This window comes from Hemiscyllium ocellatum, chromosome 26, assembly GCF_020745735.1.
Source record: "Hemiscyllium ocellatum isolate sHemOce1 chromosome 26, sHemOce1.pat.X.cur, whole genome shotgun sequence".
Lineage (NCBI taxonomy): Eukaryota > Metazoa > Chordata > Chondrichthyes > Orectolobiformes > Hemiscylliidae > Hemiscyllium > Hemiscyllium ocellatum.
In genome coordinates this window covers 1946304-2090482 of record NC_083426.1, presented here as the reverse complement: position 1 = coordinate 2090482, position 144179 = coordinate 1946304, and the positions used below count along the sequence as shown (strand labels likewise).

General features: G+C 43.4%; 1 protein-coding gene across 2 annotated transcripts; it reads right to left on the bottom strand.

The window, feature by feature from the left end:
* Positions 1–39839: 39839 nt before the first annotated feature.
* On the bottom strand, positions 39840–131534 carry mdfi (MyoD family inhibitor). Of its 2 annotated transcripts, none has more exons than XM_060845188.1 (5): positions 131410–131534; positions 130949–131086; positions 92859–92978; positions 43021–43347; positions 39840–40501 (listed from the first exon to the last, which is right to left on the bottom strand). In XM_060845188.1, exons 2-5 carry the CDS (start codon positions 131067–131069, stop codon positions 40251–40253), a joined length of 819 nt encoding a protein of 272 aa, XP_060701171.1. In that variant the 5' UTR covers positions 131070–131086; positions 131410–131534; the 3' UTR covers positions 39840–40250. The 2 variants fall into 2 exon arrangements, with proteins under 2 accessions (XP_060701171.1, XP_060701172.1); XM_060845189.1 differs by having other exon boundaries at positions 130982–131086.
* Positions 131535–144179: the final 12645 nt, after the last annotated feature.

Sequence of the window (144179 nt, the reverse complement as noted above, 5' to 3'; positions counted from 1 at the left end):
CCTCCCACAGTCCAAAGATGTGCGGGTCAGGTGAATTGGCCAAGCTAAATTGCCCGTAGTGTTAGGTAAGGGGTAAATGTAGGGGTATGGGTGGGTTGCGCTTCGGCGGGTCGGTGTGGACTTGTTGGGCCGAAGGGCCTGTTTCCACACTGTAAGTCTAGTCTAATATGTGTGGAAAGTTCGTCACACAGAGGGTGGTGGGTGCCTGGAATGCGTTGCCAGCGCAGGTAGTAACGGTGGGAACGAGAGCATCATTTAAGATGTACCTAGACAGATACATGAATGGGCAGGGAGCAAAGGGATACAGATCCTTAGAAAATAGGCAGCAGGTTTAGATAGAGGATGTGGAATGGCGCAGGCTTGGAGGGTCGAAGGGCCTGTTCCTGTGGTGTAATGTTCTTTGTTTTTTGTTGACTCAGGAGGCTGATGGCCAAGGTTCACAAGTAGGTACTGCCCACACTGGGTTTCAGCTTCAGAGGGTGGGGGTCTGTGTGATGCTGTAACCCCTTGAAGAGCCTCACATTATTTGAAAGTGAGGCGGCCTCCCTCACAGTGAAACATTTACCCCAATTACCCTGGGGGTGACCCCATAGTCATTTCCATTACCAGCATACACTGGTTACGATGGAAGGTAACAGCAGTCACTCTGCACACAGTGAGGGCCAGGTTCTGCTTCTTTACCTTCATTGAAACCCAACATCAACATCTCCTTTCCTGGTAACCCCATAAACCTTGCATTTTCACGATCTCCTGCCAACCTGTCTACCTGAGTCTTCTTCTGCCCACTTTACTGCCCACCCTGTGGCATATTGAGAAAGAATGCCAAGCCTGTTAGTGCATTGACCCCTATAGAAGCCAAACAGCTGCTTACCATTGACAAATCTCTAGTCCCCCTCTGCATAACCCCTAACCCTCACATACTCTGTCACCTCTTCCACTTATATATTGAGTGACCAAGCCCTTCCTGTAATATTATACCTCCCCTCACCCGAGTATTCAGCCTCCTATCTCCAAAATTAAATTCCCCTGCCTTCCCCCACCACCACAGGCTCCCTAATAACCTTCCACCCACCTTGACTTTTAGTGGACAGACCCCACACCCCCAACCATATTGTCTGTGACCTGACACCCCCTGAGAGACCGAACTGGGCCTGTTCCCGGACAGTCCCCTTCCCACGAGGCTGGGGTGGACAGTTCTCAGAGAGGAGTGACTCAGGTCCTGTGTACAGCTCTCTGACTACATTCCCATGAATCCCTAGATTGGTTACCCTGGACCCAGAGGCCTGACCATTACCCACACTACAGACTGAAGAACTAAAGCACCTCCCGGACTCTACACACTCCAAGCAGACTCCTGACCATGCCCAAAGCTTTTGGCCTGATATCAGAGACTGCCTGTCACTTACTGAGCCATGACCCCTGCCTGTGCAGGTGAGGCAAAGATGGTGATGCCATTGAGAAATGAGATTCAAGAATGGAGCTTGCTGGGGACAATTCTGTTAGATTCTGAAACATGGCCATTCACGGGGAGCACAATGCAGGGTGTTTGCTGTGTAAGTTTGTGGTACATGGAGCTGGTGTGAGGTTGATGTCACACAGTAATGATAGCAAGATGTCCACCATTCTCTTGACGGATTGCTGCTGACCACCAGCTGCCTGCATCTGTGTCTGTGCTAACACTGCAAGACCATACAGTGGTACTGGGAGCTCTGACTGAGGGGCCAATCAGCCAAAAGATAAGACAAGGCAAAGAAAAGATGTTGTGAGAATCCAGGTAAATGCTATATGAATGTACACAAAGAAAACAAGCGAGCAGCCCTGAGATACGGGCTGGTCCAGCTTGTGGCTGCAACAAGGTGTTGAGTTACAGGAAGGTCAGGTGATTAGATCAGAAATGTGCCGTGATGCTGCAGTGAGGTTGGCATGTATTGGATCCAATGTCTCTGGACAGCATGTGTATGCTACTGTTGCCTGTGGAGTTTGCCCTCTCAGTGCTGTGTGCCCAGGATGGAGGTTCTAAGGAACAAGGAGTGAGCAGGAGCTGCCACATATCCACTTGGGCTTCCATCTCAGGAATTCTCAGTATCAGGATGGCCAAACACACCTTACTGAGGTGAGGTTAGACAGTAATGCAGTGGAAATGAGCAATAAACTGTTAATGGGCCATTCGCTGCTCACTGGGACAAAGCTGTTTTGAGGTCCAGAATTTATTTGGGAAATTGCCATTTACTGCTCCCCACGTCAAGAAAGGCCTCACTCAACTTCCAACACAATTTGATGAAATTTCTCCACGCCATTAGGGCCTGGGAAGATTCTGTCCACTGAGATTATTCCAATCCACTGAACTGCTCTGCAAAGACACACTAATTCTACTGTGTGTCTAATTGATAGCTCCATTTAATGAGATTGAGTGTGAAATTGCTCTCTGAGGCTGCGTGTGTTCAGTCATTTATCAGGACGTCAGTTTTCAGTTTTGTTTCCGCTGTCGGTGGTTGAGCAGGTGAAGCAAGGTATGAGACACTAGAGAGGGATGTGATTCAAGAATAGAGACTCCTTACACTGGGGACTTAATGCCATGATTAAAATCAAAATTTAAAGTGGAGAATTTGAGCAGCTGTGCAGTTTTAAGATGTTATGCACACCCTTTAAATGAAATGATGTTTGATATAAACTTTCAGTCACCATTCCTACTCTGATGCTTGGTTTTCAGACCCTGCTGTTTTCCATCATCATAAATCCAGACTCACATCCAAAGATTACTTGAACTAATCTTTAATCTTGTTTGCAGTATAGATTCATAGCAGATGAATATTTCTGTAAGTATTCCAGAACTCTTGCTTTTTCAATCTCACTGGAGATTTCTCATATTACAGAAGGAAATGTTTCCCATCCTTTCACTGATTGGCATCTCAGCTAGCTGCTTGAATACCACAATGCTCAATAAAAGTTGCTGTTAAGTTGGCGCTACTCATTCCCCACGCAGGGTGTGGTTCCAGAGACACTGGCAGCTCTCCATAACTTCAACCAAAGACATTATTCTTCAATTGTGAACCCGCGGACTGAGTGTTGACAAACCATTCCTGTCAAAGAGATGAAGGCAACCATTGATTCCGATCTTGTCCTGAGCTGGTTGTCAAACATGGCCCAGTTCATCACTGCAGGAGTCACAGATCCAACCATCTTCAGCTGCTTCATCAATGACCTTCCCTCCATCATTAAGTCTGATGTTACAATGTTCACTGATGACTGTACAGTGTTCAGCACCATTCTCCATTTTAGAGGGAGCTGGTATTGAATGCTGATGTCACTGGAGCCAGAAATCCAGAAACCCAGACTGATTAACTGGGGAATAGGCTGATGCTATTTTCCCTGGAACATCAGAGGCTGAGAGGTGACCTGACAGAATATTATAAGGTTAAAAGGGGCATAAATTGGGTTAACAGCCAAGGTATTTTTCCTAAACTAAAACTAAAGGTTTAAGGTGAGTGGGGAAAGATTTAAAGGGGACCTAAGGGGCAAAATTTTCACACAGAGGGTGGTGTGTGACTGGAATGAGCTGCCAGAGGAAGTGGTGGAGGCTGGTACAATTGCAACATTTAAGAGCCATTTGGATGGGGATATGAATAAGAAGGGGTTAGAGAGATATGGGCCAAGTACTGGCAAATGGGACTAGATTTAGATATCTGGTCAGCATGAATGAGGTGGACTGAAGGGTCTATTTCCGTGCTGTACAGTTCTATAACTGGGGACTTAAGTTCAAATCTCACCAAGACAGCTGGTAGAATCCAAATCCAATCTATGAAGTTTGGAATATGAAGCTAGTCTCAATGATGCTGACTGTGACAACTATCGTAAAACCCACCTGGTTCACTAATGCCTTTAAGGAAGGAAACGGCTATCCTGACCCGGTCTGGCCTACGTGTGACTCCAGACCCACAGTGATGTGGTTTGCTCTTCTTTGGAATACCATGATGCCTTTGATCTTATATTATCACAATCTAAGTGGTAGCACTTCACAAGTGAACACTGAAAACCGTCAGACAACAGGCTATTCCTGTTACTTTGGTGACTCAATACTTATAAGGAGTTTAGATAATATTTTAGATAATATTTTAAGATAGTTTATATAAAAAGAAATAATATTCGCCTCAAATTGTGGGATTATGTCACATGATTAGCAGTTAGTTCTAAGCTGCTGTTCTTTGATCTCTCAAATTAAGTTTGATTCTTTCTCTGGTTGAATGACTTGCCTCAATAATTAACCTTTATCTCGTTTGGTCTGTTGTCCAAGTGGGGATTTGACCATTCTATTACTTTGTCCATAATCTGGTTGGATTTGTAGACTTACTGTTAGTTTCCACTGGCATTATCAGTCAGTCTAAAATTGTAAACGATTCAAAAGTAAATTCTCTGGTAGTTGATCAAATTTACTGGATATAATTTGTAGTGCCTCAGCTCTTGTGTCCAGACTTGGCAAATCTCTGGGTAGAATCTTCTATTGCAGAGTGGAAATGGAGAGTTTGCTTTGGAGGGGAATTACCCTGCCAGGGCAGGCTGGGTTTACTCAAATGATCATGATCATTAGGGCTGGCATGGTGGTTGAGTGGTTAGCACAGCGCCAGGGACCTGGGTTCAATTCCAGCCTCAGGTGACTGTCTGTGTGGAGTTTGCACATTCTCCTCGTGTCTGCGTGGGTTTCCTCTGGGTGCTCCAGTTTCCTCCCACAGTCCAAAGATGTGCAGGTTAGGTGAACTGGCTGTGGGAAATTGCCCCATAGTGCCCAGGGATGTGCAGGCTACATGGATTAGTCATGGGAAGTGTAAGGTTATGGGGATAGGTTAGAGGAGCTGGGGGGTTGCCCTTCAGAGGGGTCGGTGTGGACACAATGGGCTGAATGGCCTGCTCCCACACTCTAGGGATTCCATGATGTGGTTCTCAACTTGTTATACATGTATGCATGCACAAATGTGTCTGAATACAACGTCAAGCCTTATTGGGCAGGAGGCCCTTGCCCTGCTGGAAGTTTCCAGGCTCGAAGGTCCAAGTATCTGTTTAAAGGAGAGCTAGATAGGCATGCACCCATTCCACACCAGGTACATCAGAGACAGAAACTAGCCATCCCTCAGTAAGGTCATCCAGGAAAGGTGGGAGTTCCTCTTCCCAAGAACAGCATTTCCTTTCTGACAAAGCTGGCCTGGACCAGGACGTTAGTGGGACCCAGTGCTCAAAGTCTCACACTGGAGGCAATGTTGGATTAATAATCTCCAGCACTCTCCGAGGGAGAGTGACACCATCTATTCACCAAAGCGTGGTGCTGCTAGGGGCATCACTCAATCTCACCGGGCCACCAAGTGGGTGATTACACAAGGCCATAAGGAACAGAAATAGGCCATTCGACCCTTTGAGCTTGCTCTGCCATTCAACAGAATCATGGTTGATCCAACATTCCTCATACCCACTTACCCTTCATTCCTGACTGATCTAGAAACTATCAATCCCAGTCTTAAATATGGTCAAGGATTCTGCCCCCACAGACAGCTCCCTGTGGCGAAGAGTTCCAAAGACTCACAACCCTCTGAGATAGGAAATTCCTCCTCATCTCAGTTTTAAATTGGTTCACCTTTATTCTAAGACAATGCTGACTGGTCCTAGACTCTCCGACTTGGAATATGGGAATATAGACTGGCAGTCACCTCATGCTGTCAATGTGCTACCAGTTCTGAGACACTGCCTATCCTTACTGATTGGGGGAGCCTCTGTTCATGAACTGCACATGCAGCTGCTGTGGTGGCACTCTGCCCCCTCTCCTAATTTGTGATGGCAAACCCCAATAGGGGCAGGATGCTGGATATCTGTATCCTCAGCCCTCTGGAGTAGGAGGCTACAGAGCTGAAAGGGGTATCTGCTCCTGTGTCCATGTAGAGTGAGGGCTCTGTCAGGGGATTCACATTAAAGCACAGTTAGAATGTTGGATAGCTGAGGCACCGAGCTGAAGTGAGTCAGCGTGTGACTGTTTGGGTGGGGGGTAATGCCCATCAGCTTGCTAGAGGAAAGGCTTTCTCCGGGGGCCCCAGGCCACGTGAAGGTGAAATTACTATGGCTGCAGGAAAGGCCAGAAATTTTCATGCAGTTCGATATTTCCAAGGAATCACAGCATCAATGTAGATAAACAAAAAAGGATGCTTTCTTAATATCAAAAGAAATTCAGAAAAGTGTAACTAAATTAGCTCAATAATGGCTGTTGCAAAGAGGACAGCAGTAAGTCCCAATGAGTAAGTTTTAAAAGGAACAGCAATGAAGAATCAGGGAGTTAATCTCAGTGAATCCAGAGGCTGTTTACAATTAGGGCCTCTCTGCTTCAGCTGAGCATCATTGTCCCAGTCTATGATGGGTCCATGATGATCTATAATGATCTATCCAGGTGCAGGTTAGGTGAATTGACCGTGCTAAATTGCTCACTGTGTTCAGGGATGTGTAGGTTAAGTGCATTAATCAGGGAGAAAGTGAGGTCTGCAGATGCTGGAGATCAGAGCTGAAAATGTGTTGCTGGAAAAGCGCAGCAGGTCAGGCAGCATCCAAGGAGCAGGAGAATCGACGTTTCGGGCATGAGACATTCCTGAAGAAGGCTCATGCCCGAAATGTCGATTCTCCTGCTCCTTGGATGCTGCCTGACCTGCTGCGCTTTTCCAGCAACACATTTTCAGCTGCATTAATCAGGGGTAAATGTACGATATTAGGGTAGGGGAATGGGTCTGAGTGGGTTACTCTTTGAAGGGTCAGTTTGGGCTTGTTGGGCCGAAGGGCCAGTTGCCATACTGTAGGGATTGCATGATTCTATGATGGTCAATGATGGTCCATGATGGTCCACGATAATCTCCTGGCCAATGCCACAAACAACTTTTCCTCCTCAGAGGAAATCTCTTGCTCTCCCAAGGCTCTTTAATGGAGTTATGAACTCACAGAGTCACACAGCATGGCAACAGGCCCTTTGTTCCAATGAGTCCATGCCAAATATAATCCCAAACAAAACTAGTCCCACCTGCTTGTGCTTGGCCCACATCCATCCAAATGTTTCTTATCCATCTACTTACCCAAATATCTTTCAAATGTTGAAACTGTACCCACATCCACCACTTCCTCTGGCAGTTCATTCCACACATTAACCACTCAGTGTAAAAAAAAATTGCCATTCATGCCTTTCTTAAATCTTTCTCCTCTCACCTATGCCCCCAAGTGTTGACAACCCCCACCCTAGGCAAAATACACCTGCCATTTGCCTCATTATTTTATAAACCTCAACAAGGTCACCTCTCAACCTCCTACGCTCCAGTGAAAAATGTCCCTGGCCTATGCAGTCTCTCCTTACAACTCAAACCCTCCACTCCTGTCAAGATCCTGGTAAATCTTTTCTGAACCTTCTGCAGCTTAATAATATCCTTCCTATAACAGGGCGACCAGACATGGAACACAGGACTCTGGAAGAGACCTCACCAATGTCCTGTACAACCTCAACATATCATCTCAACTTCTAAACTCAAAGATCTGAACATTGAAGTCAAGCACGGTAAACACCTTCCGAACCACTTTATCTATATGTGATGCAAACTTCAAAGAATTATATACCTGAAACCCTAGGTCTCTCTGTTCTACAATATTGCCCAAAGCCTGACTTTTAATTGTGTAAATCTTGTCTTTGATTTACCAAATTTCAATACCTCACATTAATCCAAATTAAACTCCATCTGCCCATTAAACTCTCCACCCCCAAGGCTCCCAGCCTCATTTCTGATGAAGGACTTTTCCTGCTTTTCTAATGCTGCCTGACCTGCTGTGCTTTTCCAGCACCATATCATGACTCTGATCTCCAGCATCTGCAGTATTCACTTTCACCTAGTCCATCTGCCACTCTCAGCCCATTGACCCAATTGATCAAGATCCCTCTATACTCTTAGATAATCTTCTGTAGTGATCGCTATACCTCCAATCTTGGTTTTATTAATGAAGTTGCTAACCATGCCTTTAATATTCTCATCTAGGTCATTTATATAAACGACAAACGAAAAAGTGGACTCAGCACCAATCCCTATGGAACACCATTGATAAAAGGCCTCCAGTTTGATAAACAATCCTCCGCCATCACTATCTGTCTCCTATCATTAAACCAATCTTATATCTAATTGGCAAGCTCACCCTGTATCCCATGTGGTCTAACTTTACTAATTAGTCTACCATGTGGAACAATGTCTACCAATCTGTCTCAGTCAATCTTCTTGGTTACTTCCTCAAAAAAACTCAAGCAAATTTGTGAGACACACTTTCCCTCGCAATCAACCATTTTACCAATTGAAGCTGTGGCTATGTCACCACCATGATACTGAGGGAGACAGGGAATGGTTATGTGGTTCAGCATCTGAAACAAACGTTTCACAATCCTACCATCTGCTCACCGATGACCTTATGGAGGCCCGTAGAGCTTCGCACCCTTTCTTGGTGACAGTCTGATGATTCCTCACTGGTATCAGCTGGGTCTTTTGGAGTTAGCCCCCTTCTCCCCCAGCAGTTTGCCCTGTAAACAAAAAGAAACATTTAAAATATCAGCCCCTGTGAGTGCTCCAAAATGTTGGAATCATAGCAGCTCCCTGGAAATGCAACACCTTTCTGGGGTACTTGGCTGATCTCATTTTGGGAGTGACCCCTTCCAGTTCACAGAGACAAGGTTGCTCTGATGACAATCTGTGGGTAATCCATGGCACCTTGGCTCTGTGAGGAGCAGGTTAGTGCAGCAAAGCTAACAGTCCTGGCTCTCTACAGGCTGACACATACACCCACCAGTGATCTTCTGCACACACTGACGTTTCGAGTCTAACTGACCCTTTGTCAAAGCTCTTTTCTCTCCTTGCAGATGCAGCCAGACCTGCTGTGATTTTCCAGCATTTTCTCTTTTGGTTTCAGATTCCAGCATCCGCAGTAATTTACTTTTATTTAGGACTAACACAGAGGTCCTCAATGGATCCCCGGAATAAGTAAATTGTAAGGTGTTTGGGATGGTTCAGTAGTGGGCAAGGGTCTGGCAGATGGAGTACAATGTTGGTAAATGTGAGGTCATCCATTTTGGTCAGAATAACAGCAAAATGGGCTATTATTTAAATGGTGAAAAATTGCAGCATGCTGCTGTGCAGAGGGCCCTGGGTGCCCTTGTGCACGAATCACAAAAACTTAGTTTGCAGGTGCAGCAGGTAATTAAGAAGGCAAATGGAATATGGTCCTTCATTGCTAGAGGGATGGTGTTTAAACACAGGGAGGTGATGCTGCAGCCATAGCTGGAGTACTGGGTCCAGTTTTGGTCTCCTTGCTGAGAAGGGATGGTCTGGCTCCGGAGGGGTTGCAGAGGAGGTTCACTTGGTTGATTTCGGAGTTGGGAGCTGAAAATGTGTTGCTGGAAAAGCGCAGCAGGTCAGGCAGCATCCAAGGAGCAGGAGAATCGACGTTCTGGGCATGAGCTTCTTCAGGAATGAGGAGGGTGTGCCAAGCAGGCTAACATAAAATGTTGGGAGGAGGGACTTGGGGGAGGGGCGTTGGAAATATGATAGGTGGAAGGAGGTTAAGGTGAGGGTGATAGGCCGGAGTGGGGGTGGGGGCGGAGAGGTCAGGAAGAAGATTGCAGGTTAGGAGAGTGGTGCTGAGTTCGAGGGTTGGGGCTGAGACAAGGTGGGGGGAGGGGAAATGAGGAAACTGGAGACATCTGAGTTCATCCCTTGTGGTTGGAGGGTTCCTAGGCAGAAGATGAGGCGCTCTTCCTCCAGCCGTCATGTTGCTATGATCTGGCGATGGAGGAGTCCAAGGACCTGCATGTCCTTGGTGGAGTGGGAGGGGGAGTTGAAATGTTGAGCCACAGGGTGGTTAGGTTGATTGGTGCAGGTGTCCCAGAGGTGTTCTCTGAAACGTTCTGCAAGTAGGCAGCCTGTCTCCCCAATATAGAGGAGGTCACATCGGGTGCAACGGATGCAATAAATGATGTGTGTGGAGGTGCAGGTGAATTTGTGGCGGATATGGAAGGATCCCTTGGGGCCTTGGAGAGAAGTAAGGGGGGAGGTGTGGGCACAATTTTTGCATTTCTTGCATTTGCAGAGGAAGGTGGCGGGAGTGGAGATTGGGTTGGTGGGGGGTGTGGACCTGATGAGGGAGTCATGGAGGGAGTGGTGTCTTTTCGGAATGCTGATAGGGGAGGAGAGGGAAATATATCCCTGGTGGTGTGATCCGTTTGGAGGTGGCGGAAATGACGACGGATGATACAATGTATATGGAGGTTGGTGGGGTGGTAGGTGAGGACCAGTGGGGTTCTGTCCTGGTGGCAGTTGGAGGGGCAGGGCTCAAGGGCAGAGGAGCAGGAAGTGGAGGAGATGCGGTGGAGAGCATCGTCGATCACGTCTGGGGGGATATTGCGGTCTTTGAAGAAGGAGGCCATCTGGGTTGTTTGGTATTGGAACTGGTCCTCCAGGGAGCAGATGCGGCAGAGACAAAGGAATTGGGAGTGTGGGATGGCGTTTTTTACAAGGGGCAGGGTGGGAGGAGGTGTAATCTAGGTAGCTGTGGGAGTTGGTTGGTTTATAGTGATTTCGGAGTTGAGCTCATTGGCTTATAAGGAGAAAGTGAGGACTGCAGATGCTGGGGATCAGAGCTGAAAATGTGTTGTTGGAAAGGCTCAGCAGGTCAGGCAGCATCCAAGGAGCAGGAGAAGAAGGACTTATGCCCGAAACGTCGATTCTCCTGCTCCTTGGATGCTGCCTGACCTGCTGCGTCTTTCCAGCCACACATTTTCAGCTTATGAGGAGAGACTGGGGTAGACGGGACTATACTCAATGGAATTTAGAAGAATGAGAGGGGTCTTACAGAAACATAAAATGATGAAAGGAATACACAAGATTGAAGCAGGGAGGTTATTTCCACTGGCAGGTGGAACTGGAACTAGGGAGCATTGCCTCAAAATAAAGAGAAAGGTGAGGAGGAACTTCTTCACCAGGAGGGTAGTGAATCTGTGGAATTCCCTGGTCAGTGAAGCAAGTGAGTTGACCTCATTGAATGTTCTTAAGGCAAAGATAGATTTTTGAATAGCGAAGGAATTAAGGATTATCGTGAGTGGGCGGGTTAGTGGAGCTGAAACCACTTGAGGATCAGCCATGATCTGATTGAATGGGGGAGCAGGTTCGATGGGCCGGATGGCCTACTCCTGTTCCTGGTTTTTATGTTCTTACACGGTTATCTTCAATGCTACTGGCTCCCACACAGTGCAGGACTAACAGCTACCATGTGTCGGACATCACCCTGGGACGTCCCGAGACACCTTCTCTATTGTCTCTGTAGGTAGCTGCAGTGCTGCCAAAGATTGGAGTTTTGAACAATTGACTCTTTGTTCCTCTGGTCCCTAACTGTCTGTTGCCAGCTCTGTAAACTGGGCTGCTCCTTTAACCCACTGTCCTGCTCTGTCCTCAGCTGCCAGCTGCCTAGAGATGGGCAGGCCTGTTGTGTGCCATGGTTGTGTTGTTTTCAGGAGATGTGGAGCACTCTCTGAAATGGTGTACACAGATGTCATTTATGTTTGAGATTTGCCCTCTGACCCTGCCTTTGATAAGTTTATCCTCCCCATCCTTCCTTGCCCTAGCCTCCTCCCTTGTGAGCATGCTCATTATGGTGAGCTTGATGCTGTGTTCCCACAGGAGAGTTCATCACATTCCAGATGGTGACATTGCTAAGGGAACGTACAGCATGTTATTGCAGCTTCCTGTAAACAACAAGCAACTTCTGTTCGGTGATATTAAAGCACCACCACATGAGAGACCCATCAGCATTGCCCCCTGCCCTCCCCACACTCTCAATTGTCTGGCACGAGTTGCTGGCTGGAGACATAGGTCTGGAGGTAACTTCTGTCTGGCACCTGGGATCGTTATGGATCACACCGGTCTCCCCTTCCCCCCTGAGCTTTGATATCCTGAAATCCCAATTAGCTCACAATCTGCTGGGGCTCTGTGATTTCATGGAATCTCATTGGAAAGTGATATCAGGAATTCTGGAACAATGTGGGCTCTCTTGGGTGTAGAGCAGAAATGAACAGGCTCTGTATCCATTGGACTCACTATGCTCCATCTTCACCCAGTCCATTAAAAATTCAGAGAAGTAACTGCACCCAAGAAAAGTCCTCCTCCTTTTGGGCACTGTACTTTAACCATTGTCAGCGATTGGGACTGTGGCTTCTTTGATGAGAATACTGTGTGTTTCATGTTTATTGTGAAGACCAATCTGCACCTTCCACCTGTTACCCACCATGTTCTCTCCATTATCTTTCACCCTCAATGCTTTGTGATTCCTCCCACACCTGTTACTCTTCAAACTCACCCCTCTACCATTTCCATGGATCCCAACCTTCTTGACGTTGACTTCCTGCAACTCGCAAACCCCTTTGGAGGTCCTGGATCTCACTGCTTCTATTCCTGAGGCCACCTGAACCCTCACTAGCCCTCACCCCATCTGACCCCGAGAATGTAAATGATCCTGAACCTTCCCCCTAGCACAGCCAACTTCTCCCAGTGATTGTGATCATACTCTCTGCCAGACAATACTGACTCTGTCCTGAACACCCAACTCTCTCTGACACATGGGGGCCCACTTTCCAGCCTTCAGTCCAAACCCACCATACAGGACAGAAACATTCTACACCTTTGTTGGACAATGTCCCACCTTTGGATATTGCCCCTACATTCTCCATTGTCCCTCCTGTATGAGGGAGGAAATAGCAACAGGAGGAGGCCATTCGGTCCCTTGAGCCTGCTCCACCTTTCAATATGATCACAGCTGATCTGACATTCTTGGCATACACTTTCCTGCATTCTCCCCACAACCTTCACGCCCCCTCCACACAGCCTCCCCTTCACACGCCTCCCCTCACACGGCCTCCCCTCCACACGCCTCCCCTCCACACGGCCACCCCTCCACACGCTCTCCCCTCCACATGGCCTCCCCTCCTCATGACTCCCCTCCACACAGTCTCGACTCCACACGGCCTCCACTCCACATGACCTCCACTCCAAACGACCTCCACTCCACACACTCTCCCCTCCACACCGCCTCCCCTCCATATGCCTTCTCTCCACACGGCCTTGCTACCTCACGCCTCCCCTTCACACGCCCTCCCCTCCATGCGCCTCCCCTGCACACGCCCTCCCCTCCACACGCCTCCCCTCCACACCACCTCCCCACTTCACACCTTCCCTCCACACGCCCTCCCCTCCACATGCACTCCCCTCCACACACATCTCCTCCACACGCCTTCCCTCCACACGCCTTCCCTCCACACGCTCTCCCCTCCACACGCCTCCCCTCCACACACCTTCCCTCTAGACGTTCTTCACTCCACATGGCCTTCCCTCCACACAGTCTCCCCTCCACACAGTCTCCCCACCTCACGCCTCCCCACCACACGCCTCCCTTCCATATGGCCTCCCCTCCACACGCCTTCCCTCCACATGCCCTCCCCTCCACACCACCTCCCTTCCATATGGCCTCCCCTCCACACGGCCTCCCCTCCACACGCCTTCCCTCCACACGCCTCCCCCCCACACAGCCTCCCCACCACACGCCTCTCCTCCACACGATCCCCCCTCCACACAGACTCCCCACCTCACGCCTTCCCTCCCCACGCTCTCCACTCCACACGGTCTCCCCTCTACACGGCCTTCCCTCCACATACCTCCCCTCCACATGCCCTCCCCTCCACACCGCCTCCTTTCCATATGCCTTCCCTCCACACGGCCTTCCTACCTCACACCTCCCCACCACACGCCTCCCCTCCACAATGCAACCCCTCCATACAGCCTCGCCTCCTCACGCCTCCCATCCACACACTCTCCACTCCACATGCCCTCCCTTCCACACACATCTCCTCCACACACCTTCCCTCCACACGTTCACCATCCACATGGCCTCCCCTCCACACGGCCTCTCCTCCACATGCCTCCCTTCCACATCGCTTCCCCTCCACAGGGCCTCCTCTCCACACCCCTCCCCTCCACACGCCTCCCCTCCACACAGCCTCCCCTCCACATGGCCTCCCCTCCACATGGCCTCCCCTCCACACGCCTTCCCTCCACACGCCTCCCCCCTCCACACAGACTCCCCACCTCATGCCTTCCCTCCACACGCTCTCCACTCCACACAGACTCCCCACCTCACGCCTTCCCTCCACACGCTCTCCACTCCACACGGTCTCCCCTCTACACGGCCTTCCCTCCACATACCTCCCCTCCACATGACCTCCCCTCCACATGTCCTCCCCTGCACACGCCTCCTCTCCACACAGCCTCTCCTCCACACAGCCTCCCCACCTCACGCCTTCCCTCCACACAATCCCCCCTCCACACGGCCTCCCCTCCACAACACTTCCCCTCCACATCGCTTTCCTACCACCTGCAGTTAGAAAGGTCAATCCACAGTTTAATGTCAGAGAAATTAATTGCCAAAGTTTACACTGTCATTGAGATTCCAAGTTTTTAAGTCTTGCCCGGTGAAGGCCCATTGCCTGCCATTCCTCTCAGCAGAGGATTCCCCCCAGTTACTGTTTCAATCCAACTCTTCACTTTTGAACTCATTTTTTCTGAACCCTCAGTATTGTTGACCTCCTTCTCTGCTCCATTCTGACCTTTCTTTGAAGACACAGTCCAAAGTCAGTCTCAAAACTTTCAAGTCATTTAAAAAGCATTTTGTGATCAGTTACATCAAGCTATCATGAGTTTTTACTGCTCTACTCAACTAGACTCAACTGTGTATCAGTGCAATGACCTGTCTTAGAGCTCCACGGATGGAACCCATAATCTTCCGGACATTCTAATACTGTGCCATATGAATGTGGACTATACGATTGTAAGACACGGAATTTATAGCAAAATTCTACAGTGTGATGTAACTGAAATTATATATTAAAAAAGATCTGGATTGTTTGTTCAGTTTCCCATTCTTTAGAATGACTAAGGGAGGTTGTTTTCAGTTCTTTCATATGTAAATCACAAGATGTTTTTAAAAGTTACATTCTCAAGTGAACTGTAACAATCGGTGTCATGTCGGCCCTGATAATGCACTGAAGGTGCGAGCTGCCCTGTGTGAGGCTGTCTGTGCCCCAATGGTCAGACTAACGCTAATCTAAAAACAGATTGACACAATCTTATATGGATTCATGTAGTTTTTGAGCAAAGTAAAATGTAATTTTGCAAGTACAAATTCACCCCACGAACTATTATGTCTATGTGTGTGCATGTGTGGGTGTGTGAGGGAGGGATGCATGGGGGTTATGATTGTCTGTGAGAGACTATGTGTATGTGTGTGAGTGTGAGTGTGAGTGTAAAAGGCTATACGTCTGGGAGAAGGTGTGTGTGAGAGTGTGAGACAGTATGTGTGAGCATATAAGAGAGGGTCTGCGTGAGTTTTAGAACATAGAACATAGAACATAGAAAAATACAGCGCAGTACAGGCCCTTCGGCCCTCAATGTTGCGCCGACCGAATCCTACCTAACCTACACTAGCCCAATAACTTCCAAATGCCTATCCAATGCCCGCTTAAATGACCATAAAGAGGGAGAGTTCACCACTGCTACTGGCAGGGCATTCCATGAACTCACAACCCGCTGTGTAAAGAATCTACCCCTAACATCTGTCCTATACCTTCCATCCCTTAATTTAAAGCTGTGTCCCCTTGTAACAGCTGACTCCATTAGCGGTAAAAGGTTCTCAGTGTCTACCCTATCTAAACCCCTAATCATCTTGTACACCTCTATCAAATCTCCCCAAACCTTCTTTTCTCCAATGAGAACAGCCCCAAGTGCCTCAGTCTTTCCTCATACGATTTTCCTACCATACCAGGCAACATCCTGGTAAACCTCCTCTGCACTCGTTCCAATGCCTCCACATCCTTCCTATAGTATGGCGACCAAAACTGCACACAATACTCCAGATGAGGCCGCACCAGAGTCTTATACAACTGCAACATGACCTCAGGACTCCGGAACTCAATTCCTCTGCCGATAAAGCCCAGTACACCATATGCCTTCCTCACAGCACTATTTACCTGGGTGGCAACTTTCAGAGATCTGTGTACATGGACACCAAGATCCCTCTGCTCATCCACACTACCAAGTAGCCTACCATTAGCCCAGTAATCCATCTTCTTGTTACTCCTACCAAAGTGAATGACTTCACACTTAGCTACATTGAATTCCATTTGCCATCTTTCTGCCCAGCTTTGCAACTTGTCTATATCCCGCTGTAACCTGCCACATTCTTCCTCACTATCCACAACTCCACCGACTTTTGTGTCATCCGCAAACTTACTCACCCAGCTTTCAAGCCCCTCCTCTTATAAAGATAACAAAAAGCAATGGTCCCAAAACAGATCCTTGAGGTACACCGCTAGTAACTGCACTCCAAGATGAACCTATACCATCAACTACTACCCTCTGTCTCCTTCCAGCCAGCCAATTTCTAATCCAAACCTCTAATGCACCCTCAATGCCATACCTCCGTAGTTTTTGCATTAGCCTACCATGGGGTACCTTATCGAACGCCTTACTAAAATCCATATACACAACATCTACTGCTTTACCCTCGTCCACCTCTTTAGTCACCTGCTCAAAGAACTCAATAAGGTTTGTGAGGCACGACCTGCCCTTCACAAAACCATGCTGACTATCCTTGATCACGTTATTCCTATCCAGATGTTCATAAATCTTATCCCTTACAATTCTCTCTAAGACTTTGCCCACCACAGAAGTCAGACTCACTGGCCTATAGTTACTCGGGCTATCCCTACTCCCCTTCTTGAACAAGGGGACCACATTCGCCATCCTCCAGTCTTCTGGTACTATTCCCGTTGACAATGACAACATAAAAATCCAGGCCAATGGCTCTGCTATCTCCTCCCTAGCTTCCCAGAGGATCCTAGGATAAATGCCATCAGGCCCAGGACACTTATCTATATTCATCCTTTCCAGTATTCCCAAAACCTCTTCCCTACATACTTCAATGCCATCCATTCTAATCACTTGTGACTCAATATTCACACCAGCAACAGTGTCCTGTTCCTGAGTGAATACTGATGAAAAGTATTGATTTAGTGTCTCTCCAATCTCCTCCGCCTCCACGCACAACTTCCCACTACTATCCTTGACTGGACCGATACCTACCCTAGTCATCCTTTTATTCCTGACATACCTATAGAAAGCCTTTGGATTTTCCCTAATCCTACCGGCTAAGGACTTTTCATGTCCCCTTCTCGCTTCTCTTAGCTCTCTCTTTAGATCCTTCCTGGCTACCTTATAACTCTCAATCGCCCCAACTGAACCTTCACGCCTCATCTTTACATATGCCGCCTTCTTCCCTTTCACAAGGGATTCCAATTCCTTATTAAACCACGGCTCCCTCACAAGACCCTTAACTCCATGCCTGACTGGTACATACTTATCAAGGACACTCAGTAGCTGTTCCTTGAACAATCTCCACATATCATTAGTATTCTTCTCTTGAAGCCTGTTTTTCCAATCCACACATCCTACGTCATGCCTCACCGCATCATAATTTCCCTGCCCCCAGCTATAACTCTTGCCCTGCAGTGCACACTTAAACTTTTAAAAAGGTTTTGCAATTTACACATGAAAGAACTGAAACCAACCTCCCTTAGTCATTCTAAAAGATGAGAGACTTAACAAACAATCCAGGTCTTTTTCATAGATCATAGATCATAGAAAAGTACAACACAGAACCAGCCCTTCAGCCTACGACGTTGTGCCGAGGATTAATCTTAATGTAAAACAAACTAACTTAACCCATGCACCCCTCAACTCACTGCTATCCATGTGCATGTCCAGCAGGCACTTAAATATCCCCAATGACTCTGCTTCCACCACCACCGCTGGCAACGCATTCCATACATTCACAACTCTCTGCATAAAGAACCTTCCTCTGACATCCCCTCTATACCTTTCTCCTAATATTTTAAAACTATGACCCCATGTGCCAGTCAATCCTGCTCTGGGGAAAAGTCTCTGGCTATTGACTCTATCTATTCCTCTCATTATCTTGTATACCTCGATCAGGTCTCCTCTCTTCCTCCTTCTCTCCAGAGAGAAAAGCCCCAGCTTAGTCAATCTCTCTTCATAAGGCAAGCCCTCCAGTCCAGGCAGTATCCTGGTAAACCTTCTTTGCACCATCTCCAAAGCCTCTGTATCTTTCCTATAGTAGGGCGACCAGAACTGGACACAATATTCCAAGTGTGGCCTCACCAGGGACTTGTAGAGCTGCAGCAAAACCTCACAGCTCTTAAACTCGATCCCCCTGTTGATGAAAGCCAGAACACCATTTGCTTTCTTAACAACCCTAACAACTTGGGTGGCAACTTTGAGGGGTCAATGTACTTGCACACCCAGATCCCTCTGTTCCTCCACACTGCCAAGAATCCTGTCTTTAATTCTATATTCAGCATTCAAGTTTGACCTTCCAAAATGTATCACTTTGCATTTATCCAGATTGAACTCCATCTGCCATTTCTCAGCCCAGCTCTGCATCCTGTCTATGTCACGCTGTAGCCTGCAATAGCCCTCGATACTATCAATGGCACCTCCAACCTTTGTGTCATCTGCAAATTTACTAATCCACCCCTCAACCTCCTCATCCAAGTCATTTTAAAAAACTACAAAGAGCAGAGGCCCAAGAACAGAGCCCTGTGGGACCCCACTCAACACTGTCCTCCAGGCAGAATACTTTCCATCTACAACCACTCTCTGCCTGCTGTCAGCCAGCTAATTCTGAATTCAGATAGTCAAATCTCCCTGTATCCCATACCTCCTGAACCTACCACAGGGAACCTTATCAAATGCCTTGGTGAAGTCAAGATACACCACATCAACTGCTTGACCTTCATTGACCTGTCTTGTCACCTCCTCGAAGAACTCAATAAGATTAATTAGGCATGACCTACCCCTCACAAAGCCATGCTGACTGCCTTTAATCACGCTATACTTTTCCAATCAGTTATAAATCCTATCCCTCAGAATTCTTTCCAAAACCTTGCTGACCACAGATGTAAGACTGACTGGTCTGTAATTGCCAGGGATTTCCCTATTACCTTTGGCAAACATTAAGGTTGATAAGTCCCCAGAGCCAGACCAGATTTATCCAAGGCTACTCTGGGAAGCAAGAAAGGAGGTTGCGAAGATCTTTGCTTCCTCACTCTCCATAGGAGTTGTACCAGAGGATTGGAAGGAGGCGAATGTTGTTCCTCTTTTCAAGAAGGGTAATACACCACAAGCAATGTGCTGTACATCTCTATTACTCTATGACTGTATGACACCAAAATTGAAGGCGTAGTGGGCAGTGAAGAAGGATACCTCAGCATACAACGGGAACTTGATCAGATGGGCCAAGGAGTGGCAGATGGAATTTAGTTTAGATAAACATGGGGTGTTGCATTTTGGAAAGGCAAGTCAGGGCAGGACTTACACACCTAATGGTAAGGTCCTGGCATGTGTTACTGTACAAACAGACCTTGGAGTGCAGGTTCATGGTTCCTTGAAAGTAGAGTCACAGGTAGCCAGGATATTGAAAAAGTCATTTAGTATAATTTTCTTTATTGGTCAGAGCATTGAGTATAGGAGTTGGGAGGACATGTTGCAGCTGTACAGGACATTGGTTAGGCCACTTTTTGAATTTATGTGCAATTCTAGTCTCTCTCTTTGAGGAAGGATGTTATGAAACTTGAAACAATTCAGAAATTATTCAAGGATGTTGCCAGGGTTGGAGGGTTTGAGCTATAGGGAGAGGCTGAATAGGCTGGGGCTGTTTTATCTGGAGCATCAGAGGTTGAAGGGTGCCTTTTTGAGTTTATAAAATCATGAGGTGTATGGATAGGATAAATAAACAAAGTCTTTTCCCTGCATTGGTGGAGTCCAGAACTAGAGGACATAGGTTTAGGGTGAGAGAGGAAAGATTTGACAGGGACCTAAGGGGTACCTTTTTCACGCAGAGGATGGAATGAGCAAGTGGTGGAGGCTGGTACAATCACAATATTTAAAAGGCATCTGGATGGTACATGAATCAGAAGGGTTTAGAGGGATATGGGCCAAGTGCTGGCAAATGGGACTCAATTAATTTAGGAAATCTGGTCGGCATGGACAAGTTGGACCAAAGTGTCTTTTTAGGTGCTGAACATCTTCCTGACTCTATGCATGTACCTCTTCTGTTGAAGATCCATTTTGTGGCTATTCCCATGCCATTTAATTGTGGTAAACTCTGCAGACTGGTATGAGAAGAAAGATTGATGAAGTCAACATTAACATGTGCTGCCAGACCTGCTGAGTTTCTCCAGCAACTTCTGTTTTTGTTTTAAAAGAGGGGTCCGTGGCAGCACTCAGAGAAGTTCCTGCCTGAATGAGATGTTAATTGTGAACATTCCATCCAATGTACCGTCTAATGGTGACCTGCTGCTATCCAAGGAGACCCCAGCATTGGAGAGACTCCACAGCTATCTGAGTAGGGAAGGGGTAAAAAAACAAACTGACGAAAAACGAGTTTCATTTCCAGAGTTCAGCAGCTGAAGGGTCAGACCAGCGGTCAGCAGCTGAAGGGTCAGACCGGCGGTCAGTAGCTGAAGGGTCAGACCAGCGGTCAGCAGCTCAGCTGCAGAAACTTTGGCTGCAGTCAGAATTTCTTCAGAGGCTCGGGACTGTCTTCCACAAACAACAGTGGTTTCCGGATCCGTTGTTGATTTTGAATCTGAGATAGATAAAGCTTTGTTCAGCAAAGGTATAAGCAAGGAATACGGGCCGAAGGCAGCTCTGTGGAGTTAGGTCACAGATCAGCCATGATTTCATTGAACAGTGGAACATGTTCAAGGGGCCGAATGGCCGATTCCTGTTCCCGTGTTCCTAAATCAGCCAGAACAGGAGAAAAGAAATTCAGAAACTTGTGAGGGCCAGAAAGTCTTATTGTGAAGCCACAAGGAAAAAATCCCAAGTGGAATCTGGGAGAGAGTATTTAATATCAGATTTCAGAAGCAAATGCATCCCCTTATAGCAGAACCTTGGGTTGGGAGGCTAAAAGAAGACATGAATGATTATTTTTATTAATGAGCATTTTTTTAATTGTTAACATTGCCATTTTAAACTGCAGAAATATTATTCTAAAACAGGTTATTCATTAAGAAATTCTTTACACCAGCTATTGTAGCAAATCAGATTAGAGAAGGAAATTCAAATGCAAAAAACTTTATTTTACAAAAAAAACTTCAAGTGGAAACTATTTTTGTTGTACAACCAAAATTATTTAAAAATGTAAAAACATGAAATTTGTAACTCTTGACAGTTAAAGAAGGAGTGACGAGCTGGGGAAGAAAAAGCAATATCTCAAATTCTCCATCTTGCCAATAAAGTTATGAAACTCACCAAGAGGAAGGCCATTAGATATAGGATCAGAATTAGGCCATTCAGCCCATTGAGTCTGCTCTACCATTCGATCATGGCTGATAGAGAGTGACAAATTAACACTTAATTGTCATCTTAAATGGTTATATTGGCAAAATAAAGATTTATTTATGAAAAGATTTAAGAGTTACAATGCTTCAACAGTAGTTTAAAACTTTATTGTAGAAATATCTCTACAATGCACAGATTAAAATGTTTTTGTAATTTAAGAAAACAAAGTTTTTTTAAAAAGAGTTGAAGAAAGAAACTTAAGGATAGATATGACAACCAATCACAACTTCCAGCTTTACTTGAAGATCGTATCCTTCTTTACTCCCAATTAAAATTGAATTATAATTTCAAAATAACTCTGAAAGCTGGAAATTCTTCGTTAAATTTTATAGGAAATGAATTGAAAACACAATTCAAACATAAAGATGAAAAGCTGAATCTACAGCAGAATTTAAACACACTTAAAATGAGCAATTCAATTTTGACAAAGAAATGGAGAAAATAATTACACCTGCAGACAGATTCAACGTTACGGATACTTCATACAGAGTTGAATTGGTCTCCACAGAAGAAACAATTAATGAGATATGGAACTGATTCAGGTCTACACACCAAATACAAGCTGAAAACGTTAACACTGATTTAATCTGCCGGACCATTGACAGACCACGTAATTAACTAACAATATGTTAAAGAAGATAGTGATACATTTGATGATGTCTTAAAAAGCACTTAACAACTACTTGCTTTAAGAATCAATTGTATTATAGAAAGAATAAGATCCATAAAATAACATAGTTCCCAGGATAACAATTGACAACTTCATCAATAATCTCTACACATTGTTGAACCTTGTGAATATGGAGCATCATTTCAGTCCGGCTTAGAGACAGAATTATTGTTGATATTTTAGATTTTTTAATAATTGAGCAAAGATCTCATACTGGAAAGGCTTTCCAGATTTTATTAGAAGCTGGAATTTAGAAGCAACACAGAAAAATCCGAGGAACAGAATGGCAGATTTCCTCCAGAAGACCGTCAGAACCTATCAACCTTAAAAATTTAAGTCAGATGTCACATGACATCGGGTTATGGTCCAACAGGTTTAGTTGAAATCACTGGCGTCACATGATTTCTGACTTTGTCCACCCAGTCCAACATCAGCACCTCCACATCTTTACAAAATTAAACATCCCAAACAATCACATCAGAAACTGAAGAAGGGCTTATGCCCGAAACGTCGAATTTCCTGTTCCTTGGATGCTGCCTGACCTGCTGTGCTTTTCCAGCAACACATTTTTCAGCTCTGATCTCCAGCATCTGCAGCCCTCACTTTCTCCTAATCACATCAGCTATCAATGAAACCTTTGGAAGCTAGAAGTCACTACACAAGATGTGGATTAAATAATAACACACAATTAATGTCAACATCAAGCTCTAACACAAGAAACAAAAACAGAGATTGCTGGAGAAACTCAGCAGGTCTGGCAGTATTAATGGAGAGAGAAACAGAGTTCACATTTTGAGTTCAATGACTTTTCTATAGAAGCTTCTGAGCTCATTATGTGAACAGACTCCCTCCTCAGGAGCAGAGGTATTTGATATCTCCTTTGGAAACATAATTCTACAAAATCTGATCTGATGTTACACAGGTGGGGGACCAAACAAAATTTGAATATCAAGGAATATTCAAAGATTCGTTCAGACTTAAAGATCATCCATTCATGATTAAATATTTACTTGATCACAAAGAAGACTTCACATCTGAACAAGAAAACAATGTTTCCTTCTCAACTACTTTCACAGAACAGCAGTTAAATAACAGAGAGAGAGAAGTAATCTCGCGAAGGAAAACCTGACTTGTTCACAAGGTTGGGGAAACTCTGCAGAATACAGCACCACACAAAGAGAAGACACCAAGCCTTATCTTTCCACACATCCAGGCAAACCTTTTACACTGTATGAATCAGGTTCCAAAATAATTAAAGTATGTCATTTCACAAGATAGAAAGCAAACAGAGCGGTGCACAAGGATGGTTACTATCCCAAATCTAATGGGTCCATTTGAAATGTGTTAACATCACACAAGGCATTCGCTAGGGAAATCTATCTTATGCCCGTTGTCGACAAGAGTCTATCCAAATTGTCTGAAAGTAGAATCTCTACCAAACTTGATGCTGGCAGTTCAGCATTGGATGAGCAATTGAGAATGCTCATCATATTTATTATGGGAGATATTGTTTAAACAGACTGCAGTTTGGGACTGCCCTTACCTCAGAAGTCATCCAATTTCCATGTCCACTGCACCACTGTCAGTAAACCACTGTCAGTATACCCACAGCCAAGATATTGCAAGAGGTAGATGGGGTGATATGGAAATATATTAATACATATTGAGATGACTGGAATATGTGCCCCAGGATGTACACAATATGCAAACACCTACAGGTTTCAATATCTGAAACTTCCATGGATTAAATATGGCTTAAAAAAAAAGAATACTGCTGACATAGAATAGCTGCTGTGATCATCTGACAAGCTGAGGCAATTCCTATTGAATATATGGAAACTGCTGCATCAGAACTTGTCATTAGTTAAAAGGCACTGAACTCAGTGAGGTGTCAAGATATTTGCATTTCTTATTTTCCTCACACTTAAATAATAACTTCGCATTTTGGAAATGGGAGTTTACCTGTGGAGTGTTCAGTTTGGAAAAGGAAATGGAGCTAGATTTGAAATATGCAAATAAGCTATAGTTTGAGCAGCAAGGAAGAGAGAAAACAATATGGATTGAATGCAGCAACGATGCAAAGAGTTCCTCTCTTTCAATCTTAGCAAACCTGTGTCAGTAAAAGATAAAAATGACTTGGAAAAATCGCCAGTGACAAGAAATAAAGGGTGTCTGATATGGAAACACAAATTATTGGAGAACCTCAGGAAGTCTGGCAGTATCTGTGCAGAGAAAGCAGAGTTAATGTTTTGGATCCAGTGACCCTTTATCAGGGAATCTGTCAGCTTCACCACTACCAGGGAAGCAGAGGCACGGCTGACGCATTTAGGTCTCAGGTCTCACTCTTGTAACGTAAAGATTTCAAAAAAAATCTGTAAACTGCAACTTGCCTTTTCCTTGCTGGTCTGAACTAGATACCCCTTGTTTCTCCCATCTTCTTTGTCAGCTCAAAGATTTTCTTCATGTGTATCTTTGTTGTCGTATTCCATGTATTTTTCAGTTCATAAAAGTTTGCTCTTTGTCACTCAAGAAAATCATAGAATTGACTCCTTTTCATTTCAAACTAAATAACTAATTAACTAGCAATAGCTACATGTTAAAAATAATATATTTTTAAAAAGTTCCAATTTTCCAAAAAAACCTGGTCATAATAAGCGGCTGACCATAAACTATTGGTCTTGTTCTTGGATGAGAAAGAGTTGGCAGATACCTCCATGGACATGGAGATTTCATCTTTGCCTTTATGAGGTTGGCTGTGAGACACAAACCAAACACGTACAATAGAAGCTTCAAGCATCAGAGGATGCTGTCTTCAGAGTGACTGTGGGGAGAATTACAATGCCTGATGGAGACTTTGTTGTGAATATAATTTGTAAACACAAATCCACAGTAGGGCCAGTGTCCAGTAACATGAAATAGACTTAATCAAATTATTCAAGGTATATCAACATCTATTGATATTGTGTCAAACGATGGCCAGAGAAAACCCCACAATGGCTGGACTATGAGGACCTGCTTTGACTATCAACAATATTTCACCATTAGAGATAACTCTTGGATTCAGTGACTCACTAGGCATTTACTGAGAGCTGAGGTGTTTGATAAGTGCCATCAGGAACATTTAGGTATTATATCAGACACAGAGACAGAGTTTAGGTTTCTACATGGTGGACAGTAATCTCAAAAACAGCTGACAGTGAACCACCCATTATACACAGATTGAAAAGCAGAGAGCCATTCATTCTGATGAGCTCTTTACATGGGAACTGACCTGTTTATGTTCATGAACGCTCTAGTCTCATTGCTGCTGATTATATCTCACACTGAATTGAGGTACAGACATTCTGTACCATCACCGCTGCTGGTGCAGTTGTGCAGGGTCCTACATGAATTATTTGCTACATGACAGCATCCCTGATTTGATCGTGCTTGAAAACGCACCACAGCTTATTAATGAGCAGATTGCAGTGATTTCCTGATTCCAACATGTAACCAGCTCGCTGCAATATCCCAGCCAAGTGCAGCAACTGACTGAGGGCTCCAATCTGTTAAATCCCTCTTGAAAAAGAACACACTCAGCTTTGCTGAATGATCAGGCCATTCCACTCCATCCACACCACACCAGCTGAATTAGTCATGGGGGGAAGCTAAAAACTCAGCTCCTTATCTACAGATGAGTCCCACAGACAATACGAATACTTTCTGTAAAGAACAGCATTATTGACAGAGCAATCTACTAACTACAATAAATGTCACCACACTGAGGAGTTGCCAAGTTGGGTCCTCTGGCAATAAGTTTTGATAAAAGATCCGAATTGATTAGATACAACAACTGATGGATCCCAAACATTCATACCTCATCAACTGCATGGAGAATTTACAGAAACTATGTATCACTGTGCAACCTTGGCCCAGTCCTATTGCGGTGGGAAAACTAATGAGAACATCATGGGAACAATCAATCGTTCTAATTCAGGATCTACATTCAAATCAACAATCCTCAAACCAGCACCACACCAATCCTCCAAGTCAAAGAGGCAGTTGGAAGAATTATTAACTCTCTAGATCAATTACATTTGAGAAGTTAGAGGCGTGAGGGGAAAGAAAGGAAAGTGGTAAACTTGATAGCCTTACAGAAGCAAAGTAAAAAAATCACACAACACCAGGTTATAATCCAACAGGTTTAATTGGAAGCACATTAGCTTTCGGAGCGCTGCTCCTTCATCAGGTGGTACTGAAGCAGGAATGGACTCTATAAAGAAAGAAAGGTTTGGGGAGAGGGAGAGGTGCTCTATAGGTTTGCTGGCCTGAAATGGTTAATTTGAAAGCTTCAGAATATCTTTGTCCACTGAGATATAAATGACAGTTTATGGGAGGAATTGGAAGTTGTTCATCAATTCTACAGTTGACAGCAAGTAGCATAGGCCTAATTACTACCACTGAGGAGGTAATCCTGTCTCTCACTTAGTATTTATGAAGTTAACCAGTTATAAGCTAAGTTAAGGTACTATTATGTAATAAACTACTTTTTGTAACTCAAGTGTATGAGTCTTCTACTGAAGATTTGGTGAGTAATCTTTTGCTACCTAATACAAGGAAGGCCCTACAGACCAGTCTCAGAAGAATGTTGGTGGCAATGAATCTAACCAAAGCTGATCTTCATAGAAATAAGTATCAGCATTTGCTTTAATAACCACAGCTCAGAAATTTTTCTTATGTTTGAAAAACACTCTGGATGCCCTAAATAGAGATTGTGTTAGAAAACTGTTCGTTTTTTTTCATATGTCAAGCATGTGAATGCTTTAATAATAACTATCGGATTGTGTTGAAAGGAAAACATAGTAGTTCTTTGTATTTTCATTTCTTTCTGTTCCTTGCTGACCTCACAACAAAAAGATTCATAAAACTCAAGATCGACGTTACGGCTTCATGTTAGAGTCTGAATTTAATTAAATCTTTGGCCTTCCACTTTATTTATTGAATAATATTCTTCAATTTGTGGAAGTGATGAGGATATCCTGAATCACAAAATTAATCCTGATGGAGTCAGTCTGCTGGCCTGATTGTGGTTTCGAGAACATTGTGGGCATTTGTGTACAGTGAGGCACTCTGTGTGACAATATGTGCCCCACATGACTTGGCTCAATTTGCAAAGATGCCTGGTTCAGATTAGATCGGAAAATGAGTTACTGCAAATTCTAGCAGCTTTACACAGAGTTTAGTATCACTTTGTTTTTTAAACTTGCAGAATTACATTTTACTTTACTTAAACACTGCATGAATCCATGTAAGATTCTGTAAATCAGTTTTTTAGATTAGAATCAGTTTGACTGTTGTGGCATAGGCAGCCTCACAGGGAGCTAACAGCTTCAATACCTTATCTGGGTATTTGTTAAATTTCACTTGAGAATGCAACTCTTTTTAAAAAAATTGTGATTGACATATAAAAGTACTGAAACGAACACAGTCATTCTAAAAGATGAGAGACTTAACAAACAATCTGGGTCTTTCTCAATATACAATTTCAGTTACATCATACTGTAAACTTTTGCTATAAATTCTATGTCTTACAATCTTATGGTCCACAATCACCTGACTAAGGAGCGGCGCTCCGAAAGCTAGTGCTTCCAAATAAACCTGTTGGACGATAACCTGGCATTGTGTGATTTTTAACTTTATTTTTTAAAAATGCTGAACTCTGCAGACTCTGATCTGTTTTCATGAACAAGCTGCAATCTTATGAAATCACCAAAATAAAACAAAAGATAATTGCAATGTGATCCAGTTTATGCATCCTTAAGTTTCTTTTTAAATTGAAAGAAGTGCTGTACTGTGAGCGTTTGGTATATCAAATTTGAGTTGAGAAACTAAATTGCAATTGGACTTGAATTCTTAATGAAAGAGAAACAGTAAGCTCCACCCTTCAAATAAGAACCGTATTCCTCTCTCAGCCTGAGGAATGTTGGAAATATAGAAGAAGCTCAATTAATCTCCAAAGGCTCACTCCATTGTCTCTGCCAGCTCACACACCTCACCAGCTTCTGGAGATGCAGTCTCCTCTTTCTCTGGGGGTGGGCTACATTCAGGTGGCTGCTTAGCTAGGCATAGCCAGCTCTCCTACCTAGGAAGCTGGTCTCTGATGTGAAGATTTCTGGCCTCCATCCTAAACTGGTAACAGTTGTGTTGTAGTTTTAATGATCATATTTTCATGAAGGAATTTCCCTTCTCTTCACGAGGTAGCACACTTAAAGTTTCAAGGGTTGTCAAACCATGATCTTGTTACAGAACAGAGCAAGAGGCAGGCGTCAAGTTCAACTCAACCAGAATGGATTGAACCTCAGGATATTAACGTTATGCTGAGCCACGTGCCAGCCGTCCAGCCAACTGAGTGAACCTCCCCCTTCTTTATTTGACGGTAACATTGACACCTGTCTGGTTAGTTCCATAGTAGAAGTTCTTGATTTGGAAAAATGGGAGGAGAATTGACTTTGGAGTCCCAAATAATCTCAGACCAAAAAATTTCAGTCGGAGGATTCCTCTCCAACCTCCAGGCTGGAATTTCCACTGCTGCATGAGGTGCAGAGTCTGGAAATTTCCTGACTCTTGGAGGAACTGGTCTAACTTGCTGGAGTTTTACTCTGGCCTTAGTCTGCAGTCCCCAGAAATAGCAGCTTCAGCTATAGTGGCTGTCCTGTGCCAAGACTTCATCCCAGTTACAATTGAAAGACAGTAAGGCCTTCTAACCCTCATAGTCCTTTACTCTACACTTCCCCATCCCTCATCATTATATCCCCTTCCAACACCAATTCTCTGATCACCTCCAAACCAACCTGTGCCCCCTCAACAAACCTCTCATCACTTCTTAATGTTCAATCCAACACAGTGGCAACACATACCTGCCTATGGCCCCAACACTCTGCCCTGACATCATCTATACCAACTCATCCAAAGATGCCTATAGACAGACTCCAGTAGCCATGCTAAGATAAAGTGAAACAAGATTCTAATTATCCAGCACAGATATAATGATACTTAATTACATCTCATTAATAAAAGCATGCATGATATGTTTAAATTTCAAATACTTAATCCCTTATTAAAAACAATTAATATTTGTATTCAATATCCCAAATTAAAGACGGATATTCCCTTTGTAACCAATTGGAGCGATCAATCAAACTGGGAACTTACAGACTCCTGCCCACCACACCCACTTTGCTAACACTGGAAGCAGCCAAGCTGAAATCATAACATCCAAATAGTCCTTTAGACTTTTGTCAAAGAAAAAGTCATTGAAATTGCAAGGACCATGGCAGACTGCTTTGTGAAAGAATTTAAAGAGCAGTGGATTTAAATTGTTTGATTGCTTGTCAGCTCCACACAACCTATCCATTTTTTGGAGACAGTCATATTCACTCTGAACAATCGCAATGTCACCCACTGTGGGAAAAGGTGTCTGCTCCAATAAAAATGGGGTCCAGTTGATGTCAGCACTGAAACTACAAGGCCCTGTTGGGCTTGGGTTATATCCCTCAGCAACCACACCTGACTTGATGAAACAAGCTTCTGTTGGAAATGGGGGCTTCATTTTTGGATTCAAGTCTTTCACTAATTCAGCTAATGTCCACCTTTATAAAAATGTGAACTGAAAATAAAAAATGCTGTAGACCATAGTGGGTCAGGCAGCATCCATGGATAGAAAACAAGCTAATGTTTCGAGTCGAGATAATCTTCATCAGACCTGACCTGAAGTAAAAATATAGTCTGAAATCCCTGCACCATGGAATTTTTATAATTAGCTGGGTCCTGATCATCTGAACAACACCACATTATCTTGACCTTTTGAGACAGCACAATGGCTCATTGGTTAGCACTACTACCTCACAGTGTCAGGGACCCGGGTTCCATTCCAGCCTCAGGCAACTGTCTGTGTGGAGTTTGCACGTTCTCCCCTTGTCTGCGTGGGCTTCCTCCTGGTGCTCTCCGGTTTCCTCCCACATTCCAAAGATGTACAGGTCAGGTGAGTTAGCCATGGGAAATACAGGGTTATGGGGATAGAGTAGAAACGTGGGTCTGGGTGAGATGCTGTTCAGAGGGGTCAGTGTGGATTTGATGGGCCAATAGCCTGCTTCCATACTGTAGAGATTCTATGGTTTTAGCATTTTTTGACTATTGTTACTCAGGTAAACATTTTACTCTGCTTGGAAGTTGCCGTTTTAGCTATTACACTGATGTCGGCCAGATGGTTGTGTTGTGAGTCATTCAGTAGGACATACAAGGCTCACTGTTTCAGCAATCCCTCCCTTGAGAAACTAATAACAGAAAGATGACAAATTTTATTTATAGCAGGGGTTTTTCTATAAAAATCTGACTTCTGTGAAACTCTGGAGAGAGGAGTATGGGAGATCTAAAGTGTTGGACATAAGCACTTGTGTGTAATATACAAAAGATATATCTATTCAAAATTGAACAGTTATGGAAAATTGTAATTATGATTTTTAAATCAGCACTGAGTCACCTTTATCAATCTCCTTACACGACCTTACAAACCATATGACTGTGCCTCAGTTCTAGCTAGAGGTAGTGTGCCAGAAATCTCGCTTCTGCACACACCCTGTGCTGGGAAGCATGGAGTTCAGCTGAGGATAGGCACAGACTTGCCTGTGAGATCACCTTTGGTCGCTGGGAGTCACCACTTTAGCCAATTTAAAGAGAACGGCTGTGAAAATAGAGTTGTTAAAACTTGCGGAACCGCCGAAGGTGCAGCTGAACGTTGGCTTCTAAGTCACAAGATTCTGGGTTCAAGTTCTCCTCCAGAGATAAGAGCAGACAGAGATGACAGCATTGCCAGAGGGGATTGTCTCTTTGAAATACAAATTCAGGTCCAGTTTATCACCTTGAGTACAGGGCCAAGGATCCCATTTCATTATGAGGAGGAGCAGGAGAGCTCTCTCTAGTGTACTTGTTTAATGTCATCGACACATATTGATATACATATCATGGATATATTGCTATCTGTGGACCCTACTGTACATAAACTGGCTACTGTGATTCCCATATGGCAAGATTGACTACACTTCAAGGGTATTGCATTTGCATTCCAACATTCTGAGGATGTGGAAGGTGCTCTGTAAATGATAGAATCCCTACAGTGTTGAAGCAGGCCATTTGGCCAATCAAGTCCACACTGACCCCTCTGAACAGCATCCCACCAATACCCACCCCCACACCCTATCCCTGTAACCCTGCATTTCCCACAGCTAATCCATCTAACCTGCATGTTTGGACTGGGGGGGGGGATCCCCATGCAGACATGGGAAGAACGTGCAAATTCCACACAGTCGCTTGAGGGTAGAATCGAACCCAAATCTCTGGCGCTGAGAGGTAGCATTGCTAACCATTGAGCAACTGTGCTGCCTGTAATATCTTTACTTATTCTCTATGTGAAGCACTGAGAAAATAATTATTTTTCTCTTTGATCTTTTCGGATACAGTCGATTCTGATATAATGTGATGGTTCTGTTCTCGTGTGATCTCACGTTATAATAAAATCACGAAATTGCCGCATCATTTAAATTAACAGGCCCAGAATTGCGTTGTAGCCAATACAGGTAAGGAAAGTTTACATTCTACAAATAATGGTCTAAATTCTTTTATCATGCCAATAACAATCCACGTTGAAGAAACATGCATTGTAGCAGAACCAACTGTACATATATGTTGCTACAGAGCTCCAAAGGAGACATCTAACTGATTACCTGGGCAACATATCTTTTAAGGGGCCCATTTTGTTTTCAGAAAGATCCAGCTGTGGCAGAGCATCAAATAAAAACCATTTCACATCATTTATTGTGTCTGAACTATCCCAAAAACCAGACTTGCGTTCATTATGGTGCTGTGGATGACATTAGCTGGCCAACATGTATTGCTCATCAGTGATTGTCCAGAGGAGTCACATGTAGGCCAGAGAAGGTGAGAACAGTAGGCATTCTTCCCTCAAGGCATTAGTGAGCCAGATGAGTTTTTATGACAATCTCAAAAATCACGCAACACTGGGTTATAGTCCAACAGGTGTCGTGTGATTTTTGACTTTGTCCACCCCAGTCCAACACTGGCATCTTGACTTTATGGCAATCTACAGCAGTTAAACAGTCACCTGAAACAAAGACAGAAATTGTAGGAGAAACTCAGCAAATCTAGCAGCACCCATGGAGACAGAAGCTAAGTTAACATTTCAGCTTAACATTGACTCTGCTTTCTTTCCATAGATACCTACTGAGTTTCACCACCAATTTCTATCCTAGATTTTCACTGTCTGCAGTTCTTTGTAAAAATGGTCACCATTAATCTATATTTAATTCCAGATTTTATTGAATTCAAATTGCACCATCTGCTGTGGTAGGATTTGAACCCATGTGCCGGAACACTGACCTGGGCGTCTGGAGTGCTGGCTCAGCAGCATTATCACTCTACCACTGCCTTCCCCATTGTGTGGTCACTCAAGGGGGCTAACAAAACTGAAACCCATTGAGGGGGGCAATAGATGGAGTGAGCATTAGGGAGATCTCTAATTATGCACTTGGACCCCTCACTTTTTCCCTTTTGCTTTGATAGGATTGAAGCTCAGATTGTACAAACTCTCATAGGAACATGGCAATAAACAAAACTCAAATTGAAAAGTTAATTCTAAAAGCTTTAGTACAACTTAATGTGCTTGGAAGTGTATATGAACATTTTCATTAAACTATATTACATCTTTCCCATGATCTTTGAAATGGTTTAAATTCCAGGATGAAACTGTGTGAAGATAGGCAAGTCATGGAAAGTTTTACCAAATATTATCAACAGGAGAGAGCTGTAAACTATCAATTGTACAATAAAACCGATTACAGATCCAAAATAGATAAAACACAAGAAAATATCAACATAATAAGTCCCTCATTTAAATCACATCAGGGGGCAAAGTTAATACAAGAGGGCTTTTCACATAATATGGGACTTGTCTGATTTTGGTAACAGCAATAAATAAATTAACATCTCATCTGCATTCATTATGTTTTAAAAATACTATGATTGTCATTTACAATCTTCCACCAATCCCGGGATAAGTCTGGGTGAAGGTGATTCTTTGTACATTTGACTGCAGTCTTTTTGGCATCAGCTCTTCTGCCCGTTATGGTGAGCACGAGGCCAGTATTGATTTTCTGGGCATCTGCAAGAGGGGCCAGCTTGGATGGAAAGACCTTCCCTAATTTCCTTCTTCTGACTCCTTTAGAACAATGTACAGCCTCTGAATTGTATCTTGGTGCTTGGTTCAGGGCAGATTGAGACCCAAGAGGAATGGATAATAACCTTCACCCAACTCATTTAGCAATAACCTCTCTGCTGAACAAACATGATTAGAGTGTAACTTTCTCCAGAGAGACTCTGAATATAGCTGCTCCAGTCCAGACCTACAGAATGGTTCATCAAACCTGGCATGAACTTGTGCTGAACTGGCTAATTTCAGCTGACATTTTGGTAAGGCACTTGGGCAGAAGAAATCAGTCTTCAGAAATTGTTATTGAATAACCCACACTGTACACATTAATACATAAATATCAGGTAAAGACAAGACTGGCTCTAGCCATAATACCATGTCTGCAGCCCCAAAACTTTGATGTCAAAGATTGAGGCACTGGAGGTGTATTGATGTTATTGATGATTGAAGCAGGGAGCATGTAAACATATAAACTGAGGTTACACTGATGATGGAAAGAAGGCACAGGGACAAAGAGTGTGAGAGATTTGGATTCTGCTCTTGTGGAGGGTAAATATCAATGGCCTACGGGCTGAGTGGCCTATTCCCATGCTGAAAAGACTTTATTAAAGTAACAGTTAAGAACCAGAACTTTAGCTCACAACAGGAAACTGGCCAGACTACTGAGATAACAGGGACCAGTTACTCTGCAGTAACCAGATCCTAGTGGAAAGACAGGAGGAGAAGGAGTGGGATAGGTGGAAATCAGCTTGGATTGGAAGCAATCAAATTCATTGACTCCAGGAAGCCCAGCACCTCCTTGTTGATTTCAGCAAATTAATGATAAGTCATCAGAAAAAAAATTGACACTGCTCCAAGACATTGGGGCAGGTGATCAAAATCTTGGTTAAATAGGTAAGTTTTTAAGAGTTTTTTTAAAACAGGAGATAATGTGGAGGTGTCAGTGTTGGACTGGGGTGGACAAGGTCAGAAGTCACATGACATCAGGTTATAGTCCAAGAGGCTCCGAAAGTTTGTGATGTCAAGTAAACCTGTTGGACTATTACCTGGTTTTGTGTATTCTGACTTAAAAGAGAAGAAAGAGAGAAAGAGAGAGAGAGAGCAAGAGATAGAGGCAGAGAAAGGGAATATTGAAAAAGTGTGCTTCAGGCCTCAGTGGGTGGAGCGGAGGAAGTACTGAGCCTTTTTAGTGAATCACCTCTTGACACCATTGAACCTGGAGTGAGAAACTGGGGAGTAACTTTATCAGTTCCACAGACCCCATTGTACATCCCCAACAAAATTCAATACCTCAATACAATACTGCCCCGAAATACTAATATAATGGGTTACATTACCAGATAGAAATACAAGCATTCATTCAATTTGATGCTAGCAATATTTCATGCTAGTGATAAGTTATCAGTTTGTAGATCAGGATGTTTACATATTTATATAAAAACACAGTGGGGGGAGGGGGGGAGAGGGATGTGAATTTGCTGCGAGCGATCACACTCAAGTCCTTTAGTGCTGTGTAAACATTTTCCCTGTTTATAATGAGCAGATCAGTGCATCTTTACACATCAAGTAAAATCACTAGCATGAAGAGTGTTTTACCTCCATTGATCATTATCTCTAAGATGGTACGATATTACATTTTTCACTATATCAGGAATTTCATGATGTCAATAGTGTTACTAACTTGATCATTTCACTGTCTCAGAGTTAGCTGATCATTTGATAGAGAGAAGCAAAGAGTGAATGAGATTCTGTTCCTGCACATAGCTACAAGTGGATCGAATAATTCTGGTCTCCCGGCTACTTGAAAGAATTCTGAAAAAAATTTACAAGGATGTTGCCAAGATTGGTGGGTTTCAGTGATAGGGAGAGGCTGAATAATTTGGGACTATTTTCCTTGGAACATCAGAGGCTGAGGGTGACCTTATAGATGTTTATAAAATCATGAGGGCCATGGATAGGGTGAAATAGTCAAGGTCTTTTTCCTGGGGTGGGTAAGTCCAGAACTAGAGGACACAGGTTTAGGGTGAGAGGGGAAAATTTTAAAAGGGACCTAAGGGGCAACCTTTTCACACAGAGGGTGGTGTGTGTATGGAACAAGCTGCCTGAGGAAGTGGTGGAGGCTGGTACAATTACAGCATTTAAAAGGCATCTGGATGGGTATATGAATGGGAAGGGTTTAGAGGGAAATGTGCCAAGTGCTGGCAAATGGGACTAGATTAGGTTAGGATCTGGTCAGCATGGACGAGTTGGACCAAATGGTCTCTTTCAGTGTGGTACATCTCCATGATTCTATGACTACATCTTGATAATTGTTTCATTTAAACTCTCTAACCCTAGTGGATATCACCCTTCCCTACAGCTAGTGCTCTTAATCTGACCTGAAACAGACAGTAAATATGAACAATCAGGCACAAAGCCAGGTTCAGCAGCTGAACGGGGATCAAAGCGTTTTTCTGGAATTGCTTTAGGGGAAGTGAGTGTGCCTTCAGACAGCCAATCAGATCATGGCTGGTCAATTCTCCAATTCCACTCACCCACCTGATCCCTCATAACTCTCAGCCAATGACATTCTGTCCATCTGCCTTGTAGGTTTGGACTGTCCCTTGGCAATCTTTTCAGGAGAGCATTTGTGAAAACCTGCTTCCTGACATCACCTGGATCAGCCTGAAGTTTTAACTCCAAAGTTTGGGGTGGCCCGGTGACTCAGTAGTTAGCACGGCTGCCCCACAATGCCAGGTTCAAGTCTAGCCTCGGGCAACTGGTTATTTGGGGTCTGCACGTTCTCCTCATGTCTGCATGGTTTCCTCCAGGTGCTCCGGTTTCCTCACACAGTTCAAAGATGTGCATGTTAGGTGGATTGGCCATGGGAAATTGTCCCATAGTGTTGAAGGCTGTGCAGGCTAGGTTGTTTAGTCATCGTAAATGCAGGGTTACAGGGAAGAGGCAGGTCTGGTTGAAATGCTCTTCAGAGGGTCGATGTGGACTCAGTGGGCTGAACAGCATGCTTCTACTCTGTAGGTATTCTATTCTATGATAGCTCCAGATTTCCTTCCATAGGGTATAGTTTCTCGGACACACTCAAATCTCCATTGTTTGAAATGTCTCTGTACGGACATCAAAGCTGAGCTGGTGAAAGCTGTCCTCCTTGAAGTGACCCTTTATAGAGGATTAGTCACCTATCTTCTGGAGATACATGAGGAAAGGTTATTGTCCGGGGCACAAGGAGAGTTCATTTCTCTTCAAATAGTCTTACTGACATCACCAGGATCAGCTTGAAGCTTTAACTCCAAAGTTAGGGGCAGCACGGTGGCTCAGTGGGTAGCACGACTGTCTCACAGCAGCTCCAGAAGGAAATTTTATGAAGCTAGCAAAGGTTTGACTTAAAAACAGAATGTAGGAGAAATATAGAAGCTTGAAGGTAGCTGCAGGATGAGGAGCCATGGGCAGAATGGCTGGCACCAGCTCCACCTCTGGTAGTGTGGATGGAGGAGGGGAGAATGAGAGGCAGTTGGAAGGTCAGTCTTTTGGATGAAGTATTAAACCGCGGTCTGGTCTACCCTCTCAGATACATAGACAAGATCCAAAGACAAGTTTTTGAAGAGGGTAAGGTGTGTTCCCTCTGATGTTCTGTTCTATATTTATCCCTTAAACAACACTACCATAAATGGACAGCTGAGCTGGGTTGTGACATCGTGCTTTCTGTTGATTGGCCATTATGTTTCACAAGTGACACTCTGAAGCACTTCATTAATTGTAAAGCACTTTTTGACATTCTCGGCTAACAGGAGTTGCTATAGGAATGTAACTTTTTAATAATGCTGAAATCAAAAATTGTGGAAGAAAATTATCGGTTGGATGAAAGTAAACGTGGATTTCAAGACTTTGTCGAGGAAAACTGAAGGAGGTCAGGCTTTTCATAATTCCAGTTGCTCAGGATGAAGGATTTAGGGATGGAGCATGTGCCATTAACCTTAGATATTAATGTAAGAATGTGAACAGGAGGCTTGTCAGAGCGAGATGAGAAAATTCCCAAACAGCCTGGATTATTACACAGTGCGTTAAATAAGGAATGTGAGGAATGTAAAAGGAGTCTTCACCTTTAATCAGAATTTTCAAATATTAAAGCTGCAAACATCCTGCTGCAGCCCTGATCACAAGCGAGTCACTCAGCAGAGATGAATATTTCAGTCACAAGTTCAGACAGACAAACATTGTAATCTCTCAATTGTGCCTTTAGTTGCTCTAATGAAGCAGATTGAGGTAAGAGATTCCAGTCATCAACAAACACATGGTAGATTCATAGACGAGTCCATTTGGCCATCATATTTGTGCTAGCTCTCTCAAAGAACCATTCAATTCAGCGGCCTCTTACCCCATTCTTAGTAAAATTTCCTTCTTTAGGTATTTAACCAATTCCCTTCTGGAAGTCATTGTTGAAACTGCTTCCACTGCCCTTTCAGACAGACAGATCTTCAAAAAAGACATTCTTCCGATGTCCCCTTTGATTCTTTTGCTAAGTACCTTAAATTGATCTAATATCAGACTGCAAAGTGATTTAGTCTTATTGTACTGTTGTTTAATCATTTGCTCGTACATTGCACATTAAGATTTTTTGTAAACGTATGGCGCCCAAGTGAAAATATCACTGGACAATTAAATAGAGCCATATATGTCATACCTGTCATCAAAAACAGACAACCTGATGTGGTAAAAGATAAAATATCATCACAGACTTTGAAAACTGGAAAGGTGCCCAGCTTGGTGGGTTGGTTAATCTCCAATGGGATTAGTCACTTTGTCCCCGGTCAGCCTGAGGAACATGAGGCACTGACACTGTCACTGATGATTTCTAGCAAAGCTCTGCTGACAACATATTCAGGAGGTGGGTGGCTGGAGGATTGTAGGGCTGGGTACGGTTACGGGCAGGGATAGTGAAGAGAGGTGTTAGACCTGACTGTGCCAAAATTACTTGCAAAACACATTGTCTAACCTCATTCTTGAAGGATAGACTCTTGAACAAGCAATTGAAAGGCATCAGTACTTTCAGGAAATGAGCTAAAACAAGTTGAGGAAAGATCACTCGTAAGGCTAGGTTTTAATCCAATCCCCTTTCCACACAACAGATACCTTATTGCCCCAAGTGTGGCACATAGGGCTGGGGAAGGGGACTAAGAGGGGAGCATGCATTCCTGTTTCCCAGATCCATAGTTCAATTTACTTTTTACTAATGTCCACATTGGTGAGGCCTTATCTCAAAGTCAAACAAAGCAAGACCTCGATCCCTCCTTCGTGTATGTAAAATCATTAATATCCGTTTTATGTGGTGCTCCAAATATCTGAGATGAGCTCTGAATCGATTTTGGGTCACAGATTATTCAGGTGATCTTGAGGGACAGGTGTTGCACCCAAAATGGATCCTTTTGAATCTAATAAGGACAATAAAGACAAATTCATATCTCTTAAAAATATCTTAATGTATTCCAAGAATGGTTACATTGTTTCTGGTCATTAACTGAGATTCCCGTTCTGTTTAGATACTCTTTCACAAGATGTGGATGTTTTCAGTCGGGTCAGCATTAATTGTCTGTTCTTAATGATCCTTAACAAGGTGGTACTGAGCTGCTTTCTTGAACTGCTGCAGGGGCATGTGGTGTCAGGACACTCACAGCACTGTTAAAAAGAGACTTCCAGGATTCAAACTGCAAACTGTGGATAGGTGGGCTCATTGGGCTGAAGTCCTTGATCTGTTGTATTAGCATTGCCAAAGGAAATTGGGAAGCTGCCTTAATGGCTGTCAAGATTTTGCCATTGACACTCTGAAATTCAACAGCTGGAATTATGAGTGAGGGCTCAACTATGTAGCAACAAGATGCAGTTAGTCCTGCACCACTCACTGCCATCCCAGAATACCACCCCCCTCTAACCGCTCCTCACCTTCACCAGCATCTCCTCCCATCCTCATTCCCATCTTCTCCAGCATCTACCCTGACCCACTGCCACCTTCCCCAGAGTCTCCCCCAAACCACTCACTATCTTCCCCAGAATCTCCACCCCCATCCTCACCCCCACCTTCCTCAGCATGGCCCCTGACCCACTCCCCATCTTCCCCAGAGCCTCCCCCCGACCCACTCCCCATCTTCCTCAGAGCCTCCCTCTGACCCACTCCACCTTCCCCAGAGCCTCCCCCTAACCCACTCCCCACCTTCCCCAGAGCCTCCCCCCTGACCCACTCCCACCTTTCCTAGAGCCTTCTCCTCGACCTACTCCCACCTTCCCCAGAGCCTCCCCCCCGACCCACTCCCCACCTTCCCCACAGCCTTCCCCCTGACTCACTCCCACCTTTCCCAGAGCTTCCCCCTGACTCACTCTCCACCTTCCCGTTATGCTCCATTTCCTGTTGGATAGAGGAGTGGGATCAAGGACTGAAGTGGAGTTTCAACATGGGACACCATGAGAGGATGCTTTAAGCTGGTGATGGGGAACAAAATAAACTGACCCAGAAGAATCTTTGGAGTTTGAAGTGTCTGAACAACATGGCAGCTGAACCAACAAACAGACGGTGATGTCAATTATGTGTTTGTGACTCTGTCTTGTCTTCCAGTCTTGACAACACTACCTTCCAGAGTTGGGATCCTCACTAACTGGTGCTCGTCTTGAGGACATTCACTCCAACATCTGGAGAGTCTTCTAGACTGACCAGAACCAACAATCCAGCCGTATTCCCATCAAAGCCAGCCGGGATTGCCAGGATTCACAGTTATGAGGAGAAGCAGAGGCCACAACATTCCATGCAGATCTCCAGGCAGTCTGCTGACTCACAGCAAGCATCAACAATTCCACAATCCAGGTCACATGGCAAGTCACACGGGGCACATTCCTCGGAACCGCAGCAGAAACAGCAGGAACTATCTGAGGCACATGTTCCACAAGTCGCACAGTCTAACACAAGATTGCACAGTGTGAGGAACTGACAGAATAGGCAGGCCAGGATGCAGTGTACACAGCAATCTGCACACAGACAGAAACAGAGGGGAAGAACGTTACAGCTTTTCAATTAGATTCAGACCAGTACACTTCAAACAAATATACAACCAGCTGCAAAAAAAAATCAGAGCTCAACCCAATCCTACCCTAAACTAACATTTAACAGTACAGACTGGCGAGTTCAGGAAACAGGAATCCTGACTCAGTTGCCCTCTGTTGCTCTCTGATCCAGGGAGTATAAACAGTGATCATCAGCAGGACCACTGGCTAATTCATTACCTTTGGGTTCACACAGAAGCTCGTAGCAGGCTGTGGGCTCTTAATGACATCAGTAAACTGGGCAGAAATCTGGGATGGCGTCTGCTCCCTCCCTGGCAGCCTGCTCTATATCCAACTCAGACTGTGATGAGCTTCAAAGCTTCATTTTCCAATGATCCTCGCTGTTTAGGGAGGTGAACATTTCCTACAATTGGGTCAGAATTGGCCAGTTTAAATTCACAGCCAATCATATAACCATAGTCATCTAGTGTTGTGAACCTGGATGGGGTGGGGGGGGGTCCGAGTGGTGGTGCTAGGGCCAGCAGGACCTGTCCAATATTGTCCACCCGGGAGCAGTTTGTTCTCAGCTGCCTCAAGCCCAGATCACACGGAGTGGCATTGATCTTTATTGGGACACCAGGAACTCTCTGATAAACAACTTGAAGAAGGGATTTTTAGGTGATTGCAGTTTGAAGCTATTGATCTCTAAAACAATTTAGTTTTAATATTTTCAGCTTCAGTTCTTTGCTTGACTTGAATAGCTTGGCAACTAGATGTTGTCCATGATCCACCATGGTAATTGCAAAAAGAGCAAGACTAGGCCAATCAGTCCCTTTACCTGCCATACATTTCTAGATCATGGTTGATCATCTACCTCAAGGTCATGTTCCTCTGCTATCATCATGTTTCTGGGTCTCATTTATATCTAAAGCTCTAATTATTTCTGTCTTGAACATACTTAATGACTGAGCAGCTACCATCCTCTGGGGTAGAGATGTCCAAAAATGCACCCCCCCCCCCACTTTGAGTGAAGAGATTCCTCCTCATCTCAGTCTGAAATGGCTGGCCTTTTATTCTGAGATTCTGTCCCCCGGTTCTGGACCCCACAGCCAGGAGAAACAGGTTTTCTGTGTCCACCCCGGTAAACCCTTAAACATTTTGTGTAATAAGTTGCAATTTTGTGAGATTGTCTCTCATTCTTCTGAACATCAGAGACCCAGTGCCCTCAATCTCTCCCAATGGGACAGTCCCACCATCCCAGGAATCAATCTGGTGAACTTCTGTCCGTCTGGAACAAGTATGACCAGAACTGCACACGATACTCCTAGTGTACTCTCACCAGTGTTCCACAGAACTGAAGCAAGACTGCCCTGCTCCTCGACTCTGACTCTCTTGTGACAAAAGCTAACACATTGTTTGTCTTCCAAACTGTTTGCTGCATCTGTACGTAGCTTTCAGTCACTGATGAACAAAAATACCAAAGTCCCTTTGGATATCACACTTTCCAATCTCTCGTCATTTAAGAAATACTTGGCCATTTTGTCCTCTGACCAAACTGGAGAAGCTCACATTTGTTGACATTATCTTCCATTTGCTTTGCTCCTGCCTGCTCAGCCAGCCTGTCTGAATCCCCTTGAAGCCTCTTTGCATCCTCCTTATAACTCACATTCCCAGCAGCTTTGTATTATCTGCAAATTTAGAAATATCCATTCAAATCCTTTTCCCCCCCCATATCCTAGTGTTTGGAATTAGTCTGTTTAAGTGTGTTATGAGCTACCTCTGGAGCAGCTGGGACTTGAACATGGGGTTTCTGACCAAGACGTAGGTAGATTACCGCAAGAACTGAAGCACAAGAACCAAAATCCCACATTGGTATCACTGATATAATGTCCCAGTACTGCTCCCTGCTGGTCACAGCCTCGGCCTATCTCAGCCTATCTCGGCTTTCTGCCTGTTAACTAATCCTCAAACCTGTGCTGGCTTATTCCCTTTTTGTTTACTAACGTTGTGCAGAAATTTATGAAAAGTCTTTTGAAAATCCAAATATACCACATCCACTGACTCCCCCTTATTGACTCTGCAAGTTATATCCTTGAAAAGCACTATCAAGTTTATCAAATTTAAATTCCTTTCATGAATCCATGTTTAGTTTGCCTAATCAGTAGTCATATCCTTTATAAAAGGTTCTAGCATTTTCCATGCTTTTGATATCTTGTTAACAAGCGTGACATGCCCTTTATCCCTTTAAATTCAGACAGATACACTTTCCCGACAGGACCTAATGGTTTCCAGGGGCCAACATTTCTGACCAACCATTCCTTTTATCATCACCTGTTGATATGGGATATAACATTGGCCTTTTCCCATTGTCTATAAAATAAACATTCACCTGATCAGGGTGGTTTAAATAGTCTGTGTTATTATTCACCTTATGGAAAACTGCACAATGAATGTCACTGACACCAATTGTTAGATTAGGATGACCATCGTGAGGCTTGACTCACCTTCCTCTGCATCAGACGGGATCTGAGATGCTGTTGACCGGGAACTGGATTTACTCCTCTTACTGCTGTGGCTGTTGATAGAGGGGTACGATTGCAGCTTGCCATGCTGGCTGTGTCCGCTCAGTGAGTTGGAGTGCTCCATAGGGCTAGAACGTGCTCTGTGCCCAGTCAGCGTGTGGGTGACTGAGCTTCCTGCTGTGTTTGCAGCTTCAGTATCTGTGCTGTGTAAGCGGACTGCCTGTCGGATCCCATTCTGTGATAATACAGGACTCTGTCCAGCATCCTCTGGCACCAAGCTCCGTGCTGTAGGGGGAGCCTTGGGTTGATCTTAAAACAGAAACAATAAAGGAAAGCTTTGTCAATAACTAAAATAGAACGTGCTGGAGAACCTCAGAAGGTCTTGCAGCATCTGTGGAAAGATACAGACAAAATCTTTCAAGTCCTTCGCTATTTCTTTGGAACTGAAGGGAGCTAGAAAATGATGGTTTTAACACTGTTGACGTGTGTGTGTGTGTCTGTGTGTCTGTGTGTGTCTGTGTGTGTGTCTGTGCGTGTGTGTGTGTCTGTGTGCGTGTGAGTGTTGTGTCTGTGTGCGTGTGTGTGTGTATGTCTATGTCTATGTGAGTATGTGTGCTTTGGAGAAGTGGATGCAATAAATGGTGAGGTTGCCCAGAGAAAAGTCCTGCTAATGGTGGTTAAGGAGTGATGTAGATTCAAAATAGATGTTAATGATAGGTGTGAAATGTTTAAAGTAGGGTGCCATTGCTAACAAGAGGCCTCCATAAGCAAGATATTGCGGTTGGGCAGGGGCAAGGTTTGTATACAAAATAGAAGACAGATTTCATGTTCTAAAGTTGCAGAACTCCATACTGAGGCCGAAGGTTGTAAGGTGCCAAAGTGGAAAATGAGGTGTTATTCCTCCAGCTCATTCTGAACTTGGCTGGAACACTGCAGCAGGGCCTTGGAGAGAAAGATTAACATGGGAGCAAGGTGGTTTAGTGAAATGGTGAGCATCTGGAAGGTTGGGATCATTTCTATGGACAGACCAACAGTGTTCCGTGAAGTGGTCACCCAGTCTGTGCTAGCTCTCACCAGCGTAAAGGAGACCACGTTGTGAGCAGTTGACCAGACTGAAAGGAGTACAAATGAATCACTACTTCACCTGGAAGGTGTGTTTGGCCCTTGGGCAGTGAGGAGGAAGGAGGGGAATGGCCAGGAGTTACACCTTCCGTGATTGCACAGGGAGGCACCATGGGAGAGTGAGGAAGTGTAAGGAGCGATGGGGGAGTGGATCAGGGGATCATGGAGAGAACAGTCTCTGTAGTATCCGGACAGTGGAGGGGAAGGGAAGATGGGTTTGGTGGGGGCATCCTGCAGGAAATGGTGGAAATGGCAGAGGATGATCGTTTGAAAGCAGATGCTAGTGGGTAGAAAGTGAGGACAAAAGAAACCTCATTGTTGTTCTGGGCAGGAGGAGAAGGGGTGAGGACAACAATATGGGAAAGAGATTGGACCCGGCTGAAGACCCTCTAAAAGAATGGCACTCCCTCAGCACTGACCCTCCGACAGTGCAGCACTCCCTCAGCACTGACCCTCCGACAGTGCGGCACTCCCTCAGCACTGACCCTCCGACAGTGCGGCACTCCCACAGCACTGACCCTCCGACAGTGCAGCACACCCTCAGCACTGACCCTCCGACAGTGCGGCACTCCCTCAGCACTGACCCTCCGACAGTGCGGCACTCCCTCAGCACTGACCCTCCGACAGTGCGGCACTCCCTCAGTACTGACCCTCCGACAGTGCGGCACTCCCTCAGCACTGACCCTCCGACAGTGCGGCACTCCCTCAGCACTGACCCTCTGACAGTGCAGCACTCCCTCAGCACTGACCCTCTGACAGTGCAGCACTCCCTTAGCGCTGACCCTCGGACAGTGTGGCACTCCCTCAGCACTGCATTAGGATTATTAGTTGTGGTGAGATAGCATTGTGGATGCAGAGTCCAGATGATGTTGTTTCAAGTCAAGGAATAGGAAAACACAGGAATCTTCCCACAAGTTCCTTGAGACAGTTTCCGACGCTCAGAAGCAGGTCAGCATGTGCCAGTCAGTCCCTACTGATGAGGGTCCAATTAGTAAAAGCTGCACGTCTGCTCTGAGCACGTGGAGCCTGAATCCTGATTGAATTATTATAGCTCTGTATTTTATACAAATACCTCATATTATCTGCCCGTGCTAATTAAAACCTGTGCATTGGAGAGAATATAAAGACCTTGGGAAACTGAAATCAATCATCTCACTTCACTTCAAATCACTTGAGCAGTTTAATTTTAACTTTTTAATTTAAGAAATATTGTGTGGATGAATCCTGTCTGAATCAATTTGCTTTGGATTACTCTGACATGTAATACTGCTTGCCAATTTAGTCTGGATTTGAAACTTTATTCCAAAGTTTGAATTCTTATTTCTTAAATCCAACCAGCAATTTCCTACCTCTATTCCATTTGCCTACATCCAGCCCTCACTCTCTCTATCTCTCTCTCTCTCTCTCTCTCTTTCTTGCTCGCTTTCAAAGTTGAAGCTAGTCCTATGAGTGGTCAGGGGTGTTATTACAGAGAAGAATTTTCAGGACAAAACTGTAAACTAGTGAAGGGATGCAAAAGAATCTTTACACTCTGAATGGAGAAACTGATGTTCTGGGCTCCAACAGAAGTGGAAAATCACTCATTACAAATTTCCCACTCCGTTCTCACAGCTGTCACCCACATTGTGATGGTCAATTACACAAAACTGGAGTACAGGGCTGGGGAAGAGTGTGTTTGTTGTTTCACACTGGGGGGAGAGTAGTACTGCTGAGTACAGGACCACTGGTGTTCTGTCACAGTGGTGAGTACCATTTACAAGATGCAGTGCAGAAATTCAACAAGGCTCTTTCAACACCACCTTCCATATTCATGACCACAAACTGCAGAAGGACAAGGGCAGCAAATACATGGGGACACCACCCCCTGCAAGTTCCACTGCAAGCCACTCACTGTTTTGACTTGGAAATATATCGGCCATTCCTTCAGTGCTGCTGGGTCACAATCCTGGAATTTCCTCCCTAAGGGCATTGTGGATCTACCTACAGCACATGGACTGCAGCGGTTCAAGAATGCAGCTCACCCCCACTTTCTCAAGGGGCAACTAGTGAACGGCAATAAATGCTGGCCCAACAGTGACACCCAGGTACTGTCAATGAATGAGTTTCTAGCCAACCTGCCAAGTACCACAGTGCCCATGGTCACCAATCTTCTTGAGCAGATTCATCCAGCAGACAGTCTTCAAGTCAAGGAATAGGGAAACACAGGAATCCTCCCATAAGTTCCTTGTGACAAACTCCATCTGCTGAATGGCAGGCTATGACCATGGCAATGAGATGTTTCCTAAACAGGCTCAGGTCAGGACAAGACTTTGTACAGTCAATCTCCACTGCAGGATCTTGGTCCAAACCCATTCTGCATGTGTGGACTGACACTGACTATGTTGCACATTATCAAGGAGTGTATCTCTGGAGAATAAATGGTGAAGTAATCACCTTGAAGTCAAGAAATGAAGAGCCTATTGCTTGGTTCCAGGAATTTTAATTCATTAATCAAATAAACAACCACAGTACACTCCTGCTTTGGACAAGCCTGAGATACAGGATAGGACTAGTTGGTTTACTTTGAGAGGATGAACACAGAATAGCAGCCTGTGCTAACCTGAAATTCCTTCCCTCCTAAAGTACATTTGGAGAGATCTAGAGGATGACATAGGGAGCGTCCCGTGGCATTGCCCAGGGAAGCCTGGGCGCTGTGGCTTAGTTGACACAGTTTCTAAACTGTAAGGCCATTTCCCAGATCCACTGACTGGAATAGTCCAAGCCTGAACTCAATTTTTGCCAGATCTTTTGTCAGAGGTTTCTGTAGATTGGCAGCTGCTTATAAAACAATAGTTCCCGTCCTCAGAAAAATCATTTTGCCATTCAATCATGGGTGTGAGCATCATTGGCTGGGACAGCATTTATTACTCTTCCCTAGTTGCTCCTTAAACTGAGGGACTGGCTTAGCCATTTCAGAGGGTGGTTAAGAGTCAACCTTACTGCTGTGTGGCTGGAGTCACATGCAGGCCAGACCAGGTAAGGATGGCTAACTTAGTCCCCTTGAGAATATTTAAGGACATTGAGGTCAAAAGGGAGAATAAATAATTGGCTTTCTTTACTTTTGTAATTTTTAAAATATTAAACTTCAAAATGTCAAATATATGAGAGAGATGCACTAGCTGCCAAAAATGTTTACCTATATGTTTGAATTGGCAAGAATTCTAGTAGATTTAATGAATTTTATAATATTTTTAGCACTATCTTGGGAATAAGGTAAAGTTTGCTTTCTGAGCTCTGTGTACTTGTTTGTTATTGGCATGAGAACAAACAGCATAAAAATCCAACCAGGTCACCCGTGATTGTATTCTGTCTGGTTAGGACGGGAGGGATGAGAGAGAGAATGTCATTGGACTAGTAATTGGACACCCTAGGATAATGCTCTGGGTACATCTCACCATTGCTCATGGTGAAGTTGGTATTTCATAATAATCTGAAATTAAAAGCCAGTCTAATGATGATTCTTATAAAATAAATCACCTGATTCACTACCATCTAAAGGATAGGGAAGGAAATCTGCCATCCTTACCCAGTCTGGCCTACATGTGGTTCCAGACCAATAGCAATGTGGTTGACTCTTAACTGTCCTCTAGGCAATTAGGAATGGGCAATAAATTCTGCCAAAGGAAACAACACCCAAATTCTGAGAATGAAGAAAAAAACTGACATTGTTGACACTTAATGACCCTCTGAAGGGGCCGAGTTGCCAATACACCAGGCTGAGAAAATACACCAAAACTTGACAGCACTCAGAATAAATTTTAAAGAGCTCACACAGACAGACATGTCCAAACACCATGTCCCTTGCACGTGCACACACATACACGCACATGCACACTTCAGCATTTTAAATTCTTGTCATACAAACTCTCTCATTCAAATCTTGAATGTTAAAAGTGAGGAAAGAATCAAGTGTTAATAAAGAGAAACTTTCAGTCTTAGATTTTGCTCCTCTAAACCACAATGAGTAATTTAAATCACACACAAAGAGAAATGCCTTCTCAGCGGGTATCAATCTTAGCTGGGAACTGGCTGGGAAACTGAATTTTAGATAAAAACTGAACAACTACAGATGCTGTAAATCAGAAACAAAAACAGAAATTGCTGGAAAAGCTCAGCAGGTCGGGCAGCATCTGTGTTCTGAGGAAGGGTCACTTGACCTGAAGCATTAACTCTGGTTTCTCTCCACAGATGCTGCCAGACCTGCTGTGCTTTCCCAGCATTTACTGTTTTTGTAACTAAATTCTAGAGTTGGTTTCCTCCACTTTAAGTTCGAGGATGTGAAGTCTCTCTCTCTGTCTCTGTCCCTCTGTCTCTCTCTCTGTCTAGTGACCATTTGAGTCACATGAGTTACAGCTATGTTGTTAACATTGGTTAATTCAACTGGGCACAAGGACTGAATCTTGAACTTGCCTCATTTTTGAAACAATATTTACTGCAATATATTCAGTGACTTTCTCTTAATGACAGCTAAGGAAAACTCTGCAATACTGTCCACACTCACACCGCCAGCATTCAAATTCTGACTCAGTTAACATTCTAAAGGTCATGGATGTTGCGCCTTCATTCTTCTCACAAGGAGCTGTCCCTTCAATCTCGATCCTAACCCAATATTTATCCTCATTTTCCTCAAAACAATAGCAGCAGTGACTGCTGCTCAGATCAGGTTCCACATTTCCAGCTCCCTGAAGAGAAATCATTTCCTGTAAACTCCAACCAAAACATTGAAGGAAATGAGAGCACGAGAAGCAAGAGGGAGAATTTACACAGAGAGTCCAATTCACAAAATTTCCGCACAACTACCTCTAGAGCTGCCCCCAAGTCCTTTCACTCAGACAACATCCACTCAGTTCCCTAATGAAGTTGTCCATGATTTTAAAAATATCACGTGTGTTGTAGTATTTATCACACACAGTCAAGATTAACACAATCATAGAAAACTTTGTGTCACATTCACACCTGATTAACTCAAGAATTTATAAAACAAGTAACGCCTCAAATATGGTCAGTCATCTGATAAATACGAAACATCGAAATATTTTGAAGTCGATGCACAAACAGAAAGAACCAATGAGAACACACACAAATCTTTGAAGGCGCAGGCACAGCAAATTGAGGAGTCAATTCAAAAAGCTATCTTTGGTTTCAATTAGAAACACGTGATGTAGAAATTTACAGAGATTTTGCTCAACCTTTATGGAATAATAGTCGGCCTTTAGCTCGAGGTGTGGGCCACATTCATGGAGGAGGTCAAGGTCTTGGAGATTCTACCAAGGAGATTTCCTGGAAAATACTGGGGTTGAGGGAATTCCATAAACATAAGGAGATTGAGATTGTTCTTCTTCCAGCAGAAAAGTGAAGGAGTGAACACAGTTTTCAGATAATTAGCAAAAACAGTAGAGGAGAAGGTGGGAATGCTATCTTATTTGGTGTGACCTGAAATACCACTTCTTGATTAGGGCAGTGGAAACAGAGTTAACACTAACTTTCAAAGGGAATTTGGATAAATACTCACAGGAGCTAAATTTACTGGCTATAGAAAAATGAATGGGAATAGCTCATTCACATAACCTTATGATAGAACTCTACTCTTTAATCAGAATAAAACAGAAAGAATTAAATTAGATTTTACATCTTTTTAAACAACAATTAAACTTGTGGGGTGCTGAGTAAAAATGACAGGTGGCACAATGGCTCAGTGGTTAGCACTGCTGCCTCACAGCACCAAGGACCCAGGTTAGATTCCTGCCTCAGGTGACTGTGTGGAGTTTGCACATTCTCCCTGTGTCTGTGTGGGTTTCTTCCGGATGCTCCAGTTTCCTCCCGCAGTCCAAAGATGTGCAGGTTAGGGTGGATTGGCCATGGGGAATGCAGGGTTACAGGAGAGGGGACTGAGCCTGGGTGGGATGTTCTTTGGAAGGTCGGTGTGGACTTGTTGGGCTGAATGGCCTGCTTCCAAATTGTAGGGATTCTATGATTTGAAAATGGAGATGAGGATGATTTTCTTCTCTCAGATCATTTATAGTTTTTGGAACTCTCTTTGAAACAGACTAGTGGAGGTTGAGTTATTGAATATCTTATCACTGACTCTTTTGTCAATCATGTATTTTAAGATGAACAGCATTAGTCAGGAAAGTAGAACTGAAACTATAATCAAGTCATATGCTGTCACAGGCTGGAGGGACTGCATGGCGTATTCTTGCTCCTGGTTAGTTTATAATGTTATAATCCTAGCCGATGTTAATATTGGACAAGCAATATTCCAGAATGAAAAATCTAGCTTGATACACCATATGTTTAATTTTCACAGTTTGGTTACTCTGGAAACCCATCACTGAATATAGTCACAAAAGGCTGTCAATGCACTTTCAACAATAAAAAACATCAACGTTTATTATAGAAAAGAATAAGAAAAAAAAACTAAAGCTATATGCATAACGAGACAAGTTTAAACAACAAAAACAATGTTTAAACTCTTTTTCCCAGCACTACCCTTTGCAGACACAACTCCCCATTGAAATATAATTTCTACCTTGCTTTTAAAAGTTCTTGCTCAACTAATAGGATCACAATCAATGCCTTTTCAGTGAATTGATGCACATTCGTTGATGTGATTCTCTCCATGAATGGTTCTCCCTGAGACACACAGACAGAGTATAACTCATTGATGCTTGTAAACATGAAGACAAAGATCAAAGCTGCAACTAGTTTCCAGCTGATAAACAGCACATTGACTGTCGTGAATCTTTATATCTGAAATGAGTTTGCTTCAAGTCTCTCTTTGGGTCATAAAAGCTCAACTTCAGTAAGTTCATTAACAAATATCTCACCATGTCCAGCCATTTAGCTTAAATGACATGATTTCTTGGGAATCCTGTTTTTACCCCATTTTTTAAAAAACATTTCTCACCCATAAAAACGTCACCTTCACAGCAGGGTAAACAAAAATTGCCTTTCCTTCTAGGTTAGAAGCCAAGTTCTGAAATGTTTTTGTTTATTCAGTCATGAGATGTGGGTGTCACTGGGTGGGACCACCATTTATTGCCTGTCTCTAGCTGCTCCTATGAGAAGGTGGGGGTGCGCTGCCTCCTTGAACCGCTGCAGTCCATGTGCCGTGGGTAGATCCACAATGTTGTTCGGTCAGGAATTTCGGAATTTTGACACAGCGACACTAAAGGAATGGCGATATATTTCCAAGTTAGGATGGTGGGTGGATTGGAGGGGAAATTGCAGGTGGTGGTGTTCCCATGTATCTGCTGCCCTTGTCCTTCTGAACAGGTCAAGGGTTTGGAAGATGCTGTCTGAGGATCGTTGTAGATAACTGTTGTTGCTGAGCATTGGTGCTGGAGGGAATCAATATGTTGTAAACATTCATCAGAGAGGTTACAGGGGACATAGCTTAACAGTAGCAGAAGAATAATATCTTGTAAGTAGGTTACAATGTTCCAGGAGCAAGATTTTACTGATTGAATGATTATAAGCAATGCCATGGGAAGTTTGTTGACCTATTAAACAGAGTCAGGGAAAAAAATCAGAATGTTCAAGTTATTGATTATTTAAAGGGTCTTGTTAATGGGGCTTTAGCTCTTCCTTTAGGTTCTGTTACCATGATTACCCAAGGCTTGTTTCCATGGTTACGCCAGGTTTTGCAGTTGATAGCATGCAGCCCACTTATAGTCAAAAAGGTTTGAAGTTTTTCTGGGGCCTTCGACTGGGTTTTGTGTTGGACCAAAATCCACAGGGAATGGCCTGAGGAGGGAAAAATTACCTTAATGAATAAAACAACATTTTGACCTGAATACTGCTCAAAGCTTTCATTCTGGGACTCCTGTGGATGTGGCAGAGGTTCGATGCTGATGAGAACTTCCTAATCTGATTGCAAGGATTTGACTTGAATCTGTGAACTAAGATAATTCAAACCTCATTCGCAGCAGAAGGGGTTGGAGAGGGTTGAGGAAACTACTTAGGGAACAATGTAGACCTGATATTGGAGGATGAGCAGAGGGCTCAAACAGTACATGAACTACTTTCATTTGTTGTGGTTCTGTTCGCTGATTTGGGAATTTGTGTTGCTGACGCTTCGTCCCCTGTCTAGGTGACATCCTCAGTGCTTGGGAGCCTCCTGTGAAGCGCTTCTGTGATGTTTCCTCCGGCATTTATAGTGGTTTGTCTCTGCCGCTTCCGGTTGTCAGTTCTGGCTGTCCGTTGTAGTGGCCGGTATATTGGGTCCAGGTCGATGTGTTTGTTGATTGAATCTGTGGATGAGTGCCATGCCTCTAGGAATTCCCTGGCTGTTCTCTGGACCCAATATACCGACCACTGCAGCGGACAGTTGGAACTGACAACCGGAAGCGGCAGATTCAAACCACTACAACTGCCAGAGGAAAGATCACAGAAGCGCTTCACAGGAGACTCCCAAGCACTGAGGATGTCACCTAGACAGGGGACGAAACGTCTGCAACACAAATTCTCAGCTCGGCGAACAGAACCACAACGAGCACCCGAGCTACAAATCTTCTCACAGTCCTTTCACTTGCATTTACCACGACCCAGTGCTGTACCACATCTGGGGTAAGTAAAGGGGTTGTCAGGATAAAATAAAAGTGGATAAAGAGTGGGCACTAGAAAGGCTGGCAGAACTTATCCTGGGAAAGGTGCCTGGTACAGGCAGGATACATCTCTGGTTGCTGAGGGTGGTAAGGGGTAAAGTTGTTGAAATGCTGGTCACAATTTTCCAATCCTGTTTAAAGTGATGGGTTAACAGTGGGAGACAGAAAAATACAACTCTGCTCAAAATGATAAGCTCAGACATTTCAGTCCACTCTGTTTAATGTCCACCATGGGGAGGATCTCAGAAATAAAAGTCTGGCTAAAAATTAACATCCACTTGGACAAAAAGGGAACAATGAAGGAGAACACTAATGTGTTCAGGTAAATCATATTTGAATAAAGTTCTTGAGTTTATTTTTGCTGAGGTAGCCAAGGGCAATGAGATCTAACAGGCTGTTTATAAAATCCCACATATTCAGCTGGTTCGAGGAACTGAAGGTCAGATGCTGAGATTCATGATGGAGACATAGGTAAAGAAAAATCGGACTATAAAATAGAAACATCTCAAGGGGTTGTTGTTTGAATGTCATTTTGATTGGAAGGTAGTTTCACCAGCTGAGATTAGCATGAGGGACTCTCCTGCTCAACCTCTCCCCTCACCTGAGGCATGGGGACCCGCCACCAGTCATCTCTCTGTATTGAGAGAGCAGCCTATTGGTTCTCTGGGACTATGGTGACTTTATCCTTACCTTTTGTAGTTAGGAGTGCTTCCCTGATCAGGACTAGGACAACTGCTGTTTCTGATTCATGTTAATGATTGGACTCCAGATACAGCTTAAAATTTTCAAATTTGCGGATGACACAAAACTCAAATATAAGAAACTATGAAACAGTCAATAAAATATTTTGGGTGGACACTGGCAATTTACTGGACTGGGTAGGTATGTCATAGATAAATCTGAACACAGAGAATTATGAAGTTATATCACAGGATGAAGAGGAGCAATATTTAGTTTAAACTGCATAGATTAAATCGGGAATATCTAGCTATTGTCAGTCATGGTCATCATGAAATTATCATTAATTGTCATAAAACCCCAACTGCCTCGCTAATGTTTAGATTGGTCACAGGGAAAGTTGTTTCACTGAAATAGAGTTAAGGTTTAAAAATGTAAATTGAACTGATTTTGTGGCAGCAATTTACAGCAAGGATTTTATCGACATAGAAATGAATAATGAATATTTATCTAACTGATGCGATGATAAAGAAATGATGGACAGGAAGAAGATTTTGAAAATGCAACTCAAAAGCAAAATGCTTTAGGTTCTGGAAATCTGAAATAAAAACAATGATGGAAATACTCAGCAAGTCTGGCAGTTTCTATGGACAGAGAGAAACAGAATTTGTGGCAGAATCTTCCTAGCCACTAAATTTTGTGGGTATTGCTGAGTGAGCTGGGAGAATAAGGTGAGGCCAGTAATGAGGAAATTCTAAATATTGACAGCCGAAAAAAACTCATTTTCCAATCAAGTGTTGAATGGTAAGACTGAATCTCAATGGAGAGCTGCATTTTGCGCAGTCAGGCATCTGCTCATGCACTGCACCATCTCAGATCTCATCACTTCCCCTTCAGAGCTCACTCACATTGTATCGATCTGGATGTTCACACCATTCCCAGCTTGTTGTTTTGCATTTTCTCACCTCAGCCAGAGCGGAAAGGCTCACAGCTCTTCTGACCTGCATTGCCTTTCAGGTACAGACACAAAGTCCATCAGCCTGCCCTGATTGTCAGCAGTCATCAGTCAAGGGGTGGACATGAAACAAAATACTGCAGATGCTGGAAAACCTGAACTCAAAATGGGAAATGCTGGAAAAACTCAGCAGATTTGGCAACATCTGTGGAGAGAAAAACAGAGGAAGGGATGTCCTGCAGGGATGGTCTCTTGGTCATGAAGGTTCTGCAGGTGTCACAAGTCCATGTAGGAGATAAAAGAGAGAATGTGTCATAGAGTCATCGAGATGTGCAGCACGGAAACAGATCCTTCAGTCCAACCCATCCATGCCGACCAGATATCCCAACCCAATCTAGTCCCATCTGCCAGCACCCAGCCCATATCTCTCCAAACCCTTCCTATTCATATACCCATCCAAATGCCTCTTAAATGTTGCAATTGTACCAGCCTCCACCACATCCTCTGGCAGCTCATTCCATACACACACCACCCCCACCCTCTGCGTGAAAAAGTTTCCCCTTAGGTCCCCTTTATATCTTTTTTCTCACACCCTAAACTTATGCCCTCTAGTTCTGGACTCCCTGACCCCAGGAAAAAGAGTTTTTCTATTTATCCTATCCATGCCCCTCATAATTTGGTAAACCGGGTGGAAGCATGAGCATGGGGGCTATTGGCAGAGCAGCACAGCAATGTACAAGAACTCTTACCTGGTCACTAGAACATGGAGGTTTGTTAACATAAAATGAGAATCCGAGAATTCTGTAACAAGGCCACAGAATAAAGAGAGCAACATGGTGACCATATGGTTGGCCAAAGAGATGGGTTTTGTGCAGATTCTTAAATGAGCTGAAATTTTTCAACTTGTTGGCAAGGAAATAAGTAACTTCCAGAGCCCACCAGTGATGGACCCAGAAACAGAGTTTTGTTGATGTTAATTTTAAATTAGGATTTTGAAGAATTATTTGATTCATGTGATGACTGGATTAGATCAATAGGCTACCTTGAGAGCTTTCAATTAAAATTGTTTAGTGCTGTAAAATAAATTAATAATGTTGCCTTTGATATAGTTGGCAGGGAAAAATCTATGTTTGGAGCCCAGCTACAGTTCACTGAGTGGTCTAGGTGTCAGGAGCAGACAGAGTGATTGGAGCAAGGGTTTGATATTGATTGCTCACAGGACTGATCCACTCATGTGCAAAATTATAATTTGAGGCTTAAAAGGCAGAATGCAGAAATCCGCTTACAAAGTTGTTGAAACAGACTGTTCTGCTGTTTTGCAATACAAGGGTGAGTCAGCAGAATTCCTAATTATGTTTAGGGTCACAAATCTGAGTCATGATTTGGAAACCAGGTCAACACCAACCTAAGGCATGACCTGTAAATCTCCAAAACAGATGCTTTGTTTCAGTTCCATGAGGATATTTGAGGATACGGAATGTTCAAGGTCATGGTACAAACTATGGGGATCTGCAGCAAAGCAAGGCTGCTTTCACAGATCATAGTCAAAATTGGACAAGCAGCCCCCTTCAGTGCCACATGTTTTGATTATTCTCTGAACAGCTTTTGGTACACAATGTAACTGCGTCTTTGGGTCCTGCTCTAGTCAAATAAAAATTTAGTGAATCTAATTTTAAGTTCATGACTGGCGCTGTATAAAGTTCCATAACCAGAGTGACTCCAGATTAAAGGACTTGCAACAGAGAAAAGAAATGTGCTAGCACAGGCTAGGTATGCTGAATGGTCTCCTTCTGAATTTTAGGATTCTACTCTATTATGCCAGAAGGTGAAAGATTTTAATAACTGTTCATAGGAAAATAATTTCGCCATTTTTCATGTCTGATTGAAAATGGACGCTCTATTTGCCATCTCAGTCAGCTGTGTTAGACTCTACACTTACACTTTAAGGAAAAGGGGGAGGTTCCCCCTCAACTCCGTGACCTGGCCAATATATATCCCTCAGTCAGCGGCACAAAATTAAGTGATTGGGACATTATCACACTGCTTTTTGTGGGAGCTTAATGTGTTCAAACTGGCTGCAATACTTCTCATTTTAGAACAGAAATTGTAGAGCAATTTACAAATCTCTTAGTATCACAACAAAAATTCATCACAGAAAACAAATGCTAAAAGGACAAAGAAATGCTGTTAAAATGTGTTCCAGGCAAATTGGGAGACAGAGCAGGAGAAGCACAGAAAATGATCAGTTTGCAAAAGAACAGCTCTCAAATAGAAACAGAAATTCCTGGAAAAATGCAGCAGGTCTGGCGGAGAGAGAAACAGAGTTCATGCTCTGAGCCCAATATGACACTGCTTCAGAACAATGAAGAAAAGTCATGAAACAAATTTTCAAAATGGGATTGACTGCACACAGGTGGGAAATACATTCGTAGAATAACAAAAAATATTGAAAGGGATTGGGACTGCTCTGAAAAGGGTCAGCATGGACTTGATGGGCTGAATGGCCATGCTCTGTGCTGTAATGATTCTGTAACTCCTGATGAGTCTCTGGTAAAGAGACAAAGGTTTAAAGACAACAACAAGAGTTAACTGAGAAAAGTAATGATAAACATAAAGGATTAACTTGAAGATAGACATTGACGGACTGTGTGAAGAGTTACTGGCTGGTCCCAGATAACTGAGGATGTGAAACCACAAAACTCCACACAACCTGGAGAAACAAACTCAGTGAAAGTTGCTGAACGGCAGTTCTGCCCTTGAAAGCGAGGAGATTTCTGCTCACTGTGCACAGCAACATTTTCAGTAAATCCCCGGTGGTTTTGCCTGCTTGTCTAGTACAGTTTAATGTGTACATCACCTTGTTGTAAATAAGAGATTGAAGAAATGTTCAAACTGCTTCACCACGTCACTGCACTGAGGAACCTTGATTAATGTTAATGTTTTGAAACCCATGTGTTGAGGAGGTAAGATCCAAAACAAGGAGGTTGAGGTTATCGTTGCAATTGTTTCTGTGACTCATTGCAGTGTCATCCATGCTAAACTCTTGTACTCACATCAATCAGATTGAGAAATCTCTCTTTCAGAAGCGTGGTATCGAGAGATGTTTTGAAATTGTCAAAAATGTTTGAGCCAATGTTATCTGAGTCAATTCCTAAAGAAAATATCTGGGTGTTCTATTGGTTTATGAATTAAATCTACAATAACTCCATTGATGCAAAGGCGGATGACTTCATTCTTTCCAGAGTCATCCTTTCCCGTCTCCTTCTCCAAACCCTAGTCAACCAAGGAAAAGGATTGGTGCTGCAAATACTCATTTCCAAGAACATCACAACGTGTCAAACATTAACCAAACATCTAGAAGCAACAGAAAGAGAAGAGATAGAAGTAGAGATAGAGGGGACTGCCCAATGGAAATAAAATAATTAGAATTTATGTATGACAATGAAAATTGATTTTTACTATTAAAGCACAAAAAGATGAATGTAACAGATTTATCCCTATACTGTGAAACCTTTTATTAAATTCAGAACTGAAGAGAGGGCACAATCAAATGAGAAACACTGAGTGAGACACTGCTATGAATCTGTAGAGTTACTTCTGCTGAAAGGCAGCCTCGCGTGTCAGAGGAATGGTGGGAATTTGAAGACCATTTGAGAATATTAATAACTAATAATAGCCAAGGAAGGGTTGAGGTCATATTTAGTTTTTATAGAGAGTTGTCATGATCTGAAAGGCGGTACCTGAAAGAAAGTGGAGGGAGATTCAGTAAGAGCTTTCGAAAAGAAATCTGATAATTGCTTGAAAAGGAAAGTTGCAAGAGAATGGGAAGAGCAGCAGATATGAGAATAATTTTTAGCTCTCTCAAAGATCAAGCACTGACGCAATTAATCAAATAGCCTCCTCTTGTCCTTATTGCGTGCAATTCTGGTCTCCTTCCTATTGGAAAGATGTGGTGAAACTTGAAAGGGTTCAGAAAAGATTTACAAGGATATTGCCAGGGTTGGAGGATTTCAGCTGTAGGGAGAGGCTGAACAGGCTGGGGCTGTTTTCCCTGGAGCGTCAGAGGCCTGATAGAGGTTTATAAAATCATGAGGGACATGGATAGGATAAATAGACAAAATCTTTTCCCTGGACAACCACCTGATGAAGGAGCAGCACTCCGAAAGCTAGGGCTTTCAAATAAACCTGTTGGACTATAACCTGGTGTTGTGTGATTTTTAACTTTTGTACAGCTCAGTCCAACACTGGCACCTCCAAATCATGACTTTCTACGGCACCTTTCATGACTATAGTACTTTGCACAGTGAAATAGTGTGAAAGTGTACTCCTTGTTTTAATGCGGGGGAACATAGCAGCCAAATCACACACTGCAAGGTCCTGGAAACAGCAATAAAGCAATTGCCCAATGGTTTGGTTTCAACATTGCTGATTGAAGGTTAAATATTGATCTGCCTGCACACTGCCATGCGATTGAACTGAGAGGACAGACGGTGCCTCAATTTATGTCCCATCCAGAGAAAGGGTGAAAGGGAAGGCTGGTAGGTTTGGGGAATGCTGGATGAATAAAGAAATTGAGCGTTTTGTTAAGAAAAAGAAGGAAGCACATGTCAGGTATAGACAGGATAGATCGAGTGAATCCTTAGAAGAGTATAAAGGCTGTAGGAATATACTTAAGAGGGAAATCAGGAGGGCAAAAAGGGGACATGCGATAGCTTTGGCAAATAGAATTAAGGAGAATCCAAAGGATTTCTATAAATACATTAAGGACAAAAGAGTAACTAGGGTGAGAATAGGGCCCCTCAAAGATCTGTGTGGAACTGCAGAAAATGGGGGAGATACTATACGAGTATTTTGCATCAGTATTTATTGTGGAAAAGGATATGAAAGATATAGACTGTAGGGAAATAGACGCTAACACCTTGCAAAATGTCCAGATTACAGAGGAGGAAGTGCTGGATGTCTTGAAACACATAAAGGTGGATAAATCCCCAGGACCTGATCAGGTGTACCCGAGAACTCTGTGGGAAACTAGAGAAGTGATTGCTGAGCCTCTTACTGAGATATTTGTATCATCGATAGTCACAGATGAGGTGCCGGAAGGCTGAAGGTTGGCAAACGTGGTGCCACTGCTTAAGAAGGGTGGTAAGGACAAGGCAGGGAACTATAGACCCGTGAGACTGACGGTGGTGGGCAAGTTGCTGGAGGGAATCTTGAGGGACAGGATGTATATGTATTTGGAAAGGCAAGGACTGATTAGGGATAGAAGGAGGGCTTATGCCCGAAACATCGAATTTCCTGTTCCTTGGATGCTGCCTGACCTGCTGCGCTCTTCCAGCAACACATTTTCATCACTGATTAGGGATAATCAACATGGCTTTGTGCATGGGAAATCATGTCTCACAAAGTTGTTTGAGTTTTTTGAATAAGTAACAAAGAGGATTGATGAGGGCAGAGAAGTAGATGTGATCTATATGGACTTCAGTAAGGTGTTCGACAAGGTTCCCCATGGGAGACTGGTTAGCAAGGTTACTACAGGAGGAAATAGCTATTTGGATACAGAACTGGTTCAAAGGTAGAAGACAGAGGGTGGTGGTGGAAGGTTGTTTTTTTAGACTGGAGGCCTGTGACCAGTGGAGTGCCACAAAGATTGGTGCTGGGCCCTCTACTTTTTGTAATTTATATAAATGATTTGGATGCAAGCATAAGAGGTACAGTTAGTAAGTTTGCAGATGCCGCCAAAATTGGAGGTGTAGTGGACAGTGAAGAAGGTTACCTCAGATTACAACAGGATCTTGACCAGATGGGCCAATGGGCTAAGAAGTGGCAGATGGAGTTTAATTCAGATGAATGTGAGGTGCTGCATTTTGGGAAAGCAAATCTTAGCAGGACTTAGCAGGACTTAATGGTAAGGTCCTAGGGAGTGTTGCTGAGCAAAGAGACCTTGGATTGCAGGTTCATAGCTCCTTGAAAGTGGAGTCGCAGGTAGATAGGATAGTGAAGAAGGCATTTGGTATGCTTTCTTTTATTGGTCAGAGTATTGAGTACAGGAGTTGGGAGGTCATGTTGCAGCTGTACAGGACATTGGTTAGGCCACTGTTGGAATATTGAGTGCAATTCTGGTCTCCTTCCTATCGGAAAGATGATGTGAAACTTGAAAGAGTTCAGAAAAGATTTATAAGGATGTTGCCAGGGTTAAAGGATTTGAGCTATAGGGAGAGGCTGGACAGGCTGGGGCTGTTTTCCCTGGAGCATTGGAGGCTGAGGGTGACCTTACAGAAGTTTATAAAATTATGAGGAGCATGAATAGGATAGATAGACAAAGTCTTTTCACTGGGGTCGGGGACTCCAGAACTAGAGGGCATTGGTTTGGGGTGAGAGGGAAAAGATATAAAAGAGACCTAAGGGGCAACGTTTTCACACAGAGGGTGTTACGTGTATGGAATGAGCTGCCAGAGGAAGTGGTGGAGGGTGGTAAAATTGCAACATTTAAGAGGCATTTGGATGGGTATATGAATAGGAAGGGTTTGGAGGGATATGGGCCAGGTGCTGGCAGGTGGGACTAGATTGGGTTGGGATATCTGGTTGGCATGGACAGGTTGGACTGAAGAGTCTGTTTCCATGCTGTACATCTCTATGGCTCTATCTAAAAGGCAGTGCCTCTGACTGTAGCTCCTTCTGAATTGCATTTGAGAGTCAGCCTGCAGTTTGTGCTCCAGTTTCTGAAGTGGGACATGAGTCCTCAACACCTTAACCCAGACGGATGTGTGTCTCTTGCATTGAACTATGGCTAACCCATAAATGGCAAGAACACATGACTCATTTGTGCCGATGGTAGTGAGACTCCCCCACTCCGCGAAATGCAATGTTTCACTCTACAATGAACAAAGATTGTCTTGATTGCAGTTACTGCAGACTCAACTTTCTCAACCTGGCTCCAATCTCTTTAATCTGAGCAAAACAGTGAATACGGTCCAACAGTTTGGTTCAATTATAACCGGTGCCAAGAAATGAAAGGACTGATTCACTATTCCATTGAAAAGAGTACACTCTCTCTCTGGAACACAGGAACAACATTGCATTTATGCAGCATCTGTATGATAGTGAAATATCTGAAGGTACTGCACAGGAGCTTTGTCAAACAAAATTGACACTTAACCTAGAAGTTACACTCTGGTAATTAACATAAACACTCAACGTGCTCACTTGTAATCACAGAGTCTGCTGTACAAAGCTGCTGGGAGAGTGTCCAAGTCCTGTCAGTGATAAAGTTCTCTCACACAAAAGAATTAAACAGTCGCCTACTAATAACACACAGTGTAATTTCAGACTGCAAGGGCTGACTTTCTGAACACAATTTGCTGATGAGGCACTTTCACCAGAAAATACACCCATCAAAATATCAAATCACAGACCAGTGTCCCAAAATTAACTAACAATCAGCTTTAAAGATTGAACTGCCTCAATAATGGAAAGTTTAATCCCCCACATAAAACATTTTGAAAATTAAATACACACTTGGCAAAGTAAACTCAGATTAAAGGGTTATGGAAATAAATTTTAGGATCACTGCACGGGATTGCAGTGGTCCCCAATGCCTCAATGGCAGGCACTATGAGTCTGTCGTGTGTGACCCACTGCCAGTGTACCATTAAACCTTGCATTTTCACACAGTTCAGGAAGACAGTTCCCCTTCGACAGCTATGTCTGCTTCCTCTGAGAAATGTTTCAGTAATAGGTCCAAGCAAAAAACTAGCTTTTATTCTGCATTAATTGGAATTAGTGTGCTGTGCAAATAGTAAAGAAACCTAGGTAAAAAACCTACCTGTTACTAGAGGAGGTAAAGTAAGGCCCTGGAGTGCAGGTTCATGGTTCCTTGAAAGTGGAGTCTCATGTAGTTAGGATAGTGAAGAAGGTGTTTGGTATGCTTGACTTTATTGGTAAGTGCATTGAGTATAGGAGTTGAGAGGTCATGTTACAGCTGTACAGGTCATTGGTTAGGCCACTTTTAGAATACTGTGTGCAATTCTGGTCTCTCTGCTATAGGAAAAGTGTTGTGAAACTGGAAAGGGTTCAGAAAAGATTTAGAATGATGTTGGCAGGTATGAAGGGCTTGAGTTATAGGGAGACACTGAATAGACTAGGGTGTCAGATGTTGAGGGGTGACCTTACAGGGGTTTATAAAATCATGAGGGGCATGGATAGGATAAATAGAGAAGGTATTTTCCCTAGTCCAGAACTAGAGGGCATAGGTTTAGGGTGAGAGGGGAAGGATATGAAAGAGACCTAAGGGGCAACTTTTCACACAGAGGGTGGTGCGTGTATGGAATGAGATTCCAGAGGAAATGGTGGAGTCTGATACAATTACAACATTTAAATGGCACCTGGATGGTTATATAAAGAGGAAAGGTTTAGAGGGATATGGGCCAAATGCTGGCAAATGGGACTAAGATTCATTTAGGACATCTGATCAGCATAGACAAGTTGACCAAAGGCTCCATTCGCATGCTGTATACAGGTCCGTGACTCTATGACCATTTACTGCCTCATTATCTCTGTGACTGCCTTTGTCTTACATGGGAGGTCTGCATTCCTACACAATTCAGAGTATCAGGCACATCCTCAAATTTCTCCACTTATAGTAGCAACTGTGCCTTTATGAACTGTGCATGATACATGTAAAATCTCAGAAGTAGCAAGTAGTAGAAAATGGAAGGGAGAAACTCAGGAAAATTATAATCACCAGAGAAGTGGCATTGAGTAAGTTGTTTCAGCTGTGGGTGGATAAAGACACAGATCCTGATGGACGTCATTCTAGGGTCTTAGAAGAAGTGAATAATGAGATTGGTGATATACAAGTTTCAACTTTCCAAAATTCCTTTGGTTTATTGATCATCCTAATAGATTAGACAACAGCCAGTATAATTCATTTGTTCAAAAGGTAAAGGGGACAGAGAGCAAGAGACTTCATGTCATTAGCTTCACATCTGTCATTGGGAAAATGTTAGAAGTTCGGTACCCATGGGGATGGCCTCAACTGGGACCTTGGGTTTATGTCACACTGCAGGTGACCCCACTGCACTATACACACACACACACACACACACACACACACACACACACACACACACACACACACACTCACAGACTGATGCCCATTTACACTCACATACATACACATACTTTCTCACAGACACTCATACCGCAACCACCCCCCACACACACCCACATGCACATACACACATACCTTTGTGGGGTGAATTTGTACTTGCAGAATTACATTTTATTTTGCTCAAAAACTGTATAAATCCATGTGAGATTCTGTAAATCCCTTTTTTATAGAATCAGTCTGAACATTGGGGCACAGACAGCCTCACATGGGGCACTGTACACCTTCAATGCATTATCTGGGCTGACATGGCACATATTGCTAAAATGCACTTGAGAATGTAACTTTAAGAATGTTCTGCCATTTACATTAGAAACCAACATGTTCATTCTAAAAGATGAGAGACTGAACAAATAATCCAGGCCTTTAGTTACATCACACTGTAAACTTTTGCTATAAATTCTGTGCCTTACGATCTTACACTCCACAACCACCTGATGAAGGAGCGTCGCTCCGAAAGCTAGGGCTTCCAAATAACCCTGTTGGACTATAACCTGGTGTTGTGTGATTTTTAACTTTCTCCACCCCATTCTAACACCAGCTCCTCCACATCATGGTGTAGGGTGTAATCTAATGAAATGGATGGTAGATTAACTGGCTGGAAGGAAGCAGAGAGTAGACATATATGGGTCTTTTTCTGATTGGCAGGACATGAGTGGTGCACCGCAGGGATCAGTTGCGGAGCGTTTCAGTTCTGAGACGCTCCTGACGTATGGTAGAGTGGCTAGTCCTTTTGGTTGTGGCATGTCCTCGTTCCTCGGTCTATCTCTTAGGCATCTGGTGATAAAGTTGCGTGGGTATCCGTTTTTGGCGAATATCTTGTATAGATGTTCCTCTTCCTCTTTTCGCAGTTCTGGTGTACTGCAGTGTGTTGTGGCCCTTTTGAATAGTGTCCTGATGCAGCTTCGTTTGTGTGTGTTGGGGTGGTTACTTTCATAGTTTAAGATTTGGTCTGTGTGTGTTGGTTTCCTGTGTACCCTTGTGGTGAATTCTCCGTTGGGTCTTCTCTCTACTAACACGTCTAGGAATGGGAGTTGGCTATCCTTTTCCTCTTCTTGTGTGAATCGGATTCCTGTGAGTGTGGCGTTGATGATTCGGTGTATTTTTTCTATATCTGTGTTTTTGATGATTACAAAGGTGTCATCAATATATCTGATCCAGAGTTTGGGTTGGATTTGTGGTATGGCTGTATGGCAGGGATCAGTGCTGGGATCTCAATTATTTACAATTGATATAAATGTCTTGGATGAAGGGACCAAAGGTATGGTTACCAATTTAAATGAAAAATAAGTCGTGAAGAGGACATGAGAAGGCTACAAAATAAATAAATAGGTTAAGTGAGTGAACAAATAATTGCCAATACAGTATAATGTCAGGAAACACGAAATTGTCCATTTTGGCAACAACAATTAAAAAGAAGCATATTATCTAAATGGTGAAAGATTACAGAGTTCTGATTTGTGTGTCCTTATGCATGAATCTAAGAACACAAGTATGCAGGTACAAGAAGTAATCTGGAAAGCTAACAGGTTATGATTGTTTATTGCAAGAGGAATTGATTGCAGATAAATATATATGCTCCAGTTATACAGGGCACTGGTGAGACTGTATCTGGAGTACTGTGCACAGTATTGGTCATCTTATTGAAAAAAGGATGAATATGCAGACTAGTACCTGGAACGGGAGAGTCATCACATGAGGAAAGGGAGGACAGGCTGTATTTGTACTTGTTGGAGGTTAGAAAAGTAAGAGGTGACGTGATAGAAAAATGTAATATCCTGAGGTCTTGACTGAATAGATGTGGAGAGAATGCTTCCTCTTATGAGACAATCTAGAATGAGAGGTTACTCTTTAAAAATCCAAAGTTTCCTATTTAACACAAAGAGATCGTGACTTTTGTTTGTCGGAGGATCTTTGGGACTCTCTTCCTGAAAAGATGGTGGAAACACGGTCCTTCAATATTTATAAGGCAGATGGAGATAGATTCTTATTATGCAAAGGAGTGAAAGGTTATGAGGGCTAGGTAGGAATGCTGATATGCAGTTAAAATCAGGTCAGCTTTGACCTTAGTAAATGAATGACGGGGCAGGCTGGAGGGCTGAATTGCCCACTCCAGCTGCTCATCTGTACGTTTGCCTGAGTTCTGAATTCCCTCCTATTTCTTTCCATCTCTCTCTCTCTCTTCTCCTTAAAAACTACCTCAATGACCAAATCACCTAAGCCTGGGATTTGTGCCAAATTGAGTCTGATTAAAACCCTATAATGCACCTTAATTTGGAAGATTGCAAATGCAAGCAGTTATTAGAATTTAAGAATGGAGCAATTGAGAGCTATTTTCTCTCTGTGGTAATATCCCTACCTCTGAGGTAGGATGGATGGGTTGAAGCACCACCTGCTCCAGAAGGGTGCTATAACCTCTCACAACAGATTAACTAATAATATCCAAAATAGTAAAAAGACACCAGAAAGGTTTTGTGGCATAGACACACAGTGTCTTAACCTCCTGGGCTCAAAAACCTCTGATTGCATGTCTTAATGAGTTGATTTTTAAAAATATAAATAAAATCAGGAAAGTTGGAAAAGAGAATTCTTACACCCAAAGAACATTAGAGAGTGAATATTGAATGTGTTACCAGTGAAGAATGCTAAAGTAGACAATACAAATGCAGCCAAGAGACCATCAGACACATGGAATAGGTATTCATATACTAAAAGGAACTGGCAGAGCTTTTCTTAATTCTTAAACTTCTGAAACTAATGTTTGCTGGAAAATATTTGTTATTACACAAAGGATCATCTCCCCGTTGCTGGAAAATGTTGTTTGTCTTCAAACTGCTGGTTATAATAAGCTAAAAGAACACGTTTGATATTTTCGGCCTGTGGAAATGTGCTGGCAATTTCTTGCTGTTATATTCGCATGCAATGAAATACAAATCAAACCAACAGTACATTCCTCGTTATTTCACAAACACAACCCTTTCAGTCCATGCGTACAGGGATTGGAAGTAAATCCCATTCCAGGCTGCAGCATGTCTCAAACACACTTCACTGATCTCTGCCAACAGAAGTCCACACTCTCTCGAGAATCTCTTTACTTAAATCAGACTCTGCTGCATTCTGGATAGAAACCAGAAATGCATATGAAAGAGATCAGTAAGTTACAGTTTCACATCCAAACTGCTTAGTTTATTCGCTTTCAGACCCTGTTTTCACCCAATGTCAGCCCTAACCAAAGTCTGGAATCACCCAATCAGATCATTAAGATCTAATCACTTTCTAATTGGATTGGGAGGTCATGATGATGAGTTTATCATTGTCTAATGCTGGAGAACTCAAATATTGCTGTCACAAGATAGATTTTGTCAAAGCTTGCACACTTTAGGACAATAAGTAAAAGTTCCATTGTAAAGGGGAACAGTATCTTTACAACATTGCATACCAATGTGTTGGCAGATAGATTGGTGAAGGCACTGCCATGGTGAATGCACCAGTTAGTTGATGACTGACAGTTAACTGCCAAGATTTGTCTACATTTAAATCAGACAGGTTGACTCGGATTGGCCAAGGCATTTCTCTGTGGAATTAACTAAAAATAAAGATACAAAGACAAGCAATTTAAGATTGTCATTCAGTCTTGCTTTATTTGATTTGATTTGATTTGATTTATTATTGTCACATGTACCTAGATTCAGTGAAAAGTATTGTTTTGCCTGCTACCCAGACAAATCACACCTTATGTAAGTATATCAGGGCAATAGAATGGAATGCAGAATACAGTGTTACAGCTACAGAGAGGGTGCATAGAATGATTAACTCTAATATATTAGAGGTCTGTTCATAAGCCTGAAAACAGCAGGGAAGAAGCTGTTTTTAAATCAATTGGTATGCGTTTTAAATTTTTTGTATCCCCTGCTTGTTTGAAGAGGGTGGAAGAGAGTATAACTGTTGTGGGAGGAGTCTTTGATTATGAAGGCAAACTTGTGTGTGCTGGATGCTACATTGTCCCTGTTCTTTAGAAGATAATAACTAGGAGCAGGAAGAGGCCATTCAGCCCCTTAGCCTGGCCTGCCATTTGATTTGATCATGGCTGATCTCATCTCAGCCTCAACTTCACTTTCCTGCTCACTGTCGAGAACCATTTGACCCATTACTCATTAAACATCAGTCTCTCTCCTCCTTAAGTTTGCTCAAATTCCCAGCATCCACCGCATTCTGGGGAAGTGAATTCTACTTTGTGAATGACCCTTTGAGAGAAGTAATTCCTCCCTTACTTAGTTTTAGGATTAGGGCAGCAGATTTAACCCCCCACTCCCCCAACCCCCCAAATAATGATCTCTCATTCTAGATTACCTCACAAGAGGAAACCTGGAACTTCAGATGTAGAGGGAGGCCATTCGACCCATTGTGTCTGTACCAGCTCCTGAAAAAGCGACCCAGCCAGTCCCACTCTCCAGCTGTATCTCTGTAGCTCTCTAACTCCCTCACTTTTAAATATATACTCAGCTCTCTTTTGAAACATCCAATGGAATCTGCATTCCCCTTTCTATTCTGATTTTGCCAATCTCTTTTACTGTCATATATACCTCATTGAGATCTCCTCTCATTCTCCTAAACTCTGGCAAGCACTGTTCAAAAGACAGAATCTCAGGAATCTTCTATGGACTGCCTCAAGTGCTACAACGACCCTCAAATAAGGGACTGAAGTGTACACGGCTCTTTGTTGACAGCAGAAGCACGTCACCCACTGCATCCTTTTCAACTGAACAAATAAATGACAGCCATTCTCTCAGATCATTCCTTAGGGCAATGTTTGACCAATCAGAGTCTACTTGGTTGATTTAAACATAGACAAAGCTTGGCAGTTAGTTGTCAGTCATCATCCAGCCAGCAAATGTTCCATGACAATGGCTCTACCAATCAGAGTCCACTTACCAAGCAATAAGCATGCTCTTCGCATACAGCATAAACACTCCCCTTTACATTGATGTGGAAGGGCCAGTGTTGGACAAAGTCAAAAATCACATATAGTCCAACAGGTTTATTTGAAAACACAAGCTTTCGAGCAGTGCTTTGACCCCTTCACATTGGTATTCTTGTGAGTTGTCCTGACGAGTGCAAGGTGAGACACTTCAGCAAAGTGTGTTTCCTTTTCAGCGATACTCGAGTCCTGGACTACATAGAAACAAAGAAAATAGGAGCAGGCCATTCAGCCCTTCCTTCAGACCCTGCTCCTGCTTTCTCATATCATAGAGGAATTAAGTCCATCCTCCTGACCCTTCCACTGGGAAGTGATTAGATCTTAATTTTTCGCATGGATGATTCCTAACAGTCAACCAAATGTGAATTCCTATTTACAGTTGACAGGAATCACCTCAGCCAGAAGATCACGGCCTCATTCATTGCCTGAGATTCCAGTGGGATTCAGAAGGAAAGGGCTGCATTATCAGAACGGGTCAGACACTGGATGAGAATTTAACTTGGTACCTTGTCTGCCTGAGATGGAAATGAAAGGTCCCATATCACTATTCAGAGAACAGGATGCTATTCTCATTGGTTTACTGACTAACATTCCCTCTCCCCAGTGAAACAGCATCAGAAATAGTTTATTTGGTTATAGAGTCTCAGAGACGTACAGCATGGAAACAGACCCTTCGGTCCAACCCGTCCATGCCGACCAGATATCCCAACCCAATTTAAACCCAACCTGCCAACACCCGGCCCATATCCCTCCAAACCCTTCCTATTCATATACCCATCCAAATGCCTCTTATATGTTGCAATTGTACCAGCCTCCACAACATCCTCTGGCAGCTCATTCCATACATGTACCACCCTCTCTGTGTGAAAAAGTTGCCCCTTAGGTCTCTTTTATATCTTTCCCCTCTCACCCTGACCCTATGCCCTCTAGTTCTGGACTCCCCGACACCAAGGAAGAGACTTTGTCTATTTATCCTATCCATGCTCCTCATGATTTTATAAACCTCTGTAAGGTCAACCCTCAGCCTCTGACCCTCCAGGGAAAACAGCCCCAGCCTGTTCAGCCTCTCCCAATAGCTCAAATCCTCCAACCCTACAACATCCTTGTAAATCTTTTTTTGAACCCTTTCAAGTTTCACAACATCTTTCCGATTGGAAGACCAGAATTGCACGCAATATTCCAACAGTGGCCTAACCAATGTCCTGTACAGCTGCAATATGACCTCCCAACTCCTGTACTCAATACTCTGACCAATAAAGGAAAGCATACCAAACACCTTCTTCACTATCCTATCTACATATGACTCCACTTGCAAGGAACTATGAACCTGCACTCCAAGGTCTCTTTATTCAGCAACACTCCTTAGGGCCTTACCATTAAGTGTATAAGTCCTGCTAAGATTTGCTTTCCCAAAATGCAGCACCTCGCATTTATCTGAATTAAACTCCATCTGCCACTTCTCAGCCCATTGGCCCATCTGGTCCAGATCCTGTTCTAATCTGAGGTAACCTTCTTCACTGTCCACTACACCTCCAATTTTGGTGTCATCTGCAAACTTATTAACTATACCACTTATGCTCACATTCAAATCATTTATATAAATGACAAAAAGTGGTGGATCCAGCACTGATCCTTGTGGCACTCCAGTGGTCACAGGCCTCCAGTCTGAAAAACAACCCTCCACCACCACCCTCTGTCTTCTACCTTTGAGCCAGTTCTGTATCCAAATGGCTAGTTCTCCCTGTATTCCATGAGATCTAACCTTGTTAACCAGTCTCCCATGGGGAACCTTGTCAAACGCCTTACTGAAGTCCATTCAGTGGGTTTGCTGCCTCAAGCGCAGCTTTTGAGTGACACTTTGCCAAATTGTCCAATTTAAAAGAACTTTAATATCCATAGAGGGTTGAATTGGAGTGATCTGAACTTGGTTCACTGAGGGCCCTTAAAGCTGGCTGCTTGAAGAACATTTTGATATCAGCCTGAGTTAATTTTCAGACCTCCTTCACTGAAGTAAAACAATCAGTCCTTCTTATCACCTAATTGTAGTGACTGCCAAGTTTCTACTCTTTTAAATAAACAGGTTCGGCCACTGCTTGTGAGGTACTATAACAAACGTAATCAAGGGCCAATGGAAAATTAAATAGAATTGTCATTATCAATGGCAGTCTTACACCTCATTTTCTGTTTTCCAGCAGCAGCAGCAACTTGCAACCAGGGGCCTGCTGGGAGCGGTGAGTCACTCATTGGTGCTTTTAAATTTGAAGACAGAGAGCAGAGGTTTCTGGGAAAGGAGAGAGTTCTTATTTTTATTTCCATCCTTCTATATAAGTCAGTGTCTTCTCAATCCGAGACCCTGCCTTTGTAGGGTCTCCCACCCAACCACCTCCTCTAACCTTAAACACCAGGACATATCAGGTAAGCGTCTCTTCTTTTTTACTTTGTGACTAGGGGACTAGCAGGGATGGCAGTGCAGGGAGAGCAACGTTCCTCCTGCATGATGTTTGAGGTGAGGGATGCCATTAGTGTCCCATCCAAGTCAATCTGCAGGAAGTGCACCCAACTCTCGCTCCTCCAAGACTGTGTTAGGGAACTGGAGTGGGAGCTGGATGAACTTTGGATCATTTGGGAGCAGAGGCTGTAATAGATAAGAGTTTAGATTAGAGTGATTAGATTAGAATAGATTACTTACAGTGTGGAAGCTGGGTTACTGTTCGAAGGGGGGAAAAACAGTCAGTGGAGGGATCCCCTGTGGTCGTTCCCCTGAAAAACATGTATACCGTTTTGGATACTGTTGAGGGGGACGACTTACCAGGGGCAAGCAGTGTGGCCCAGGTCTCTGGCACAGAGCCTGTCCCTGTTGCACAGAAGGGAAGGAGGGAAAGGAGGAGCGTGTTAGTCATTGGGGACTCAATAGTTAGAGGCTCAGATAGAAGGTTTGTTGGGAACGAACGAGACTCGCGTTAGGTGTGTTGCCTCCCAGGTGCCAGGGTCCGTGATGTCTCGGATCGTGTCTTTGGGGTCCTGAAAGGAGAGGGTGATCAGCCTCAAGTCGTTGTCCATGTAGGTATCAACGACATAGGTAGAAAGAGGGATAGGGATGTAAGGCTGGATTTCAGGGAGCTAGGGTGGAACCTGAGGGCTAGAACAAACAGAGTTGTTATCTCTAGTTTGTTACCTGTGCCACATGATAGTGAGGCAAGGAATAGGGGGAGATATCAGCTGAACACGTGGCTGCAAGGATGGTGCAGGAGGGAGGGTTTCAGGTTTTTGGATAATTGGGGCTCATTCTGGGGAAGGTGGGACTTGTACAAACAGGGCGGTCTTCACTTGAACCAGAGGGGTACTAATATCCTGGGTGGGAAATTTGCTGGTGCTATTCGGGTGGGTTTAAACTAGCTCAGCAGGGGGATGTGAACTGGAGGTGTAGCTGCAGTGCACAGGAGGATGAGAGTAGGAAGGACAGGGACAGGATTTCAGGGTCACAGGAATGTGATGGCAGACAGCGAGCTGGTTTGAACTGTGTCTACTTCAACACCAGAAGTATCCGAAATAAAGTAGGTGAGCTTGTAGAATGGATAGGTACCTGGGACTTCGATGTTGTGGCCATTTTGGAGACATGGATGGAGCAGGGTGAGGAATGGATGTTGTAGGTTTCAGGGTTTAGATCTTTCATTAAAAACAGGCAAGGTGTAAAAGAGGGGGAGGTGTGGCCTTGCTAAGCAAAGATAGTATAATGGTGGCTGAGAGAATTTTTGATGAGGACTCGTCTACTGAGGTAGTGTGGGCTGAGGTTAGTAACAGGAGAGGAGAGGTCACACTGCTTAGAGTTTTTTAATAGGCTTCCACAGAGTTCCCAGGAGGTGGAAGAGAGAATTGGCAAAATTATTCTAGGTAGGAGTGAAAGGAACAGGGTGGTCATTATGGGGGACAACATTGACTGGAAATGCTATAACTCTAGTACGTCGGATGGATCAGGTTTTGTCCAATGTGTACAGGAGGGTTTCCTGACACAGTATGTCGAAGGGCCGACAAGAGGGGAGGCCACACTGGATCTGGTGCTTGGTAATGAACCAGGTCAGGTGTTTGATTTAGTTGTAGGTGAGCACTTTGGAGAGAGTGACCATAATTCAGTTACATTTAGTTTAGCGATGGAAAGGGATAGGTACATGCCACAGGTCAAGAGTTAACAATGCGGCAAGGACAATTATAATGCAATTAGGCAAGAATCAGGATGCATAGAATGGGTAGCAAAATGCAGTGGATGCAGGCAATGGGAATGTGGAGCTGTTTTAAGGAACAGATATTGCGTGTCCTTGAGAGGTATGTCCCTGTCAGGCAGGGAGGAAGTGATAAGGTAAGGGAACCATGGTTTACTACAGAAACTGCATCTCTTGTTAAGAAGAGGAAGGAGCTTATGTGTTGATGAGACAAGATGGTTCAGATGAGGTGATGGAGAGTTACAGATCAGCGAGGAAAGATTGAAGGAGAGAGTTAAGAAGAGCAAAGGGAGGACACGAGCCGTCTTTAGCAAATAGAATAAAGGAGAACCCTAAAACTTTCTATAGCTATGTGAGGAGTAAAAGGATGATGAGGGTAGGAATAGGGCCAGTCAAAGACAGAAGTGGGAAGTTGAGTGTGGACCCTGTGGAGATCGGAGAGGTGCTAAACGAACATTTCTCATCGGTTTTCACTCAGGGAAAGGAGAATTTGTAGAGGAGAAGAATGAGGTACGAGATATTAGACTAGAAAGGATCGAGGTTAGTTACACACAGGTGTTACCAATTCTGGAAGGAGTGAAAGTTGACAAGTCTCCTGGGCCAGATGGGATTTATCTGAGGATTCTCTGGGAAGCTAGGGAGGAGATAGCAGAACCCTTGGCTTTGATATTTGAGTCGTCATTATCTACAGGTTTAGTACCAGAGGACTGGAGGATTGCAAATGTTGTGTCCTTGTTCAAGAAGGGCAGTAGAGATGACCCAGGCAATTATAGACCAGTGAGCCTTACATCTGTTGTAGGAAAGGTTTTGGAAAGGATTATAAGAGATAAGATTTATAACCATCTAGCAAGCAACAATTTGATTTTAGATAGTCAACATGGTTTCGTTAAAGGCAGGTCGTGTCTCACAAACCTCATTGAGTTTTTTGAGAAGGTGACCAAGCATGTAGATGAGGGGAGGGCAGTTAATGTGGTATACACGGACTTCAGTAAAGCCTTTGATAAGGTTCCAAATGATAGGCTGTTGGAGAAAATTGACTGAGTTGCAGTGGGAGAGGGACTCCCTGAGATTCGTGTAGAGAGAGGAGGAAAACTTCTTCAAGGCAGGCACCTTTGCAAGAGGATTCGCAGTAGGGTTAAAATCAACGAGGTAAAAACAATGACTGCAGATGCTGGAAACCAGATTCTGGAGTAGAGTGGTGCTGGAAAAGCACAGCAGGTCAGGTAGTATCCGAGGAGCAGGAAAATCGATGTTTTGGGCAAAAGCCCTTCATCAGGAATAGAGCCACATTGCCTGAAGGGTTGGAGAAAATGCAGAGGCACGGAATTGAGGGTGATTTAGCAGTTTGGATTAGAAACTGGCTTTCTGAAAGAAGGTTGGGAGTGGTGGTTGATGGAAAATATTCAGTCTGGTGTCCGGTTACTAGTGGTGTGCCACAAGGATCTGTTTTGGGACCACAGCTGTTTGTCATTTTTATAAATGACTTAGACGCAGGCATAGGTGGATGGATTAGTAAATTTGCAGACGACACTAAAGTTGGTGGAGTAGTGGACAGTTTGGAAGAATGTTACAGGTTGCAGGGGGACTTGGATAAACTGCAGAATTGGGCTGAGAGGTGGCAAATGTGTTGCTGGTCAAAGCACAGCAGGTTAGGCAGCATCTCAGGAATAGAGAATTCGACGTTTCGAGCATAAGCCCTGATGAAGGGCTTATGCTCGAAACGTCGAATTCTCTATTCCTGAGATGCTGCCTAACCTGCTGTGCTTTGACCAGCAACACATTTGCAGCTGTGATCTCCAGCATCTGCAGACCTCATTTTTTACTGAGAGGTGGCAAATGGAGTTCAATGCAACTAAATGTGAGGTGATGCACTTTGGGAAGAATAACAGGAAGGCAGAGTACTGGGTCAATGGAAAGATTCTTGGTAGTGTGGATGTGCAGACGGATCTTGGAGTCCATGTACATAGATCCCTGAAAGTTGCCACCCAGGTGGATAGTGCTGTTAAGAAGGCATACAGTGTGTTAGGTTTCATTCGTAGAGGGATTGAGTTCTGGAGCCACAATATCATGCTGCAACTATACAAAACGCTGGTGCGACCACACTTGGAATATTGTGTACAGTTCTGGTCCCCATATTTTGGGAAGGATGTGGAAGCATTGGAAAATGTGCAGAGGAGACTTACCAGGACGTTGCCTGGTCTGGAGGGAAGGTCTTATGAGGAAAGGCTGAGAGACTTGGGTCTGTTCTTGTTGGAAAGAAGAAGGCTAAGAGGGGATTTGATGGAGACATACAAGATGATCAGAGGATTAGATAGGGTAGACAGAGAAAGTCTTTTTCCTAGGATGATGACATCAGCTTGTACAAGAGGACATAACTACGTAGGTCGGAAGAGAGATGGGGACTTGAGACAGAAATTCAGGGAGCTAGGATGGAAGCTTAGAGCTAGGACAAACAGTTGTTTTCTCTGGTTTGCTGCCTGTGCCACGTGCTAGTGAGGTGAGGAACAGGGAGAGAATGGAGGTGAACACGTGGCTACAGGGATGGTGCAGGAGGGAGGGTTTTGAGTTTTTGGATAATTGGAGCTCTTTCTGGGGTAGTGGGACCTCTACAAGCAGGATGGTCTTCATCTAAACCAGAGGGGTACCAATATCCTGGGCGGGAAATTCACTAAAGCTCTTAAGGTGGATTTAAACTAATACAGCAGGGGGATGGGAACCAAAATTGTAGGACAGGTGCAGAAGAGGATGAGAATAAGGAGTTCCCAAATCAAGTATCTGATACTGGCAAGCGAGAACCTGGATTGAAGTGTGCGAGGAGCATCCGAAATAAAGTGGGTGAACTGGCAGCGAGGGTCGATACCTGGGACTTTGATGCTGTGGCCATTACAGAGACATGGATAGAGCAGGGACAGGAATGGCTGTTGCAGGTTCTAGGATTCAGATGTTTCAGTAAGAACAGAGAAGATGGTAAAAGAGGGGGAGGTGTGACATTGTTGATTAGGGACAATATTACAGTTGTAGAAAGGATGTTGGGGACTCGTTAACTGAGGTAGTGCGGGCTGAGGTTAGAAACAGGAAAGGAGCAGTCACCATGCTGGAAGCTTTCTACAGGCCTCCGATTAGTCCCAGAGATGTAGAGCTGCAAATGTGTTGCTGGTCAAAGCACAGCAGGCCAGGCAGCATCTCAGGAATAGAGAATTCGATGTTTCGAGCATAAGCCCAGAAGAAAGGATAGCAAAGATGATTCTTGATAGGAGTGAGAGAGGCAGGGTAGTTGCCATGTAGGACTTCAAATATTGACTGGGAACACTACAGTATGAGTACTATAGATTTTTATTGGCAGTTTTTGTCCAGTGTGTGCAGGAGGGCTTCCTGACATAGTATATAGACAGGCCTACAAGGGGCAAAGCCACTTTAAATTTAGTACTGGGTAACGAGCCTGGCCAGGTGTTAGATGTGGAAATAGGTGAGCACTTTGGAGACAGCAATCATAATTCTGTCAGGTTTACTTTAGTGATGGAAAGGGATAGGTGTACTCCACCGAGCAGGAGTTACAGCTGGGGGAAGGGAAACTATGATGCAATTCAGAAAGATTTAGCAAGTGTAGAATGGGGAAGGAAACTGCAGGGGATGAGCACATTAAAAATGTGGACTTTATTCAAGAAAAAGCTCCTGTGTATCCTAGTAAGTATGTACCTGTTAGACAGGGCGGAAGATGTAGAACGCGTGAGCCGTGGTTTACTAAGGAAGTGGAATCCCTGGTCAAGAAGAAGAAGAAGAAGGCTTACGTTAGGACAAAATGTGAAAACTCAGGGGCTTGAGGGTTACAAGGAAGTCAGGAAAGACCTAAAAAGGGAGCTCAGAAGAGCCAAGAGGGGACATGAGAAGGTGTTGGCGGATAGGATCAGGGTTAACCCTAAGGCTTTCCATAGGTATGTCAGGAATAAAAGAATGTCGAGAGTTAAATTAGGGCCAATCAAGGATAATAGTGGGAAGTTGTGTGTGGAGTCAGAGGAGAGAGGGGAAGCACCAAATAAATATTTTTCGACAGTGTTCACTATAGAAAATGAAAATGTTGGCGAGGAAGATACAGAGATACTTTCATCTAGACTAGAAGAGATTGAGGTTCACAAGGTGGAGGTATTGGAATTATTACAGAATGTGATGATAGACATGTCCCCTGGGCCAGAATGGATCTATCCGAGGATCCTCTGGGAAGCAAGGGAAGAGATTGCCGAACCTTTGGCATTGATCTTCAAATCATCATTGTCTACAGGAATAGTGCCTGAGGACTGGAGGATAGCAAATGCGGTTCCCCTGTTCAAAAATGGGAGTAGAGACAACCCTGGTAATTACAGACCAGTGAGTCTCACTTCAGTTGTTGGTAAAGTGTTGGAAAAGGTTATAAGAGATAGGATTTATAACCATCTAGAAAAGAATAATCTGATCAGGGACAGTCAGCACGGTTTTGTGAAGGGTAGGTCGTGACCAAACAGGTAGATGAGAGTAAGCCGGTTGATGTGGTGTATATGGATTTCAGCAAGGCATTCGATAAGGTTCCCCACAGTAGGCTATTGTACAAAATGCGGAGGAATGGGATTGTGGGAGACATAGCAGTTTGGATCAGTAATTGGCTTACTGAAAGAAAACAGAGGGTTGTAGTTGATGGAACATGTTCATCTTGGTGTCCAGTTACTAGTGGCGTACCACAAGGGTCAGTGTTAGGTCCACTGCTATTCATCATTTTTATAAATGACCTGGATGAGGGCATGGATGGGTGGGTTAGAAAATTTGCAGACGGCACTAAGGTCGGTGGAGTTGTGGATAGTGATGAAGGATGCAGTAGATTGCAGAGAGACATAGATAGGATGCAGAGCTGGGCTGAGAGGTGGCAAATGGAATTTAATGTTGGCAAGTGTGAGGTGATACACTTTGGACGGAGTAATCGGAATGCAGGACTAATGGTAGGATTCTAGAGAGTACGATGAGCAGAGGGATCTCGGTGTCCATGTACACAGATTCCTGAAAGTTTCTACCCAGGTTGACAGGGTTGTTAAGAAGGCATACGGTGTTTTAGCTTTTATTAATAGAGGGATTGAGTTCCGGAACCAGGAGCTTATGCTACAGCTGCACAAAACTCTGGTGCGGCTGCACTTGGAGTATTGTGTGCAGTTCTGGTCACCGCATTATAAGAAGGATGTGGAAGCTTTGGAAAGGGTGCAGAGGAGATTTACTAGGATGTTGTCTGGTATGGAGTGAAGGTCTAACAAGGAAAGGCTGAGGGACTTGAGGCTGTTCTCGTTAGAGAGAAGAAGGTTGAGAGGTGACTTAATAGAGACATACAAGATAATCAGAGGGTTAGATAGGGTGGACAGGGAGAGCCTTTTTCCAAGTATGGGGAAGGCAAACACGAGGGGACACAACTTTAAAGTGAGGGGAGATAGGTATAAGGCAGATGTCAGAGGTAGCTTCTTTACTCAGAGAGTAGTAAGGGTATGGAATGTATTGCCTACAATGGTAGTAAATTTGCTAAGTTTAAGTGCATTTAAGTCGTCATTGGACAGGCATATGGATGTAAATGGAATAGTGTAGGTGGGATGGGCTTCAGATTAGTATGACAGGTCGGCGCAACATCGAGGGCCAAAGGGCCTGTATTGCGTTGTAATGTACTATGTTCTATCACTACAAATTGTGGGGTGATAGATTTAAGACAGATGTCAGAGGCAGATTCTTTATTCAGAGAGTGGTCAGGGCGTGGAATGCCCTGTCTGCTAATGTAGTCAACTCAGCCACATTAGGGAGATTTAAACAATCCTTAGATAAGCACATGGATGATGATGGGATAGTGTAGGGGGACGAGCTGAGAATAGTTCACAGGTCGGTGCAACATTGAGGGCCGAAGGGCCTGTTCTGCGCTGTATTGTTCTATATTCTATGTTTTATGTTCTACAATCCATGTGGTGCCCATCGGTCGCAAAAAGTCAGGAGATTCCACATGCTCCCTCTCCATGGACAGACAGGACAGCATCTCTGATTGGGCGGCACTCTCTTAGTACTGCACCGGAGTGTTGCTGCTGGTATTAATCTGTACTGTCAACCAGCTGTCCAACTCACTGAGCCAACCAGGAGTATCAGATTCCTGACCGCGCAAGGGAGTTGGACTGCAACTCATGGATGTTCCTAAGTAATTACTGCAAGAAGTGTTTGTTTTGTTTTATTGAGTGACATTGTTCAGATAGGAAGGCCATCTGTTGAGGTATTGTTGGCCTGTTTTACCATAATCACAGCCAATCCTGAATTAAGGCCTACTAACCTGTCTAAACATTTAACAAGATTATCATGCTTCCAGGATGGAATCAATGGTCAGTCTTCAGGTATCTTAATGATTCTGGAGTTTAACATGTGACGTAAGTCAATTGAACAACTACTGTGTGATCATGTGATCGGATGAAGCTATGGGGATTGGGTCCAAGAATTAACTTTCACAATGCTCCCAGAAGCTAATTCAAAACACCTGGATCTCTTTGACTTGCCCTGTTGTTCTTTTGATGAGGAAAAGAAAAAAATATAGCTTGCAATTTTTTAGATTTCTTGTGCCAAAACATCTCAAATTGTATCAAATTATTAATTTTGGACAAATGTGGAGATAAACATTTCAGCACATCCCACAAATATCAATCAAATGGTAATAAAGTTCCTATGTATTTAGATAGAGGGAAATGGATCAGGGTGAATTTTCAGTTTTTCCTACACCCCTCTGCGTAATTTCAGTTCCATGAGTTTTGAGAATGTTCAGCTAACTCAACCAAAGGCCCTTTCCTTGGTTGCACTGTCCCCTCAAAAGAATATTATAGACAATTGCAACAATAGTCCAGGTCCACTCCGAATGAAACTTACGAATTGATCTTAGACAAAGAATAAAACCGAATTCCAAACTGGACACTGATCAGTATTATAGAGTTATATAGCCCAGAAGGAGGCCATTGAGCCCATTTTACATGTGCTGGTTCTGGCTCTTTAAAGACTTGTCCAGTTAGGATCCACTCTCCTGCTTACTCCCCAATGCTCTGAAAGTTTTGCTTTTCAGGTACTTCTTAGATTACATTTTAAAAGTTACTTTTGATCCTCTCCACTGTTTCAGGCAATGGGGAATCTCAATCATAACAACTTGCTGTTTGTAAAATAAATCTTCCCCTTATTTAATCTTTGGGTCTTTTGCCAATTATCTTAAATCTGTAATCTTCAATTACCAATGCTTCTGCCAGTGGAAACAGTCACTCCTTATTTACTTTCATTAAAGCCCTTCATAATTCTAAATATCTCTATCGAATATCCTCCTAACCTTCTCTGTGTTGTGGAGAATGATCCCAATTCTCCAGTCTCTCTGTAACCAAATTCTGTCATCTCTGGAACCAATCTAATAAATCTCTTACGCTCCCTCTCCAAGACTTTGACATCCACCCCAAAAATGTGCTGGTCAGAATTGTACAAAAAGATGTACTAAGACGTAACCTTTTTTTAACATGTTCTGAGAATGTGGCTTTCCTGGTAAGGTCCAACATTGATTGCTCTTGAGAGGTGTTAGTGAGCTGTCTATTGAGATGCTGTTGATGGAACCAGTGTTTGTTTTTACTGTTAAAGGTAACCAGTAAATGTTTAAAAATTATTTAGTAAAATTTCTTTTCCCTTTAGAGTTGTTGCTTCTACTTATGAAGCCCAGGTTTTTGTGAGCTTTTTAAAGTAACCTCATGTTTCCATTACTACCTTCACAGGTTTGATTTGCATACAACACTGTTCCTGCAACCAATTCCTGCCCCCATAGAATCACGCTATTTAGTTCATATTGCCTCTCTTTATTTTCATTTCACAACTTAAACTGTTAACAGGAGCTATCTGATCCCCTCACTCTGATATGCAGTAAAAAAAATTGCCAAAATTGCTGTGGCAAAATCTTCCAAGCAAACCCCAAAGGAAAAGGTTTGAAGACAATTATGTTCCATAAAACCAGACTTGTCTAAGCATATTCCTGAGGGGGCTGTCGCAGTGAGTGTAGATACTGTAATTGAGAATTTTCTGTTGTTTAAAAAGCACAAAATGTGAAACAGTTTGGTGTTTCTGTGTTGCAATTTCAATTAAAGTTACTGCTCCAAGTGTCACTGAGCTAATGTGTATTTGCTGTATACTGTATCCAAGAAATGGAGAAAGGGTTGGATTCTCCCTTCCTAACCCTCTCCCTCCATTCCCTTCTAGAGATGGAGGCAATGACTCAGCATGGAAGAGATTGGACTGTCACTGTCCTCCTACGTTATGGAGAATTGATTGTTTACACATCAAACCAGATTTCCCTTCACTTTACAATGAGTAACATTCCAGCACCATCAGGAAAAGTGTCTTTGTGAACCAACTTGATATTTATTTTGGAAGGAGCTGCATTGATTTTACTGTGCATTCGGAGAGAGAGACAGAGGGAGAGAGAGAGAGAAAGTGTGTGTGTGTGTGTGTTGAATGGCAACATACTGTCACAGCTGAAGTCCTCTGAGCACAAGTTACCTTTTTGCAATGTGATGAAACACTCCCCAGTCACGTCCACCAGGGGTTGAAGAGATGATTCGTAGCTTGATGCAACACACAAATAGTGCAGGCTAACGCAGCCCAAATTCAGAACTGAGATCTTGCACCAATATTCCTGTGGCTTCAATCAATGAAATCAGTCAAGTGAAAGACAATTTGGACTGGAATTTGATGCCTTTGTCTGAGTCAGAATGGATGTGGAGAGCTTTATCATTGGTCGCCGGGTTTCAATTTTAGGATTCTCACCTACAATCCCACTCCAACAAAACTGCCAGTAAGGGATGAGAGTGTGGGATATTGAGCCCGCACATAGCACTCTGGCTTCTGGCTGCTCCATTACTGGGGTGGGCATTTTAGTGGGGCAGAAGAGTCGTGAACCAGTGGGGACACCTAGACTGGAATGTTGAAAGGTAGATTGGAAAAGCATTTCGATGGTTGTGATGACACCTTTATTTTAAACTATTTGCAAGTAAATGGAGTTAATGCCTCAATCAGATCAGCTATGACCTCATTAAATCATGGAGGCGTGAGGGGCTAAATGACCTACTGCTCCTTCTAATTTGCATGTTTGGATATGCTGATTATATCTTTAAAGTTTTGTGTGGCTTAAAGCAGATTTTCAATATCTGATTGCCAGTAGGGCTGTGTCCTTGACAGAAAAGGAAAAATTATATTGACCAGCATTGTGTAAGGATTCAGTTACATTTGACTCTTTGTTCAAGTGGATACAGTTCTCTTCTGCATTTTATACTGTGGACAATCAGTTATACATATGTGCAGGGGATTCTGTGACTAGATATCATTTTTTTTCTGTTAAATTCATTCATGTCTTGTCATGACACCCTGACACAGACTCAGAGTCACACAGCATGGAAACAGACCCTTCGATCCAATCAGTCCATGCTGAACATCATCCCAAACTGAACTAGCTCCACCTGCCTGTTCCTGGCCTATATTCTCCAAGCCTTTCCTATTGGTGTATTTATCAAAGCATCTTTTAATAGTTCTAATAATTCCACACATGAACCACCATCTGTGTAAAAACTTTGCCTGTCATGTCTTTTTTTAAATCCTTCTCCTGTCACCTTAAAAATATGCCTCCAAGTCTTGAAATCTCCCATCCTAGGGAAAACTACCATTAACCCTATCTATACCCCTCATTATTGAATAAACTTCAATCAATTACCTCTTAACCTTCTACGCTCCAGTGAAAAAAGTCTCAGCCTTTCCAGCCTTTCCTTATAATTCAAACCATCCATACCTGGCAACGTCCTGATAAATCTCTCCTGAACCCTCTCCAGTTTAATAATATCTTTCCTATAACTGGGCTGACCAGAACAGGACACAAAATTCCAGAAGAGGCCTCACCTATGTCCTGTACAACCTCAACATGACTTTCCAACTCCTATACTGTACAATGAAGACAAGCTGCTGAAACTTTACAGTATCCATTAGAGTCGAAGAATGTGATGCTGGAAAGGCACAGCCAGTCAGGCAACATCAGATTCGACATTTGGAACATGTGCTTATCAGCTTATGCTCAAAATGTCGACTCCCATTCATCAGACGCTGCTTGACCAGCTGTGCTTTTCCAGCACCACACTCTCGGCTCTGATCTCCAGCATCTGCAGTCCTGCCCTTTGGCCCAACAAGTCCACACTGACCTTTCCAAAGAGCAATCTACTCAGACCCATCCCCCTACATCTACCCCTTCACCTAACACTACGGGCAATTTAGCATGGCCAATTCACCTAACCTGCACATTTTTTGGACTGTAGGAGGAAACTGGAGCACCCGAAAGAAACCCATGCAGAGACGGGGAGAATGTGCAAACTCCACACAGTCGCCCAAGGCGGGAATTGTGAGGCAGCAGTGCTAACCACTGTATCACTGTGCCACCCAGGATAGAGAGGGTAGAAGTGGAAAGAATATTTATTCTTGGTTGTGGGGTCTCGAACCAAGGGAGACAGTCTCAGAATAAAGGATAAACTATTTAGGGTGAGATGAGGATGAATTTCTTCCCTCAGAGGAGGTGAATCTTTGGAATTCCCTATCCAGAGGGCTGTGGAAGTTCAGCCATGGAGAAGGTTCAAGGCAGAGATTGATAGATTTCTAGTTACTGATGACATCATGGGATACAGGGATGACATGGGAATATGACATTGAGTTAGATGGTCAGTCATGATATAGAATGGCAAAATAGGATCAAGGGGCTGAATGAACTACTGCCACTCCTACAGATTGATTACTGCTGCCACTCCTATTCTTCAATAATGTATCACATAAAACGTATTTGTCAGAATCTATCTACTTGGTCTCTTTAAATTGAGGACCTTCTCATCGATGATGCCCCAAGGAGAAGAAAACTATCTTTCCTTATTAATCCAAATATTTAATCATACTGAAATAGTCCATTAAATCTCATCTGCTTCGCAGTTCCAATATAATCTGTGCCTGTCTTTCAAGCCTCTCCCCATGACCTCTAGGTTTCTGTCTATTGCATTGCAATCTACACGGTCTCCTCTTGATGGTTTTAGATTAGATTCCCTACAGTGTGGAAACAGGCCCTTCGACACAACAAGTCCACACCGACCCTCCGAAGAGTAACCCACTCAGACTCATTGCCCTAGCCTATATTTATCCCTGACTAATGCATCTAACACTATGGGCAATTTAGCAAGGCCAATTCACCTGACCTGCGCATCTTTGTGATTGAGGGAGGAAACACAGCACCCGGAGGAAGCCCACACCGATGTGGGAGAATATACAAACTCCACACAGACAGTCGCCCAAAGCAGGAATTGAACCCAGGTGACTGGCACTGTGTGGCAGCAGTGCTAACCACTGAGCCACCCTCAACAGACTGGGATTGGATAGCTCAGGTGGCTGGACAGCTGGTTGTAATGCAGAATAATGTGGATAGAGTGGGTTAAATTCCCACGCTAGCAGAGGCTACCATGACAGACTGTCCTTCTGAACTTCTCCCCCTCTCTCCTGAGGTGTGCTGATTCCTCAGGTTAAAGTGCCAAAAGTTCTCTCTGTCTAATGGGGGATTGTTAGGCTCTGACTTTACCTTTACCATATAACCGAGTGCTAAAAACAGCTCTACCTGTTGCTGAGCCAGTGCCTTGCATAATTTTACCGTAGCTTTTTTTTCGGATTACTTTTGTTATTGAAGCCAAAAAACTAATGTCCATTTAATGCCTTTAGTTACCTGAATTTGCACTTTCAGGGACTTGGTGAATTTGAGCTTTCAGATTAAGTATTCCCATTTTCATGAGAATGCATATTCCTTCCTCTCTGTTTTCCAACCACAGAGGCATCATCTTGCTACTTTCAATTTTCCCCGGTATTGACCTGTCCATTCTGCTCACTCTACCTTTGCCATTTTTGTGATTTTCTATCTTTGCCAAATTCACTAATTTGATGCCGTCAACATATTTAACCAGTCTTGTCCAAAGCCAATTTAAACTTGAAAATAATAGGCAAGATCGTATTAACTCCTATACAATCTGCTTGTACTTCACACAAAAGAAAACTTTTCACTCTACCTAGGTACGTGTGAAAATAATAAATTAAATCAAAACAAAATAAAAATGTTCTACTCCGCTCAATTTGAGACAGACAGTGACTAAAATCTAAAGTACATCACCTGAAAAGATGATGGAGATAGATTTTATTACAGTCTTCAGGTGAGCATCCTATAAGTGCTTGAAGGGAAAAGACTAGCAGGACTGTGAGAAAGGGGTCAAGACTGAGACTAGTTGAGTTTCTCTTGCAGAGAGGAGAAAGTGAGGTCTGCAGATGCTGGAGATCAGAGCTGAAAATGTGTTGCTGGAAAAGCGCAGCAGGTCAGGCAGCATCCAAGGAGCAGGAGATTTGACGTTTCCTGAAGAAGGGCTTATGCCCGAAGCGTTGAATCTCCTGTTCCTTGGATGCTGCCTGACCTGCTGCGCTCTTTCTCTTGCAGAGAGCCAGCATGCATGTTTAGGGCATTCCTTCTGGGTTTTAGCCACTCTGTGGTTCTATTTAAACCCAACTCTTGATCCACTGTGTCACCCAATATTCCACACTTTCTGTTCTTTTTCTTTAAACATTACTTGTGCGAACGATTTTTCATAATCTCAGTGACATCCTACTGAATCATTTCAGTAGATCCACATTTACTTGATTGTCCTTTCTCCACACAGTCATTACTTCATAAACAGGATTACATTAATTAAAACATCAACCCTGTAATAATTCCTCACTGCCCATCTTTGATTAAGCCTTAGGAAATTCAAAGTGCTTGTTCATTTACTCTGAGTGTTTGCCCACAACTGATGTCAGACTAACTGACCTACCTCTTCACTTCAGCCTGACAGGAAGCATTACACCAGGAATGTAATAGTTAATCGTACAATTTAAGATCCTAAGGGCCACTGACATATTTTACCAGCACTTCCTATATATTGCTACTTCAATATCTCAGGGACTACATCTACCAACCTTGAGTTCTGGTGATTTTTTTTCTCAACCACTTATTTTCATACAGTAAATTGATAATAGTTTTCCATGTGAGACCTTTACAGTAAGCTGAGATAAGAGATTCTTCATTTGTCAATAAAACCAAAAGAGCTGGTGATGCTGTAAATCAGAAACAAAAGCAGAAGTTGCTGGAAAATCTCAGCAGGTCTGGCAACATCTGTGTTCTGAGGAAGGCTCACTGGACCCGAAACTCTGATTTCTCTCCACAGATGGTGACAGACTTGCTGAGCTTTTCCAGCAATTTCTGCTTTGGTTACTTCATTTGTCACTCTGGGTTGGATACAGACTGAAGGTGAAAGTATTGCAAAGAATTGCATCACCCAACTATTCCAAGTGCAGGTTACAGAGAGGAATATGATAGTGTTCAGCAATCCAGATGGCTAAAATAATTATCCAGTGAAAGTGATTTTTAATTCTATTGTGAGAATTTGAATTCAGTTTAATAAAATCTAGAAATTAAAAAAAAACTGCTGGCATTAGAAAGCTGGACCCTAATGCTTTTGGATTGTCATCAATAAAACCCAGCATCATCTACAGAAGAATGTGTAGCCTGTTTTTGACTGCATTTTAACACCAGCTTCTGCATTGCCTTTGAGTGTGGTTCCAGCCACACCCCAGCTTTGGGTAAATAAAAATGAATAAAAAGGCAATGATGTTTCAGGGAGAGCTCTTTCTCAGCTTGGAATCCGCACAAATCCCAAATCCTGATTTCTATCAGATGTGACATTATTAGACCACAAGCATGAGTTATTTATTTATATATCCCATTCCTTTGGTTGATCAAACATTTATTTGGGGCTCATTACTTCAATAACCTACTCCAAACATCAATCCCTACATTTGTTCAATGTCAATTTTACCTCACTAGTAATCATTTATATATGATCCCTCATTGGTGACGACCAATCAGAGACAGTAACATTAGTTTTGCCCTTTAAATGAAATCTGTTTTAAGACACATTTCATTGCAGTGCACCCCACGGTCTACCTCCAGCTAATGGCGTGACATCGCCTCTATGATGCACACTGTGTGCCTTTAGACTGGCAAGTTCCCACTTACCACCAACTGGGAAATGTAATAATAGTGAAGCAATTCATTCAGGTTGCTTGCCAAGTACAGCTACATTAAAAAGAAGCATATTTTGGGAACAGGGTGTATTCGCACAGATTGGTATGATAGAATGAATGCAATTCAAAGCAAAGTTAATGAGACCCAGACTAAACAATAAACAATTTTCTACGTATCACCATCTGTGCCACTGTTTCACAACCAACACTACTGTGCTGAAGTCAGCAACCCATGTTTCAACTGGACACTGTGGCCTTCTTATCCACCATTCTCCCCAAGTGTATAACCCAGACACAGAAATCTAATTTCCTGCTGGAGTTTCTGCCCAGTATCTGGTTGGACTGGTGACTGATCTACTGGGGATTCAGACAGTTATGGTCTTCACTGATCGCTGGGATTGTCTGCTGGAAATAATATCCAGAGCAAATCACTGACATTCAAAAAGGAAACGCTCAGGAGAGGCTGAAAAATATTTAACAGACTCATTGTTTTGGACTGAAAACTGATCTGAAAATTGACAACTCTTATGAATGAAGATGTGAAACTTTGTATTTAATGTGTAGCTGGATTTGTCATTTCATAATCGAGAAGGGAATCTCCTTCACTACATCCAGGAAAATTTCCCTACATCTTTTCTGGGGGAGTTAATACTCTAATGGTATTATTGACAGACAATTAATCAGAAACTCAGCTAATATTCTGGGGATCCAGGTTTGAATGGTAGGTGGTGGTATTTGAATTCATTAAAAAATGCCTGGAATTAAGAATTTGCTGATGACCATAAAACTATTGTCAATTGTTGGAAAAACGCATCTGGCTGACTAATGGCCTTCGGTGAAGGAAATTTGCCATTCTTACCTGGTCTGGCCTACATCTGACTTCAGATCCACAACAATATCATTGATCTTTAATACAATTGGCACCACATCCACAAGCGTCCACTCTCTTCATCACTGATGCTCAATAGCAGCAGTTTATGCAATCTACAAGTTGCTCTGTAGAAATTCACCAAAATTCCTGAGCTAGCACCCGCCATAACCGATGACTACTCCCAACTTGAAGGAAAGGGCAGCAGATACATGGGAACACCACTGCCTACAGGTTCCCCTCCAAGCCACTCACCATCCTGACTTGGAAATATATCGCCATTCCTTCAGTGTTGCTGGGTCAAAATCTTGGAATTCCCTCCCTAAGGGACATTGTGGGTCTATCTACAGCACATGGACTGCAGGTGTTAAAGAAAGTAGATCATTCCCACCTTTTCAAGGGGCAACTAGGGGCGGGCGATAAATGCTGGCTGGCAGTGAGGCCCACGTCTTGAGAAAAAATTGTCATGGGTATCGTGAGTGGGCCAACGAGGCCAGAAATTGAATGAGTTGTCTTTTTTCACAATTCCTTAAACACTTAGTCCTGCCCAATATTTCCACTCCCGGAGAGCAATGTTTTCTGGAGAATTTCTGCACTGGAGCTGGTCACTCTTTGATATCTTGCTCATGTTGTTCATTTTCACATGTGGACTAAGAAAATATCAGTGTAGGAACAAATCACAACCTGTTCCAGTCTTAGCTACACTGAAAATTCGGATACACTTACTTCCTAGCAGGGGTTCATAGACAGGAATCAGTGACCCCCGAGGTCAGGTAAAATGTACCCATGTTGGACCGTTACTCCAGCTGTGAAACTGGCTGAGGTTAACTAACCCAGTATAGACCAAAGACCAGAGCTGGCCCTTCTCAGCTCAGTGTGGATCAGCACCACAGCAAATGACATATTCTCTGGTTTAGCCACATTCAGTGCAGTTCCTGTGCAGAGTGGAATAGAGCTAGTTATAATTTTCACAACTCAATCAAAAAGTTTTCAAAAAAGGGAACAATTTGTTCTATACTAGAATTTAATCAGCTTATTGCATCGTGGAATGATATAGTACAACAAAAGGTCATTTGGTGCTGTGTTTTACCCTCAAAGGCCTGCAATACTTTCCTTTCAACCACCAAACCCATTCCCTGTTGAAAATTACTGCTGAACCTGCTTCCCCTGTCTTTTCAGGCAGTACGTTCAAGGTCACAGTCAGTCACCGAGTCGATGCCTGTCCTCGTCCTTTCTCCAGGCTGGTCAAGTTGATATATATAACAGAAAAATATGTCGGTGTATCTGAGGGATATGGGGAAAAGATGGAGTTGTGGGATTGAGGGAAGAGAGTTTGTGGGTGGAGTCTGGAGGGATAGGGTAAACTTATCCATGAAACTGGAAGATGTATTGGGTCCAAGAACCTTTCCTGTTGTGAATGCTGGCTGCACTTCTTTCATGGCCATCATCATGGTCCCACTGCTTTCCCTGTCATCATTAAGCCTTCTGGTGCCTCTTTAGAATACAATGCGATTTAATTCTAAGTTAGGTCAAGGATCCTCTTTGTTCATGTGATGGTTGTACTTTGAAATCACCATCAACACTCCTGATAGCTACACGGCCATCTGTCCTGCTGGCGTTGATGCTTTTGGTCAGAGGAAAATTCAGTCTTTTTCTGTCGCTTTCAGTGGAAACCATTGTGGAACTTGTGATATTGCCATTTAGCAATAGAAGCCATATGTTGGCAGTCAAAGATACTAAATACTAAAGAGTACTTTAGAGTAAAACAGTGTCTTTAAACTGCTTTGAATTATTTTGTCCAGCTTTCTCACAGAAAATTCTTTCACTGCCAAGGCATCACCAGGACTGACTGACTGAAGACAGAGTTGGGATAAAGGGGGCATTTTCAGAATTGCAACCTGCAACTAGCAGACCTCGGCAAGATACAGTGCTGGGGCCGCAATTATTTACAATATATATTGATGATTACAAAGAGTGAGGTACTGTTGCCAAATTTGTGGATGATACAAAAGTAGATGGGAAGGCAAGGGGTGAGGATGGTACAAAGAGTCTACACAGGGATACAGACAGGGTTCAGTGAGGGGCAGAAACTTGCAAATGGAATGTAATGTAGAGAAATGTGAGGTTATGGAATTTGGAAGGAAGAATAGAAAAGTTGATTATTATTTAAATGGGGAAAGACTACAGAAAGCTGCAGCACAGAAGGATTTCAGGAGTCTTTGAAGATGAGACATGAAAAGCTTGTACCCAAGTTTAGAGGGTAATAAGAATGGCAAATGGAATACTGGTTTTTCCTTCAAAGGCAACGAGCAGGGAAGTTTGTCAAAGCGATACTAAGCATTGGTTTGACCACAGCAAGAATACAGTGAACAATTTGGGCCCCTTACCTACGGGAAGATAGACTGGCACTAGAGGCAGCCCAGAACAGGTTCACGTGACTGAAACCAGTCATGGAGGGATTGTTTTACGAGGAGAGGTTGAGGCGGTTGACCCGGTTCTCACTGGACAAGGTGACTTTATAGAAACATCTAAGATTCTTTGGTGGCTTGCCAGGGTAGATGCTGAAAGGTTGTTTCTTTTTGTGAAAGACTCTAGGACCAATGGGAATACTCTCAGTTGAAGAGGAGTTAGCTCATTTAAAACAGACATAAGGAGGAGTTTCTTCTCTTAGAGGGCAGTGAATCTGTGGAATCCTTCTGCAGAGGTCTCTTGAGGTTGTTAAGTACAGTATATTTAAGGCTGAGATAGACAGATTTTTAATCAGAAGGGAATCGAGGGTTATGGAGAAAAGGTGGGAAAGTGGAGTAGGGGATGCTCAGATCATCCAGCATCTTATTGACTTGACGGGCTGAATGGCCTACTTCTGATCCATATCTTATCATTCAATTTCACTTTGATTCCCAACCCATAATCAATATCTTGTCAAAGGGCACTGATGGGGGAAGCTGCTTGGAGAAAGTATCAGAGACTTTATGGAACTGTATCTCAGCAGCAGCAGACTGCATCCTCCGTATTGGAGACCATAAAATTACATGACAGGTGGCTACTGGGGGAGTATATGAAATCTTGTTTTAATCAGGCACCACTGGCAAGGCAAGCAAATTGCCATTGAAATGAGTGGCTTGCTCGACCATTTTGGAGGGCAGATAAGAGTTCTTGCTCTGGGTGTGAAAGTTCCTATAATCCAGACCAGTTAAGGATGGCTGATTCACTCCCACAAAGACCTGAGGAAACCTGATTTGGTTTCTGCAACTAACGGTGATAGTCCATTGTGGGTGGAATCTCATCAGGGCTTGAATGGACAGTGGTGGGAAAATCCCATGAGAATTCCAGAAGCAGCTCTCTGCATCCTTTCTGACTTTCACAAGTGGCGAGATGAATATCTTCCTCAGCAGAGGCGTGTTGCCAGTTTGAGGGGGACTAGCACTTGTCATATGCTTTATTAACACCTCAACTCACCTTCTGAATATTCAGCTTCCCATATTACCAAATTTGCCTAGCAAACTTGACGTTGACAGTTCTCGGCATAGAAATCAAATTGGGTACCTGGTGACCCTCGCTGTTGGAAACTAGGTACTAACATCTCAGGGCACTGGCCACACATACACTGCACCCAATGATGTTAGCATTCGACATGTGCGGCACGGTGGCTCAGTGGTTAGCACTGCTGCCTCACAGCGCTAGGGACCTGGGTTTGATTCCACCCCCGAGTGACTGCGTGGAGTTTGCACATTCTCCCCGCGTCTGCATGGGTTTACCCTGAGTGTCCCCCGTTTCCTCCCACAGTCCAGGGATGTGCAGGCTCGGTGGGTTAGCCATTGCAAATGCAGGGTTACTCGGACATGGTAGGAGGTTTGGATCTGAGTGGAATGCTCTTCAGGGTGTGGACTAGATGGGCTGAACAGCTTGCTTCCATACTGTAAGGATTCTATGGCATGTGCCAGACCATAGCAACCTTCCTGTCACATTTCTGGAGGCCACTTAGAGGCCACTCTGCCCTTCAATGCTGCCCCTTGGACTGCCCCAGTAACTCTCACTGTAATGCTGCAACAACTACACTGTGAACCCCCAAATCCCCCCAGCCCAGGGACTGCGCCAGGCTGTATCTCCATGTGGGATTGTCACTCCCTATCAGAGCGCTCACTCTCACTCAGTCTCACTCCATCCCTGCATTTCTGCACATCGCCCCTCTCAGTCAGAGATGCCAGGCTCCCACAGGGCTGCAACTAAAACAGAAACTGCTGGAGAAACTCGTACGTCTGGCAGTATCTGAAGAAGAATCATTGGACTGGAAATATTAACTCTGATTCTGTCTCCACAGATGCTGGGGGGAGAAGGACAACAGGACTGTACTCCACCCCTTCAGCAGGACCTTCATGTCTGTGCCCACACGAAGGGGTGCCTATTTATCCCCTCTGCCGTGTTTGCAGCAACTGTGGAGGGCAGCTCCAGACTGACAGGGCTTCTCTGGGTGCTCAATGGGCCTTTAAACATGGCACCAGCAACAGGGCTGTCAGTCCATTGCAGGACAGTTTGGCAGTGCCAAGTTATTCTGCATATAGAACATGGCGGAATGGGTAAGAGGTCAGACAAGAGAAGCACCCTAGGGCCGAGGTTATGGTTAATGAGATGAGTTTGATAAGATATGAGGCGAGGTCTCACAGCAAAATACATTCCAGAAAACTCAATTCAACTTGCACTTAACTGAGAAAACACAAGGTTCACTCTATGGTCACCATCACTGAGACTAGCTTTCAACTGCAGGCTAATTGATTGTTTGAGTTTAGATTTCACCAGCTGTGATGGGAGGACTCCAATCCATGTCCCAGAGTGTTACTCTGAACGTCTTTATTCCTTATGCAGTAACATTACCATGGCACCATCATCTCCTCATTTCAATACCCCCAGCTGAAAATCTTTTGAAAATCAGGAGCAACAATTTTGTTTTCCATCTCGGCGATTTGAGGATTATGACATGTTTTGAACTTCAGCAAACTCCCCATTTTGCTAACTGATTGAACTCACCTGTTATAGCATCTCCCATTGAACTCTGTCCTCTAGCCTCTTGGGAGGATGTCTGTTGTGGGAATGCTGCAGTATCTTCTCTTGACAACAAATAATCTTTTGCTCCTTCACTCCCATCATCTGCAACAAAGAATGAATCCTTTGTCACAATCAATCATACTCAAAACACACTATCCTATCGTGACCTTAAAGGTCTTAAAATTGATAAATCTCCTGGCCCCGATGGGCCACATCCTAGAATTCTGAGAGAGGTGGCTGAGGAAATAGCAGAGGCATTGGTTGAGATCTTTCAAATGTCACTGGAGTCAGGGAAAGTCCCAGATGATTGGAAGATCGCTGTTGTAACCTCTTTGTTCAAGAAAGAATCAAGACAAAAGATGGAAAATTATAGGCCAATTAGCCTAACCTCGGTTGTTGGTAAAATTCTAGAATCTATCATTAAGGATGAGGTTTCTAAATTCTTGGAAGAGCAGGGTCGGATTAGAACAAGTCAACATGGATTTAGTAAGGGGAGGTTGTGTCTGACAAACCTGTTGGAATTCTTTGAAGAGGTGACAAGTAGGTTAGACCAGGGAAACCCAGTGGATGTGGTCTATCTAGACTTCAAAAGGCCTTTGATAAGGTGCCACACGGGAGGCTGCTGAGCAAGGTGAGGGCCCATGGTGTTCGAGGTGAGCTACTGGGATGGATTGAGGATTGGCTGCCTGACAGAAGGCAGAGAGTTGGGATAAAAGGTTCTTTTTCGGAATGGCAGCCAGTGACAAGCGGTGTCCCACAGGGTTCAGTGTTAGGGCTGCAGCTGTTCACATTATATATTAATGATCTGGATGAAGAGACTGGGGGCATTCTAGCGAAGTTTGCCGATGATACGAAGTTAGGTGGACAGGCAGGTAGTACTGAGGAAGTGGGGAGGCTACAGAAGGATCTAGACAGTTTGGGAGAATGGTCCAGGAAATGGCTGATGGAATTCAATGTGAGCAAATGCGAGGTCTTGTACTTTGGAAAAAAGAATACAAGCATGGACTACTTTCTAAACGGTGAGAAAATTCATAAAGCCAAAGTACAAAGGGATCTGGGAGTGCTAGTCGAGGATTCTCTAAAGGTAAATATGCAGGTTGTGTCCATGATTAAGAAAGCGAATGCAATGTCATTTATCTCAAGAGGGTTGGAATATAAAAGCACCGTTGTGCTACTGAGACTTTATAAAGCTCTAGTTAGGCCCCATTTGGAGTACTGTGTCCAGTTTTGGTCACCACACCTCAGGAGGGACATACTGGCACTGGAGCGTGTCCAGCGGAGGTTCACACGGATGATCCCTGGAATGGTAGGTCTAACATATGAGGAACGGCTGAGGATTTTGGGATTGTATTAATTGGAGTTTAGAAGATTAAGGGGAGATCTAATAGAAACTTACAAGATAAAACATGACTTGGAAAGGGTGGACGCTAGGAAATTGTTTCCGTTAGGCGAGGAGACTAGGACCCGTGGACACAGCCTTAGAATTAGAGGGGGTCAATTCAGAACAGAAATGCGGAGACATTTCTTCAGCCAGAGAGTGGTGGGCCTGTGAAATTCATTGCCGCAGAGTGCAGTGGAGGTCGGGACGCTAAATGTCTTCAAGGCAGAGATTGATAAATTCTTGATGTCACAAGAAATTAAGGGCTACGGGGAGAATGCGGGTAAGTGGAGTTGAAACGCTCATCAGCCATGATTGAATGGCAGAGTGGACTCGATGGGCCGAATGGCCTTACTTCCACTCCTATGTCTTATGGTCTTATGGACCACATTTCTGTTTGTAGCTGAATTAGTTGCTGTGTTTCCACCATTACAACGGTGACTGTGTTTACTGACCAGCTTATCAATTGTAACCAGGATGTGGAGGGGCCGGTGTTGGACTGGGATGAACAATGTTAAAAATCACACAACACCAGGTTATAGTCCAACAGTTTATTTGGAAACACTAACTTTCGGAGCGCTGCTCCTTCATCAGGTGGTTGTGGAGAATAAGATCATAAGACACAGAATTTATAGCAAAAGATTACAGTGACATGTAACTGAAATGATATATTGAACAAATCTCGATTGTTGTTAAGTCTCTCATCTTTTAGAATGAGTTGCTGGTTTTGGTTCATTAATATGTAAAAGTTCTGGAATTTACATATCCAGGTTAGTTCAATATATTATTTCAATTGCGCGACACTGTAGTCTTTTGCTATAAATTCTGTGCCTTATGGTGTTATTTTCTACAACCACCTGATGAAGGAACAGCACTCCGAAAGTTAGTGCTTCCAAATAAACCTGTTGGACTATAACCTGGCATTGTGTGATTTTTAACTTTATCAATCGTAATGCACTTTATGACATTCCTGCTGTAGAAATGACAAGTTCATTTGTTTAATTACAGTCCATCAGTCAGTCTGTGGGTGAGGTAAGAGAGGATAAATGATTGGAAATAGTCTGTGGTTGGATGAATCCTTTTAATGTTATGGTTCAAGTTGAAGACTAGTTTGGCTGCCAAGGGGAGTTGGGGGGAGGGAAACGCAATCCATACTAAAGGCTCTCTGTCCTTGTGATATTAATGTCAAATCTCTGTGTGAAGTTTAAGATTCAGTGAAACTCAAACCAATCCGTGTTTATTTTCAAGCCTCGCTACTTCTGCAGCAATACAAATACCTCAATAATATATTAACACCAGAAATCATCTCACCCTGACTGAGAAAACTACAACACTGTGCAACTTCCAAAAAGAGCCAAAAATATTCAATGGAGTAGAAAAATTCTAAAAATACTTTATTTGCTCTGCAAAACTCTTTGGTGCGAACTGTAAAGAAACACACCTGTGACTCAAATCATTCAGAAATGTTCCTGCCTTCGGTTTGTGTGGAATAAACAGTCAGAGATGGCTCGTAGTTTGGGAAAGAGAATGGATTGCACGGCTCTCAAATCACCCAAAATGGTCTTTGCCAAACATTAATCTCCAGGGACAATGGGCATCGATTGCATCTTGAATTATCGCAGGAATTATCGGCCAATGTTTCAGTTGGTTTGACTGCCCCTACCCATCAGTCTGTGGATAGGTAAGTTCTGTGCCTTGGTTGATAATTCCAATGGGCAAAGAAATGGACCAAAAATGTAGCCTATCCCAATCCAAGCAGAAATCCAACTGCTAATGGTCTCAACACCAGAGAGTAAAGTGCTTCTCCATAAACGTTCTAACATAAAGTTAAGAAGGATGGTTAGTCTGTTAAAAGATGGAGACCCAATGTACTGTACCAGAAGAGAATCGAGATTCAAATCGCAAGGAGGGAGACAACCTGGAACTGACAGGAAAATTTAGGATTAAACCAGACATGAAAGGTTATGGGTGCAGGATGGGAACAACTGCGCATGGGATAGGATGGGATTAGAGGGATATATGAGACGGGTGAAAGGAGGTTCAGGTGGATTCTAGACATAGACATCAGCATAATGGGCCTATTGGTCTGCTTCTGTGTTGTAGGCTTTCTGTTATTCTTCATGTTTCTGTGTGTTTTATCTTCACTTTCTGCAGCCTCCGCTCTGCTGCTGTGGGAAGTGTCTGTGGACTGAGGCAACATAGACAGCTTCATGCTTACATTCCTGATATTTATCTGTTTTCTGGTCCCAACACTCAGAAGGCTGACACTTGTGGAATTGTAACCAAAGCATAAATAAACCAATGTAAATGGGGAGGTTGTGTGAGAGCAATGAGTCATTTAACCTCAAACATGAGTCTGAGCATGAAGCTGTCTGAATCCAGTCTCCAGGTGTCAGTACACAAGCTGCTGTTTGTTATTAACATATAAATCAGAGAATCACACAGCACAACACAGGCAGTAGAGCCAGAACCTGACCTGACCTATATTAATACAAGGATATAAATAAAACTAAATTGCAAATTGTTTGAGGAAATCAGAAAGGATTAGATTGGGAAAGGCAGTTCCTCTGATGAGCCAGGTACGATCTCTGTTCACTCATTTGAATTTTGTGAATCTCTGGAGGGAAAAACATGCATGGACAGGAAAATCTGTACACGGTGCAGAGATAAAACAAGTTTGTGAGTAAAACTGCAACAGATAGTCTTTCAACAAAAGCAGGGGTTAATCACTGGAGTAAGGAAATATGGTGAAGAACAGAATAGGAATATAATCGAACAGTAATTCGATGTGCAGAGAAAGGATATTGGCATTGTGGGTCAACCTATAGCAGGTGGACTGCAGTGGTTCAGGAAGGCACCTCACCATCGCCTTCTCAGGGCAGCTAGGGACAGGCAAGAAATGTTGGCCAGGGTTGTTAAGACAAAAAAATAGTTTCTGTTTCCTTCAGCTGTAAGCTATGATTTTTAATAGATAAGTCAAAGACCTTTTGTGTGTGAGGTAGCCACTGTGTGCCTGTTGAAAGCCAATGGAATCCTTCAGAGAAGGAGGCCAGCATCTGACCAGCTCAAGAATCATAACAATCATCTTAGCAATCCCTGTGAACAGGAATCACAGAGCTGGTTCCCAGTTTTCCCTCCACTCCTAACACCATGTCATTTTTCCCCCCAGCTCAGTTTGTGTCTCTCTGTATGTGTCAGGGTGTAAAGGGCAGTGGTTAGTTAGCTCAGTTGGCTGGATGGCTGATTTGCAATACTGGGTTAATTCCAATAACATGGGTTTAATTGCCACACAGACTGAGGTGACCATGAACGATCTTGTTCTCATCACCTCCCCTGACCTGTCACATGGTTAAACCATCATCAGTCATCTCTCTTTAATGGGAGAGCAATCCTATGCTCTTATAGGACTCTCTTGACTTTTATAAGGGAATTAGAGTTTTAAGTTTTTTTATTCATTTGTGTTTTAAAGACATTCTGGCTATTGAGGGAGTGCAGCGTAGGTTCACGAGGTCAGTTCCTGGAATGGAGGGATTACCTTACACTGAAAGACTGAAGTGACTGGGCTTGTATACCCTTGAGTTTAGAAGACTGAGAGGGGATATGATTGAGACATATAAGATTATGAAAGGATTGGACACTCTGGCAGCAGGAAACATGTTTCCGCTGATGGGTGAGTGCCGAACCAGAGGACACAGCTTAAAAATACGGGGTAGACCATTTAGGACAGAGATGAGGAGAAACTTCTTCACCCAGAGAGTGGTGACTGTTTGGAATGCTCTGCCCCAGAGGGTAGTGGAGGCCCAGTCTCTGGATTCATTTAAGAAAGAGTTGGATAGAGCTCTCAAAGATAATGGAATCAAGGGTTATGGAGATAAGGCAGGAAGAGGATACTAATTAGGGCTGATCAGCCATGATCATATTGAATGGCGGTGCAGGCTCAAAGGGCTGAATGGCCTACTCCTGCACCTATTGTCTAATGTCTATTGTCTATTGTCTATCCCTAATTGCCAAAAGGGCACTCAAGAGTCAAACACGTTGCAGTGGGCCTGGATTCACATGTAGGCCAGACCAGGTAATTATTCCTTCCCTAAAGAGCCTTAGTGAACCAGGTGGGTTTTTAACAACAATTGACAATGGTTTTGTGGTCATCATTAGACTCTTATTTTTGTTTTTTTATTGAATGTTGCCTGGGTCTCTAGATTAATAGATGACAATAGACAATCTTTGGGTGAAGAAGTTTCTCCTCAACTCTGTTCTAAGTGGCCTACTCCTTAATTTTAAACTGTGTCCTCTGGTTCGGGATTCACCCATCAGCGGAAACATGCTTCCTGCCTCCAGAGTGTCCAATCCTTTAATAATTATATACGTCTCAATCAGATCCCCTCTCAGCCTTCTAAACTCAAGCGTATACAAGCCCAGTCGCTCCAATCTTTCAGCGTAAGATAGTCCCGTCATTCCGGGAATTGACCTCGTGAACCTAAGCTGCACTCCCTCAATAGCCAGAATGTCGTTCCTCAAATTTGGAGACCAGAACTGCACACAATATTCCAGGTGTGGTCTCACCAGGGCCCTGTACGGCTGCAGAAGGACCTCTTTGCTTCTATACTCAATTCCTATTGTTATGAAGGCCAGCATGCATTAGCTTTCTTCACTGCCTGCTGTACCTGCATGCTTGCTTTCATTGACTGGTGTACAAGAACACCTAGATCTCGTTGTACTGTCCCTTTACCTAACTTGACTCCATTGAGGTAGTAATCTGCCTTCCTGTTCTTGCCACCAAAGTGGATAACCACACATTTATCCACATTAAACTGCATCTGCCATGCATCCGTCCACTCATCTAGCCTGTCCAGGATACCCTGTATTCTCCTAACATCCTCCTCACATTTCACCCTGCTACCCAGCTTGGTGTCATCAGCAAATTTGCTAATATTACTTTTAATATCTTCATCTATATCATTAATGTACATTGTAAAAAGCTGCAGTCCCAGCACTAATCCCTGCGGCACACCACTGGTCACCACTTGCCATTCCAAAAGGGAGTTGTTTATCACTACTCTTTGTTTCCTGTCAGCCAACCAATTTTCAATCCATATCAGTATTTTGCCCCTAATTCTATGTGCCCTAATTTTGCTCACTAACCTCCTATGTGGGACTTTATCAAAGGCTTTCTGAAAGTCCAGGTATACTACATCCACTGGATCTCCCTCGTCCATCTTCAGAGTTACATCCTCAAAAAATTCCAGAAGATTCGTCAAGCATGATTTCCCCTTCATAAATGCATGCTGACTCTGACCTATCTTGTTGCTGCTATCCAAATGTGTCATAATTTTGTCCTTTATAATTGACTCCAGCATCTTTCCCACCACTGAGGTCAGACTAACTGTTCTATAATTCTCTGTTTTCTCTCTCCCTCCTTTCTTAAAAAGTGGTACACCATTAGCCACCCTCCAATCTGCAGGAACTGATCCTGAATCTATAGAACATTGGAAAATGATTACCAATGCATCCACGATTTCTCGTGCCACCTCCTTCAATACCCTGGGATGCAGACCATCAGGTCCCGGGGACTTATCAGCCTTCAGGCCTAACAGTCCCTCCAACACCATTTCCTGCCTAATATAAATTCCCTTCAGTTCAGGTCCTTCAGCCACTATTACATCTGGGAGATTGCTCGTGTCTTCCCCAGTGAAGACAGATCTAAAATACCAATTCAACTCCTCTACCATTTCCTTGTTTCCTGTAATAAATTCACCCGTTTCTGTCTTCAAGGGCCCAATTTTAGTCTTAAAAATTTTTTTGCCTTTCACATACCTAAAAAAGCCTTTACTCTTCTCCTTTATATTTTTGGCCAGTTTACCTTCGTACCCTATTTTTTCTTTGCGTATTAACTTTTTAGCTATCTTCTGTTGTTCTTTAAAATCTTCCCAGTCCTCCAATTTCCAATCATCTTTGCTATGTTATACTTTTTCCCTTTTGTCTTTATATGGTCCTTAGCTTCCCTCGTCAGCCACGGCCACCCTTGCCTCCCCTTAGGATCTTTCTTCCTTTTTGGAATGAACTGATCCTGCACCTTCTGCATTATACCCAGAAATACCTGCCATTGTTGTTCCACTGCCATCCCTGCTAGGGGATTGCACCATTGAACTTTGGCCAGCTCCTCCCTCATAGCTCCATAGTTCCCTTTATTCAATTGAAATATTGTCATTTCCAATTCTACCCTCTCCCTTTCAAATTGCAGATTAAAGCTTATTGTGATCACGACCTCCTGATGGCTCCTTCACTTCGAGGTCCCTGATCAAATCGGGTTCCTTGCACAACACCAAATCCAGAATTGCTTTCTCCCTGGTAGGCTCCAGCACCAGCTCTTCTAAGAATCCATCTCGGAGGCACTCTACAAGCTCCCTTTCTTGGGGTCAGTACCATCCTGATTCTCCCGGTCTACCTGCATGTTGAAATCCCTCATAAAAACTGTAGTAATATCTTTGCGACAGGCCAATTTCAGTTCCTTATTCAACTTACACACTATATCCAGACTACTGTTTGGGGGCCTGTAGATAACTCCCATTAGGGTCTTTCTACCCTTAGAATTTCTCAGCTCTATCCATACTGACTCTACATCCCCTGATTCTAGGTCCCCCAGCGCAAGGGACTGAATATCATTCCTTATCAACAGGGCCACCCCACCCCCTCTGCCAGTCAGTCTGTCCTTACGATAGCACGTAAAGCCCCAAAACCCACCAACATAAGAAAGGAAATTTATAAAGGAGGCATTTAAAAAGTAACCATATGAATCCAATATAGCAATATAGACAAAACGGGTGTTATTCAAATCAATATACTCTTAAATTAACTAAATTAAAATGATGACATTAAATCCCGAAATATATAAAGACATTAATGATAAAACATTAAATCCCTTGGAGCAGTCACACATCCAGACAGGAAATAGGGAGAGATGTGTAGGCTGTGTTATAGTGTGTGTTTGCACACTCTTCTCCAGTCCACAATCCTCTCTCTCAACCACATTCTCTCTCTGGGGCAATCTTTGACAAATTTCTATCAATGAATTTTCATCTGCTCTGCTGATTTCTCCAAATTTTGAAGATTGTGCTCTCCTTCTGGATTGAGAAAAGTTAATAATGCTAGTTTCCCAGAGCAATTTGATTTTTAATTGACTCCAAAGCTGAAGAATAATTCTATTTCGGATACCCCAGCTGGGAACAACCCGGGGTTAAATACAGAAGAAATGCCCTTCACACTCCCATTGGCGGAGGCATTGCAATGTTGCTCCTGGGTGACTAAACAGCAGACCCAAGGAATATTCCGGGGGCCTGGGTTCAAATCCTAATGTAGCAGATGGATGAATTTGAATTCAGTAAATTCTGGTATAACGTATTCTAACGCTGACTGAATCTATTTCAACATTCACCTGGCTCCCAAATGTCATTTACACAAAGAACCTGCCATTCTCACCTGGCCTGATCAACATGAGACCCCCAGACCCACAGCAATGGGGCTGGCTCTTATCTACCTTCAGAAATGGCAAAGCAAACCACTCAGTTGTTTCAACTTTCGAAAAAAACCTCAAAGACATGAAGCCGAACTGGATGCATGACTTGGCATTGGCTGAGGCACTGGAAATGTCAGTGGCAGAAGCAGCCCTGTAAACCCTCCTCACCAACATCTGGGGGCCAGTGACAAAACTGGGAGAGCAGTCTCACAGGCGAATCACGCAACAGCCTGACATAGTCATACTCACGGAATCATTCTGCACAGACAATGTCCCAGACATCAACATTACTGCTGTGGTTTTTAAAACATTATTGTTTTTTTTAGTAATGTCTTTGTAGTCATGATGACACCTGTGAATGGTAACTTTGTACGGTTTTCACAGTGTTCCTGTATTTCTGTACTACAATAAAATCTAATTCTAATTCTAATTCGCTTACATGGTTGTCCTGCGACTGTTAGTCTAATCTTACAATTGACCCTGTCCGTTCGAGCTATCAGGCTCTTTGAGAGATCCTACACTTTCCCATTATCCTGATGCTCCTCAAAGACTCTGTGCTTATTGGCTGAGATTGGATTAGGTTGGGAAATGCTCACTCCAGTTAAATAGCCAGCCCATACATAAGTCCCAGAGTATCTCTCACTAGTACCTGATGACCTAATAAAGAATATTTGCAGGAGTTGGGGGAATCTGAGAAGCAGCAATCAGAAATGTTGCTGATTACATTGTGCTGTACAATCTCAGCCTCCTCCCTCAGCCATCACTGCACACACTGAGAGAAAAGCGTAAATGACAGAAAGATTTTGGAAAAATCTCATACGTAAGAACTAGGAGCAGGAGGAGGCCATTCAGCCCCTCAGGCCTGCTCCATTCTTCAATACATTCCTGGCTGATCTCATCTTGGCCTCCACTTTCCTGCCCACTCTCCATAACCCTTCAGGCCATTCCTAACTAATAATCTATCTCCTCCCTAAATTCACGCAATGTCTGATCATTCACTCCATTCTAGGGGACTGAATTCCACAGAGTAATTTCTCCTCATGTCTGTTTTGAATTCTGCTACCCCAATCCTGAAACTATAATCTCTGGTTCTACATTGCCACACATGAAGAAATACCCTCCCTACGTTGACTTTGTCAATCCCCTTTAGCATCTTAACGACCTCAATTTGATCTCCTCCCATTCTTCTAAACTCCAGAGAGTATTGGCCGACACTGCTCCATTTCTGTTCATAAGACAAACCCCTCATCTCTGGAATTAATATACTGAACCACCCCCGAATAGCCTCCATTGCAACTACATCTGTTCTCAGGTAAGGCAACCAAAGCTTTACACAATACTCCAGTTGTGGTCTCACTCATGCCTTGTACAGCTGCAGCAACACATTCCTCCTCAGGCTTATTGATACTATTAGCTTCCAGAAATCTATTAATTTCTATCTTGAATTTGCTCAATGACAGAGCTTTTACAGTTCTTTGAGGTAGAGATTATCAAAGATACACCACTTCTGAGGGAAGACATTCCTCCTCAGTTCAGTCTTAATAACATTGAAGTATTTAGACAAATTAGCTAAAACTCTAAGGTTGAAGATATGAAGACGTGCTCTTGGGAAGAGGATGAAGTCAGATGGGGAGGAGATTTGTTCAGAACATTAACCCCAGCATGAACCAGTTGGGCTGAATGGCTTGTTTCTGGGCTATAAACTCAATGTTAGTCTTCACAAGGAATTCCCTTTCCTGGAATGAGGGCATCAAAACACGGGTACCAATTGCCAACCCCTAAATGCCCTTGAATTGAATGGTTTCCTACACCATGTCAGAAGATAGTTAAGAGTTGCCCATATTGCTGAGTTTGGAGTCATGTGTAGACTAGACCAGGTAAGGAAGGCAGGTCTCCTTCCCTGAAGGATATCAGTGAAGCAGATGGGTTTTTCTGACGAATCAATAATAGTTTCTTGGACACCATCATGAAGACTAGCTTCATATTCCAGACTGACTGAGAATGAAGAGTGAAATGAGGAGAAACGTCTTTCCTCAGAGAGTTGTTAGGATTTGGAATGTGCTGCCTGGGAGAGTGGGGGAGGCAGATTCCATCAGAGGTTTCAAAAGAGAGCTGGGTGTGTATTTGAAAGGGATGGAGTTAAAGGGTTATGGAGATAGGGCTGAAGAGTGGGATGAGCTGGAGAGCTGTGTCAGGAGCTGGTACAGACATGATGGGCCGAATGGCCTCCTTCTGTACTGCAAAATTCTACCATTTGCTGATTGCCAATTTCACGAGCTGCTGTGACAGGATTGGGGATCCCTGTCCCCAGACCCTCCTCCTGTGGATCACTCCTGCAAGATTGGCTGTTTGGTGAGGAACAAAACCAAGTCAATTGTAACTGTCAGTAATCACACTCAGTGTGAGAGGAAATCAATGCCATTCACACAGTAGGAGCAAATTACAGCAGCTGCTGGAACCTGAACTGAAAACAACACATGCTGGAGATCAGAGCAGGTCAGACAGTATCCATGGAGAGAGAGCAAGCTAACGTTCCGAGTCTCAATGACTCTTCATTCGAGCTGAAGTGAAGTGTAGAGGAGTCAGTGCTCATGCAATAGTTGGGGTGAGGGGGTGGGATGTTGGAGTGATTGGGGAGAAAGGATGTTGATAGTTTAGATTAAATGATCATAACAATGGTGTATCTAACTGCCAGACTGGAAAGAACATGGCACCCTTGATTATCGGAACGACATGGGATGGGAGAATTTTGTTCAGATAATAGATTGTTCAGGTAATTGAAGGTTTGGATAACACAGTTTAGCCAAGCATCAGGACCTTGAGATCATGTTTGGATAATCTGAAATTCGGATAATCAAGGTTGCCTGTATTAACTCCAAAAGACTGTAAAATGTCTAGTCTGAAGCTGGGATGTTGTTCCTCCAGTTTGTGCTGGGAATCACTGTAACACTGCAGCATGCTGAGGACAGACATGTAGACATGTGAGCAGGTAGCCGTGTTGAAGTGACCGGCTACGGGAACATCAGGCTCCTGCTTATGCACAGACCGGAGGTGTTCCACAAAGTGGTCACTCAGTCCGCGTTTGCTTTCTCCAATGTAGAGTAGGCCGCATTGGGTGCAGTGAATACAATACACAAGATTGGCGGAGGTACAGGCGCCAGTGTTGGACTGGAGTGGTCAAAGGTAAAAATCACACAACACAAGGTTATAGTCCAACAGATTTATTTGGAAGTATTAGCTTTCGGAGCGCTGCTCCTTCATCAGGTCCAGGTGAAATGCTGCTTCCCCTGGAAAGTCTGTTTAGGCCCTTGGGTGGTGAGCAGGGAGAAGGGGAAGTGGAAGGAGTTGCACCTTCTGCGGTTACATGGGAAGATGCTGTGGGAAGGGGGGGTTGGTATTAGTGGTTGATGAATGGACAAGGGTATCCTGGAGGGAACAATCCCCGTAAAACGCAGACGGGGGAGTGAGGGAAAGATGTGTTTGGTGGTAGCATTCTGCTGCAGTTGTCTGAATGCAGAGGCTGGTGGGATAGAAAGTGAGGACAAGGGGCACCCGGTCCACATTTCACTTCAGCTCCGAAGAGTCATCTAGCCTCGGAGTGTTAACGTACTCTCTCTCCATGGATGTTGCCTGACCCGCGGTGATCTCCAGAATTTGTTGTTTTCAGTACCATTCACACAACCCAAGTTACACGATCAAGATTTATTAACCATTAATTACAATCTGCTAGGAGCCTTGCTGAGGGTGGTAATTAGGGACACTGAACGCCATGAGTATGGCAGAAAAGGGTAAGATGATTCGTTCACTTGCCCTTCCACATGATACAGTAGCAATGACACCCCCTTGGAAAACATGGGGGCAATAGAAGTGGCCCCAGACGTCATTACACACTTAATAGTCTCACTGTCAATTCCTCATACTACTCCATCCCTTCTTTTGACTTCATGCATCCCCCTTTACAACTCTCAATTCTGAAACTTACGTCCTGGATTTTTAGATGACAGTATATTCAAGGTTAGTTCCCAAAAGAAACAAGCAGTGACCTCCCCAATCCCATCACTCCCCATTTATTACTGACCCTGAACCTCAATGCGTATTCCAATCCAGTTTGCTAAGTAATGTCTCCCTCCTCTACAGTGTGAAATACTTACTAATTATAGTTCACGTATATGTCACATTATTTTGATACTTATTGTGACTTGGGGTTTGAAAAAGATAAATCAAATGATTAACATCTCGCTTTGAAATAAATGCTGTCTTTAAATCTTTTTTTTTTGCTTTCAAAAAGTGAGTTTTAAGAAATGAATATGCTCAAACTTAGATTTTCAAACCTCGGTCATTCATCCAACTCCAGTCAACGTTCTGCATGGATGCAGGCAATTAATAAAAACTGAACATTTTAACAGGCTGTTTCAACACTGAGAAATTCTTTATAATTAAGAGATCCAGTCGGTGTCTTGTGACCGGAGGCACCTTCCCCCTTGATTTATGAGTCCCATTCCACTGTTCCTTGTGGTGATTAGTGTTCCTGTGCTACGGAAACATCTAGTCTGCAGACATTCTCATTCTCACCTGCAACCTGTCTCTATGTCTCTCTCTCTCTCTCTCTTGCAAATTCCTTTTGTTATCTCTCTATAGCACTGATACTACCATCAATGCTCTTCAAAACCACATTGTGTTGTCTGGATTCTTCATGAATCCCCGTTCCTGCAGCCTTCAGTGAACTCAAGGGATGGCTGTACATTTGCACACATGCGGTGTGAGGGATAGGACACAATTGGGGAAAATGTAACACATTTACATATCAAGTTCACAAACTTTGGTTAGTGAAGAGAAAACCACATGATGTGAACTTGGGATTTCTCACTGTTTATTCCTGAAGAACCCTTCTGGTCCAGTATATGGAATGACAACTCCAGCTTAAGACTTAACTCAACCATCTCCAGTCTGAGGGACATCGCAACCAAGGTCACCTTTCCTTGCTTACCCATAACTGGCCTTGAACCGAATGCCTTACTATGCCATGTCAGAGGACAGTTAATAGTCAACCACATTGCTTTGGGTCTGGAGTCACATATAGGCTGGACAGGGTAAGGGACAGTAGATTTCCTCCCCTCAAGGACATGAGCGAAGTAAAACTTCAAAAACTGTGCTGCTCCTCACCTACCTGGTGTATAAGATGATTAGGGGTTTAGATAGGGTAGATACTAAGAACCTTTTACCGCTAATGGAGTCAGGTGTTACTAGGGGACATAGCTTTAAATTAAGGGGTGGTAGGTATAGGACAGATGTTAGGGGTAGATTCTTCACACAGCGGGTTGTGAGTTCATGGAATGCCCTGCCCGTATCAGTGGTGAACTCTCCTTCTTTATGGTCATTTAAGCGGGCATTGGATAGGCATTTGGAAGTTATTGGGCTAGTATAGGTTAGGTAGGATTCGGTCGGCGCAACATCGAGGGCCGAAGGGCCTGTACTGCGCTGTATCCTTCTATGTTCTATGTTCTATGTACCTCCTGCAATCTACAGGAAGGTTACCAAATTAATCAAGTTGATCCTGACTTAGTCTCCCCCACACGATACTCCTACAAAGGGCATTTCATCTTTCTGGCTTTTTTTCCAAGATACAAAAATATAAAACTTACACCAGAACACCTTGCAACAAAGTGTTTTTTGGTGCAAACAAATGATCAGGTCAGAACATTGAGGTATGTTCCTCATTGAGGTTCAGGCACGACATGACCAAGAGTTTACATTTGCCACATGGAACTGCTGATGTCCCACACGTGCATAACATCCCAGCTCATGACTTCAAGTCAGCAAGGTGATGGTGTAATGATAATGTCACTGGACTAATAATCCAGAACCTCAGGCAGAAGTTCTGGGAACATGGGTTCAAATCCCACCCTAGCAGATTATAAAACTTGAGTCTAATGTAAGCCTGAAATGCCAAGCTATTTATACTGACCATAAAACCACTGTTGATTGCCATCTGGTTCAATTTGCCAACCGTACCAGGTGTGGTTTACATGTGATTCCAGACCTACAGCAATGTGGTTGACTCTTAACTGTTCTCTGGGCAATTAGGGATGGGCAATAAATGCTGGCATAGTACACAGTACATAGCACACAGTACACAGTACATTGTAAACAGTACATAGTACACAGTACATAATACATAGTACACAGCATGTAGTACACAGCACATAGTACATAGCACAATGTACATAGTACACAGTATATAGTGCACAGTACATAGTACACTGTACATAGTACACAGAACATAGTAAATAGGACACAGTACATAGTACAGTGCATAGTAGACAGTACACAGTACATACTGCACACTACACAGTACATAGTACACAGCACACAGTAAATAGTATAGTACGTAATACATAGTACACAGTACACAGTACATAATACATAGTACACAGTACACTGTACATAGTGCACAGTACACAGTACATAGTACACACTACACAGTAGACAGTACACAGTACATAGTACATACTACACAGTACACAGCACAGAGTACACAGTACACAGTACAGTACATAGTACATAGTACACAGTACATAATACATAGTACAAAATACACAGTACATAGTACACAGTACACAGTACATAGTACACAGTATAGTACATAGTACACAGTACACTGTACACAGTATGCATACATAGTACACAGTACACAGTACATAGTACACAGTACACAGTATAGTACATAGTACACTGTACACAGTACATAGTATATACTACACACTACACAATACATGGTGCACAGTACACAATACACAGTACACAGTACATACTACACACTACACAGTACACAGTACATCATACATAGCACACAGTGCACAGTACACAGTACCTAGTACATAGTACATAGCACACAGTACACAGTATACAGTACATAGTACACAGTAGACAGTACACTGTACATTCTACACATTAGACAGTACACTGTACATAGTACATAGTACACAGTACATAGTACAGAGTACACAGTACATAGTACACAGTACTCAGTATAATACACAATACATAATACACAATACATAGTACATACTACACAGTACACAGTGAACAGTACATAGTACACAGTACATAGTACATAGTATACAGTATGCAGTATATAGTACATAGTGCACAGTATGCAGTATATAGTACACACTACACAGTACACAGTACATAGTACACAGTGCACAGTACACAGTACATAATACACACTACACAGTAGACAATACACAGTACATAGTACACACTACATGGTAGACAGTAGACAGTACACAGTACATAGTACACAGTAGACAGTACAGTACATGGTACATAGTACACAGTACATAGTAGACAGTACACAGTACATAGTACACTGTACACAGTACACAGTACATAGTACACAGTATGGTACATAGTACACAGTACATAGTACATAGCACACAGTACGCAGTACATAGTACACAGTAGACAGTACACAGTACATACTACACAGTACACAGTACATAGTGCATAGTACACAGTACATAGTGCACACTACACAGTACACAGTACATAGTACATAGTACACAGCTCACAGTGCACAGCAAACAGTACACAGTACATTGTACACAGTACACAGTACATAGTACATAGCACACAGTACACAGTGCATTGTACACAGTACATAGTACACAGTACCTAGTACACACTACACTGTACACAGTATACAGTACATAGTACACATTACACTGTACACAGTACACAGTACATAGTACACAGTACACAATACACAGTACATAGTACACAGTACATAGTACACACTACACTGTACCAGTACACAGTACATAGTACACAATACACAGTCCATAGTACACACTACACAGTACATAGTACACACTACACAGTACATAGTACACACTACATAGTACACAGTACATAGTACACACTACACAATACTTGGTAAGCAGTACATTGTACACACTACACAGTACATAGTACACACTACATAGTACACAGTACATAGTACACACTACACAGTACATAGTACACAGTACATAGTACACAGTACACAGTACACACTACACAGTACATAGTACACAGTACACACTACACAGTACATAGTACACAGTACATAGTGCACAGTGCACAGTACATAGTACACAGTACATAGTACACCACACTGTACATAGTACACACTACATAGTACACAGTACATAGTACACACTACACAATACATAGTACACAGTACATTGTACATAGTACACAGTGCATAGTACACACTACACAGTACATAGTACACAGTACATAGTACACAGTACACAGTACATAGTACACACTACACAGTACATAGTACACAGTACATAGTACACAGTACACAGACTGTGGCCAACCAGCTTGGAGTCAGTCCCTGAAACAAGGAATTTCTGACACTCCCATTATATTTGTCAGCCTGGGCTCCCTGACTGACCCAGGTTAACAGTCCCAGTCAAAGGTCTCATAGTCAATGAGATCCATCTTGTTACAATCATCACATCAACCAATGGAAATCAAAACAGTGTGTGATTTATAATAACCAAAGAGTAAGCTGTATGTTCAGAGTGAGGGAGACATCTTCAGAATGAGGCAGAGGCAGAGTGGATAGCCGGGAATTTGGGTCAAAGTAGAATTCAGGGCAGTGTGGGGAAATAGGTGTTTTAATTATAGTGTACTCCAAGAAATAAAGTCTGTAGAGTGAGAGGTCAACTGGAGAGGAAATAATGCACAAATCATGGCCTTTCTGTGCTGAGACCAATAGCAACATGATGTATCAACTACAGGGAGAGCAGATAATTGGTGAGTAGGTTTAGTTAGTTTTTCTAATCTTTAAAGTGAAAGTTAGATGTTTATTTTATCTCTAGAAATTTTGTCTCTCTTTCTCTGAGCACTAACTTGTTATGTTTTCATGTTAAGTCCATAGTTATAGGAACAGGACTAGGCCATTCAGCCCCTCAAGCCTGATCCACCATTCAAAGACATCATGACTGGTCTGTGGCCTAACTCCATACACCTGCCTACAGCATATCCCGATACATTATTTGAAGGTTAACAAATATTTTCAGAGTTACAGGATGGCAGGCCATAAGGGTGATGCAGAGTATCCATTTTGCAGCATGTGGAAGTGATGGACATACCATGTGTCCCAGAGAAACTCACCTTCAGAAAGGGTCACTACCTGCACAAGCTCGAGCTCCAGGTTTTGGGACTGTGGGGATAAGGAGGAATGTGGGATAGTCACACTGCAGATGGGAAGCTACCAGCAGAAAGGCACTGGATTGGCTACCAGACAGGTTACAGTAACCAGGCAGGTAGTGCAGGGTTGGGGTTGGGATAGCACATCATGCTTGCTAGTCAATATTCCATTTTGGAAACTGTGAGGACGATGGTTCACTCAACAACCAGAGCTAAGCCCATGGCACAACAGGCAGCACATGGGAGGAGAATGGAGCATGTAAAAGTCAGAGATATAGTTATAGAGGACCCAACAATCAGGAGAGTCAGACAGGTGATTCTGTCTGCTGTAACATCACTCCCAGAGGATATGTTGCCTTCCTGGGGCTGGGATGTAATGGAGCAGCTGTAGGGCATTGTTCTGGGGGAGGGGAATCAGCCAGAGGTTGTGGTCCACATTAGTTCCAGGAAGAGGGATGACGTCCTGAAGGCAGATTTCAGGGAGTTTGGAAGGAAATTAAAAAGCAGGAATTGCAGGATTAGTCCCAGAACCATTTGTAATTGAGCGGAAGTATGGGAGGATTGACCAGTTGGGCATGTGGCTGGAGAACTGGTGTAAATGTCACATTTCTGAGGAACTGGGACCAGCGTTGGGGACCTGAAGAATTCAGGCAGGTTAACGACCTGCCCCTTTAACAGGGAAGGGATTGGTATCCTTGCACAGAGTTTCGCTGGCTCCGGGAGTTGGGGTGAATTTAAACCGGTTTGTCCGGGGATGGGAACCTCAGAAGTAAACCATACTGGAAGGAGACAAAGTTGTTAATAGGAAATCAAAAAAGATGCTAAGGACAAGAGACAGGAAAAATAAAGCTGAATATTGAGAATGGCTTGAAAGCAGGATTATATCAGAAAAACACAGTTAAGGGCATTCTGTGTGAATGTATGCAACAAGGTGAGCAATCTAAAGGCACAAAGAGATTCGTGGATATGATTTAATTGTCATCACAAAGACACAACTGCACAGTAACCAAGTCAGGGAACTGAATATTCAAAGATATTTGATATTGAGGAAGAATAGACAAGAAGGAAAAGGAGGTGGAGTTGGGCTTACTATACACAGGCAATGGATAGTCTTTGAAAAACTTACAACACCTAAACTTTCCTACAAGTTTGGCATGGTGGCTCAGTGGTTAGCACTGCTGCCACACAGCACCAGGACCTGGGTTTGATTCCCAGCCCTGGCCACTGTTTGTGTGGAGTTTGCACATTCTCCCCGTGTCTGTCTGGGTTTCCTCCACAGTCCAAAAGATGTACAGGACAAAATGAACTGGCCATAGTGTTAGGTACGTTAGTCAGAGGGGAATGGGTCTGGGTGGGTTACTCTTTGGAGGGTCAGTGTGGACTGGTTGGGCCAAATGGCCTCTTCCCACACTGTAGGGAATCTAATGAAAAAATTGCAAAATTCCAAAAAAAGGTCAGTCAACCAATGGCTAAGAAAGAAAGTTCAGGTTTGCACAAGATAAGAACAGGGCTATAGTATTGCCAGAACAAGCAGTAATCCTGAGGATTGGGGGTTTATACAATGCAACAAAGGAAGATCAACAAACTGGAAAGAGAGAATAGAATATAAATTCAACTTAGCAAAGGCATGAAAATGGATGTTATAAGCTTCTTTAAGTGCATATAAAGGATCTGTTCCTAAAACAAATCTGGGTCAATTACAGGTAGAGTTGGGACAAGTTACAATGGGAAACAGAAATACCGGGAAACTAAATTATTATTTTGTCTGTTTGCACCAGGGAAGTCCCAGATATCTCCCCGAACTAAAGATCTAAGGAGCTGAGGAGAATGAAGAATTGAGGGGAATTGGTCTTAGTAAAAAGGTTATACTGGAGAAACTAATAGAGCTGGAATTTGATAAATCCTCAGGATCTGATGTTCTTCATCACATGTTCTACATGTTGAAGAATGCAGATAGAAACAGCTGATGGATTGGTGATACTTCTACAATTCCATAGATTCTGGAATGATTCCTGATTATTAGAAAGTAGAAAATGTCACCCATTATTTAAGAAGGGAGTGAGAGAGAAAACAGGGAACTACGGAACCATTAACCTTACGTTAGCGTAGGATAAAAGTGTGATGTATAGAAGATTAACGCAGATTCAGCAGAATGTGGACAGGCTCAGTGAATGGGCACAAACATGGCAGATAGAATATAACGTGGAAAAATTTGATGGTCTCCCCAGTGTGGGAGGGGAAACCGATGTGCAGAGTGTTTCTTAAATGGTTGGAGATTGGAAAGTGTAGATATACAAAGTCACTTGGGTGTCCTTGTTGACAAATCACTGGAGGCTAACATGCAGGTGCAGCAAGCTATTAGAAAGGCCAATGGAATGTTAGCCTTTATTGAATGAAAATCTGAGTACAGGAGCAGTGATGGCTCACTTCAGATGTGTAGGAGCTTTGTTTGACCACACCGAGAGTACTCTGTGTTGTTTTGGTCTCCTTATCTCAGCAAAGGTATCATTGTCATAGAGGGAGTGCAACAAAAATACACTAAACTTGTTGCTGGGATGGTGGGACTGAACTATGAGGAGAGATAGAGCAAACTTGTTTTCTCTGGAGTTTTAAAGAATGGGAGAAGAATGGTGGGCGACCTCATTGAAACTTATAAAATACTCAAAGGGACAGACAGGGGAGACACGGGTTAGGGGTTTCCCCTGTCCAGGAGTCTAGAACCGGGAAACTCAATTTAAAAGTAATGTGCATCCCATTTGAGTTTAGGATGAGGAGAAATTGTTTTACTCAGAAGGTTTTGAACCTTTGGAATTCTCTATCCCAGTGGGATATATAAGCTCAGTGTTTGAGTCTAAGGGAGAGATTGATTTCTAATTACAAATGGTATACTGAATTAGAAGTAGAATTAAATTTAATTGCACCCAAATATAAGAATACATGTGTACAGTGAAACGTGTACAAATATAAGAATACATGTGTACAGTGAAAAGTGTACAAATATAAGAATACATGTGTACAGTGAAACGTGTACAAAGTCACCATTCTCCAGTGCTATCTTGGTTAAAAAACAGAATTTTAAAAAAACTTAACAGAAATATGATAAAACCAAAAGTTAAGAAAAACATCCAGATCCTAAAGTCTGAAGTTTTATCTCCATAAAGGCATTTGGAATGGTCAGCCACCTAGAACCTAGCCATGGCCTGGGGACACAGTCCGACAGGAGACTCAGAGCTGAAAATGTGTTGCTGGAAAAGCGCAGCAGGTCAGGCAGCATCCCAGGAACAGGAATCTCCTGCTCCTTGGATGCTGCCTGACCTGCTGCGCTTTTCCAGCAACACATTTTCAGCTCTGATCTCCAGCATCTGCAGACCTCACTTTCTCCGTCAGGAGACTCAGTCAGTCTGGGATCTCGGTCAGTCTGGGGTTTCAGTCAGTCAGGAAACCTTGTCAACCTGAGGACCCGGTCAGCCTGAGGACCCAGTCAACCTGGGGACCCGGTCAGCCTGGGGACTCGGTCAGCCTGTGGACTCGGTCAGCCTGGGGACCCGGTCAGCCTGGGGACCTGGTCAGCCTGGGGACTCGGTCAGTCTGGGATCTCGGTCAGCCTGGTGACTCGGTCAGCCTGGGGACCCGGTCAGCCTGGGGACCCGGTCAGCCTAGGGACTCGGTCAGCCTGGGGACCCGGTCAGCCTGGGGACCCGGTCAGCCTAGGGACTCGGTCAGCCTGGGGACCCGGTCAGCCTGGGGACCTGGTCAGCCTGGGGACCCGGTCAGCCTGGGGACCCGGTCAGCCTGGGATCTCGGTCAGCCTGGGGACCCGGTCAGCCTGGGGACTCGGTCAGCCTGGGGACCCGGTCAGCCTGGGGACCCGGTCAGCGTGGGGACTCGGTTACCCTGTGGACTCGGTCAGCCTGGGGACCCGGTCAGCCTGGGGACTCGGTCAGTCTGGGGACCCGGTCAGTCTGCGGTCTCGTACCAATCGTCAGGAGGAGCCGCGATCTTGCTGCCGCTGCTGGGCGGCTTAAAGGCCTTGAAGGGTTTGGTCAGCCATGACAGTATTGACTGGTGGGGCAGGCTCAACTGGCTGAATGGCCTATTCCTGATCCTATGTTCCAATCAGGCAATATCTGCTTCTAAGATCGTCCAGCTAACATTCCCTCTATTTCTTTTAGTTTAACAATTGGAAAAACATTTCACATATTTTTCTGCTCATTCAGATGAGCTGTCAGTGGTGTCACTAATTAGAATATTCTCCTACTTCCACTGTGTCGGCCAGCAGTGATCTCTGTAAGGTCAGGTCAACGTAAGAACAGTCAGCAATCCATCTCCAGCTGCAGCTTGTAACCTCTGTCTTGTCCGACCCTTCCCTGACCCACACTCACTGCATACCTTGCTGCTTCAAGCAAGACTGCTGCTGCGATGAAGCCAATTCCTGCTTAATTATTGATTTTTTTTTAGATTTGAACAGAGTTAGAACCTGCCACAAACTCATTTGAAATGGTTCTCTTCCTGACAAGGGATTAGACTAGTCAAGTTAACCCATCAATCCAGGCTTGAGGCAAAGCTATACCCCAAAGATTATCCCAAATAAACTGTCCTGGAAACTAGAGAGAAAAGGTAGAGAAAAACCTACTTGTTTTTAAGTATCAAAGCATCAGTAATGTTAATTTTCGTAAATGATAAACATTCAATTCATTTTAATGACTACGTTCAACTCTTGAAAACATTTGGAGAGTGAGGAAGCTAGGATTGTTCTCCTTAGCACAGAGAAGGCTAAGGGGAGATTTAATGCAATTGTTAAAACTATGAAGGCCTCTGGTTGAGTTAATAAGGATAAAGTGATTCCACTGACAGCATGGTCAGTTATCAAAAAGGATTTAATGAGTTTGGCAAATAAACTAGAGCAGGAAGATGAGAATTCGTTTCCACACAATGCGTTGTTTGGATTAGGAATGCAGTGCCTGAAAAGGCTGTAGACGCAGATTTACTGAATAATTACAGTGTGGAAACAGGCCATTTGGCCAGTCGGGTCCACACTGACCCTCTGAAGAGCGTCCCATCCAGGCCCATCCCATTCCTGTCACCCTGCATTACCAATGGCCAATCCACCCTAACCTGCACACCTTTGGATTGTGGGAGGAAATCAGAGCACCCAGAGGAAACCCACGTAGACACAGGGAGAATGCACAAACTCCACACAGACTCGAGGCTAGAATTGAGCCCAGGTCCCCGGTGCTGTGAGGTAGCAGTGCTAATAACTGAGCCACCCTTCCACCCAATTCAAAATTGAAAATTGGATGAATTCTTCAACATAAAAAAGTTATGAACAAGGAATAAGGGAATAGGGCCAATTCACTAGCTCTTGCAAAGAGCCAGCACAGGAAAGATGGGCGTAAGAGACTGTATGTACAGAGCCAGACTGGATACACCGAGGCAGCTAAAGGATACCCTTTAGTGAATCCTTCCTGAATACAGGAGAGCTGGCTGCCTCAGACACCAGCTGTCCTTTATCTTTGAACTGATCTCAATCCCTTGGCAAAACCTTCCAGCTAAGATCAGAGTGGTGCTGGAAAAACACAGCAGGTCAGGCAGCATCCAAGGAGCAGGAACATTGAAGTTTAGGGCAAAAGCCCTTCATCTCATTCCTGATGAACGGCTTTTGCCCTGCTCCTCGGATGCTGCCTGACCTGCTGTGCTTTTCCAGCACCACTCTGATCTTGACTTTGATCTCCAGCATCTGCAGTCCTCACTTTTGCCTAAAATTTTCCAGCCGTCCATTACTCTGTAAAGAAATACTTCCTCACGGTTACAGTTACACTATTTTTCTGAGGAGTCTTTCTCTTGCATTTTGCTGGTTAAGAAGTGGATCAGGTCTGTTGGAAAAGTGAACGTGGATCTCTATCCTGGACCATTTGTGGACTAATGTTGAGAGATAACAGATCACATGAAACTGTTGAAATTCAGGTAATGCAGCTACCATCCTTCCTAATGAAGGGTTCCAGCCCGAAACATCAATTCTCCTGCTCCTCGGATGCTGCCTAACCTGCTGAGCTTTCCCAGCACCATACTCTCGACTTCCATCATCAATGACCAGGCAGCTTAGCACACTGTTAAGCCAAAGTGTGCAAGTTAACTGACTGGTTGATTTATTTATAGGCAATGTAATGTACAGAAGAGAAGAGTTCTTGGGGCTTTGAAAGGAGTATAACATGGAGTAGGCTGTATGTTTAAACCAATAAAATCCTTGCAGCTGCTTCAGTAAATAGCTGGGAGTCACCTCAGGGGTTAATCAATTTCTGGACTTGCTTTTCTATATGAACATTAAGATCTGTGACAGAGTAGATCTGGAAATCAACTCATGTCAATAAGTGGGTAAAGTCTGTAATAGGATTGAGGGTATTGGAGTTATAGAAGAAGGTTAAAGGGGTTAGTAAAATTTATGGCGGTGTAGGATGTACATGAGGTTTTGTGGAGGCACTGGGAATACTGGGGGTAATAGTCTTTGCTTGTTCCATGATATTGATTTCTATTTTTAATATATAAGGCACATTAGGCACTAAGTCAGTCTTTGTTATATTGTTCACTACGGTGTAATGGTGTCTTTTCTTTTCTATAAAAAAAACAACCTTTTATCCTTAATGAAGCTTAAATCCAGAGCAATTTCAATTTTATAAAACTCATTTGTTCCAAATCCACTTTTCACTCTGTAAAACCAGTCACTGAAAAGAATTGAAACACAAATGCCTTTTGCTCAAGTGGATTCTTTCCAAAACTTCTCTGTAATTGGAGCGTCAGCTGTATTAAGGTGAGATTATAGGCACCATTCTCCCGAGTAGTCTCCAAGCAGCCCCTCTGTGCCTTTTTTTTGTGCCTGAATCAAGGATAATTATGGGTAATTTTACAATCTGAATTTCTAAAAGAGTAATGCGCATTTTTTTTTAATTTCAGTGATTTTGCTTGCAGCTTTCCCCCATTGTCAGTCTTGTTATTGGGTTGTGAAGAAATGAAGCAATTTTTTTTTAAATTGAAAATTTTCTGTGGACAGTCTAAGGCCCAATAGCAGAAAAGTGAACAAGGCTAATTGAGAAATTCTGGTTAAATGACACAGAGGTTGGATTTTACAAAGCTGAACGGGAAGGAAATTATGACCATTGACCTATCTTCGCAAGTTTCAAGTCCTGGGAAATATTTTGCCAGAGCAGTGTGATCAGTTCCATTGGCCGTTGTAAGATATGCAGTTAGGAGCAAGGGAGAAAGGCAAAGCTGCAGAGTAGATGACTACTAATGATCAGTTATTGGTTGGAATGTGTACAACAGGAAGGCCTAATGGGGAGACAAAGGAATATCACCAACTTTATGGTTTACACTGTGCCCTATCAAATAGGAGAAAGTGTAAGGAGTCACTAATCCGAAAACACACAGGGGTCTGAGCCATGAAGGGCCGTAAACTTGGCTGAAGGTAGTTTGACTAGTGACAGGTCAAGCAAGATTCACAGATCCAAGAGTAGGGCCATGCCTTCACCCTGGATACAGGGAGTTTGAGGTGGGAAATTGCCATGAGTTCCTTTAAACCAGCTGTTTGCTCTAACGAAGTAGGAGGGGGTGAACACATTTGGACCCACTGCCTCCAGATTGTCAAGGGTTTGGGTGAATTGCGAAGTGGGCTGGTTAGAAGGACCAGCTCAGTTCTCATTAACACAGTTTCTGTTATTACATTCTCTGTCCCTTCCTGGATCAAGTTGCTGAACTGACCCCTGCTCCTCAAAGTTGACTCTTTTCTTCAGAATGATGAATACAGAGGACCCTCGATTATCCGAATACCAATTATCCGGAAATTGGTTTATCCGAAGGAGATCTTGAGGTCCCGGTAGAAACATTACATCAAAGACGTGTTTCCAGCAGTCATCGTGTCTTTTGTTTACACTGATTAAACAGGCACCGTCTCTAAATGACTGACCTCCTGCCCTCCTCTGCCCCCACACTTTCCCTCAAGTTCTACAGAGGGGTGTCCCCTACATCCCCTTTCCCCACATAATCTCTCCAACATTGTCCTGTACAGGGCAGAGGGTGTGTGTGTGTGTGTGTGTGTGTGTGGTGGAGGGGGGAGCAGTGTTGGATGGAGTGGGGGAAGTTCGCACGCTGTGTGCTGCTGCAGTCTCCTGAACGGGGAGCAGACGTTAAAAACTCCAAGCCCCAGCAGAAAGGCATTTAATCGATTAACTGAATAATTGATTATCTGCACGAAATAGTGCCTGCCCATCACGTTCGGATAATCGTGGTTCCCCTGTATATCCTTATCTCAACACCCCTTCCCCCACCCCACTGCAGTGCTTATTTAAAGCTCCAGTCACTGTCTAAGTTACCAATTCACTGGCCCTGGACTGGATTAAATGGAAGCTATCCCAATGAAAGAGCTTGCTTTTACATAGAACATAGAACATAGAAGGATACAGGGCAGTACAGGCCCTTCGACCCTCGATGTTGCGCCGACCGAATCCTACCTAACCTATACTAGCCCAATAACTTCCAAATGCCTATCCAATGCCCGCTTAAATGACCATAAAGAAGGAGAGTTCACCACTGATACGGGCAGGGCATTCCATGAACTCACAACCCGCTGTGTGAAGAATCTACCCCTAACATCTGTCCTATACCTACCACCCCTTAATTTAAAGCTATGTCCCCTAGTAACACCTGACTCCATTAGCGGTAAAAGGTTCTTAGTATCTACCCTATCTAAACCCCTAATCATCTTATACACTTCTATCAGATCTCCCCTAAACCTTCTCTTCTCCAATGAGAACAGCCCCAAGTGCCTCAGCCTTTCCTCATAAGATTTTCCTACCATTCCAGGCAACATCCTGGTAAACCTCCTCTGCACTCGTTCTAAAGCTTCCACATCCTTCCTATAGTATGGCGACCAAAACTGCACACAATACTCCAGATGAGGCCTCACCAGAGTCTTATACAACTGCAACATGACCTCAGGACTCCGGAACTCAATTCCTCTGCCAATAAAGCCCAGTACACCATATGCCTTCCTCACAGCACTATTTACCTGGGTGGCAACTTTCAGAGATCTGTGTACATAGACACCAAGATCCCTCTGCTCATCCACACTACCAAGTAGCCTACCATTAGCCCAGTAATCCATCATCTTGTTATTCCTACCAAAGTGAACGACTTCGCACTTAGCTACATTGAATTCCATTTGCCACATTTCCGCCCAGCTCTGCAACTTATCTATATCCCGCTGTAACCTACCACTTCCTTCCTCACTATCCACAACTCCACCGACTTTTGTGTCATCCGCAAACTTGCTTACCCAGCTTTCAAGTCCTTCCTCTAGATCATTTATAAATATAACAAAAAGCAATGGTCCCAAAACAGATCCTTGTGGTACACCGCTAGTAACTGCGCTCCAAGATGAACATAATCCATCAACTACTACCCTCTGTCTCCTTCCAGCCAGCCAATTCCTAATCCAAACCTCTAATGTATCCTCAATGCCATACCTCTGAAGTTTTAGCATTAGCCTACCATGGGCTTTTGATCAGCACTGACATCACAGCCCCTGAAATAAAAACACTATCTCCTAATCCGCACATTCAAATCCCAAACCTGTTTGTCCCTATCCCAGTTTGGCTTTAGCTCAAACTGTAATCCAAAGATTATTATCTTTTAATGTTCCATTTTGAACCCCTTACACTCTCTTGGTGGGACCACATCACTAAATTCTATCTGGGTGGCTGGGAATCCTGCAGCAAGTAACTTCCCTCCTGACTCCTCAAAGCCTGTCCACTATCTACAAGGCACAGGTCAGGAGGGTGATGGAATACTCCCCACTTGCCCTGGATAGCAAGAGGTTTGACACTATCCAGGGCAAAGCAGCCTCCACTTGATTGGTACCACATTCACAAACATTCACTCCCTTCCCCACCAACACTCAGTAGCAGCAGTGCGAACTATTTACGAGATGCACTGCAGCAATTCACCAACGTTCCTCAGACAGAACCTTCTAAAGTCTGGTCATGGTGTTGTGTGAGGTAGGATTGGGAGGGGGTAGTGGTCCAGGAGCTGGGCAGAGAGCTGTGTGGTGGTGAGGATGGGCCAGGCTAGGTGCAGCCAGGAGGTGAGATCAGATCTGGGCAGGGGGCTGTGTTGAATCAGGGAGGAGGTTGGTGGGAGTAACTGGTGCCATGGTTGTGTCAGATGGGATGAGGAGATCAGGTTTAGAAGGGTTCAGGAGTCAAGGGGCTTTGAGAGGAGAGTCTAATGGTGAAATTGGGCCAGGGTGAGTTCAGGGTGTTGAGAAAGTGTTATTTTTTATGATCACCCAGGAGTCAGATATGGTTTTAATCTGGGCTAACACTTTATGGGTAACTCTCCACATAAATCCAAACTCTCAAACTCTAACTCAGAATCTAAGACTTTGTAGGAACCTCCCAGAGAGCAGGGGATATACCAGTTGGAAGATGGAACTTCCTGGACAATTTCCACAGAGTCACTGCATTGGGATATCTGTGGGGTCCTGGCGCATATCATAGAATATAGAACATAGAACAATACAGCGCAGAACAGGCCCTTCGGCCCTCGATGTTGCGCCGACCTGTGGACTTTTCTCAGCTCGTCTCCCTACACTATCCCATCATCATCCATGTGCTTATCTAAGGATTGTTTAAATCTCCCTAATGTGGCTGAGTTGAATACATTAGCAGGTAGGACATTCCACGCCCTTACCACTCTCTGTGTAAAGAACCTGCCTCTGACATCTGTCTTAAATTTATCACCCCTCAATTTGTAGTTATGCCTCTTCGTACAAGTTGACGTTGCCATCCTAGGAAAAAGTCTTTCTCTGTCAACCCTATCTAATCCTCTGATCATCTTGTATGTCTCTATCAAATCCCCTCTTAGCCTTCTTCTGTTTAATGAGAAAAGACCCAGGTCTCTCAGCCTTTCCTAATAAGACCTTCCTCCAGACTAGGCAGCATCCTGGTAAATCTCCTCTGCACCTTTTCCAATGCTTCCACATCCTTCCTGTAATGGGGCGACCAGAACTGTACACAATATTCCAAGTGTGGCCGCACCAGCATTTTTACAGTTACAGCATGATATTGCGGTTCCGGAACTCAATCCCTCTACCAATGGGGATCTACCATGGGCGGCACGGTGGCACAGTGGTTAGCACTGCTGCCTCACAGCGCCTGAAGACCCGGGTTCAATTCCCGACTCAGGCGACTGACTGTGTGGAGTTTGCACGTTCTCCCCGTGTCTGCGTGGGTTTCCTCCGGGTGCTCCGGTTTCCTCCCACAGTCCAAAGATGTGCGGGTCAGGTGAATTGGCCATGCTAAATTGCCAATAGTGTTAGGTAAGGGGTAATGTAGGGGTATGGGTGGGTTTCGCTTCGGCGGGTCGGTGTGGACTTGTTGGGCCGAAGGGCCTGTTTCCACACTGTAAGTCTAGTCTAATCTAATCTAATCTACCGTTTGGGGATCAATCCGGCTGCCGATGATCCGAGTTGGACACCCTGGGCCACTATACAAGTCAGGAGCAGGTGTCCTTCCTGCCTGCCTCACCATCAATCCAATCATGGCTGAACTGACTGTGGCCTTGATTCTACTCTCATGCCTTACTTTCAAATGGCGTCCTTTTGTTCTAGACTCACCCGCAAACGGGAAGCATCTTTCTAACATCTACCCAACCAAGGCCCCTCAGGAACCTTCTATGTCTCACTGAGGACACCTCTATCCTCCAATGGAGCGTAACCCAGCTTACACTAACTTTCCTCATTGAGTATCTTCACAGAAGCACCACAGGCTTGTTTTTAGTGAAGCTGGGTTACAGAATTAGCAGACCAGATCAGAAAGGCATTCCTGCATGCACTATGCAGATCAAATTTTACTCCATATCTAACCCTGTGCTGTTCCTGTCCCTGGAAGTGTTTGATGGGGAGAGTGTAGAGGAAGCTTTACTCTGTACCTAACCCCATGCTGTCCTTGTCCTGGGAGTGTTTGATGGGGACAGTGCAGAGGGAGCTTTACTCTGTATCTTACCCTGTGCTGTCCCTGTCCCTGTCCCTGTCCTCTCCCTGCGAGTGTTTGGTGGGAACACTGTAGATAGTGCTTTACTCTGTATCTAACCCTGTGCTGTCCCTGTCCTGGGAGTGTTTGATGGGGAGAGTGTAGAGGAAGCTTTACTCTGTACCTAACCCCATGCTGTCCTTGTCCTGGGGGTGTTTGATGGGGACAGTGTAGATAGTGCTTTACTCTGTACCTAACCCCATGTCGTCCCTGTTCTGGGAGTGTTTGATGAGGAGAATGGAGAAAAAGCTTTACTCTGTATCTAACTCCGTGCTGTCCCTGTCTTAGGAGTGTTTGATGGGGAGAGTGTAGAAGGAACTGCACTCTGTATCTAACCCTGTGCTGTACTGTCCTGGGGGGGTTTGATGGGCACAGTGTAGAGGGAGCTTTACTCTGTATCTACCACATGCTGTAACCATCATGGGGACAGTGGAGATTTGCTGTGGATGTAACCCTGTGTTGTAACTAATTCAAGACTGATGTTAAAATTAACAACCCTTCTATTTTCACACTCCCACTTCTCATCGAGGTGAACACAAAATTCACACAAAATAAACAAAAGTCTGTTTGCAATCCAGTCTCAATCCCTACAAAACAGGAAACATTTGAGCCAAATTCGATGTTGGCAGGAAAAGTGTCAATGATAGTCTCTCCGAATTACTGTGTTCCCCAACTCTGTCAAACACCTTGAACCAATCAACAGCATATTACTGTTTCAGTGTTACCGGTAATTAGGGAAACAAAATATTTATTTGTTTGATTTCTCTGTTCGTCTCATTGGAGGTAGCAGAGAGCTGGATCTGTTTGGAAACATTCTGCCTGATTCCTCTAAGGAACACGGCTTAATTTTAGCAACAAAGGCCAAAAGAGAAGCTGGAATAAGAGTTGCTGGATCCAATTCTACAACATCAAGTGGAATTTATTTCTTTACTTCTCTGCCCTCATCTCAAAGCCACTCACTGATTCATGATGCTGCCCTGGTGCTGAGTCTCCCCTGCACAGAGACCAGCTTGTGGTTACTTAACTGTGATAGGCATCACAGCAAGATTCTGTCTCCATCAGGCGGCTGTACGTTTTGCCAAGTGTCACTGGAACAGAGACTCTAGCTGATCCTCCAGGAAAGTGAAAGCCAGTTCTATCATCTGAAACAAACACAGCAAATGCTGGAGAAACTCAGCAGCTCTGGCAGTATCTGTGGAGAGAGAAACAGAGGGAACGTTTTGAGTCCGATATGACTCTACCTTGAATGATTTTTCTCAGAACTTCATTCTGAAGTACAGTCACATTAGACTCAAAACATTAACTCTGGTCTTCTCTCTCCCCAGTCATGACCAGACCTACTGAGTTTCTCCAGTACTTTCTGCTTTTCAGATTGAAAGTAGCTGCACTGTTTTGCTTCTATTGACTATTGTCTGAACCACCAGCTGAGCTTGAATCAGCTCAGTCAGAGCACAGCAGAGCAGATGCTGGAATCTTCCTGTTCCTTGATTATCACAGGGGCTCACACACATCCCTGCCTCAGTCACTAGGAGGCACCAATCAGTCTTGAATCAGGTAAGGCCGATGTCAGTGAGTCTCCTCTCTCCCCTAGGAACAAAGGAGGTCGGTTCAATCTCACTCCAGAAAACTAGACTGTAAACTCTTGGCTAACAAACCAGTGCAGTACTGAGGAGAGGGGGTCTTTCATTTGTGACATTAAGACTAAAGACACCACCCCACATTCTGTCCACTCAGCTTATGCAAAAGACTCACAACGTATCAAATCTCCCTGGTATCATGGATCAAGGTTTATCCCTCGTCCAACAGCACGAAAACCGATTACTGCATCTGGTCGTGATCACACTAGTGTCTGTGGGATCTGGCTGTGTGCAGATTGCCTTCCCCAATTCCCATATGACAATAGTGACTACACTTCAAAAGGTTTTCATTAGTTGTCCTGCAATAGTTTAAATGCATTTCCTGCTCAGGATCAGAAAGCTTCTTGTTGTCACTAATGAGACTGCCTTGAAACAGTGAGATGCCAGGGCTTTGGGAGTGTGAGGGGTGTGAGTGTGTGTGCATGGAAGTGTATGTATAAGTGTGTGTGTGTTTAGTTTATGTCAGTATGTGAGTGTGTTTGTGAGTGATGAACGTGCCTGTAGGGTTGTTTGATTTTGTTTGTTTGTTTGATTTATTATTGTCACATGCACTGAGATACAGTGAAAAGTGTTGTTTTGCGTGGTCCACAGGCAGATTGTACCATACACAGTGCATCGGGGAGCAGAACAGAGTGTAGAATACAGTGTTACAGTCACAGAGAAGGTGCAGAAAAGGAGATCAACATTAACATTTAAGAGGTACGTTCAAAAGTCTGATAACAATGGGGAAGAAGCTGTTCATATGTGTATTCAAGTGACACAAAACTCTACATGACAGAAAGGATGCCAATGAAATTCTGGATCACCGTCCTAGAAACTGCTGTGCAACCTCACTGTGCACTCCATGAACACCAGCAACATTTGTTTGATGTGATCACAAAGAACTTTCTCAGTGTCATTCTCAGACAGTGCTGTCCTTGACCACAGGCTCATTCACAATGTCTGAAAGGGCATCAGAGGCAGATTCATTAATACATTTTGAAAGAGATTAAATAAATTGGATAAACGTAATAGGAAGTGCAGGGCAATGGGGAAAGACCTTACATGAGGAGGGATGTAGTTGGGTTGGAGGCAGTTCAGAGCTTGGTTCCAGAGATGAAGTGTTTGTTTATAAAGAGAGGTCCAGCAGTTTAGACTAATACTCTCTAGAGTTTAGAAGTTTGGGAGGAGATCTAATTAAGGTCTATAAGTTTCTAAAGGGGGATTGGAAAGTCAATGTCGGGAGGGCGTTTTCCTTGTGGGGTAGTCCAGAAAGAGAGATCATTGCTTTAGGGTAAGCGGCAGTAGATTTAAAACAAAGATGATGAGAAATTACTTCTCTCAAAGGGTTGTGAATCTGTGGAATCCACTCTCCCAGGGTGCAGTGGATGCTGGGACATTTAGTAAATTTAAGGAGGAGCTAATAGATGTTTAATTAGTAATGGGGTGAAAGGTTAATGGAAAGCAGGGGAAGAATGTGTAGTAGTAGCCAAGAGAGGACCAGCCATGATCGTATTGAATGGCAGAGCAGGCTTGAGGGGCTGAATGGCATCCTCCTGCTCCTAGCTCTGATGTTTTAATATAAGAACTGGCGAATGGGACTAGTTGCATAGCTCTTTCAAAGAACTGGCAAAGGAAGGATGGGCTGAATAGTCTCTTTCTGTGCTGACTGATTCAATGATCAATAAGGAATTAGGAAAATTTTGAAATCTGAAGAGAAAATGCAAGGCAATAGCCAACATTACCTTGTGCTTTAAACCAGACCTGCCACCTGCACATTGAGATACTGGACTAGGGGATCTGTGCACATACACTATCCCTGATGCTGCTTGTTCCTCATCTCCAAATAACATTCTTCAACTGGTTATGTCCTGCGATGCTCCTTATTTACATTTGCACATAGTAAGTTATAAAATACAGCTCTCTAGTGCAGTGTCTACTCTTCACATGTTCATTCTAGACCGGAGCCTTCTCTCTTACTAATGTCTGAGTCATATCACCAATTACTTCAAAGTAATCTACCTGAATCTCATTTTACCTGATGGAACACCTGAGGTAAACACAATGCAAAATGTCAGAGAGTTTAATGGTAATGGTGCGCCAGCAACAATCGTCAAAGCAGGGATTAATAGCAAAAACAAGCAAATCACAGACAATTTGTCTAACAAAGCACTCTAATATAATAAATGAGAGAAACAGGTTGAACTTACATTACTTTGGGAAGGTAATGGTCTAGTGGTACAGTATTATTGTCAAACCATTAAACCCAGATACCCAGGTAATGCTCTGGGGACACTGGTTCAAATTCTGCTATGTCAGATGGTGGAATTTACACTCAATAAAAAGCTGGACTTAGGTGTCTAATGATGACAGTGAAACAATTGTCAGGGAAAATGTAGCTGATCACTAATGTCCTTCAGGGAAGGAAACTGCCATCCTTACCTGGTATGGCCTACATGTGACTCCAGACCCAAAAGCAATGTGGATGACCCTTAGCTGCTCTCTGACATCCACAGCCCATTAATGAATTTTAAAATAAACACACATATGTGGTTGCAAGGTGACTAAAGTTGGGAGTTTAAAAAGACATTTCAAAAAGACAGATGAAATGGAGAAAAGGTTGTCATTGCCCAGATAATAATGGTTACTGCAGGATAGGAGTGAGAAAGGATCTTGGTTTAGATACCAGTAAACAGAATCAATATGGGGAGAGTTAACAAATGTCAGCAAAATATACTGTATACAGCCTAACTTTAGTTATACTATCGGACAAAATGTAAGAATTCATACTAATATAATTTAATAGTTTTAATCTTCATATGGTGTGAATAAGTCAAATTGAAAAGATAATCTGGAAAAGATGTTTGTGGAATGTCCTGAAGCAGTATGTTGTGAAACAAACCAGTGAAGAGTCAAATAAAATACTGTGGATGCCAGAGATCTGAAATAAAGATAGAAAGTGCTGGGCAAACCTCTCATTAACACCTATTTTACATCTCAATCATTCCTTTATCATGATTAGCACTCCGTTTTGGCCTGAGCAGCCTCACCATCTGTTTCACTCACACCTTCTCCCCTTTTGTCAATAACAACTTTAACATCATTGATCTCAAAATGTTATTTCTGTTTCTCTCTCCATCGATGATACCAGACCTTCTGAGTTTCTCCAGCACCTTCTATTTTTGAACAATTGATGATGTTATATTAAACCTTGTACTGTGTAATGCGATCACGTTAATTTATAACCTCAAGCTAAACACTCCCAAGTGTCAGTAGTCATAATATGATGTGATTGCATATTAGGTTTAAGAATCACTTGAGTCAGCAAACATGCATCTTTAACTTAAATAAGCTTACATTGATATCAGTAGGCAAGATTGATTGGGAAATTGTTGAACTGCCATGCTGACTACAAGCAGTACAAAACATTAAAAGAAACAGTTAAGAATTATCAGCAAAAATATATTCTACTGTGAAACAAGATCACCCTGAGAAAAGTAACTAATCCATGGCTGACTAAAGAAAACAGATTAAAAGAAAAGGCAAGTAATATTGTGAAGAACCGGAGAAAGCCCAAAGATTGCAACAGATCTTGAAACCAGTAAAAGCTGAACAAATAGTTAACAAGGGAGAAAATACACGAGCAAGAAAGATGGTAGAGATATTACAAAAGTTGAGAACAGAAACTGAGAACACTAGTCTCTTCAAGGCTTTGACAAGAGAAATTATGACAGAAACAGTATTGTGCAGAAGCAGACCATTCAGCCCATCAAGTCTACACTGACACTCTGAAAAGCATCCCACCCAATCCTGTATTTCCCATGGCTCACCCACCTTGCCTGCACATTACAGGCAATTTAACATGGCCACCAAACTACAAATCTTTGGACTGTGGGAGGAAACTGGAGAACCCAGAGGGAACCCACACAGACAATCACCCATGGGGGGAAATGAACCTGGGTCCCCAATGGTGTGAGGCAGCATTGCTAACCACTGAGCCACACTGCTGCCCTAATGGGGCAAAAGGAAACATAGAGTCATAAGATCAAATGTTTTGTCTCTGTCTCAACAAGCAGAAGACAGTACCAGCCTATTGGGAATCAAGCACCTAATGAAAAAACTTAAAAGTAATTCATTATGAGTTTAGAAAATGTACAGTGAAACTATTGGGAAGAAAAGGTTGATAAATCCTGAGGACCAGAGGCAATGGGTGTATTGTTGTGATCTTCCAAATTCCAAAGATTGTAGAATAGTCCTAGTGGATTGGAAGATAGAAAAACTATCACTACTACTCAAGAAGCAAAAGAGAAAAAGAAAACAGAACTTTGAGACAGCTGTACGCAAGTTGTTGGGAAATGCCGGAATTTTTATTACAGAGCATTCAAAACACTGAAACAAACCTAAGCGATCAATGATTTTATGAAAGGACATTGTTGACAAATTGATTAGAAATTTCTGATTTGTATCTAGAAGTGTGAGATTATTCAATTTGGTAGGAAATCAGAATACTTTTTAGTTTTGCTTATTCATTCATGGAATATGGATATAGTGGATGGTCCGCATTATTGCCTATCCCTAATAGCCCACAGGGCAATTAAAAGTCAACCATACTCCTGGAGTCAAATGTAGGCCAGACCAGGGAAGAACAGGAGATTTCCTTCCAGGAACAAGACATGTGGGAACCAAACTGAGTTTTACAACAATCAATTATCTTACGTTTTTATTTCAGTCATTTTTTATTGAATTCAAATTTCATTTGCTACCCTGGTGGGTTTCAAGACCATGTCCTTCTAGCACTGGACTCTGGCTCTGAATTTCTGTGCCAGTGTCATTATCACCATGCTGTCACATCATGAGAGAGCATAAAATATTTGTATTTGGGTGTATTTGGCTGTCTTTGTTTGAGAAGCCCAGAAAGTTGGTATGCAGTTCTAAAGAGCAATGAGAAAGGCAAATAGCATGTTTGCATTCCATAAATAATGGCTTGTATATTTACTGTTGCCTTCACAACTTCAATCACAGACTGTTTTACCATCAATACATTGCAACAAGAACAATATTTCAAATGTTTGTAAGAACTATAGGAATCAATTTCACACAACAATGTTCCACCTGCTGGAGTGAGATGATGGCCAGATGATTTGTTTTGATGTCGGTTGAGGGATTGATATTTGTTAGTTTTATTTGTACATTGCGAGCTGTATTCAGGTAGTAAGTATTAATTATGGTTGTTGGGCTTTATGCATGCCTGTAATCTGTATCTAAAAATTAAATCTTTTAGAGTGCAGAGAGATTTGGCTCCAGTCCTGTCTTTGTCTGCTGACGTTGGACAGCCATCAACCTAGAAAACAAACCCTGGTTTTTAGAGAATAGTGCCATGATATGTTTTGCAGAACAGACAAAGAAAGCTTTGCTGTCCTATCTCATACCCCAGCACAACTCCCTGGTCTGGATTATGTACTCAAGCCTTTGGAGTGGAGATTGAGTCCATGACCTTCTGACTCAAGAATAGGAGTGTGATCCATCAGAGAACAGCTAAAGGGCTAATCTCTGTTGGTCATGGTGCCTAATAAAACCCTGCTCACTCTTGTCAGGTTAAATATCCAACTTTTCATCCGAAATATTAGATCCTTTCAAACATACAACTTTCAGAAGCTTCAAAAATACAAAAAAGATACAATCAGATGAACGCTTTGTAACTGAGTGTGCTGTAAGACTGGGGTGTGCCCTGTGTGTCTCCGTCTGCTTCGCTACACATGTATGTTTATGGTGCATGTTCTATCCCAGTCTGCTCTGGCTCAGAGTTTGTGCATTTCTGGGTATTGAGGTGTCCATTTCGTTATCTCTGAAAGTTTTAATTGAGCAAATGTATGGGTTTTACAATAAAACCAGAACATTTCAGAAATATTCCATTGGCTTGGCTTTTCTGTCTTTTGTCTAATGTCTGGACATGATTTATTTGTCTGTCAGTGTGAATATTTATGTTTTATAGGTCTGTCTCTCAGTTAAGTGTCTCTATGCTGTTTATACCTGTACTATACAAGTCTGCGTCAGTGCTCCTCATTGAGCCCCTGTTCTTGTGTGTCTTGTCTCTTTAGTATCTCAGTGTATGTTGCATCTCATATTGTCTGAGATGTTTACTCGCTTTCTCTATATGTCTGTCTCTCTCTAACCTTATCTCTTGTTCCTGACTCTTTTGCGTATATTTCTGTTTCTCTCTGACCTTGTATGTCTGTCTTTATCATTTCTCTCTGAGCTCCTGTACTCCTGTCTCTCACCGACGCTCTGCGGCCGCTCGGTCCTCCCCCTACCTCTATCCCGGGACGATCCCGTCTCCTGTGCAGTGGGCGATGGCTCTTGTTCTTTGGAACTGCAGCGCCGGTGATTCTCCTGAGACATTGAGACATCTACTGCAACTGCAAACGGAACACGGACAACCCGCTCGTTAAAACCTCCCTTTAAACATGCCCTCCTGGACAATGCGCCACTCAATCATGAGCAACTTGTCTAAACTGGACAGCAAGCCTGACTCTGGCATTACTGGGAAGCTGCATTCATCCGCCTGAAACTTTCTCGCTCTCTCTGAATGAATCATTTCGGTTTGAGTTTAAAATCTTTTATAAATCTCACCGATCTGACTTCAGCCAAAACTAGGTACCTCAGAAACTTTTACAGCTTTAAGCTTATACTTCTCCCCCTTCCTAACAATAAAATTGTTAACTTTTGTTTTCAGACTTACTGCAGGTTTAGTTCTCCAGTGAGATGGTCTGCTAACTGGAGCGTGTTCTGGGCTGTCTCGGGCTGTTATTACAGCCCTGGCCCCTTTCACATTCCGTCTCTCTGTCCCGTTCTCTCTCTCTCGCTCTCTCTCTATGCCTTCCAGTGAGAGGCGGAAACCGCCCGCTTTTCGGATCTCTCAGTTTCCTCCTACAGGATCTACGTTTCGAAAAGAAATCTGCAACTCACTGAAAGTTTACTCAGTCCCAGAGAGAGAGAAAAAAAACACAAATAAATCTGGCAAGCGACGCACTGCGTCTCTGTAAAAACCTGAGAGTGGTCTGGAAGGGAGCAGAGAGGGAGAGTCAGGATTATTTGCCTGGTTTGATATGAATCAACAATAACCCCTTGCAATTTCTCTCCAATTTCATCATTTAGGGAGAAAAGGTAAAACGTGTCGGAGTGGGTGAGCTGAGAGCCAGAGACCCAGGGGATGAGTTTTCAATCCCTCAGTCTCTCAGGGTCATCTCTGATGTTCCTCGTTCCAGCCCTGCCCTGATATTCGAAAGGAAACAGGGTTTTGCTTAGAACCCCGCTTTCCCTCACTCCTGATGTCTGAAACGATTTCAAGAAACACTTAGGGAGTGTTGTTAAACTTCTGTAGGAATGCAGCAGCCAGTTTGTACCCAGGCAGCTCCCACACAGAGGAGTGTGACCAGGTCAGGCTGTTTGGATACTGCTGGCGCAAAGATAAATGATCACCAGGACAACAGCTTTGGTCCTCTTTTGATCAATGTCCCAAGTCAGGACTTCCCAAAGTAGGAGTGAACAGAGAGGGTTTAACATCTCCCTGAGACACAGAACCTCAGACAGGGCAGCGCTCCCTCAGACCAGCAGTGGTGTGGCTGCATTGGTTGTATCTAAGAAAAGGACATGAATCCAAAAGCAAAGAAAATCAAGTGTTGGCTAAAAGTCACCAAACTATTGAAATGTTGTGGAGGAAGGGAAGAGGGTATTCAGCCAGTCATATCATCACTGACTCTCCAAACAGCATGCTTACCTAGTTCCACTCTCATGCCTTATCCCCAGAACACAGGCCGTTGTTTTTATTCAATGCCCTCATGAATGCCTGAGTTGAATCTGCCTCCACCAAATGTCCAGGCAGTGCATTCCAGACCCTAATGACTCACTGTGTGAAAATATTGTTTGCATACCACCTTGTTTCTTTTGCAAATCTACACCCCCTTGTTCTTTTCATGATCGGGGGAAGTTTCTCCTTATCCTCTGCGTCCAGCTCCCTCATGATTTTGAAAACCTCTAACACATCTGCTCTCAAACGTCTTCTCTCCAAGGAGAACAGTCACAACTTTCTCAATACAACCTCATCACTGGGAAACATTGTCGTACATCACATCTGCTGCCTCTCTCCAATGGGTTCGCATCCTTCCTATAACATGGCACCCACAATTGTATATAATACTCTAGACAATAGGTGCAGGAGTAGGCCATTCTGCCCTTCGAGCCTGCACCACCATTCTATATGATCATGGCTGATCATCCTTAATCAGTATCCTGTTCCTGCCTTATCTCCATAATCCTCGATTCCACTCTCCTTGAGAGCTCTATCCAACTCTTTCTTAAATGAATCCAGAGACTGGGCCTCCACTGTCCTCTGGGGCAGAGCATTCCACACAACCACCAGTCTCTCTGGGTGAAGAAGTTTCTCCTCATCTCTGTCCTAAATGGTCTACCCCATATTTTAAATCTGTGTCCTCTGGTTCAGCACTCACCCATCAGCGGAAACATGTTTCCTGCCTCCAGAGTGTCCAATCCTTTAATAATCTTATATGTCTCAATCAGATCCCCTCTCAGTCTTCTAAACACAAGGGTGTACAAGCCCAGTCGTTCCAGTCTTTCAGTGTAAGGTAGTCCCGCCTTTCCAGGAATTGATCTCGTGAACCTACGCTGCACTCCCTCAATAACCAGAATGTCTTTCCTCAAATTTGGAGACCAGAACTGCACACAGTACTCCAGGTGTGGTCTCACCAGGGCCTTGTACAGCTGCAAAAGAACCTCTTTGCTTCTATACTCAATCCCTCTTGTTATGAAGGCCAGCATACTATTAGCCTTCTTCTCTACCTGCTGTACCTGCATGCTTACCTTCATTGACTGGTGTACAAGAACACCCAGATCTCTCTGTACTGCCCCTTTACCTAAATTGATTCCATTGAGGTAGTAATCTGCCTTCCTGTTCTTGCCACCAAAGTGGATAACCATACATTATCCATAGAACATAGAACATAGAACATAGAAAAATACAGCGCAGTACAGGCCCTTTGGCCCTTGATGTTGTGCCAATCCAAGCCCACCTAACCTACACTAGCCCACTATCCTCCATATGCCTATCCCATGCCCGTTTAAATGCCCAAAAAGAGGGAGAGTCCACCACTGCTACTGGCAGGGCATTCCATGAACTCACGACTCGCTGAGTAAAGAATCTACCCCTAACATCAGTCCTATATCTACCACCCCTTAATTTAAAGCTATGCCTCCTCGTAATAACTGACTCCATATGTGGAAAAAGGTTCTCATGGTCAACTCTATCTAAACCCCTAATCATCTTGTACACCTCTATCAAGTCACCCCTAAACCTTCTTTTCTCCAATGAAAACAGCCCCAAGTGCCTCAGCCTTTCCTCATACGATCTTCCTACCATGCCAGGCAACATCCTGGTAAATCTCCTCTCCATCCGTTCGCCTCCACATCCTTCCTATAGTATGGTGACCAAAACTGCACACAATACTCCAGATGTGGCCGCACCAGAGTCTTATACAACTGCAACATGACCTCAGGACTCCGGAACTCAATTCCTCTATCAATAAAAGCCAGTACGCCATATGCCTTCTTCACAGCTCTATTTACCTGGGTGGCAACTTTCAGAGATCTGTGTACATGGATACTAAGATCCCTCTGCTCATCCCCACTACCAAGTATCCGACCATTAGCCCAGTACTCCATCTTCTTGTTACTCTTACCAAAATTAATCACTTCACACTTACCTACATTGAACTCCATTTGCCACCTTTCTGCCCAGCTCTGCAGCTTATCTATATCCCGCTGTAACCTGCCACATCCTTCCTCACTGTCAACAACTCCACCGACTTTCGTATCATCCGCAAACTTGCTCATCCAACTTTCCAGCCCCTCCTCCAGGTCATTTATAAAAATGACAAACAGCAATGCTGCTCCCAAAACAGATTCTTATGGAACACCGCTAGTAACTGCACTCCAAGATGAACCTTTACCATCAACTACTACCCTCTGTCTTCTTCCAGCCAGCCAATTCCTAATCCAAACCTCCAACTCACCCTCAATGCCATACCTCCATATCTTTTGCAGTAGCCTACCGTGGGGAACCTTGTCAAACGCCTTACTAAAATCCATATACACCACATCTACTGCTTTACCCTCGTCCACCTCCTTAGTCACCTTCTCAAAGAATTCAATAAGGTTTGTGAGGCACGACATGCCCTTAACAAAACCATGCTGACTATCCTTGATCACATTATTCCTATCCAGATGACCATACATCCTATCCCTTACAATTCTCTCTAAGACTTTGCCCACAACAGAAGTGAGACTCACTGGCCTATAGTTACTAGGGTTATCCCTATTCCCCTTCTTGAACAAGGGAACCACATTTGCTATCCTCCAGTCTTCTGGCACTATTCCTGTAGACAATGAGGACATAAAAATCAAGGCCAATGGCTCTGTAATCTCCTTCCTTGCTTCCCAGAGAATCCTAGGATAAATGCCATCAGGCCCAGGAAACTTATCTATTTTCACCCTTTCCAGAATTTCCAACACCTCTTCCCTACATACCTCAAAGCCATCCATTCTAATGCATTCTAATTAATTGTTAATCGACATTAAACTGCATCTGCCATACATCTGACCACTCACCTAACTTGTCCAGGTCACCCTGTAATCTTTTAACATCCTCCTCACCTTTCACCCCGTCACCCAGCTTAGTATCATCAGCAAATTTGCTAATGTTATTACTAATGCCATCTTCTATATCATTAACATATATTGTAAAAAGCTGCGGTCCAAGCACTGATTCCTGCGGTACCCCACTGGTCACTGCCTGCCATTCTGAAATGGAGCCGTTTATCACTACTCTTTGTTTCCTATCAGCCGACCAACTTTCAATCCAAGTTTGTCCCCAATACCATGCACCATAATTTGCTCACTAACCTCCAATGTGGGACTTTATCAAAAGCTTTCTGAAAGTCCAGGTACACTACATCTACTGGATCTCCCTCGCCCATCTTCAAAGTTACATCCTCAAAAAATTCCAGAAGATTAGTCAAGCATGATTTCCCCTTCATAAATCCATGCTGACTCTGTCCTATCCTGTTACTACTATCCAGATATGTCGTAATTTCATCCTTTATAATAGACTCCAGCATCTTTCCCACCACTGAGGTCAGACTAACTGGTCTATAATTTCCTGTTATCTCTCTCCCACCTTTCTTAAAAAGTGGCACAACATTAGCCACCCTCCAATCCGCAGAAACTGATCCTGAATCTATCGAACTCTGGAAAATAATCACCAACGCATCCACCATTTCTCGAGCCACCTCCTTCAGTACCCTGGGATGTAGACCATCAGGCCCCGGGGACTTATCAACCTTCAGACCTAACAGTCTCTCCAACAACAATTCCTGGCAAATATCTATTCCTGAGATGCTGCCTGGCCTGCTGTGCTTTGACCAGCAACACATTTGCAAATATAAATTCCCTTCAGTTCAGGTCCTTCAGCCACTATTACCTCAGGGGGATTGCTTGTGTCTGCCCCAGTGAACACAGACCTGAAGTAACAATTCAATTCTTCTGCCATTTCTTTGTTCCCCGTAATATATTCCCCTGTTTCTGTCTTCAAGGGCCCAATTTTAGTCTTAACCATATTTTTACCTTTCACATACCTAAAAATGCTTTTACTATCCTCCTTTATATTTTTGGCCAGTTTACCTTCGTACCTCATTTTTTCTTGCGTATTTCCTTCTTAGTTGTTCTTTAAAAGCTTCCCAGTCCTCTGTTTTCCCACTTATCTTTGCTATGTTATACTTTTTCTCTTTTGACTTTATATTTTTCTTAACTTCCCTCATCAGCCATGGCATCCCATGCCTCCTCCTAGGATCTTTCTTCCTTTTTGGAATGAACTGATCCTGCAACTTCTGCATTATACACAGAAATATCCACCATTGTTGCTCCACTATCATCCCTGCTAAGGTATTACACCATTGAACTTTGGCCAGCTCCTCCCTCATAGCTTCATAGTTCCCTTTATTCAACAGACATATTGTCACTTCTGATTGTACCCTCTCCCTCTCAAATTGCAGATTGAAGCTTAATGTATTATGGTCACTACTTCCCAATGGCTCCTTCACTTCGAGGTCCCTGATCAATTCTGGTTCATTGCACAATACCAGATCCAGAATTGCCATCTCCCTGGTCGGCTCCAGCACCAGCTGCTCTAAGAATCCATCTCGAAGGCACTCCACAAGTCTCTTTCTTGAGGTCCAATACTATCCTGATTCTCCCACCCTACCTGCATGTTGAAATCCCCCCATAACAACTGTAGTAATATCTTTGTGACAGGCCAATTTCAGCTCCTGATTCAACTTACATCCAACATCCAGACTACTGTTTGGGGGCTTGTAGATAACTCCCATTAGGGTCTTTTTAAGCTTAGAATTTCTTATCTCTATCCACAATGACTCTACATCCCTGATTCCAGGTCCTCCTGCGCAAGGGACTGAATATAATCCCTTACTAACATGGCCACCCCACCCCCTCTGCCCGTCTGTCTGTCCTTACGAAAGCACATGTAGTCTTGAATATTCATTTCCCAGGCCCTGTCCACTTGAATCCACGTCTCAGTTATCCCCACAATATCGTATCTGCCTATTTCCTAAAGAACCTTATCCACCTTATTTCTAATGCTTCGTGCATTCATGTATAGTATTTTTAATTTGTTACTGCCCTCATCCTTCCCATCAACTCCTATTTCACTCAACCTTACAGCATTATCCCTTTTTGAGTTTTCTGCCTCATTGATTCAGTTGTCTTTCTCCAAATGAGCTCATGTCACTGTAAGTTTAGCATAGCCTCCTTGCCTTTGTACTCTCTGCGCTGCTCAATGAAGCTGAGAACACTGCTTGCTTCACAGACCCCTGCTCTCTCCATCTAATCCTGTCGCCTTCAATGGTCTGTGCACATAAACAACAAGGTCCCTCTGGTCCTGCACCATCTTTCGAATTGTATCCTTTATTTTGCATTGTTTCTCCATATACTTCTTGCAAAATAAATCACTTCAAGTTTCTCTGTTTTAAACTTCATCTGCCAGTGATCTGCCCACTTCGCCGACCTGTTAATGTCCAGTTGGAGTTCCACACAGTCCGTCTCACAGATTATAATTCTTCCAAGATTAATTTCATCTTCCAACTTTGAAACTGCCTCCTGTATATTAAGGTCTAGATCACTAATACATCTTAAAGAGATTGGAAAATGACATTCGAAGATGATTGGTCAACAGACAATGGCCAACATTCAAAAAAAATAAAATGTATAAATTGACATTAGTGAGTTTTGAGAAGATTTATAACTCAGGTTGAGGTTCTGGATGTAGGTTTGCTCACTGAGCTGGAAGGTTCATTTTCAGATGTTTCGTCACCTTTCTAGGTAACCTCTTCAGTGAACCTATGGACGAAGCACTGTTAATGATTCCTGCTTTATATTTATATGTTTGGGTTTCTTTGAGTTGGTGAAGTCATTTCCTGTTCTTTTTCTCATGGGGTGGTAAATGGGGTCCAAGTCAATGTGTTTGTTGATAGAGTTCCGGTTGGAATGCCATGCTTCTAGGAATTCTCGTGCATGTCTCTATTTGGCTTGTCCTAGGATGGATGTTTTATCCCAGTTGAAGTGGTGTCCTTCCCTATCTGTGTGTAAGGATACTAGTGAGAGAGGGTCATGTCTTTTTGTGGCTAGTTGACGTTTATGTATCCTAGTAGCTAGTTTTCTGCCTGTTTATCCAATGTAATGTTTGTTACAGTTCATGCACAGTATTTTATAAATGACATTAGTTTTGCTTGTCATCTGTATAGGGTTCTTCAAGTTCATTAGCTGCTGTTTTAGTGTTTTAGTGTGTTGGTGGGTTTGTGGGCTACCATGGTGCCAGGGGGTCTGAGTAGTAAAAATAATTACATTCACCTCTTCTTCCTCTCTGCGACAGAAATTGGAGCATCAAGTCCAGCACAGAACAATAATATGAGCCATACTTTTCACCAAAGTTCCTGAAAAATCTGAGTAAATTCAATTTTTTTTTAAAAGTCTGAATCAGACACTAAATGACATCTACTAGAAGCCAAAGGCAAATAAACAAAATTACAACAAATTGTTTAAATATTAATAACAGACCATCATGATGAATTGTAACACAAAGATTGTGTGATAAAGGAAGAATTAACATGCAGAACCATCATCTCTCTGCACCCAGGACAGATGGAGATTGCAACTTAGAGAAAGTGCACAGCCAGGCTAGAAGTCTTCATTTAATCTGAAAATGGCTGTCGATCATTTTAAACTCAATCCACATGCGGACTGGTGAGCCAAAACCTAAATGGGTACTCCTCCCAGGGTAACCAATCCAGCTGAGAAATAACTGATTGAGCTGAAAAAGAGGAGACTAGAAGCAGAATTTCAGCAAATAGAGAGGGAGAGAGCGATAGAAGTTATGGGAAAAGACAGAAAAGGAGTTTTGAGAGAAAGCATGTGCTTTTCAGTGATGGCAATAGTGTGGGTTCAGTCTGTGCACCAGCTGAGGTTACCATGAAGGACTCTTCTTCTCAAGCTCCCCCCTGGCCTTCAATGTGGTGACCCTCAGGTTAAACCACCAGAAGTGGTCTCTCTCTCTCTCGCTCTAATGAGATAGAGATTGAGGCTCTTTTTGTTTTGCCAAGGAGTTAGAAAAATAATCAAGGAGCAATGCAGCTGGGATGGAAACAGCCAAGGATTGTGGAGGTGTAGCCAATGTGTGGCTGGCAGCATCATTTAGGGTAACTTCTGGAGTACTGTGTCCAGTTCTGGCTGCCCAGTTATAGGAAGGATATTATTAAGCTAGAGTGGGTTCAGAAGAGATTTACCAGGATGTTGCCAGGTAGGGAAGGTTTGAGTTATAAAGACAGGCTGGATAGGCTGGGGCTTTTATACTAGAATGGGGGATGTTGTGAAGTGGGGTTTATAAAATATTGAGAGGTACAGATAGAGTTAATGCTATCTGTCTTTTCCCTAGGATGGGGGATTGCAACATGATGGAGCATATTTTTAAGGTGAGGGGAGAGAGATTTAAAGCAGACATGAGGGATGAATTTATGACACAGATGGTGGTTCGTGTGTGGAATGAACTTCCTGAGCAAGTGGTGGATGTGGGTACAGTTCCAGCATTTAAAAGTCATGATGTAGAGAGGCCAGTGTTGGATGGGGGTAGACAAAGTTAAAAATCACACAACATCAGGTTATAGTCCAACAGGTTTGATTGAAAGTACTAGCTTTCGGAGTGTTGCTCCTTCATCAGGTAGCTGTGGAGCAGGATCATAGGACACCGAATTTATAGCAAAAGATTACAGTGCCATGCAACTGAAATGATATTTTGAACACACTTAGATTGCTACTGGGTCTTTCATCTTTATTAATTGGGTTGCTGAGTTGAGATTGAAGAGTGTGGTGCTGGAAAAGCACAGCCGGTCAGGCAGCATCCGAAGAGTAGGAGAATTGATGAATTGACGATTGTCCCGACTCTCCTGCTCCTTGGATGCTGCCTGACTGGCTGTGCTTTTCCAGCACTGCACTCTTCCACTCTCATCACCAGCATCTGTAGTCTTCATTTTCTCCCTTCTGAGCTGAGATGTCACCATTTTTATAAAATCTTAAGTTATCTCAAGAATAAGACTTAAAGGAAGTTCTAGGATTTTACATATTAATGGGCTGAAATCTGGAACCCCTCTGAAAGAGGAAAGACTTATCGGTTTGTTCAATATATCGTTTTAATTGCATGACACTGAGATCTTCTGCTATAAATTCTGTGTCTTATGATTCTGCTCCACAACCACCTGATGAAGGAGCAGTGCTTCGAAAGCTAGTGCTTCCAAATAAACCTGTTGGACTGTAACCTGATACTGTGTGATTTTTGACAACGTTTAAAAGACACTTGGATAAGTACATGAAGAGGAAAGGTTTGGAGGGATATGGAGCAGACAGGTGGGACTACTTTAGTTTGGAATATGTTTGACATGGACTGGTTGGATCGAAGGGTCTGTTTGTGTGCTGTGAGTCTGAAAGCACCCAGACATAGCGAGCAAATTGGAAAGGAAGAGATCTGTGCTGGATGAGCAGGCAGTCCGCTGAACTGAAATTTCACATTTAATCAGAGACCAAGGGGTTGCATAGAGTCATAGAAATCTACAATAAAAAGACCCTTCCACCCAGCGAGTCTGTGCCAGTTTTCAAATATTGCCGCAGCAGATGAGGAAACAACAATGTCCAGATTTAAAGGATCGCTGCCTATGCTCCTCCTGAATGAGCTGGAGGTCTTGCTGCTGAAACTACTTTTCTGAATTTGAAGGAAAACCGAAGCAGTTCCCAAATACCGCTAGAGCTGGTGGAGAAGCTGCTTTCCCCCAGCTTTCTGAAAGCTATTTGGGGTGGACTCCACTGTTAGTCCCTGGTGAGAAGTGAGATAAAGCCAAGGTCCAATATGCTAGCAGTAGTCCAGCAGGAAATCCAGCATATGCTGGAGGATGATATCACTGAGCTCCCCCAGAACATTAGTCCCAGAGCAATGCAGCATGACTCTGCTTTCCTTCCTGGGCAAGAAAGGCTGTGCCCAGGACAGATTATACATTGAGGTCTGGGCAGCCACTGAACTGAAGTGGACCACACAGTCTTTCCCAGCAAAGACTGACCACGTTTCCAAAGCTACTGCCCTCATGACCCTGTCATATACTTCGGATTTCACAACAGCACAACCCTTTTTGTTTTTATAATTTCTAACGAAGTGATGCAGGGGGCCGAGGCTAAGTGAATATGCTCAGCTGTATCTTGCAAGCTTTTAGCCTAAAAAAACCCTTTGTTCTCCAATGCGCTGTGCTATGTACAAGCCCCAGAATACAGCAGGCATGGACATCTCCCCTGCTGTCTATGGGAACAATGGAGAATCTTTCCATTTCCTCTTCTTCATGAACATGTTTAAAAAAAAAGTAGATTTTTTAACTCTCTCTAATGGTTAAGAGGAAGCAGAAAAGAGAGAATTCCTTCATTTTTTTTAAACCATGACCTCTCACTTAAATGTTCTTAAAATGGATTCTTACTGGATTTTAAAATTGTTGCTATTGAACACAGAATAAGGAAGTTGGCTGCTTCCAGAAAATCCTGAAATTACCAGGACACCTGTCGTACCACTCTCATTGCATTGTACAAACACTTCAGTCAAGACAACCAGAGGAATGGTAAATGAAGCATCTACCTCTGCAACGTCTGAACAAAGGAGACCATTGAAACTCATCATTGAATGTGCTAATGACAGTACAATTATCTGCTATCAAGCACAATAGCTTCTGTTGATGACATATCAAAATCAAATTTTATCCAGACACGGGGAGAATGTGCAAACTCCGCACAGACTGTCGCCCGAGGCTGGAATTGAATCCAGGTCCCTGGCGCTGTGAGGCAGCAGCGCTAACCAGTGAGCCACTATGATGCTGAAAGAGTAAAAAGAGTTATCACGTACCTTTGATCTCAATATTTCTTGAAAGTCTGATTTCTACATAGAGACCTATATTTCCCCTCCAAAGTGAACCCAGTTTACAATAAATAACCTTCCCCAGTAATGCAATTCCATTGGTTTCCTGTGAAAGTGCACAACCCTCCATTGTATTGCCTTATTGACCTCTCTAATTAGAGTCATAGAGTAACAGAGATGTACAGCACGGAAACAGACCCTTCAGTCCAATTCATCCATGCCGACCAAGTATCCCAATCTAGTTCCACCCGCCAGCACTTGGCCCATATCCCTCTAAATCCTTCCTATTCATATACCCATCCAGATGCCTTTTAAATGTTGCAATTGTACCAGCCTCCACCATTTCCTCTGGCAGCTCATTCCATATACTCACCACCCTCTGTGTGAAAAAGTTGCCCCATAGGTCTCTTTTATATCTTTTCCCTCTCATCCTAAACCTATGCCCTCTAGTTCTGGACTCTCTCACACCAGGGAAAAGACTTTGTCTATTTATCCTATCCATGCCTCTTATAGAACATGGAACATTACAGTGCAGTACAGGCCCTTCGGCCCTCGATGTTGCACCACACTGTCATACTAATCTGAAGCCCATCCCACCTACGCTATTCCATGTACGTCCATATGCCTGTCCAATGACGATTTAAATATACCTAAACTTGGCGAATCTACTACCGTTGCAGGCAAAGCATTCCATATCCTTACTATTCGCTGAGTAAAAAGTGAGGTCTGCAGATGCTGGAGATCAGAGCTGAAAATGTGTTGCTGGTTAAAGCACAGCAGGTTAGGCAGCATCCAAGGAACAGGAAATTCGACGTTTCGGGCCAGAGCCCTTCATCAGGAATGAGGAGAGGGTGCCAGGCAGGCTCTCTGAGTAAAGAAACTACCTCTGACATCTGTCTATCTCCCCTCACTTTAAAGTTGTGTCCCCTCGAGTTTGCCATCCCCATACTTGGAAAAAGGCTCTCCCTGTCCACCCTATCTAACCCTCTGATTTTATAAGGTCACCTCTCAGCCTTCGACGCTCCAGGGAAAACAGCCCCAGCTTGTTCAGCCTCTCTCAATAGCTCAAATCCTCCAACCCTGGCAACATCCTTGTAAATCTTTTCTGAACCCTTTCAAGTTTCATAACATCTTTCCGCTAGGAAGGAGACCAGAATTGCAGGCAATTTTCCAACAGTGGCCTGACCAATGTCCTGTACAGCCGCAACATGACCTCCCAACTCCTGTATTCAATACTCTGACCAATAAAGGAAAGCATACCAAACACCTTCTTCACTATCCTATCTACCTGCGACTCCACTTTCAAGGAGCTATGAACCTGCACTCCAAGGTCTCTTTGATCAGCAACACTCCCTAGGACCTTACCATTAAGTGTATAAGTCCTGCTAAGATTTGCTTTCCCAAAATGCGGCACCTCACACTTATCTAAATTAAACTCCATCTGCCACTTTTCAGTCCATTGGCCCATCTGATTCAATGACTAATTCTGAAAACTTTGATTAGAAGCAATTTATAACTTCCCTCCGTTCTCTTTTGTTTTTTGGAAGCATGGGTGAGTGCATTGCAAACATCTTTCTGCATTTTTTAAAAAGCAGTAATAAGCCCCACTTTATTTTAACCTGAAAGAATTTGCTGTGGGTAATTTTTAAGAATTGGACTTCGCTCATAGACTGGAGAAACGCACCAATGTTTCAAGGAACAAGAAAGTAAATTAAAAGCACCTCTGTTACAGAGAGAGAAGGATTAAATTCATTCAGTTCCCTTTGTTGTGAGGTTTCTCATTATGTTGTGTACCTTTCAGAGATATGCCCATGGCAACGTCATTGTATGACACCATGTGACCTGAATGTTTACAGGCGTCAGTCTCCATCTTAACTGGGACCACTTGAATCATGACATGTTGGTGAATATATAGAAACACAGAAAAGAGG

Excerpts from the sequence above, each read along its gene's own strand:
- mdfi (XM_060845188.1), bottom strand. The coding sequence starts at position 131,069 with ATGTCTCAGGAGAATCACCGGCGCTGCAGTTCCAAAGAACAAGAGCCA. Across the intron at positions 43,348-92,858 it reads AATGGGAGATGCTATAACAG|ATCAACCCAAGGCTCCCCCT; the intron begins GTGAGTTCAATC and ends TTCTGTTTTAAG. Across the intron at positions 40,502-43,020 it reads CCCGTCTGATGCAGAGGAAG|ATTGCTGTGTACACTGCATC; the intron begins GTGAGTCAAGCC and ends GTCTGTGTGCAG.